This window comes from Ricinus communis, chromosome 7 (genome assembly GCF_019578655.1).
Source record: "Ricinus communis isolate WT05 ecotype wild-type chromosome 7, ASM1957865v1, whole genome shotgun sequence".
NCBI lineage: Eukaryota > Viridiplantae > Streptophyta > Magnoliopsida > Malpighiales > Euphorbiaceae > Ricinus > Ricinus communis.
Genome location: NC_063262.1, coordinates 1,545,035 through 1,680,623, shown reverse-complemented (window position 1 = coordinate 1,680,623; position 135,589 = coordinate 1,545,035). Strand labels below are relative to the sequence as shown.

Here is a 135,589-nt window from a genome sequence, read left to right as displayed (position 1 = left end):
TATATATATATATATATATATATATGGAAGAGATACTGGACTTAGTTTATAGGTTTTGATTTTGTTGTAGGCAAAAACCTTTCACCATATACTAGTTTTAAAGCAATCTAGAAACTAAATTGAATTAACTATCTAGCTATTGAAATTAAATTGCTTTAGTTTTCCATAATCTTTTTTATTAAGTGAGATTCTAATACTGGTAATTAAATAATAGAGTGAAAAAAAGACAGATTTTTGACAAAATTTTAGCGGCAACATGTGCGGTTTTATGGCAATTTCTTTTATTATGTTATAGGGCCTAAAATTATTAAGGGCGTTTTGATGATTTTACTTCTCATTTTTCAAATAGATTCGGATTAAGTTGATCCATTTAGCAACACATTTTCTTTTATTGATTGTAGATTTCTCTTTTTTTTTTCTTTCATAAGTGCACAACATTATATATAATGCAGCCAATTAGTTCGATAATTTATTTTATTGTAAAAAATTCAATTTTATTTAAAACATCATAAAAAGCAAATATATTTCAATTCTGTTCAGTCTTTTGCCAAAAGTCGATAAAAACAAATTGACAGAAGTTCTTATACTAAAAATATTTATACATAGGCTATGGTATTTAATATTTTGAAAGTACTTTACATTATTTAATTTATTTATTTATAGTATAATAAATTATTTTATTGATATACATATGTAAAATATAAGTGTATTTTTATAATAAGTACTTTAAAAATAAAAGAAATGATTTATAATTTATACTTTAATTTAACAAATTAAAAACAAACAAAAAAAACAGAACCAAACCAAATCAAATTGAAATTTTTGATTTAATTTAGTTCAATTTGATTGATCCTATTCGGTTCAGTTCGGTTTCTTTTTGGGGTGAATTTTAGGTTTTCAATTTTTCAGTTCAGATATTCTATAGGTAACTTGGTATACTAATTCCAGAAGAACAAGAAAAGCATACCAACCAGAAATTGAATATACTCTCAATACAAATTAATATCTGTCATCTGACTCAAATACACCCTGAATCGATTCTGTCTAAACTTTTAATCTGCCATTAGTAGTCAGTGAAATTTCTGATGCTGCCTGCGGGTGTTGCCAACAGGACAAACATGTTTCTACATGAAAATAAGCACTTGTGCCGTTCGTATAACTAATGCATCAACCTGCATACATAGTCTAGTTCCTGTCAAGCTTCACTGCTGAATATAGTTTGCGTCAGGAAGGAAACTTCTGGAAGAATGTTGATCATGTAATGGATATCGGAGCATATCAACAAGAAACTGCAGTTACTGATATCGAACCACAATATGGCACTATAAATTGTAAGCAATCACGCAGAAATTGGACCCCAGAAAGTAGACCCTGCGGAATACATCAACCGGGTTCTTCATTGATAATGCCTTCTTTTTAATTTGGCACGCCCGTGAAATAATCGATATATCAGCACGCAACCAAGGAGAACCACCTGCAGGATTATTACCATCTGCAACGCTGGAGTCACCAAGTAAAACCTTATTTCCGTCACCTGTAACTGATGTCAGCTTAAGAGAAAAATAATAAATGTTGTTACAAAAGAATACCTGTAGCCTTATACAGATCCTCCCGAAGAACTGTCTCTTTTGATTCATTTACATCAATAGATGAGATACGACTTCCAATCCTGTAATTCAGGTCACCACCCATGACACACGTGTTCGGGCAGTTGACACTACTATCATACTCATCACTTCCATCACAGCAATCTACAAAGTTTAATAGACAGAAACTCAAATTGTACACATAACATTGAACCCAAGCTAATTAATCTAAAGGAAAAATCAAACTTCATATTATTACATAAACTGGGACTGGAGTAAGTGAACATAGACACAGTATTCAATATTCACAGTCATGCCAGATTCTAATAATAATCATGGACAACTTAACAAGGCAAGTAGATTTTAAAACAAGTGATTCATCCCAATGAAGCTAGAAACTCTTCCCTTAAATGATACAGAAAATTTCCAAATTCAGGAGGCATTAAATCATAAAACTTAGGTTACTGCACCTGAAGCATCTATCCGCTGAGGAATAGCTGGCAAATAAGCCTTAACTAACCAGTAAAGAGAATGGAAATAATCAGAATTTATGATTATACTCACCACAAATTTGATCATTAACACGAGATGAAAAAATAAACTGAGGTTTACTTCCTAAATTCCTGCAATAAAATTTGCCTCTGGGACAGGCTGAAGTTCCTGTAGGAAAAATCAAAGTGGCAGCTAGAAATGATTCACTGAGAAATAAAGAGAACAAAAAGTAAATTAATTTAGTAGAATTAAAAGCCCATGTGAACAAAGTTTATCTTGAAGATCATCACATAAGACCACTTCGACTTCCACCTATCTTAATTTCATCACTCACTGAAAATTATGATGAACTCACAAATTCACAATTAAACATGCATTGCCAGTGTAAATAAGAAACGAGAACCTACCAGCTAACGGGTCTAATTTTACATATGACATTAACAAAATCAATCCACTTTGAACTAAGTTGCATATGTCATATCCATAAGTTAGATACCCATAACTTGAAAAGAAAAAGAAGTGAAACTTTAGAGCAGCGATATTGTAATAGCAAGAAAAACAGACAGGTGAGTACCGGGTTCATCCGTCCCATCAACACAATCACAGAAATTATCATTGAAACAATCTCTAGTGAAGGATTTTGAGCCGTCCTTGCACTGGATAACCCTTGAAGCAAAGTACTTCTCATCTGCAAAAAGGTAAAGGCATCAAGTTTAGTATAAAAGGAACACAATTGACATGAAATCAGTAATAATATGCAAATCGGCGATCTGGGTTCACTGACAGACCTAAAGGGTGGACACCGAGAAGAGATGATTTGGAATGAGCAAAGGTATAAAGAAATAGAAGGAGATGAGAGAAGGGGATGAAGTTGTGGAGTCTGAAACTGAAATGGGTCATCTCCATTTTCCTTGGGAATTTGCTAATCAAACTTATTTGAATCAATCTTTGGGCTCTGCATGTTGCAAAGGTTGATATGGACTTAGACCCAAAAGTCAGTCTCTCCTTTTCTTTTTGTCAATGGGTTGACTGAAAATTCTATGCAAACCCCATTTATTTTTAAATTCTTTTCCTTCTTTATGTTAAATTAATTCTGATACTCATCATTGAATTGAAGTTCACGAAACCAAAATATAGATACCAGAAACTAAATGAATTATTGTTTTATACAGAAAGAAAAAAAATTTTGCCATCTTGGATTAGAAGCAAGACAGAAAAAGAAATTTGATGTTGTAATTTGCAAGAATGAAATTATTGGGATCCTTGTGGAGAAGTACTGACAATTATATGAATTTCTTGTAAAGAAACTTCTATCCTGACAAAGGGTATCAAGTGCACATTGGTTATGTCACCATACAAGAAATCATTCAAGAGAAAAAGGTTTTCTTCTTCTCTTTTATTTTTTATCCACAGGATCTAGTGTCAAGCTTCCTGTCTTATGTGGCCTTGCAGCAGTCGTCGTTTAGCATATAACATCTCTGGTGTTTCGTGCTAAGTGTCAGCTTGTAGAAGCAATATAGTTTCCTTTTTATATACTGTAACTCATCTGTAAAACCTTCTGCAAAATGGTGATTAACAGGTTCTCAAGCAGGCAAAATTTCAGGGCTTCTCTTTGCCGACATCCTCCCACTTATCAGAACAATAAATTTATGAAAGCGAAAAAGAAAATCTCTCAAATAAAATAAGTATTATATATGAATTATGATATGCTTAGGCCAGCAAGTGATCAGCAGCTTACTTTCCGTCCAAAGAAATCCTCATTGGATGAGATTCAGCATTGATGGAGTACCAAGTTTGCTGGATCTATCAAATATCAATAACAAATTCCTAAAATAAATCTAAAAATAAAATAAGGAAGAAATTTATTTAGATACCAATGTCATATTCTATGAACATGCGGACTCCTTCCCCGAATTCCTGAACAAAAATTGATCAGTAGACTGTCCAGTTCAAGTGGGGATAACTAAGATCGGCTAAAAGATTGGATAGATTAGATAAGAATAAGATGATCAGCATACAATCAAATATGAATCAATAAATTATTCTTTTTTCTTTAAAAACAAAAGTATTCTTCTATGCCTGCCCCTATAGTTTCAGCAAATATAACCAAATTTACTTAATTGCAAGTATGATCAGTTCCATGATTAGAAGGGTAGAAATCTTATGGTCCAGTCTCCCATAGCGTAGTATCCATCTTCTTGCCATTAATAGAACCATACTGGCCTGCGATAAAACAGACAAAGATGGATAGTATATGATATTAGTTTCATTGGCTTCAATAATTCAAGGGAACAAATTAACAAGCATCTGCCTTTTGCATTAGCAAGCTGCTTAGCCCCCAACACAAAGGAAGGCAACTACAGAACCAACTTAAATAAGGGCTTTAAGAGTGATTTGCTCATGGGGACAAGAGGTCTTGGATTTGATTCCCTTCTTCGCCCTGAGTGTAAGAAGATAACTACCTAGCCAATGGTTCATAGGAACCGCCCATAAATACAAAAATAAAGAAACATGGTTGAGTTACCTGAAAGGTAGTACTGCTGCTCGCTAAATGAATTAGTAACAGAATGATGCTGCTGCTGCAATGGCTGCTGAGATGTAACGAGACGAGTACTAACATCTCTTTCTTGTTTTTTAACTTTATCTAATCCTTGCACATTATTGTTATTGTTATAACTGAAGTTGGTATAAGTACATGAAGCTGGATCAATATTCCCATTATCATGGCTATAAGCATATCCGCCTCCTCCTCCACGTCCAATTCCGGCACTCTTCATTCCATTAGCACCATGCCAACCGATCGGTGGCTTGTACATCATGCTCTGCTGCGGCGGTGTAGGCGGCATTAGCAGTTGATTCTGGTGATTTGCCACCGTGACCAATTGATGATGCTGGTGCGTTTGAGTTAGCATATGGGTTTTATACAACTTAAGTTCATCTGAAACTTTTGTATACTCTCCAAAAGGACCTAAAACTGGGTCTTTCTGTCTGCAAGAAGCTTCCCAAATCAAAGACTCCGCCAGTCTCTGCCGATCCTCAACTCCAACACTTCTTATTAATTTCATAACATTGCTTACGCCAAACACTCTGTGAACAGCTTGGAATTCCTGACTCTTTTCTGCCGGAAAATATGGGTGCAAAATGCAATCCTCACCGCACTTCTTCCTCTGATGCTTGCAGGAAGCACATGCCGCATGTGTTCCCGGTACCGCCGTGCCATTGTTACCATTCCTTTGCATATCTATATCACAAAACAAAATTAAGCATAAAAAGAGAAAAAAAAGAATTAAAACTCAGCCGCAACAATAACAAGAATGACATTATTAACTAAAAATTTAATTAAAATTGAAATACAAAATCACCTCGCATGTGTTTGTTTTAATTTTTGATAATATGAATGAAAAGGAGATGTTTGTATAAATAATACGGATAAAACAAGAAGATGAGAAACAAAATAGTTGTCTACAGTGACATGAAAAGATGGTGGCCACTGTAAAAGAATATATATATATTTATGCATATGTGTATAATGTTAAAAGGATTATCGTGAAGGGTTTATTAGGGTTTAGGTAGATCATATGAAGAATAAGAGACGTAAATGCTGTAACTATATATTAATTAGAGATTTTATACTATATAGGAAATATATGTATTTTCCAAACATATCCAACAAACCAAACCAAACCAAGTTAATCAATATTTAATTTTATCTTAAATAATATTTTAGTATAAAAATTTAACTTTAAAATTTTAAAAATATTATAGCCCTCCTTTATCTTTCGACTTTTTCTCTTATTTTTTTCTTCTTGTATATTATCTTTATCTTTTTAATCTCTCGTATTTTAATTAGAAACTAACGTTACATGAGATAATTCATAATCTTTATTAAAGAATATTCATATTTCTTTTAAAAAAATATTGCTTAATTAGTTATCCACGTGGCATTTATGGGTTATTTTATCATTTTGATTAATTTTGTGCTAATTAATTAATTTAAGTAGCTTTTTTCAGTTTTATTTTGGGTGGTACGGTCCATTGTCATATTACACTAGGATACGAAATTATTTACATTGCATAAAATTGTAATAGAACTTTAATATTGTGCAAAGACCTAGCTAGTCTTTATTGCTACAGTGTACCCTAAGAAAAGTCTCGACTGAAATAGGCTTTGCTTTGATATTAGGCTTTGTTTGTTTCCCAGAAAATGTTTTATACATGTTCTATATTTGGTTCATCTAGATTAGTCGTTTAGAGACAATGATTTGCCCTCGCCATGACAGTAGATATCCATTGGATCAGGAGCCGAAACCCAATGTTTTAACAATAATAGCTACCACTTAAATAGTCTGCTTGATGGTTAGACCGCTTTTACCGAACAATTTAAAAATAGTTAAAAAACTCATAAGTCGCATTGAGTCAAAATTATTACTATCAATATCTTTTTATATTTTATTTAGTTAAAATTTATAAAATTATAAAATTTACGAAATTAGAATTAATTTAAAATTATATATAATTAAATTTACATAAAATTGATTATAGTTAAACTAAATTCTAATTAAAATAATAAATTTTTAAATAAATATAAATTAATATATTCTATAATATAAAAGTATCTTTTCGATTTTATTATTTCTAATTTTTTTTAATGTTTTCTTGTCAAATGAATTGTTAAAAAAAAAACAATAAAATACCCATGGGCCATTTGCACTTGTGAGTGAAGCGAAATCAATAAAATCCCATTGAGAAGAGTAGTGCCAATTTTACTACGAAATTCCCGAGTGTTATAATCACATTTTAGGAAAACTTTCCAACGGTACTCTTTGATGTAAACTGTCACCAGGACAGGCCACTTCCAAGGACATTACCCTTCTCCATCACATGGATATGCCATCACTCCCTTCAACTCAAGGACCCACTTTTCAATATCAAATCATGCTTGATAAAAGATCCTTTTGCCCACATGAACTTGCCATCTCTCTAAACTAACATGGCTAATATAAGTTGCATATAAGCAAGCATTTTGATGTCTTATAATTTTAGAGTATGATGTCTAAATAAATGCTTTTATAATTTAGATTTAAAGTGTTTGTTAAAATATTTATAAATATAAACATTTAGATGGAAATATATATCAAGCAAAACATGCTAACTACTCCTGTTGAACTAACCATGTCCTAATAATAATGAGTTCCATAATAATATGAAATCATTTAGCATTTTAGAAGTGATATCATATGTTTTACATTAAAAGAAAATTTGGACTGATCTTAAATTAGTGGAGGCTCAAAGTAATAAACTTGATATTCATGATTGGCTCAATATTGTTTTTTTTTTTTTTAATGACCGTACAGTACATGCCAACGTTAATTAAGTCTTTATTAAAAGTTAAGAGCTTTAGTAAAATGCCGGTCACCAGCACATTACACGACACACAAATTCTCCCTTAATTATGGTGACAACCATATAAAGTTATTTTTACCTTTTAATTATGTTAACTTGACCCATATGTCCATTCATTTCCTCATGCAATTCAGTTCATATATTCACACCTAAAGTTCCTATGCCACACATTATTGATTCAAGAATTACGTTTGTCAAAAACTCGACTGGGAAAGCATGAAATTTTGATGCCTCAATTGGTGAAGATAGAACTTGCCTTTTTTTCTTTTCTACTTTTTTTAATCAGTTGAGACAATAATCATATATCATCTAACACTAATTTACAAATAAATATTACTTAAGCTAATCCTTAACCATATTAAGTCTATATGGCAATGAATAGGTACATGTAAGTGTTTGATATTTTAATATTATATGACAATCGTTGTATAATTATTTAAATTAATAAATATATATTAATTTAATATATAAATAAAGAGATATATCTAATTTAGATCATAATTACATCATAAAATAATAAGTATACAAACAATTTAAACTCTCAATAAATAATTACCAAAAATTCCTCTAAAATTAACTTTACAAAATGAGTTGGAATCAAATTTAAAATCTTTTAGTCTCGGGGCCTCAACCTTATGATTATTAGTTTTTTTTTTTTTTAAGTCAGAAGAGTTTCTTACTTTAATGATAATTATTTGTCCAATTAAGCAATGTATATAGTATTTTAATTTTTTCTCAGTATTCATGATTCAATCTTTCTCCCTTGTCCAACACTTAACCAACTAACACTGTCACCAAACAAACAATTCTTTTGTTAGTGTCTTTAGAGACTGTCCTTCCCTTAAAGAAACAGAAAGCTATTTCAGCAATCATGGTAAAGAAAAAAGGTCCAGCTAAAGTTGGGTGCTTTAATTGGTTGCTGCTCACCTTATTAAGATGCTGCCTCCCTCCACTCCTATTCAAAATTTGAACCAAAATCCAAAACCCACTTCAAATTACTCCATTCTGCATCAAACCCACATTTCTTTTAAGTCCTTTTGAATGTTTTTGAGAGTAATAGTAGTGAAGAAGACTATGGAAATGGAATAAGAGAGTGAAGAAAAGAAAAGAACAGGAAATTAAGTTTCAAGAATGAGCACAGCTAGGTTTATCAAGTGTGTAACTGTTGGTGATGGAGCGGTTGGAAAGACATGCATGCTCATTTCTTACACGAGCAATACCTTCCCCACTGTATGTTTTTCTTTATCATTTTTTCCTTATAACTGCTGCAGAGCTAGTTAGTCTCTTTTCATCAAGGTTTTATTTCAAGAACTGAAATTTCATACTTGTACTTCTAATGTTATTGCTCCCTTTTGTTTTGCTAGGATTACGTTCCTACGGTGTTTGACAACTTCAGTGCTAATGTAGTTGTTGATGGCAGCACAGTCAATCTTGGCTTGTGGGATACTGCAGGTGTTGTGTAACAGTGTTTTCTCTTTGAAGCAGAAGATCACTTATTTTCTAAATCATTTAAGAAGAGAAACAGAAATATTATTATTAGCCCATTTTTCTCACTTTAGTTTATGTCTTCAGGACAGGAAGATTATAACAAATTGAACCATTTAAGAAGAAAACAGAAATATTATTATTAGCCCATTTTTCTTACTTTAGTTTATGTTTTCAGGACAGGAAGATTATAACAGATTGAGGCCTTTGAGTTATAGAGGTGCAGATGTGTTTCTTTTGGCCTTTTCCTTATCAGCAAAGCTAGCTATGAAAATATTTCCAAGAAGGTTTAGTTTTAATAATTCCATTTTCTAGTTAATTTACCACCGATTATTGGATGTTGGAATTTGCCCATGTACAATTCTCTTGATTGTTTCTTTTTCTTTTGGATTATATATAGTGGGTACCTGAGCTTAGGCATTATGCACCAACTGTACCAATTGTACTGGTGGGAACCAAACTTGGTAAATGCCAATTCCGGACTTCTGATTCCTATTCCTTCATTAGTGTCTCAATGTAAATTGATAATGGAGGGATGCATTGAACTGCAGATTTGCGAGACGACAAACAGTATTTGATCGATCATCCTGGTGCTACACCAATCACAGCTGCTCAGGCAAGTCATTCTTGGAGCAAGTCACCCAAAAAAATGTCAAATTACTTAATGCAGTAAACAGTAACAATTGTTAAATATTGGGCAGGGGAGGAACTGAAGAAAATGGTAGGTGCTGCAGTTTATATAGAATGTAGTTCAAAGACTCAACAGGTTAGTAACCAAATCTCTTCCTCTTCGATCCACAGAAGTAAGTTTCTTCATTAATTATATATGTGAATGTGAATATATATTCAAGTGCAAATAATTCTGGTATGCTTGAACACAATCTAATATATTTAATCTGTAACAGAATGTGAAAGCAGTGTTTGATGCAGCAATCAAGGTTGTTTTGCAGCCTCCTAAACCGAAAAGAAAAAAAGGAAAGCAAGACCATCATGCTTTTTCTGTAAATCAATTCTTCCATTGTTAACATGCCAGTACTCTGTCTCTCTGGCCTTTTATTTTTTTCTTCTTCTTCTTCTTGTACTACATTTTTCACTAAACTTCTTTGCTTTCTGTAATGTAATATGTTATAATTACTTGGAATATATATGTTACTGATAATCAAGTTTGAGTACTGTTCTGAAGTATCAATATCAGAAGTCCTTGAATCTCAAAGCTAAAATTGATTTTACACCTACCATAACACAAAAGCACTAGTGATGGAGTATGATCTGAATTCTCCAGAGTGAAAATTATGAATCTACCAATGCTATATTCAGTACTCACTGCTGTGAGAATGGATCTTGCTAACAGCTATAGTGTCTGCTTTTCATTTGCATTGGCTGGTTTTCTTATCCCCGTTAACCACTGATCAATATTAAATACAATAATTAGTAGATAATGTTACATGTCTGTATAACTGGTTAGAATTTTTCGAAGTGGACTTAGTAGTTCAATTTACATAGGCAATTAATGTTTATTTTATTTTTGTTACGATACACAAAAATGAAGACTTAATTATCTGAACAAATCTATACTTTCATGTTTTTATCAAATCTAGCATAAAATGTAAAATGTATCGAATTAGATTATGAACTAAAATTAGCACCTAGAAATTTTAATTAAATTAGTGCTACATTTCTTCAAATACAGCAGATTCTTTTTTTTTTTTAATTATTTTTATCTATGATATTTATTTTAAATATCGTTTTAATTACCAACATCTCAATTTAGCATTGTAAAATACTAAGTTGCAATTAGTATAAAATGTGTATTCTATTTAAATTGTTTAGTTAGTAATTCTTTTATTTTTAATTTATTATTTATTTTCGACCCGGCTCATACTTCTTATAAGTGTTTTTTTTCTTTCCGGTTTTTAAGAATTTTAGAAATTCTTGATATTTTTCATGAGAATATCCCATTTGGTCTCTTTCCTCTGTGAAGGCTTAAACCCTACCACCATAAGTCCCAGCCAAAACCTCAAAAAGAAAAAGAAAAAGAAAAAAAAGAAAGACAAACGCCCAAACTAAGGACTAAAATTGAACTATAAAAAGAGAAAACAAAAAGAAAAAACTCGGTGCCATTTCTAAACACAGAAATGGCAGGTCCTCTACTTCGCTATCTCAGTTCCTCCACCAGAAAATCTTTTCTTCTTCTTCTTCTCTTCTCTCGCGCGCCTTCTCGGCGGCTTCTGCCTCAGCCGCCGCCACCTCCACGTCAGCAGCACCAAATCCATCGTTAGACCCGAGCCGGTTGCGAAACGTAGCAGTAATAGCTCATGTGGATCACGGAAAGACAACACTTATGGACCGTTTATTAAGGCAGTGCGGAGCTGATATACCTCACGAGCGTGCCATGGACTCTATTAGTCTTGAGCGTGAGCGTGGTATCACTATTGCCTCTAAGGTTTTAATTTTATCTTAAATCCTAACTTTCTTATAAGCAATGCTTGCTCTTCTTTCAAAATGGTATTACTGGATGTTTGATTCATGTCCGTACTACTTTACATTTGATAAATTTTAGTTTATGTGTTCTTTATCAATGTGATTTGAGTAGATTTTCAATGGTTCAATTGAATTCTGGGTAGTTAATTCTCCTGTTTGGGAAACTGGGGGGGTTTCGGGGAAGACCTATGTCGGGAACATTTTGGGTGTGGGATGCTCGTTTAACCTCTGTAATCATCTCGTTACTTATTTACCTGGGTGCACTGCGTTTTCAGAAGCTGCCTGTTGAACCAGCTTCTATTTCATTCCGTGCTGGACACTATAGTTGCTAAAACTTCAATTGTTTCAACTTGTACAAAAGAAAAGGGAGTTCTGGAACATATTATATCATGCCAAAAGGCACATAATTTGAATTGAATTCTTGCAAATGAATTATTTCAAACAAGGCCTGGCTTTTATATCTCATGAAGGAATTATTGTATGTAATGCAGGTTACATCCATTTCATGGAAAGAGAATGAGCTGAACATGGTTGATACACCTGGACATGCTGATTTTGGTGGTGAAGTATGCCCTCCTTTTAGATGTTTTCTTTTCACTAGAAAGATGATTCCTCCCTAGTTATATCCTTGGATTCTTATCAATGAGACCTGCAGCATGGTTCTAAATGAAGGTCTAAATAAATGAAAATTATATTAGCAGTATGGGCTCAAATAGTTTATTACACTAATGAATATTGGTAAGGAAAAGCCTGGAATTTTTTTAGTGGATAATAGAAATTGACAGGAATAGTCAAATGACATATATAGTTGAATTGTATCAAATTTATCTTCTTCTCTGGGTTCTATTATAATTTTCTTAAGGCACTATTTAAGGAGCAGAAAAGAAATTCTGAATTAATAAATTAGAATCCAAATGTTAGTCTAGAAGTGATTAATTTGCATTTCAGGCAGAGTTTGGCTTTGTTCAATTTCGAAACTAATCTGCCACTTTGCGAATCAATATGGGATTCTTAATGGTGATCTTTGCATAACTTGGTTTTAATGATCATAGGTTGAGCGGGTGGTTGGGATGGTTGAAGGAGCAGTGTTAGTTGTAGATGCTGGTGAAGGTCCACTTGCACAGACAAAATTTGTTCTTGCTAAAGCATTGAAGTATGGGCTGCGCCCTATTCTACTTTTAAACAAAGTAGATAGGCCTGCAGGTATGCTTTTATCACTCATTTTTGTACTTTTATATTCTTGGTTTATGAAGAGTGGATTACCATGTGATGACATGCTCTTATGGTAGGAACAAAATATTGAGCTTGAAGTGTAAAAAAGTTGGGGTGTCGAGCTGTTATCATTTATGTATATGGGGTTAAATGTCTCTGTGTTTATGTCCTACTTTGAAATTAGTTTTCCATGCCATTCTTATACTCTGTTAATTTGTCTCGGCATTGTATTTTAAGTTATGTTCTCTACTACTATGACTTTCCTTGAACATTTTCCTCCAACTTAAGATTTGTATTATTGTTGGTTATTGGGTGTTTGGAGCTCAAATTTACATTTGAAAACATTTTATGTAGGACACTAATATAAAGCCAAGAATTAGGACAAGACAATTTACTGAAATTGCTTATGTATGATTTCCTTGTTGTTTGCATTTGTATTAGAAGATTAAAATTCTCCGTGATATGACAATTTTTATTTAGATTTATCTCACTTTTTTCGTCATCATTTACGCAGTGTCTGAGGAAATGTGTAATGAAGTTGAGAGCCTTGTTTTTGATCTATTCGCAAACCTTGGTGCCACAGGTAAAAAAGATTTAGGAAATTGAAACCTTTTCGATTTGACATCCTTCAGCAGTTTCTTACGTACTTTATTGATGAACTTCATACTAGTCAATAACTGTATTTTGTGCTTGCTTTAGAGGAACAGCTCGATTTTCCTGTTCTTTATGCTTCTGCTAAAGAAGGCTGGGCATCCTCCACCTTCACTAAAGATCCTCCTGCTGATGCAAAAGATATGTCACAGTTACTTGATACCATCGTAAGACATGTTCCATCACCAAAAGCCAGTCTTGATGCACCTTTTCAGATGCTGGTGGGTGTTCAACACTGTAGCTCCAGTAGAATGTGCAGCTATGTTTGAATTCATACTTATGTGCTTGTGCGGATGCGTGCACATGCCCATGTATTCATTGCCTGTTCTGGATTCGATTTTATATATGTTATGTACATCTGTATATTTATGTCATGTCTGCTTTGATCCGTTGTTCATCACCACTACATTTAATAGTGTTTAGTGAGATCTTTATGCATGATATATTATGCTATAAAACCTAAGGAGTCCCTTGATTTTGCGTGGTTTCTTTTGTACTAAATGTAGGAAAAGTCATATTGTGGTTCTGAATCTCAAACTGATGTAGGGGAGCTGTAGTACTTATGTATGATAACCAAAACTTTGTGTTGATACCCTAGCTCTTGAAGAATGCATAGAAGAAGTCCTCATAAAAATCTGATGGAAGTAACTATCAACTAGGCGGCATACAGAATTTGGATTAGGTGGTTCAAGAGGCCAGTGTCAAAGGTCTTAGGTTGGTAAATCTGGAATTTACAGATTTTTAAGCTAGATTTTATAATTATGGTGCTGTAACGGAAAAGGAAGCGGCTGAAAGATGCAAGCAAATGAAAAATCAAGTAAAGAAGGAAATAGATAAGCATTAGATCACACCAATCTGGAGGCTCTAGAATTACCCATGGTGTACGAACTAGTATTTTGAGCCAGGATTATTAGGCATCGCACCTTAGAGAAGCATGCATTACAAATCTCATCACTAAAGAGATCTGTGCAGGAAATGCACAGCTGAATTTTCTTGCTTATCATTGAGTAAAATATTTACCAACCTCACTGAGAATTAGTTTATTTAAAACAAATATCTTAAATTTTGGCTTTTTATTAGCACATTATGTTATTCTCTCCCCCTGTTCCTCTTTCTCTCTTTTTGTTCTACTTTGCTCTTTAACTTTCAGGAAGGGACTGATAATTTCCACTTTAGGTTTCCATGATGGAACGAGACTTTTATCTCGGGCGGATCTTAACTGGACGCATTGCTGCTGGAGTCATTCGTGTCGGGGACCGAATACATGGACTGCGCAGTACGGATTCTGGTGTCCAGAAAATTGAAGAAGGAAAGGTTTATTTCTTTATTTGAAATGATATTGAATCAATGCCTAGAGTTACATATAGGAACTAATCACCAGATTTAAGGTGAATATATGGAATTTTCATGCTTCATCCTGTTGTACACAGTGTCGAGTTGCATTTGGTGTTTGACTTGGAACTAAAAGCTTCACTTCCTACGGTCTTGATTAGCTGTTAAATTACTAAAGAAATTTACTTTAGTTTCAATATATACTTATATCAAAGTTAATGGATAAAATGATTTCACAATAAGTCACTAGGATTATAGCCACTGATGATTGACATTTTTTCCAAATTTCTAATATGGTGTCTGCCTTAGTTTTGAGAATAATGCCTTAGGCATTGGCTGTAACCTGCAGCTCATTTGTTATGGTCAAGGCATCATTTTTTTGATAGATTACAACAATAAGAGCATTACAGATGGGTCAAACTGAATGCCTGATTTTATAAACAGTGTTTTCAGATATGGACCCTTTCTATGGGTGGTTTAAACTGACCTTTTGCAAGCAGTTCTGTGATTGTACTCTTAAACTTATTCATCTTTTATCTTGTAGGTTCTGAAGCTAATGAAAAAGAAGGGTACAAGCATGGTTCACATTGACAGTGCAGGAGCTGGTGATATAGTATCAGTGGCTGGGATGACAAGTCCATCAATAGGCCATACAATAGCAAACGTTGAGGTATGTATTTCTCCTTTTCTGCACAGAGTGTCAGTAATTTCTTTTGATGTGCTATGCATACACTTCTTTCTCATTGGAAAAATAACTTAATAAGCTAGGTGCATATTTCTCAATTGTTTGATTCTATACCTAGTATAGCATATTATTTTTAGGTACTTCTCTTTGTAATACCATGCATGAAAACTGGCTATAATAAGACTGGAACGATCTCCTAGGTTTTCTCTCAGATTAGTTATTTCAATATACTCAACTCTATAAGTATTTTAAAATGATATACAGTGTGCTTACAGGTTTGTAATACTACATATCTGCTGCCAGTGTGTGCTTTGGACTATACCCTTATTCCCTTGTATGAACTTGCTTCCTTCCTGGCCTCAGATCATAACACAACCTCCCCAAAATATTGCTGATGACAGCTGATAATTGAAAATGGCCATTTTATGCAAGTCTTGTGAATAAAATTTGATCTTTATTGTGGATACATTTTCATTTGTACTCAATTAGAATATTTGATAACTTTACAGTTGTACATCTTCCAAAAATTGAATTCTAATTTTCTTTGCTGATTAGATCTGAAGCTGATCTTTTTTTTTTTTTTTTTTTTTTTTAGGGTTGCTCTTGAAATTAGTCCTAGTATTAGAAATTTCTTTTGAGGATCTAACGTGAAATCTTATAGTGCCACCAGTATGTATAGTTTGATTTAAGTGAAGTGAAGCATTTGGAATCTCCTGCCTGTAAATTGTAAATCAACTGAAATAAATTGAATACTAATCTTGAGAATCATATAATGGTGGAATCTTTATCTGATCCGTAGGATTGACTTTGGTTTAGCCTTTATCTCTGGCTGCTCTGCTATTATAGGATTTACAATTTTAGAGAATTTTAGCGAAGCCATTTTGTATAGGCATATGTAAATTTTTTCCTTCACTCTGACCACAAGGCATGATTGGCTTTGGACCTCTCCTTTATGGGTTCATGGTGATATTTGATACTTTTGTGACCTGTTGATTGATAGCTCAAATTGTTGGGTTTTGATGTAAACTTGATTATGATTGTATCTTCTAGGTTATGAATGCATTACCAACTGTTGAGCTGGACCCTCCAACCATTTCTATGACCTTTGGTGTCAATGACTCTCCGTTAGCTGGCCGAGATGGCACCCATGTAAGTCTTAAAAATTATTGTCTCTAATAGTTGTCCTTAAGCTGTTTTGGCCATCATATGATACTTTTCTGTGGTTTATCATTTCTAGAAATTATATTTGAGGTAATTGTGTTCTTTGGATATGTTTATAGTTGACTGGAGGAAGAATTGGTGATCGGTTAGCGGCTGAAGCTGAAACTAATCTTGCCATAAATGTGATTCCTGGCTTGGCAGAATCATATGAGGTTCAAGGAAGAGGAGAACTTCAACTCGGTTAGTTCCTTTAAACTTTGCATTGTGGTTTCCTATGGTTTATTTCACATAAAGTTCATATTTATAGCTGCATAAGTTTCTTCCTCCCACAACTCAAGCTTTTTGACATCATTGAATTGTCACATCTGCTGAAGTAGTTTGATGCTATAATTACAGGTATTTTAATTGAGAATATGAGGCGTGAAGGATTTGAGCTATCTGTCTCACCACCTAAAGTCATGTGAGTTTTTTGGACACTTGGGGAAGCAAGATAATTATCATTCCAATCTAATTTCTACCCTTTTTTTTTTGGCGAAGAGTCTAGCTTTTGGATACTGAATGGTGTTAATGGAGTAAAACGTGATTGAATTTTTGTATTGGATTTTGCAATTCATGATTTAGGGGTTAACTATAATAGCTAATAATATCAGGAAAAGGGTAACTTCTTATCTTGATTCTGCATATAGGTTCATTAATATGTATACCGGTACGTTATATACTGACCAATAAGTGGTTGTTCATTATGTTGCAATCTTCCTTCCTTCTGTATATTGCCTTAAACCATTTACTTATTGAACAACTCTCAGATTTCTGTGGTTAATCTAGTACTTGCTTCAGATGTTACATACTTGACATTTAATTTCTAGGCATATTACTTAGTTTCACTGATTGAATAATATTAAAGGCCATTGTCTACTGCGAATGTGCAATTTTATGTCTTCGGTTTGCAACCAAGTGGTGGTTTAAAGGCTTGAAACTTGGCCACTGAATTTGGAAAAAAGTTCTAACAGAATCTCCAAGTTATCTTCCTTCATGCACTTCATTTTGAAACTTGACAATGTTCCTACTCTGTATCAGGTATAAAACTGTGAATGGTGAGAAGCTTGAACCAATTGAAGAAGTGACCATTGAGGTATGATGTACAAGATAATAATTAATAGATGGTCTCATTTTGCTTGTGTCTTTTTTTACACATTATGGTTTTATTTCAGGTAAATGAAGAGCATGTGGGATTAATTATGGAGGCTCTCTCTCACAGACGAGGTGAAGTTGTCGATATGGGTCCCGTACCTGGATCTGTGGGCAGGACTAGGTTGTCTTTGACTTGTCCATCAAGGTAAGTGCATGGCTAAACAATCCATGTAATTTGTAATTATGCCTGAACTATTATATGCCTATTATTTATGATGTGTGATTTTATTCCATCTGCAGCTTTAGCATTTCATTGTTTATTTGGACATGCATACATGAAACGTTCATTGTTTAACTTCTAATGGTCATGAAAGCTTTTTCTGACTCTTGACATCTGTCACTGGGTTCTTAACTTTGGCTTTAACATTGTTAAAATGATATATAGCTAATTTTGTCATGCCATTCAAAATCAAGCTCTTCTCCATGCTTTGGTTCTCTATGTTTAACTGTGTATTGCTTCTTAGATGGGATAGAAAATTATTTGCTTGTGCATATTTGAGCAAGAATCATGAAGCTTTATTGTGGGTTTGGGATGAAGTTCGGCACCATACATTATCTTTGAGCAGGCATTCTTAGAGAGTTCCTAGGTTGTCTTTGTCTCTCCGGAAAACGATATACTCTGCGTTTAGATTTTATTACCATAGGTCTGTGGTCATTGCAATCCATTCCTCAGTACAAGTGTTAATTTAACTGGTAACTCGACAGAACCATGTGCCATGTATTATAGAAAACAAGGTTGCTATCTGCCACTTTGCAAAATGATAATATAGAAAAACACTCACTATTTCCTATCACTTCCTAATACTGTTGCACATAACTGAGGCATTACTTCCTTTTGCCAGGACTATTTCAGTGTGATGCTTATGATATTTGATGATATAATCATGCCGCAAATTTTAGTAGGCACACCTCAATAGCAATTTGAAATTGCATGTCTTGCTCAGCCAGTATAAATATTGTTCTTCTCCATTAAAATTCATGTGTAGTTGACCAGTTTTATCTTGATTAGGTTCACGGTACTATCATGGTATAAGTTACCATTACTTAAATTTGAAAATTATGATTTATGGCATCAATTGTAAGTTGGCACTTTCTTGATGAAAATTATATCCGCTGTAATGTTATTAATTATTTTCCTGATTATGTTTATTTAGCCTGTAATTAATTGATCGCCTATACTTCAGGGGCCTGGTTGGTTATAGGAGTGTGTTCAGCAGTGACACGCGTGGAACTGGATTTATGCACCGTGCTTTCCTGAGTATGCTTGCTTCACTTGAGATAATTCTATTTCATTTATTTTTCTTGTTTTTTTCTTTTTCTAGATATCCTTAGTATCATGTATTGGGTCATCAACTCATCAAGCAAGGTGGAAATTTTGCTTCCAACTTCCCTGGATCACATGTCTTGGCACAGAGCCCAAATATAGTGATTCTGTGACCAGTCTGCATCTAGCCATGCAAACACGAAACTTTAGCTTTAAATCCATTAATATTAGTAATTTATATTAATATAATACCATATGATAGTGGTTTGTTTTATCATATTGCACTCAAGTCTCATCTAATTATTTACTGCCCAATTTAGATTTTGTGTTCTGTTTTGGGTTATTTTTGTATTTTTGGCTCCAAGTAGTGAAAACGAATCAAATTTCAATATGTTTAAGAAGTCTTTTTCTCCTCCTTCCAATAATTTTATGAGGTTTCTTCCCTCCCCTCCTCCCACCTCACTTCCTCTCTTCTGAATAACATCCCGCTCATAAAATTCATTATGCTATTTGCAGCCTATGCAAAACACCGGGGCTCGCTTGGAAATGTTAGGAAAGGAGTATTGGTATGTTTTACCACATCTTTCCTTTCCCATGATTAAACTATAATTAGCTGTTTTTTCAGTTGTTTTCTATAGTAAAACATGAAATGGTGATCATCTTCAGACGGAATCACGTCCCTTGGTTTTGTATTTTTTTAATTTAAGTTTTTTGTTTTATTCTCCTCAATTCAATGGTCGGGCTTTACATGGAGCTGACTCTTATATGCATGTATTTACTATTACAGAACTCTTATAGATCCCCGAAACTGGATCGTTTTTTTTTTTAGTTGTTTTCTATTCTTATGATTTCTTTCTTTGTTTTAGTTCCTTACTTTTGTGAATCCTGACTACACCTTTTCACATGGCAGGCCCAACCGGCTTGCTTCCTGAAAAGCTCTACCCGGCCTGGCCCTGGTTCGGCCAGCCATCATTAAAAGAATATATATTAAAACAAACTTGGTCCTAGCCGGGTCTAACAATCCATGCCCATCCTGGAGTTTGTTCGGGCTGGTACCTAAGCTCGTGAATAGGTCTAATCATGACTGTTATAGATAAAAAAAGATGATATATTTCTTCGCTTACAAAAGAGAACAAAATTCTACCTAAAATGAGAAGTCAAAGAATGCCATTGATTCATTATACTCTAGATCGAGTGTCCTATGGGATATATGAAAAATGCACCCTTACAATTACAAGGTTTCAACTGCGTATGGCCATTGAAAAACTTATACTTTGCTAAGGATATAAGGTTTAGATCTAATCAAATATCTAGGATCTTAAAATGTTGCAATCGCAATGGTTGGTTGTTACTTCCAGCAAAAAAGTGATGGGGGGGTGTCACCGGCTATTTCAGTAAATTGTTGTTCAATTAATGTTTATAAGACTGCCATCTTTTTTTGTCCTGGATCTGATTGAATTAATGTTATGTAATTGAACAGGTATCAGTGGGCTATGGTGCAATTACAGCTCATGCACTAATGAGCTTAGAAGCTCGTGGAACACTCTTTGTTACTCCTGGAATGGAGGTATTTCTGACTCTGGTTTTCTCCTCTGCTTATTCTTGGCATGGTTGAATTGTACAGTTTCTTGACATTTTCAAAAGAAAGTTTTGACATTGCCCTGCGTATAATGGAGCATTTGAAGTTGATCTTCATATAATATTTCAAACTTGTATACTTTCTTAAACATGCAGTAAATTCATTGATGGCTGCTGCCCCTTTATGATGGTTGGGATTGAATCCAGGCTGCCAATCTTAACACTTTATAATTACAGTAGTTGCTAGTGGTATGAATGTGAGATTTGCCTTATCACTGTTGCAGTTCTTTCTGCGACAACAAGGTTAAAGCAAATGGGTGCCACACTTAACGTGTTTGGTACCTTAAAAGGAGAATCTTTTTGATCCTCGGAACTGGTTATGCCTAAGCCAAAATCTATTGAAATCAATCTAAATTTTATTTGAATTTAGAAAATTTTGAAGTTTTGGACCTTTTTTTTTGCAATGGATTCACTTCGTTTAAATGAATCACATTAATACATGAATTTCATATACTAATATGTAAAATACCAAACATGACAAGAAATTTAACAATGAATTTATTCATATGCAAATGAAATTAATTTCAGTTCATTTGGTATCAAACACGTGAGAAGGTAATAAGGGAAGCATGATATGCTCTCTAGTATATTTGGGCTGATTAGAGTATTGGAATTTATTGAGTAGATCGCTTATTTTAAAGGTATTTGAAAATATACATGGTCAGTTCTTGTGTGTTTGTCTTCTCTTATATATTAATCATGAGACCTCACATTTGTTACTTCTTTTGCAGACATACGATGGCATGATTGTAGGTGAACATTCAAGGGATTCAGATCTTGATGTAAGGATAAAATTTGTCAGTTTCACGATGTGTGTTATGTTGTTTCAATGCAAATGACATCAGAGTTATTTCCTCCTAACAGATCAACCCAGTCAGAAGTAAGGAACTTACTAATGTTCGTGCTGCTAGCAAAGATGAGAATGTGAGACTATCTCCACCTCGTCTGGTATGTAAAGGCTTACTTTTGCCGTTTTATTTATTTTTATTTACGTAAGGTTGTGACACACCAATCTTCACACCCTTGACATGGTTAATGCTAACAAGAATTTGCAATTCATATCTCATCTCTTTGTTAATGATGGGTGACATTAGTACAACTTTAAAAGGGAATAACCTAATTATGAAGTAATGTGCAAAAGCTTTGTCAAAAGAATATTAGGAAACATAAAAGTTGGAAAAAGAAAAAAGAATTTAAGAAAATGGAAAAATGACAATGATTCACTGCCAGGTAAATAGGAGAAGCTTTCTAAGACCAATTGGTGCTTAAAAAACAAAACAAAACTATTTTGAATATTTTGGACCATTTCTATAAAGTGGGCAATGCTGCTTCTTTGATGAATTTAAGAAACAAATGTCATGCCTTGCATTTATCTGCAGATGACTCTTGAAGAAGCCATTGGTTATGTAGCTTCTGATGAGCTTATTGAGGTGAGTATTGTTTAATATTTCTTTTTTCTGTTTCTAATTTATAGAACCTTTTGGAATATTATTATTGTTCTAAATTATTGCAGACCATTCCACCAAATTTATGTATAGTCCATATTTCTTCAACGTACTTTAGCAGCATTACTTAAATATCCTTCCTGACTAGAATAGAATATTGTTCATGATCACATTGTATATTCTCTGCCTCCAAATGACATCGCAGCATATGTCTTTCCCAAGTAGTTTACGATTGCAGATAAGACGTCGTTCCCCATGTCTGATATGGTGTTGTACATGCAGGTTACGCCTAAGGCCATCCGCTTAAGAAAAAGGCACCTGGATGTTAATAAGCGTAAAGCCATGAGCAAGAGACCAAAGGAATAGATTCAATCTAACACAATTTTGTAACCCTATACATCACAATTGTTGAATGTAGCAGAGCAGGTCCATATACTTGTTCATTATTTCCACCTAAATAAATATATTTATATTATATTTCCACCTAAAGATTATATTCTTTGACAAATTGCGAGAGAATTTGTATTCAGTAAGAAACAATAATGGCATGATAAATCATAATAGTCCACCTGTTATTTTATTTTCAGCCATCACAAGGCATTTTGCTGCATATTCTGTCTTTGTAACTATCAAAAAGATCAATGCAGTTGGTTCTTTCCTTAAACCTTATTGAAATGTCAACTTAAATAACCTGCACTGGTCAATGGAATAGAAGAAAATTGCAGCTATGCTGATACCCTTATGCTTGGTTTTACTGGGATGAATTTTGAACAGGTTGATATGTTTGATGGTATTCTGGAACAAAATAGTGTAAATTTTCTGATTCCCCCTGATCTTTTACATGTCAAAATCTCAGTTGTCCATTCATTGATATAATCTTGTAAACTGCTGAACTTGGCTTAGATTCGCCCCTCATCTTTTAAGAAATTTTTTTGCAGTGTTTATACATAAAATTAATAAATTGATATATTTATTAATTTTAAATAATAAAATATGTATCAATTATTTTATTTTAAAATATAAAATATTTATATATATGTATTATTTTTCTTATTTAATATGATATATATTTTTCATCTTTATTCCATGGAGTGGTAAGATTTATTCTTTTTAACATTCAATTTGTTGTGGGTAAATATAATGATTGATTATATAACAATTACAGCAATTGATGGCTGAATTGACGATTACCTTGTAAAGATGAAAATGACAAACAACAAACAAGATTGTAATCATCAAGTGCCATAACGGTCAAAATCCAGACCTTTGTTCACATCAAAATTCCCATTTGGAATTCATAAAAGGCAAGGAAAGTTCAAAAAACTTCTAACCGTTGATCAAGAACATTCCAATGAGGAGGAGAACTCCAAAAGGATCAGGAACAAGAGCAAGAACAATTCAACAATATGCATTAAACAATCATTTCTTGCTTCCCATTTTCCTTAGTTCAATTGTCGTCAACATTATTGATTTTACTAGTTGCCTATCTTATCCAAAGAAGACCTGATCAAATATAGTTGCTCTTGCTAATTATTGAAGAAAATAAAAATGTAGTTGCTTAGAAGTTTAGTAATAACTATTTAATAATTATAATTTTGATAATTATGATAACTTTCAAATATTACTTCTCCTCATCTAAACAAAGTACCAATTATTTTACTTTTCTTTTACTATTCAACAATAACAATTAATGCCTTAATTTATTATCTAAAAGTGAACATAAGACTTATAAAACATATTATTAAAATAGGTTAGTATTTTCATTTATGAGAATTTTGAAAATTAAATTTTAATTTTTTTATTATCTATTAGTTTTAGTTAGGAATTTATCACACTAAAGAAATAATTATTTACGATCTAGATCATATGATATATTAAATTTCTAAATATTAAAAAAAAAAAATTTCAGTACAAATTAAATAAGAAAACTTTAATAAGAAAAACTTAACAAATAATTAGGAATGAAATATGCTAAGTCTTAAATCTTTCTATATTACAAGATGGACGCAAAATTTTAAGAAATGCAGTGAAAGCCCTAATCTGAGTGGGACGTTAAACAACACAAATGGCATTAAAACTTTGAAAAATAATATGTAACTTACCATTTACACAAGTGTTTTACTTTCTCTGTCTCTCTCTATATCTCTCTCCTGCAAATCTAAGCTCTTGTTTCTATGCAAATCACAAGCGGCGCCCACTATCTCTCTCTCTATATATCGAAAAGTAAACAATGTCGCCATTTTTAAATTCAAATAACACCACCACCACCAACAGCACCAACAACAACATTTCCTGGTAGATTTCTTAGATATAGATAGACTCATTTCAACTTCCTCATCGAATATTTCAAGAAACGAAGACCAACCCATTTCATTTTGATCTTCATTTCACAAAACCCACATTTTCAGATTTTTCAAAATATTATAGAAATCAAGACTTACCCATTTCATTTTGATCTCCATTTTCAAAACTCCATATTAAAAAGAGCGACTTTAGCTCAAAAATGGGGGCTTATAGAGCAGATGATGATTATGATTACTTGTTTAAGGTTGTTTTAATAGGTGATTCTGGTGTTGGGAAATCAAATCTGTTGTCTAGATTCACAAGGAATGAATTCAGCTTGGAATCCAAATCCACCATTGGTGTTGAATTTGCTACTCGTAGTATCCATGTTGATGACAAGGTTGTTAAGGCCCAGATTTGGGACACTGCTGGTCAGGAAAGGTATGTTTACTTTACTGACAATCTAGAATTCTAAATCAGTCCATTTCAAATTCTGTTTATATGAGATTTGTGACTGTTTAGCAGATACTAAGAGTAAATTGTAATTTATCTATTCTTCGTTTCCACATTAGATCTGTACTTCAAAATGCCTAGAGCTACAGAATTACCATTTCTCTGTGTTCCTAGAATTAATTTCATTGTTTCTCGATTTGGGTATTTTCTCTGATAAGAGAAAAGGTAAAAAGATAACATTTTAAATGAGTTGATTCAGGATCGAGTTATCCATAATAATCCTCTAGCTATTCATTTATGATAGCCAAGTTTGAACGTTAGTCCTGTTGATTAGAAGCTGCTTATTTTGATTTTCTTTTTTATTTGGTTATTTTGTTTGATGACTTGATTGCTTTCTAAAGCTGGAAAAATGTGTGGTAGACACTTATTTGATCCTGGTAATTTTAAGTAGTAGTTGAATTTGATCGGTATGTATACCTGTGTGAGAATAGTCATGGCTTGCACGTGCAAGGTCTGACAGGGTTTTAAAGCCTGTAGGTAATTATATGACCTCAAAGGCTTCATGTGAGTCCCACCTGCAAAAAGTGTTAAAAAATTAAAGTACTCCATTTGTCTATTTAGTGATTTGGACTTTGCTTGGAAGGGATTTTGATCTGTGTAAAATGCTGATGACAGCCACATTATCCCACTCATTCTTGTGTTTTTGTTTATGTCTTAACTGGCTCACTAGATCCATTTTTAACTTGGGAACTTTTAAAGGCAATTATAACAGCAAAAAGTTTTATTATTCCCTTCGATGTGAAAAGCAGCCATGGAAGGCTTTTGAATATTTGATAAAAAATTGATTCCGTCAATATTTGGTTCAATGAACAATCTATCTGGTGGGGCTTTGGTTTATGACTTCACCATATCGAAGCATAAACAGAAATCTGATTTTTCAGTATCTTGTATGTCGTCATATGCTAGGCCCTGATTACTTGCACTTAATTTAACTATTATTGGCAAAAATAAAGAAGAAAAGGTCTATAAAGATTTTAATAGTAACATGAGATGTTAACGGCATTGTCCAGAGAAAATGCTGCTTGCCATTTAATGTTCAAAGCATTAAAAATAGTTCTCAGAATTTGGTTATTGAGATTTTGGTCATATCTGATGTCAGGTTTTGTTCTTTTACCTATATGTTACAATTCGAGGACAAATAAAAATCTCTGTTAAGGATGCTCCATGTAGGTGGGGAATTTGAGGTTATATATAAATGAAGACAGGAAGAGAAACATCCGTTTACACAGCCTATGCTGCTTTAATGATTGCATGTAGTTTTTTTTCCAACACCACTGGATCTTGGCTTTATCCAGCATCTGGAAATGGCCACCTTTTCTTTGGTTTATAGTCCTTAATCCTCTCTTTGTTGGACAGAGCTATTCCCTATCATAACATTCATCTGGGGAAACAGATTTTCATCCTAGTGTGTTCTTTTCTCAGATATCGTGCAATCACTAGTGCATACTACAGAGGAGCTGTTGGTGCCTTGCTTGTCTATGATGTCACTAGACATGTTACCTTTGAGAACGTGGAAAGATGGTTGAAGGAGCTTCGAGATCACACTGATTCCAACATTGTTATTATGCTTGTGGGAAACAAGGCAGATTTGCGTCACTTACGTGCAGTTACAACTGAGGATGCCAAGGCATTTGCTGAGAGAGAGAGCACCTTCTTTATGGAAACCTCTGCGCTAGAATCCTTGAATGTCGAAAATGCCTTTACTGAAGTGCTAACTCAGATCTATCGTGTTGTCAGCCGGAAGGCTCTTGATGTAGGGGATGACCCTGCAGCCTTGCCTAAGGGACAGACTATTAATGTTGGCAAAGATGATGTATCAGCTGTGAAAAAAGTTGGATGCTGCTCAGCATAGTCAGAATAAATGAAGTCTTAGTGGTAGTATATTCTCCTGCTAAAGATTGTGCACTTCAGTGATTTGAAGATGCCTTTGTTTCTCTCAGATATGTCCAAAAGAGGCCACGTTTGATAGCATGCTTTAGAGAGTAGTAACTTGTATAAGTTGAGAGACGGCTTAAGCGTTCAGATCTGAGAGACTATCTCATTTTGTTGGCATTCCGTGTTTCATTTTCTTGTTATTCTTTTGGCTGCTTCTTTTCTTGGAGTGTTGTTGTAATCTGTACTAGCCAGATCCAACCCTCTAGGTTAGATTATACTTATTGCTTGGATTTGGGAATTATGTTAAGACAATGGTGTTTTTACTTGATTGATTAATTAATTTATTAGCTTGTTGGGGTTTATAGTTGCATTCGAACATTATTTGTCTTCAAGCTTGTGCCCAAAATGTGATAGTCCTGAATTGCCTCATCAGTTGGGGTTACTTTGGAAGATTAGATTCATAGCCTTACTACCAATTCATTTTTCACCTGTAAGCTATAATACTTCATGTATATGAATAACTTTCTGCTGGTTTCTCTGACAAGCATGCTAACTTGAGGATGATGTCCACACAGGCCTCTACAGCAGCTTGCTATCGAGGCCTGTAGATAGTAATGATACTTCATCCATAGTATAACTTCTATATTTAGGTTTGTCTTCTTAGTTATAGAACAGTATTTAAATTGAGTTTAATATTTGTACCATACAAGAACATTAAACAGCAAGTAAAAGAGCAAATGAAAGAAAAAATCGCTAGCAGTGGTAACTTCTGCCCTCTTCATGTCTCTGTCACTCTCTGGGCTGTCTCATTGTTCATGAAGATGCAGTAGATCATAAGCGGGTAACTCGATCCTTTTGCAGTGGCCATTAAGTCTCCCCTCTACAGTCCGAGATGCAAACCTATTATTTCTTAGTCTCCTTAGTTTCTGGAAAAAGACTTCAACAATATCAGGAATAGTAGCGAAATTTCGTTGTTCATCCTCCTCAATTCTCTCTCTTGCAATCCTCAAGAAAGTAAAAAGAGATGGATCAATTTCTTTACTAAAAGGGTTCAAGCAAATATCAGTAATCTTGGCAAATGTCCTCTGTCCTACCAATGGACCATGCTGCCATGTAACCACATAAGTGCAAACACTCTTCTTCTTCTTCTTCTTCCCTCCTCCTCCTCCAACTTGTTTCTTGAACTTATGCTCCTCGTTTAGTACTTCAACAACTATAGCATCATAAAACTTAACGTCATCGTCGTCTAAATAAAATGATGCAGAAACTGCCTTACCTTGACATATAAGCTTGCAATCATGATCCTGTATCTGGACACTGCTCAGCCTAAATCTTGCCCTGAACTCTTCCAATTCTTCCATGTTGTTGAACACATCCACATCATACTTCTCATCGTACTCTTCTGAGAAATTAGTATAGTGTACAGTGAGTTCTTTACCATCACAGAACAAATTCACATCATACCATGCATTGTCCTCTGGACACTGGAATTCCATTGCAAATCCAATTCTTGGGTACTTTTCTTTTTTAGATTTGGATTCTTGAGGGTTACTGTATAAAAGAAATCGAGAGGGATGAAGATAATAACAACAAATTTTATTACTGACCCCCTTATATAATATCTATAAAGATTTAAAATTTATAACCAAATATGATTCGAACTCCTGACCCAATTCAGATTCTTGTCAAATTAGGATTTCAAATACGTTTGGACTTGGGAGTTTCTCTGTCCTCATCGATAAATGCTTAGTGGGCTCCAGTGAATACAAAATAATAAATTGCGGTAAAGAGCGGGGCTTATGTAGAAATATATAAAAATAAAAGGGGCAAAATGAAAAAGAAAAAGCAATATAACCCCTAACCTGAAAGGGAAGCGAGCAGTAAGTCACCAAAGGGAAGCGAGCAGTGGCGGCTGCGGCGGACTGCAGAGAAAAGGGCAAGAACGGAAGAAAGAGAGAGAGAGAGAGAAATTGAAAGAAAGGGAAATAAAGAGTAAAAGAAGCGGCAAAAACAAAAACAGAAAACAATATGGAGAGAGAGCATGTGGATTAAATGGAAACCTGAGGGGAATTATATGATGCTATTATAGTTTTCAATCTGAATCATAACAAGCTTTCCATTTTTGTTTCTGTTTGTTGCTGCTCCTCTTCCGATTTTCCTTCTTTTTTTTTCTCTTTTACTCTGTGATTTCTCTGTTTATGTGTGTTCTGCAGTGTTGCTTGCTGCCAATTGCTTCTTCCCGTCGGGAACCTTGTGATGATTTAGTTTACTTATCTGAGGGTTCCATAATCTTTTGCTGTCCTTTATTTTTTTCCTCTGTTTTGCTTAAGAAAAATATTAGTTTAATTTGACTGCTAATAATCCTGCAAATTTTCTTTTTGTTTTTACTTTTTGAATCATAAATCTTCATTGTTTTATGTCAAATATACTTTAATAAATTATTCTGTTATTTTTACTTTTTCCAAAATATTAATAATTTAAAAGAAAAATAATTAGGTATTTAGTGTTTGAATTTTCTATTTTAGTGTTTAAATTAATTTTTTTTTATTTATTTAAAATATTTACTATATTATTTTTTAAATTATCTATTTTTAATATTATTTTTCTGAAATCTTAAATATTTTTTAAAAAATCAAATATAAAATAAAATTATTTTTTTCTAAATATTTTTATCCAGTTCTTTTAATAAAACCTAAAAGATAAATAAAGAAATAATAATAAAATAAAAAAATATAATAGAATATAATTAAATACTAACTGATTTAAAATAAATAAACTAAGAAAATATAATATATAATATATTTTATTATGATAAAAAATATTATAATTAAAAACTGGTTGAAAATATTTTTATATTTATGGATATAGTTATGTGACATTTAATATTTCTAGAAAAGTCTAATAGTCAAGATAAATTAATTGTGAATATATGACTCAGGAGAATAACGGTATAATTTATTTTATTATGTAATGTATCCTTTATTTTTTAATTATTTTTCAAAATTGATAATCTAATTTCTTAAAATTCAGAATAAAAGGACTATTAAACTATTTAAAGAAATTAAAAACTCAACTAATAATACTTTTCAGTCTTCATCTCTCTTTTCTTTTTTTCTTTTCAGTCTTCTTAACTATTTTAATTTTGAGTTGATTTTAAATTTGTATTTATTTTTTTTAGTTTGCTTGATTTCTTGTTATTTTATTTTAATTTTAAAATTATGAAATATGAATTCGAATTTAATTAGAATTGTTTCAATAAAAGCACAAAAAATCTCTCGTTCTGACGTCTTTGTCCAAATTGCACTAAAGAGATAAAGATGAAGGATTTCGTTTGGCGCTAAAACAAATGCGCATGTTATCCACCGTTAATTATTCAACTGTACACAATCTAACGGTTATGAATTCGAGCACATGGCGTACAACGTCCTCTCACAATCCATTTTATAAAGTAACATTTTAACGCCCCATACGTTTCATATGCTTTTCAACAACCAGTTTTCTTGACTTCTTCTTCTTCTTCTTCTTCATTCTTCCAGAGTTGCAATTTAATCATCAGCATAATCCCAGATTCACAAGACCAAAATCCTTAACTGACAAATGGAATCACAATTTCCAAATGATCGAGCCTTAGTTCGAACCCGAATCATAACAAATCACCTTCTCAGTTCTTCACCTTCTCAATCAAATACATTTCTTGAATCAAATTCTTGTTTAAATTATACACCCCCGGAACTCCACGAAAGTTACAACTTTGACACGAAAGAGATGAGAAAGTTACTAGACATGCATAATATAGAAGATAGAGATTGGTTATTTGGGTTAATGAGACAGAGCAAGGTGTTTAATCCCGTAGAAAAAGGAGGGAGAGTGTATGCAGTGCCTGATTATAATCAATCAACGGAACAGCAAAGAGAAATGACTATGAAACGAATTGGATATATGCTAGAAAGAGGTGTTTTTAATGGGTGGTTGACAGGGAAAGGATTAGAATCGGAAATGAAAAAGTTTGCCTTTCTGGAAGTTACTGGGATTTTTGATCATTCTCTCTCTGTTAAGCTTGGTGTTCACTTCTTTTTATGGTATGTTTTTTTTTTCTTCGCATGTGTTTATATTTTGGTCTTCATTGCTTTTTCTCTTATCGGTCACTGTTAACATCGATTGAATGTAATCTCGGCTGTGTATGTTTCGTGGATGATAACTTGTTTTTGAAACATATTTCCAAGGACAATATTTTTGGTTGCATAAGAAATCAAACACGCCCAAACACAAAGAAAAAGGAAATGTCAAATTTTTCAGATGAGGGGCACCTGTTACCGGTGCGGTTGGAAGTTACCGGAGGTAATATCCGGCAGTTGATACGCTGATTGGCATATTTAAGGTCTTTTGTATGTGATCAAATTTCCTGATCACACCAAACACTAAAAAACACAAAATGTTTTTCCTGGAAAAATCTTTATTAGGGGAAAACACTGACGCTTAATTTGTAATATGCTTTTTGGTGGCTGAATTTGGTGAGAAATGGGTTAAACAACAAGTTTTTATTTAAGAATGACTTGATTTTGTAGTGTTAAAATAGAAAAATGTTATGCATTGAGTTTTTATCATTTGTTAATGGATATCAGGGGTGGTGCCATCCAGTTTTTTGGCACAAAGCGTCACCATGACAAGTGGCTGAGGAACACTGAAACTTATGCACTCAAGGGTTGCTTTGCTATGTCAGAATTGGGGCATGGAAGTAATGTACGTGAAGGTTGTCAATTTTGTGGTCTGGGGATCAGTCTGCTGTGTAGTTAGTTCTTTGTATCCCTTCTGTTTATTTATCCTTGCTTTTCTTTGATTTCTGTTATTAGGTCCGAGGAATTGAAACAGTCGCCACCTATGATTCAAACACAGGAGAGTTTGTCATCAACACTCCTTGTGAATCAGCTCAAAAGTATTGGATTGGTGGGGCTGCTAATGTAAGGATTTTGTTGGAAATATTTCTTAATCAAGTCTTGCTTATTCCTTGTCCATTGTAGATTTTAATTTTATTCTATATGTAGTTGCTGCCTCAATTTTGTGTATGTTAACATGAACTTTTTTGTGCTGCTATCTAGCATGCAACACACACGATAGTGTTTTCACAGCTCAATATAAATGGGACGAATCAAGGAGTTCATGCATTTATAGCCCAGATCAGGGACACAGAAGGGAACATATGCCCTAATATTCGTATAGCTGATTGTGGTCATAAAATTGGTTTAAATGGTGTTGATAATGGTCGAATCTGGTAACAACTCCACATTTTGTTGTTAATGAATATATTAATGATGGTTAAGGAATTGATAGGACAATTTTGGAGATAATTTCCTCAGGTTTGACAACATGAGAATTCCCAGAGAGAATTTGTTGAATTCGGTTGCTGATGTTTCACCAGATGGACAATATCTGAGTGCAATAAAAGACCCAGATCAGGTAGTTATTCTATTCCCAGTATCATCATCATCTTCTTCCTTTAATTTTATGGATCATTTTAAATTGTTGAGCAAATAAATTGAGTTGCCTTTACTTGTTATTTTTCCCCCAGAGATTTGCAGCGTTCCTGGCCCCTTTGACTTCTGGTCGTGTAACTATTGCTGTTAGTGCAATCTACTCATCAAAGGTATTAAATTGAAATGATGGTCTTTATATCCATTTCAGATCTTATTGTTGCATTTATGCGTTCTCATGGGTTCAAGACAGAAAAAAAGCTGTCTTGCATTTCAAGAGATTACTTAGAGCCTCCTAGAGCCTGTGATGCATGAAGCCTAATGCATCTAGATATCCTTTTATTTTTGTGCGCTAATAGGATCTGGTTAGCTTTATCGTGGATTCTTTAAGAAGAGAGTCATCTGTATCAAATACCATAGCTTTTGTGACACCCCAAACAGTCTAGGCACCACGATGCAATTATTAGGGACGCACTTTATCACTGAGCTAATGGCCTGTCTGTGCCACTGTTCTCAAAAAAGCAAGAGAAGCCCTTTCTCCCTCTTTCCTTTTTTTGCCCCTTGTATTTAAGTATGATAGTTAAAAGGTTTTATGATTTGAGATTATGGTTATTTGACTGTATATTTATTTTCTCATTTTTGGATGGTCCTACGTGTGCATAGTGGTGACTTGAACATTTCGGAACTCTTCGGCATGCTGTGTTAAAAGTGCATAATTTATCCATTCTAGATAACCTGCTATTGATACCAAATGTTGTTTTTCCTTGATATGATTTATTTCTTCTCGTATCAGATAAGTTTAGCAATTGCCATAAGGTACTCCTTGACTAGGCGAGCATTTTCTATCAGACCTAATGAACCTGAAGTGCTATTGCTTGATTACCCAAGTCATCAACGACGACTCTTGCCTCTTCTTGCAAAGACGTAAGTCTTTAAATAATTGTGCATGTTAACATTTATGTATTGATTGGATTATTAATTTTACTTTGCATACAATGTCAGGAAACTTACTGCGGTAAAAAATTTTCTATGTTCATAAGTTTAACATGTCTTGATGTTTGCATTTTATTCAAGCCCTTGTTTGAAAGTTCATATTCTGCCAGTATGATCTGCAATAATTTGGTTCATTGAGCAACTTCCTTTTGATTCTCGTGCTGTATCATGAGTCTACTTTGCTGGTTATATTCACCGAGACATCATTGCAATGGATGCTGTGATGCATTTAAAATTTCGTCCAAAGTTTCCTTTTTGCAAAACAAGTTGTTTTATTGGATTATGAACACCACATCATAAACTATTTGCAGAATCAGTAATTGATCCTGGATTCCCCACTTGTAATAGTAATAAATGTCCTGCTGCCAGGTAGTGTTTGGCATAATTATGAGGTGAATCTACTTAAGTTATTTGTGTGATGCAGCTGCTTGTTATTTAAATACCCTTGTGATTCTGACTCAACTTTTCTCTTCTCCCTTCCTCACTCAATTTTTCCCTTGCATTCTTGCTGTGCAGATATGCTATGAGTTTTGCTGGAAATTCCTTGAAAATGATATACTGGAAGAGAGCACCAGAGACAAACAAAACCCTTCATGTTATTTCAAGTGCATTCAAGGCTACCATGACTTGGCATAATATGAGAACACTTCAAGTAAGGAGCTAAAATCCCAAATGGAATTATAGGTTTATGATAAGCTGTCAAACTAAAGCTCATTCAACATATGTTTCTAGGAATGCCGTGAAGCTTGCGGAGGACAAGGCTTGAAGACTGAAAATCGAGTTGGTAATTTGAAAAGTGAATTTGATGTTCAGACTACTTTTGAGGGGGACAACAATGTTCTCATGCAACAGGTAATTCGTGTAGTTTTCATATTGGCAAAAATTGCTTAGAAAATACTGCTAGTTGACTTAAAATGTCAACCATATTTAAGCAATTTGAACCAATGGAAGCTTGGAGTTTTAAAAATGATGTTGAATTTGGTTCTTATGTTCAATCTAGGATTTGATATATCTCTTAACTACGAGATGTAGAAGAAATGAGGCTCACAAAGGCCAAAGTCAAAGATCATACTGTTTTCCAGATTATTCTCTTTTGGAATTCTTCCATATTGTTTGGGTATTTGCTTTTTACTTGCCCTGGTTATGGCATCCCACTGCTGAAGGATGCCTAAAAAATCTTGAGAGAGCTTGTTCATCTGTTTCTTCAAGGCTTATGGTTGTGAAAGAGTTGCTTTTGAATCCATTCTTTAACCTTCTTGAATAGAACAAAAATGAGCACTGTAGCATCACAAGCCATGTTTAGCACATTAAGCTTTCTCGATCAATTAATTCCTGAAAAATTCTCTTATTAGTATAGTATACAATTCCTACTTTCCATTTTACCAGAAGAGAAGTAGAAAATTATTTCCACCAAATCAAACTAGATGTGTAGGTTTTCCCATAGCGTATGGACATTGTGATGAAATCACTCTGAACTTGAAGTGATGTGGAATGACAACAATGGAGAAATTGCTAAAGGTTAAGGTTTCTGGAACACAATATTGATGTGGAAAGTTAGTGTTTATGTCAAATAAATCTAGGAACAGATGAATTTTGGGGCTTATTTTGCTGTCCTACATTTCTATGTGGATAAACTGTTTGTGCTGAAATTTTCCACTGAGCAAGATCAAATTAGAATATCATCATTGAATATGTCAAGTTATTTTTATATAAAACTAACCAGCTCCAATATGCTTATTTAAGAGGTCTATCTGGAAATTTTGTTGAGCTCAGGTCAGCAAGGCACTCTTTGCAGAATTTATAGCAGCTCAGAAGAAAAAGAAACCTTTTAAGGGTCTGGGATTAGAGCACATGAATGGACCTTGCCTTATCATTCCATCTCAGCTGACCAGTACTATTCTTAGGAGCAGCCAATTTCAGGTGATATATTGTTCGTTTACATTTTAATTTTTGGAAACATATACCTCACCAGTTATTTTCATCAGATTGGTGCATTCTGCTTAAGAGAGCGAGATCTTTTGAATCGTTTTGCTACCGAAGTATCACAGCATCAAGCAAAGGGTGAAAGTAAAGAGAATGCATTCATGTTGGTAAGGATGTTTTCCTGGTAGTAAAATTGGTGTGCTCTCAGTCCTCATCTCTCAATCTAATTGTTATCGATGTTCCTCTCTCCCTCTCCTCCAGGGTTATCAACTTGCAGAAGACTTGGGAAGAGCCTTCTCAGATAGAGCAATATTGCAAACCTTCATTGAGGCTGAGACATCTGTATCTGATGGTGCATTGAAGGTCAATAATGGAAACTTTTTCTCATACTTCATGAGTATCCGATTAATGATTAATTCATGTGAACTTGCCACGATTAATAGAAAGTTTATTGCATTGCTGAATTTTGTTGGTGTTTTTTCTACAGAATGTCTTGGGTCTGTTGAGATCAATGTATGCCATGATCTGTTTGGAAGAAGATGCCGCATTTCTGAGGTATGGGTACTTATCAACAGAAAATGCTGCTGCTGTGAGGAAAGAAGTGATGAAGCTTTGCAACGAATTGCGACCACATGCACTCGCCTTGGTCAGTTCTTTTGGCATTCCTGATGCTTTTCTGAGCCCTATAGCATTTAACTGGATCGATGCCAATTCTTGGTCGTCTGTTAAACTGTAGTTAGGGTCCTTATTATTGTATAATGCATATTTATTTTGGCTGGGGGGATTCCCAGTAAAAGGTGTTCTGCTCTTAGTCATTTGCTTCAAGTTTTAATAAGAAGTCCTGGGTAACACAGACCCAAATTGTGGCAAGCATGCTTATATGTGAAACCTTTTTTATGTTAATAAATCCATGTTAATCTTGTACACAATTATCCACTGGGTATACAGTTTTATTGAAGTCGATATGACTATGTGTCATGAATTACATCAAATAAGGTTTTATCCGTCTGCCCTGAGGATAACCCCCCCGCCCTTACTTTTTTCCTATACCCTTGAATCTCTACAATCTAATAATTCTCATTAACCTTCTCATATACACTGCAAATCATCCGCTGCCTGTACTTTTGCAAGCCCTGAACTCATGATGGTTACATGTCATTGATAAAGTAGGATTTATTATCCCTTAGCCCACTTGTAAAGAGCAACAGTGACAGTGGAGGGAATCTTAAATGCAATGAACAATCCATTAGCCTACTTGTAGAAAGCAATAGTGACATTGGAGACAAACATGTTTTAGTTGGGAAGTTAGTAACTGAAAGGCCAATAGGGATTAGTTCTGTCAGAAAGGTTTTATTAAGATCCTGTAAAACGAAGCGCCCATTTGGAGCTAAATACGTGTGGAAGACTAATCCTACGAGGGAGATGCAATGTTTGTTTGGGAAGGATGGTTGTGGACAATATTCAACTAATCACTGGTGGTGGAAAGATGGCCCCTGATTTGCCACAGTTAAACACAATGAACCGCGCACAAACCATTCTTTTTGCCACTGAGCTATTCAAAATTTGGCTCATAAAAGCTTGTTTAATAAATGAGTCAGAATTTTGCTCGTTTGTGAACTAACTCGTAAAATATAATGTTAATGATTTAATATTTAATTTATAATTTTTATATTCTTATTTTAAACTTATTTGTCATAATAAAAAGAGCCCAGTTATTAAAAAGAAAAAAAAGGGCTGAGCTATTTGGGCATAATCCACACGTAGGTAGAATCTCATTGCTTGTCTTAGCATTCAATCATAAGAAATGCACAAAGCAATCATAGAAGTCGGGGAACCTTATGGTCATGCTCCACTAGACTGCGATGGCCTCTTTGGCGCATCCTATACACTGCAGTGCAAAAGAACATAGATGACCACATTTGGTAGAACAAATTGACAGGAAAACCTGAGTGGTGATGCTTTTAATGTTTTTTTTTTCCTTTTCCTTTTCCTCTCTGTAAGAACAATAATATAAGATCTTCAAAGGCGTCTTTTACTTTTAACTAAACAAGCGAGAGTTTACATGCCTAATATATTTTGAAAGATTGTCACATATCCATCATGATATCAAATGTCTTCTCACCATTGGTATATTCCACTATACACTTGAAGCGGCCACCTCTGATATTTACTTTTGTCCTCAAAAACTAACTGTCAAAAGTGAAGCTCGCTATGCAGACCATCTATGATTTGGAGAAATCACCAGATTTCAGTGTAGCACATTACCCCTCCTCAAGAAAACAAAAAGTTCATACCACTGACAACTATAAAGTATAATAGCCCGGACAGAGGACTAAAGTACCAACTTCTATATTTTCAACAAATTCAGCAGCAGCAATCTTGATATCAAAATCATCAGCAATATGTTTCTAGAATGCTGCTAGCTTCCAAGTTCAAGCAAAGACTGCTCCGACATGTAAAGTCAATCAAAAGCTACTTGGAAGATGATTGTATGGAATCATGGCCCAAGGCTTTAGCATCAGAAGACTTCTGATCAGGAGTAAGATCATCACCTCCAGCCTCAGTTTTTTTATCAGTCCTTGTCCTGGTCTTACTTGAGGGACTATTATCTCCAGTATTATCAGCAGTGAGCCTTCCCATCTTCTTCTGCAGATCAGCAAGAGAATCTTTCATAACTTTCCCTTTTGGAGTCTTCTTTTCATCAACAAACTTGAGTTCCAACCTATATAATGCACAGGCATCAGAGTTGCTGATCTCATATTCATACAAATGCCACCCATAGCAACCTGGAGGTTGTGGGTCCATATAATAAGACCTCTTATACCCCCCAAACTCCTTCATCACTTGCTTTCTGGATTCATGCCACCCACGCCCACTGTAGTCTGGCAAGGATCTCTGCTTCCTACTTCCACTTTCAAATGCCCTTCTAGGCTTATCGAAAAAGAGCCACTCTCTAATTGTTTCACCATCAAGCAAGGAAAGGTCAAATAGCTCTGCAACAATTAAAGCAGCAAATTACCCAAAGAAAAGAAGAGATATGACAGCTTGCTTTGTCATGCTAACTCTCCCCAATCACTATTTAATCATGCCAGTTGCAGTTCAATAATAGTATTGCTTAAAGTAGCAAGCATACTACAGATTTGCTATGTGAAGTCAAAAAGAGCTAAATCAGTAATTAAGCAAAAAAGAAATTGCCGTACTAACTTACCAGTAGCATTCCATGGAGATTTCATACTAGCAGCCCCTTCACATTGTGGAATACCAACATTTTTACCCCGTGTCTTTGCATTAAGAGCAGTAAACAGTAAATTATCCTTCAAACCAATGCCGCTGGGCCGCAAAACTGGAGTCTTACCAGGTGGACCTTCATTCAGAGCCAGAGTAGCATGAAAGCTGCTACAATAATCTTCAAACCATTCAGATCCTTGAGCAGGCCTGGCACAATCCCAGAGTGCACATTTTGGACCCATGAAAGCAGAAGGAGCAGGACCGATAGGCAGGATTGCAACACTCCCTGTGAACTCTTTAGAGTCATTAGTACCAAGAAGGTCAAATCCTTCATCTGAAATGAACTGTTGATAATCCAAGAAAGCAGTCATATCGGAGGTGCTAACCACTGTATTCTGCAAAGTTAAGGAGTTGTTGCATTGATCAAATCCTTGAAAACTATGGACTTGAGTGTCACTGTTTCGGAAGTAGTCCTGAAAAATAAGTGTTCTTATTAGTCGTTACTAAGTATATATATATAAATATACAAGATCAGAAAAACTCAAGGAGCTCTTAAGAAGAACATATTCAGCAAATGGAAGCGATCAACCAAATCAAAGCCTCTGGCAATGACAAAATGACGAACAAAAGTACAAAAGAAGTCAAAGTCAATGTCAAATCAAGCCATTAAGTTCGGCTCTACTCATCAATCATGCCTTTGGTCAAGTTTGACCACACTGGGCATCCAAAGACTTTGTAAATACATGAACAAGATCAAATCAGCACAAAGTATCACTGCATACTTGGCAATCTCATCTGGTTGATCTTGAAGTTTCACATGAAAAATTGTTTGGACTGTATAAATAAGGCGTAATATCAGTAGACTTGCAAAAGAGGAAATTTGATACTACATGAGTTTTATGATCATTATCCTAAATTGATTTCACTATATAGGCTTCGGTTCAAGTAATAGTTATCATTTCACAGAAGTATGATAATGCACCAAGAGAATAAGACCTCCAAGGTATAGGACATGCATACAAACAGAAGCATTGAGTTCCAAAGTAAAACATGTAAAAATGCATTATACTTTAAGAAACATAATTCAGAAACCATTCTTGACACTTTCATTTTTATATGCTGCCTGATTCTTATAATATATGATTTTCCTCTCTTTCTCCTTTTAAATCTCCCATGAGAAACCATCAAATACACATGAAAAAATTAAATTTTCATTTATCTTCAATTATAGGAATTGGATTCTAATTTTTAAGACATTGAACATGACATCATATAAATATTAGCAAACAGAGTATGAAAAAGTTCTACAGTTTCCTGAATAGCATCCCGGAACATAAAAGTCAACCTAAGAAGGAGATCTTACATCTTCAAAAGCTGTGAAATTGCCAATATTAACACTTTGAATATTAGGCTCAGGCTTCAGAACTGATTGTTCTACCAATGGACTAGTCGCATCATCTTCTTCTTCTTCACATAACTGCAAAAGGCGGCCTATATCTTCTGAGAAAGTCCCAAGGCTACCACCCTACAAAATAGCCATCAGCGTTAATATCCATCATAGATTCCTTTATCAAAACAACAAAAACCAACACTAGAATTTTCTGAAAATACTAACAACCAAAGATGAGGCAGGAGAAGGTGCATCTAGCTCAGCTTTCCATTCACGGAGACTCTGATACACCTGTTCTTCCAACACAGCAACATCACTAGCTCGACCTTCCATTCTTGCAGCTTGAAGATTAGAGAATCTTTCTTGAAGATCATTGAGCCTGTTCTTTGCATTGTCTAACAATAGATTGTGAGATACAGATGCGCATTTACTCTTTGTACCTTTCTGCATTTTCCCTAAGAAACCAGTAATCAAACACTTCATCATCATCAGCGGTCAATCCGTACACAGAAAAACAAAACCCTTTATTATTTTCAACGTTATTCAATCCCTATCCCGAACAACCCTCAAAAACAAAAAGTGCCACAATTAGCCATCAAGAAACTATAAACATAATAGCAATAACAACAGCGAACAAGTGGTATCAATTCATCAAAATTCATAACCTTAACTCATTCTAAAATCTTATATGACAACAACTAAGAAGCCAAATGTGCTTGAATCGCCTCATAAGAGAGAAAAAGAAAATTAACGAATTAACGAAAATAGACACCCAAATCAAAATATTGAAAAATAATAATAAAATTACCTCTGCAGAGAAGTATACAGAAAAGAACTGAGCCACAGATTTCTAGTGGGAAAATTGAAAAGATGATAACTTTGAAAAGAAGACGAAAGAAAGCACTTTTCTTTTGGTGCTTATCGATTTGGGAGAGAAAAGTACTTCATTTTTATGCAACGAGTAAACTGTTAACCGCTGAGGCGGGTGTTTGTCGGTATTGTCTGTGTTATTTTCCGGGAATGAAAAATAAGAATTGGATAGTAAGTCAACTTTGATCTCAATTACCATATGCCCCCGGCTCATTCTTTTCTTAAATTTTAGGAAAAAAGAAAATATTAAATTTATTATCAATAATTTTCCTGTTCTACAATATAATTCTAATTAAATTTTAAAAAATAATTATTACAAGTCATAGATACAAGATACTATGTAAAGATACTATGTAAAATCTATAAAAATTAATCTTATTTTAATTTTAATAATATATTTATAAAGTTAGATATTTTATTAACTAGTTATATATATTATTTAATTATTGTATGCTAAATATATATTTCTATTTGTTAAATTTTTTATTTATTTTAAAAATTTAATCAGTTATATTTAATAATTATTTAATTAATTTATATAACTTTTATTTATATAAATAATTAAATTATAAGATTAATTGACAATTTAAATTAGTAAATAAATATATAAAATTAATAAAATATTTGAAATATCAATTAATATATATAATTAAAAAAATAAATTTATAATGGTAGATTAAACAAACTTGAATATTACTGATCTTTTTTTTCGAGGAAAAATATTTCTAGTGCAAATCTTTAAAGACGTAAAATTTTCGATATTATTTAGCTGAAAATCTCTCATAATTCTTATTATTAGTATTATTACTAGAATTAAATTAAATATTTTATTTTTCATTTTGAATCAGTTACTTACTGTATTAAAATTGAAAGCATCAAACTAATAACAATTCAAATCTAGATTAAGAAATTATAATCTTTGACTGGGTAATTAAGACGGGCTAATTTAATATTTAAGCCAATCAATGAATGATTAACTTAATATTTTTATTTGAGAAATTTATTTGAATTTTTTTTTTATCATTTACTAATATCAGTATAAATTTATTATTTTTATAATGAATAATTATAGCTTGTGAATAAATAAATTAATTTTTAAAGAAAAGAGATTATTATTTATTAATTACTCGAGGAACAGAGAAACACTATAACAAAATCTGGGATTAATTGATAAAGTTGTCAATAGAATGAGAGCAATTTCAAATGCAACGTCAGCGGCATCTGCTGAACGCAATGCCAAAAGCCTTGTCCTTAAACCAAGGGACAAAGGAGTGAAATAAGTTTAATTTCTACTATCATAATAAATAGACATATAATTTCTTTTTAAAAATTATTCTTGTGGAAGTGAAACAGCAAAGTAAAGAGAAATAACTAAAAGAAATATATTTTTTTTATATATATATTGACCACACCAAATACATAGAGTATATATGACTTATTTAGAACAATCTAGATGATAATAAATATACTGAGATAAATTAGGAGACTCTTAAATATATTAAAGTCATCACACTAATACAAGAGCAAGAAACTCAACAGCTATAAGAAACAAAATATATAATTAATATATAACCAAAAACAATTTTTGGTATTTCCAACACTCCCCCTAAAATTGGTTTTGTGATACAACTCCAAGCTTCAGCCACAGCAGCTCAAAGTATTTTGGTAAATATATCAGCAACATTCTCTTTGCTTCGCACCTCAACAGCATCAATAGTTCCATTTAGAACCTTTTCACGAATGAAATGATGCTTTAACTCAATGTGTTTTGATCTAGCATGGCAAACTAGATTCGTTGCTAGTTTAAGAGCACTTTGATTATCTCCGAACAGCAAGGTGGGCCTTTTAATAGACAAATGAACATCTTCAATCAGTCTTCGAAGCCAAATACATTCTTGAGCAGCAAGAGCAGCAGCTTTGTACTCTGCCTCAACTGTTGAAAGTGACACCGAATGTTATTTTTTACTGCACCACGAGATACCTGTACCACTACATAAAAAGAAATATCCAGATGTTGATCTCCGATCATCAAGGTCGTCACCATGATCAGCATCGGTAAAGCCATGTACCATAAAATCAACTCCCTTCTTGTATAGTATGCCAAATTCTAATGCTGAATTGACATATTTCAAGATTCTTTTGGCTGCCTCTATATGAGGCTTTCTTGGAGCTTGCATGAACCGACTAACAAGACCAACATAAAAGGCAATATCTGGCCGAGTTATCATCAAGTAAAGAAGACTTCCAACAAGAGCACGATAAGATTGAGGATTATCCAAGACAGAACCTTCATCTTTTTTAACTTCAAACCTGCATCTAGGGGAGTGAAATACCTCTTCGCTTGCTTTAAACCAAACCTGTCGACAAGCTTCTTTGCATAGCTCATTTGAGAAACAAAAATTGAATTATCCAGATTTTCTACTTCAAGACCAAGAAAATGACTTAGCTTTCCAAGATTTTTCATCTCAAAACGAATTGAGAGTTCCTCCTTGAGCTTACTAACTTCTTTCTCATCATTACCCGTAATTATCATATCATCGACATATAAAAGGACAATCACATGTTGTTCTCCATATTTCTTAACAAATAAACTTGGATCTGAATGTGAAGAAGTGTAACCACAAAAATTTAAATATTGAGCAATTTTTTCGTACCAAGCTTGCGGTGCTTGTTTCAATCCGTAAAGAGCTTTCTTGAGTTTGCAGATAAAATCTGGATGAATGCTTGAACCATATCCAGGTGGCTGCTCCATAAATATTCTTTATCAAGTTCTCCATACAAAAAGGCATTCCTAATATCTAGTTGCCATAAATTCCAACCATAGCAAGCTGCTAAAGAAATTACAACACGCATGAAAGTCATTTTGGCAACCGGACTAAAGGTTTCCTCATAGTCTTCTCCAAATTTTTGAGGAAATCCACGAGCAACCAGCCTTGCTTTACATCTGTCAATGCTTCCATTTGCTTTTCTTTTTATCTTATATACCCATTTGCAGGTAATAGGCTGCACATCTTTAGGTTTCGAAACAAGAGTCCAAGTTTCATTTTTCATTAGAGCATTAATCTCTTCGTCCATTGCAATCTCCCATTCTTTAACACCTTTAGCATCTTCAAAACAAGATGGCTCCTCATCATCTAATGGTGAAGCAAAGAAACAAGAGTAAGAGCTTGTGAAACTTTCATCTCAAAAAACGGGCAGGTTTCACAATATTTTCCCTTGATCTGAGATTAATACCATGAACCTTAGAGGTGCCCTCTCTTGGTTCAGTTTGTTCTTCCATATCAGAACTCCCCCTTTGTCTTTGTTCTTCCAAGTTACAAATGTTATGACCCGTGTTGATGGAGTCAAAAATAAAGTAGTTGTTTCAGGTTGTGCAACCTCTGATTCAACTGTAATTTTGCTGTAATAAGAAGATAACTCATCAAATACTACATCCCTTAAAAAAATTGACTTGTGAGTTGCAGGATCCATGCATTTCCAGCCCTTCTTTCTTTCATCATACCCAACAAAAATGCATTTTCTTGCTTTTGCATCTAACTTACTCCTTTGTGACTCTGGAACATGAACATAACAGATAGAACCGAAGACTCAGAGGTGCTTGACAATCGGCCTTTTCTCATACACTTATTCAAATGGAGTTTTCATATTTATTGGACTAAGAGGCATACGATTAATTACATATGCTGCACATTTCATACCTTCTGCCCATAGAGCTCTAGGCAAATTCTTTGCATGCAACCAAATCTTGCAAGTTTCCACCAAATGTCTAATCTTCCTTTCTGCGATGCCATTTTGTTGCGGTGTTTCCGCACATGAAAGCTATCTTTTAATTCCATTTTGTTGACAGAAAGTAAAAGATTCATCATAAGTGAACTCACCTCCATTATCATATCTCAATCTCTTAATCTTTTTACCAAGTTCCCCTTCTACAGTCACTTTGAATTCTTTAAACACATCAAGGCAATCTGACTTATGCTTTAGAAGGTAAACCCATGTAAATCTTGAGAAGTCATCCATAAAAACCAACATATAACAACAGCCAGAATATGAAGGAGTTCTAGTTGGTCCCATCAAATCACAATGAATTAATTCTAAAGGAGATTTGCACCTGGAATGAGATCTTTGAAATGGTAGCCTGTGACTTTTACCGTATTGACACCCTTCACATATTTCACCACCACCAAAGCTGGTTAAGTTAGGAAGACCATCCACCAAATTTTTTTGAATCATAACTTTCAATTTATCCATATTCAGATGCCCGAGCCGAGCATGCCATAGAAGAGCAGTGTCAGTTCTAATGATGTTCTCAATATAGGAAGTGGAGGGAGAAGTAGACAAAACAAACAAATTATTGATTCTCTTTCCAGTATGAATAACATAAGCTTTTACCTCTTGAAAGTTGTGAAGAAAGTTTACTTCATTTGGGCTAAATAATACATAATGACCAGCATCCACTATATTTGACACCGACAAAAGGTTCTTCTTTACCCCTGGAACATGATACACATTTCTCAATGTAAGATCTTTACCGTTATTTTGATGAATAACAAGAGGATCTTCTTGCTTCACCGGATGAATCGAATTGTCAGCAGTAATGATAACTTCACCTCCTTCATGATTTTGTAATTTTAAAAAGTTGGATTCATCACCAGTTATATGATGATCGTAATCAAAATCCACAATCCAATCTTTTTTAAGATTAATTGAAGCTAAAGCATTAGCATTTGTCATCTCCGTCAGAAAACATGTCGTCCAATCTTCTTCATTATTTGACCCTTTTTCTTCCTCCTTACACTCAACTCGGTTGTTCTCAATTCCAGCCACATTACTTTGTTGTAACTTCACACGATAATTTTTTCTCATGTGTCCAATTTTGCCGCATCGGTAACACTTGATGGGCTTCTTTGGATGATTAGATGACCCCTCCTTTTCTCTTCCTTCGTTCCTCTTTTCCTCCCTTCAATTAAATTTCCTCCTAGCAAGTAGAGCACTTCCTTCTTCAGCTTTGACAGACACTTTAGCCATTTGACTAGCTAGTGACTCCTGAGAGGACAAAAATCTTTCAAATTCTTCCAAAGATGGTTGTTGAGTCCACCCTTGAATGGAAGTAATGAATGGAGTATATTCTGATTTCAAACCCCAAATTATGTGTCGCTTCATTCGTGCCTCAAAAACTGGTTCACTTGGCTCCAAGAGAGAAATCTCATTGCATAAATTCTTCACTTTCAGAAAGTACTGACTTATGGATAAATTTCCTTGAGAAGTGGTTGTCAACTCATTCTCTAACAATTGCAACCGAGCCACATCCTTCTTGTTGAACAATCTGTCCATGGTCTGCCATATCTCGCTTGCTGACTTGCAACGAATGATATGCTCAAATAAACCATGAGAAATGGATCTCTTCAAAACAAACTCTGCTTTTGCATTTTTGACCCTCAATTGCTTAAAGACGTCTGCATTTCCAGCAGTGTTTTCTGGTTATGTGACTTATGTGCCTCCAACAACTTCCCAAAGATCCTCACCAACAAAATAAGACTCCATGCACGTCCTCCATACCTTATAGTTTGACTGATTTAACAGTTTAATACCAAGTCCAACAACATGACAATTGCTATCCATCTCTAACACTAATTGCTTCTCTTCATAAAAGAATCTTAAAACAAAAACAGCCTTCAAGACTCTGATACCATGTGAAACAGAAACAGTAAAGTAAAGAGAAATAACTAAAAGAGATGTATTTTTTATATATATATTGACCACACCAAATACACACATATATATATGACCTATTTAGAACAATCTAGATGATAATAAATATACTAAGATATACTAGGAGACTCTTAGATATACTAAAGTCATCACACTAATATAAGAGCAAGAAACCCAACAGCCATAAGAAACAAAATGTATAATTAATGCATAACCAAAAATAATTTTTGGTATTTCCAACAATTCTAACTAAAACTAATATAATTAATAGCAATAGCGTTAGCGATGGTTTGGTAAAATCGACGGTGATAATAAAATAGAAGTAATAATTATTTATTTTAATTTTTTGATAAAATATATAAATTAATGTATAAAATTTTAAAAATTTAAATTCAAAACTTATTTTAAATATTAGAAATTAATATATATATTTAAATTCTATTTTATTTAATTAATTTAAATAATAAATATGATAAATATATCCATAATTCTTTTTAAAATCTAAATTAATTTATCTTTTAAATAGAAATTATAGGTCTATTTATGAAAATAATTAAAATTAAACTTGTTTAACCTGAACTATAAATTTAGATAATATTTAACCCATTATTCTTAAAAGAAGACATCAGGGAGCCTACTCAGTTTTTGTTTTATTTGCCAAAAAACTCATCCCACAAGTTCATATATTAGCTTCTTCGAAGCTCAATATTTTATTCAATTAAATGATAAATTACCATGTGCTAATGTTGTTAAAAAATAAACTTAAACGACTTCAACACTAATAATAATAATAATAATAATAATAATAATAATAATAATAATAGTAATAAGAAGAAGAAGAAGAAGAAGAGCAACAACAATAAAAGTGTAGTCGGTCAATGTCTAAGATAAAAATAATAATTTTACTCTTATTATCGGCGGTGGATGTGATATATGCGTTTAATTGCTACTAAAAATAGAGCTTAATGTTTTCGAGAATAAAAAATGCAGGGGCTTAATTTATAGAAATAAAAGTATAAGAGTCTGTGTCAATAAAAATTGAAAGTGCAAGGACGTATATATATATATATATAAATATGCAGATTGCCAAAAGAGAAATCCTTTTTTGTTTTATCAGAATTAAAGATAATGCTTATCTTTTATCGGAGACATGGAGCAAAAGAAAGAGTATTGTTTGATTGATTTGAGCTCTTAATATTTTGCAGTGTGCGCGTGAGATGCTGATGTCTTGCTACGTCAGCTAACTGAAGACTTTGTACAAATTCTTCTTCTGCTGATACATGACAATGTAGGAGTCATTATCTTATAGTCACTGAAACCAGCATCTAAAGAAGAGTTTGTTGTTCCTCTCCTTACCGCCATCTTTAACACATCAATTAAAAGTTGTGTTTCAATATACTCATAATCAATTACTTGTCGATCCTCCAAAACCATATCCATAATAATCAGTTTTCCTCCTTTCTTGCCTTTGCTTGCTTCTTTACTTCACTTAAGTATCTCTAAGCATTCCTCATCGCTTCAATCAATGCATAATCCACTGTTTTTTTTTATCAATAATAAAAATCACTAGCCATAGCTTCATTAAAAGAATTGTTCAGCTTTGGTTCATTGCCAGCATATACTCCCAGAACCCCATTCCATGAGCAGTATCAAATGGAGTAGCATCATCATTTTGATACCAAGTGCTCATATAATGCCATGGTTATGTTAAAATGGGGTCAAGCATGGCTAGCAAGAACAGTGCAACACTCAGAAGGTTGTCCTTAAGGAGGAGTTTAGATGCATTGGTAAGAACATACCCTTCTTCTTCATCGTTTTCTTCAATCTTTGCTTTAGCAAAGAAACCAGAATGAATCAAAATGCGCATTAGGCTAGGGATACATCGGGCTTTGGCTGGATGGATGGGTCTGCTACGGCTATGGATGGTATCAGGATGTCTAACTGAATTGCAGATTTAAGAGACATTGAGTTTATGAAGTTGAATATATGATTCCAAATATGTGCTTAAGCTTGAAGCAGCTCGTGAGCATCATGTTTTCCATCAGCCATCTTTAGGCTTTCTTGATCACAGGGTGTTTGTATTCTCAAATAATAATAATAATAATAATAATAATAATAATAAATTATAAAATTGCAGTTGCTCAATGTTTAAAATAAAAGTTTCTTTACTCTAATTAAGTGTGATAATGCACTTAATTGCTATTAAAATAGAGCTCATTTTTTACGATACTAAAAGTGCAGAGATTCAATTTATAGAAATATAATATAAGGACTCAATATCAACAGAATTTAAAGTGCAAGGACCTATATATGCAGTTTGCCAAAAAAATATCTTTTTGTTCGTCACAATTAAAGATAATGTTCATCTTTTATCAAACTTGTGAAGCAAAAAAAACAAAAAAAAACAGAGTATTGTTTCTCAAGTTCCCTGAGTATGTGTTGAGCTCTAAATATTTGTGCTGTGCGGGTGAGATGCTGATATCTTGCCACGCGAGCTAACTGAAGCCTTTGTACAAAGTATTGCGCCCTCAAATCTTGAAGTTCTGCAAAATAAGGCAAGGAGAAAATGATTAAAAAAAGTGTGCAATGACTTTTCCATAGCTACTAGTGTACAATGCTTCATCTACAAAAGTAATTTATGTTGGAAAAGTGATTCAGCTTATGTGAATTAGCAACATAATTTTCCCTCCAGAGACTAGCAACATAGGAATGTAACTTAGTTCTTAACTTTGTGCTGCACTCGATTCTTGCAGTGATCATTTTGTATTTGCTTTTCCATTTTCCAAAGTATGGCCATGCTTAAAATTGAAAAATCCTGCAAGCTTTCGTCCTTTTGCCAGTTCTTCTATCTCTTCAAGTTTCTGTTTAAGAAGCTCAACTTCCCTTGCTAATTCTTCATCTTTTTGCTTCATCTCCTGAAACAATAGAAAAATGATTGCTCAAGTATAGGCAGGTGTTTTGGTGCATGTTACCAAAGCTGAACACCACAAGCATGGGCACGTAAGTTTCTACCATAATCTGCTAATGTAACCAAAGAAACAGATCTTCACATTTAAGAAAAGCTAAGTTGTATTTTGATTTGCAGGCCCTCAAGATTATCGAATTTCCGAACAATGGGGAAAGGCATCAGTAGGTCACATCCCAATACCAGTCCCCATATTTTTACCCAAACTATGGAACAGAGTGTTCAATACTTTATAGAAAGCACTTTGTATTTTCTAGTTGATGCTGCCTATTACACCCTTATTTCACATTTTAGTAGCAACTCTGTTGAAGAGTACACATTACACCGACTTTTTGACAGATCCATTTCCCATAAGGAAATGCCACACTGGACCCACTATGTTTTGAATTTTTATATGCTTTCTAGCTAAACCCATGCTTACATACTGACAAGAAACAAAGTAAATGCCATTTTGTAAGGTAGGGGAGTTATGGGAGTATGAGTTGATGAACTGATTTACTGCCACGATTAAAAGTCTCACCATCTTAGCCATAATTCATGCACCTCTGAACTCATTCCCTACCTGAATGCCAACAAAATAAAATAAAAGGAATACCGGGCAATTAATAGAGATCATACTACTCCTTCAGAAATATGCTTAAGAATGTTAGAGAATAGTGTCAGAGGATCCATTGCACGAATAAAGCAAGTCAGGATGATACAAACACATGCCTGCAATACCTGTATTCGCATCTCCTCCTTTCTGGCTTCTGATTTGGAACTTCTTTGGACTTCAAAAACCACAGCACCTGCAGCAACCTGAAGAAATAGGAACTACATGATCATCCAATTTATGAAAGGTAAATTTAGAACTATGGTGCCCTTGATAAAAATCCTATCTCTCCTACTCCAGACATAGATACAACCCTGAGAGGGACACACCAATGAACACAAATATTTATCTTTGATGGACACTCGAGCAAAAGAAGGCAAACGCACCACATAAATACACACAAGAAACCTAAGTTGCCCTTATGATCATGGTTCTACTACTATGTTAGACTAATAATTGGAATTCGAATATAGCAATACCATAAACACAAAGAGTTCCCCAAGAAGATCAGCGGCAGCTTGGACAGCCTTCTCCTCATTCAAAGGACGTATTGCAACGTTAGTTGCATGACCATAAATGCGTCTTTGCACAGTTGTTGTGAATCGATGATTTGCCTAATATCAAAATGAGCAAATTCAAAACTCTGAATTTTATATTCCAAATTACGTAAAGGATGTATACATTACCCTAATGCATCCAAAATTTAAAGAAGTGCACACGCATATATGGAAAATTTGCTTCAGCTTAGCAATATGCATCTCTATCTCTTAGTTTTTTTTTTTCTCTTCTCCTTCTTGTTTGCAGCTAGGAAAATAGATAATATTCAACCAAATAGAAACTGTACGAAGACAGATAATACTCAACCTAATAGAAAGTGTAGGAAGACAGATAATATTCAACCAAATAGAAGTCATTGTCCACATTTTTTTGAACAAATCATGAAATACACCAAAGATAAGATAAAGAAAGCTGAATATCAGCATACAAGAATTCCTAGCTCGTTATAAAGAATTTAATTACAAAGTTAAAGAATCATTCCTCAATTATTGAGCAAAGAATTTCCGTGCAAGAATAGATTTCAGAAACAATAATTAATTGAAGGCCACAGATTTAAAATTTAAGCATAAAATTAGCAAAGATATGCAATAGACAGAGCATATAATAGCAAAGAATCTGGTATCGCTTTCAACAAACCACAGCACATAAACATAGCTCCAATAGCTGCTTAGAAGTATATTTGGTCCAGTAAAAGGATTGCAGTTAGTTATCTTAGTACTAAATGTGATACACATAAAAAAAGGCATACGATCCAATTACAGTGACAAATATTACACAAATTAATGATGTTTTGGACCATAAACCTATCTAAATATTGAGGGGAAAAAGAAAACATAACAGCATACACATTCATATTGTAAGCAGAAATAGACAGGTTTCTCTTTATCCCTAAACATATATCGAAAACCAAAAATGCATCATAAAGATGGCAACCTATATAAGAGAAAAGGAAGGTTCCAATAACTAAAAGAATCCGCATTCAACAGTGATCATCCTTCTAAAGCAATAGCAATGAAGCAGAAAAAATGGAAAAAAGCACCGAATAAACCAGTAAACAAAACAGAAGCCTAATTAAGCGAAAGAAGGGAAAAATAGGAGAACTAAAGAAAATAGAACCTGTGCAATGTTGATTATGAACTGACGGAACCTGGGGTGCAACCCTGCTTCCTTCTTGAGGCGATTGGCTATGGGCTTGCAAAAGGTTTTGAGAGCAAGCGTTCCTAGCTTTACTACTGGTAAAATCATAGTATCTGTAAGTTACGTTTTCACTAATTCCTTACCCCTACGAGACAATGAATTTAAACTGTTTGATGAAATAACTCAGAGAATAAGAACGAGAAGAGAACCCAAAATGGCCATCCTCGAGAGCGGGCATGGAGTTTTCTGGACTGCATGCTGCTTTGATCACCTTTTAGAACAAAAAGTGGGTTTCCAGTGTAAAGAGTGGGCATGGATGCTATGCCATTAGCTGTAAGGGAAAAAGAAAAAAAATCAACTAAATCAGTCAATATTTGTCCAACTATTTTGCGACCAAAATATAGTAGATGCCAATCATATCAACTTCTAAATATTCCTGTTGAATAACATTAACAGTAAAAATATGGCCACTAAAAACGTTGACACGATTATGTTGCCGTTGCGAGGTTATTTGTGACTTATTACCGGAAGTCGTCGTCATATTAGTATTTACGCGACGAAACCATTTTTTGCTGCGAAATGAAAACTTGCCGTCTATAAGATATCTGGCGACAAATATTTAAGTTTATGAGATTGGTTATCTTTTCATGCTCTTTTACGACGAGCACTTTCTCTGACGATTAGTTTTCTTATATTTGTATTTATTAGATGAATCTTTGAACTCTTTACTTTTTTGTGATTTAAATGGCCTAATTACAAATTAAATCTGAATGTTTTTTTAATAATTTTATCTAATTATTCCAGAATTTTAAAATAAATATTTATTTTTTTAATTTATTTTCAAAAATATTCTCTAATAATAATTTTTGAAATTCTATAGTAAAAGAAATGGTTTATGAAATCAATTGTGCTTTCTGAAAGAATATTAATTATAAATTAACAAAAATAATTTATCTTAGACTTAATAATATGACCATTAAAAAATTTATGTATGTATATTCTTTCACATAATTTACATTTAAATACAATAGATTTTTTATTAACTCGCTAATTTTTATGTTAGTAAGTAGAATTGACTTGTCATGTCATTTTTCTCACAGTAAGATTTCAAAAATTATTGTCGAAAAGGGTTTTTGAAAATAAATTGAAAGTATATGTATTTATTTTAAAATTTTGAAATTATTAAAAAGTGTAAAGTAAATATTTAATTAGTAATTAAGCCGATTTAAATTTAGTTAATCAATATTTATATTTTAGTTTATTATTTTAATTCTTCAAATTAACACCACTTGATTAAAATGTAATGCGTATGTGATAGATTGGGAGATAAAAAGATGCTATTTGTTTATTAATATTTTAAACCTCGCTAGCTAAGTTATTTGTGATTCTGGGCATTTGGCATTGAAGTTGGAAAATTTTATTTTCTGAGAATTTTTTGAGAAAAGCAGACAAAATAATATTTTTCTAAAATAAATTAAAGGAAAACAATTTATATAAAAAGAAGTTAATATATTAAATAAAGATTTTAAATATAATTTTTCAACACCAAATAGTAATTCTAAATACATTCATTTATGATTATTCACATGAATGGCTTTAAAATTTATTGGGTTTATTTATTTATTTTACAAACTATTATATGTTTAATTTATAGTTATTCCTTATGGTAATTTTAATAAATAGATATACCAACCGTATAACTTTTAACTCGGTAATTTTAACTATTAAAAGCGAAATTAAAAATTACTTATCAAATTTATAGATTGTGCTTATGGAATGGGTGCAAGAAAAATTAAAACGACAAGAGTGGCTTCATTCAACCTAAATTTGAACTCATTGCAGTACAAAGACATATGACCCTATCCGATATTTTCTGTATTTCTGTTCTGTTAAACAAAAAAATACATATATTAGGTGGTGAATTGTTTTTATTATTTTTAATTCTCTTTGAGTTATATTATTATTTATAAGTGGAGATTTTGAATTTTTTTAAATGAGGAATAAATTTATTTACCAATTAGCTTAAGTTTTCTCAATTCAGACTTTCTGGACAATTATTATTTATTATTATTATTAATACTATAAAAAAGGCTCACAATTTGGAAACAAAGAAAAATTGTTAAACTAAATGACTCTAGCTGCTGTTATAAGTGATTTGAATAAGTCAAACTAGGAAGATAGTTTATGTTTCATTGTAGTAGTTTTCTGCAAGTTAGTTGTTCCTTCACCTGTATAAATAAATGAATATGATGATCAATGATATATATTCCTTTCATCTCATATATCCTATTCTAAATTTTTACCTACAAATTGGTATCAGAACATTAATATTAAGGGTTCTGTAAGATTCATAAAATAAAAACATAAAACCCTCAAACACATACAACCACCAAATAACCTACACACAAGCATAATGGAATCATAAATTTCTTTCACTACTATACCACCACTTGTATTACATGGAACAAATTATTAGATGTTAAGATGGAAGCATATCTTGATGCTCATGATTTACGGGAAGCGGTTGAAGAACCAAACAACCCAATGATTGCTCAGATGAAAAATCATAAAGATAAGAAGCTAAGAAAATCCAAAGCCATATTAGTTTTGTTTACAACTGTTTCATATGTTATTTTCAACAAAATAATGACAATGAAAACAACTAAAGATATCTGGAATTTTTTAAAGCAAGAATATGAGGGAAGTGAAAGATAAAAGGAACACAAGTTTGAAGTTAATTCGAGAATTTGAGATGCAAATGATGAAAGAGTCGGAAAATATAAGATTATGCAGACAAGCTTCTAACTATATTCAATAAAGTAAGACTCTTTGGTACTGTTTTCTCCAATTCTAGAATTATTCAAAAAATTCTTATAACAATTCTTGAAAAGACTTGAAGTTACAACCATTTTCCTAGAAAACTCGAGAGACCCGTCAAATCCAGAACAATGATAGTGGTAAGAACAAGGAAAAGAGGAATAACAAGTCAGTGAGTTACAACAACAACAGCTGCAGCAATAACAAAACCTCTTAAAACTTTTCATCATGTCCTTATTATAAGAAAACTAATAATTTATAGACGAAACGTTGGTGGAGGCTAGATGTAAAATATAACAAGTGTGGACAATTATGACATATGGAGAAGATTTATAAATCTTCACAACAACAAGGGAAAGCAAAAGCTGCTATTGAATAGGTCAATGAAGAACAACTTTTCATAGTATCTTGCTTCGCCACTTCAAGCTCAATAGAAAATTGACTAATTGACAGTGGTTGTACAAACCACATGACTTATGATCAAGAATTATTCATAAATCTTGATACAACCTACATCACCAAAGTTAAAATTGGAAATGGAGCAAAAATAACTATAAAAGGCAGAGGAACTGTGGCAATTGAAGGCTGCAAGATTTGAAACTAATCTTTGATGTTCTATATGTTCCTGAAATTGATCAAAATCTGCTGATTGTTGGTCAGTTACTGGAGAAAGGCTACAAAGTTCTCTTTGAAGATAAAAGTTGCATGATTAAAGATTCAGATGGCAAAGAATTGTTTAGAATTCAAATACAAGGCAAAAGCTTTACTATGAATTTGATAGAGGAGGAGCAAGCTGTTGTGCACAAGGTTGAAAAAATAACAATGCTTTGACATAAAAGGGTGGGGCATTTTTATCATGATGCCTTGCTTTACATGAAGAAAAATAATCTTGTGCAAGGGCTGCCTAAATTAGAAGAAGAATTACCTACATATGCCGCTTGTCAATATAACAAACAAACAAGGCTGCCCTTTCCAAAATGAAAATCTTAAAGAGCAATAAACAAGTTGTAATTGGTGCATACGGATGTGGAGGACCTTAGAAAATACCATCTTTGAATGACAGTAAGTACTATATTGCTTTCATTGATGTTTATATGAGAATGTGTTGGATTTATTTCATGAAATATAAAGCTGAGGTTGCTGACATCTTTTACAAGTTTAAGGTCAGATAATGGAATTGAATATACATCTAGAAAATTCAATAAGTTTTGTGAAGATGTAGGCATTGAACACTAATTGACAGCACTTTATACTCCACAGTAAAATGGGATTGTGGAGCATAAAAATAGAACAATAATGGAGATGACGAGATGTTTGCTTCATGATAAAGATCTTCCAAAAAAGTTCTAGGCAGAGACTGCAAATACTGCATTTTTTTGCTAAACAGATTACTGTCAAAATCTCTTTTGGAAAAGATTCCATTTGAAGCATGGCATGGCTGCAAACCAAAATTGCTAAATTTGAAAACTTTTGATTGCTTATGTTTCTCTTATATTCCTCAAGTCAAAAGAGACAAACTTGATAAAAAAAGTAGAACTAGGAATCTTTGTAGGCTATAGCTCAACATCAAAAGCTTATAGAATTTACTTGCCACAAAGCAACAAAGTCATTGTTAATAAAGATGTGCAATTCCTTGAGGTAGAAAATTAGAGCTGGGAAAGTAAGAAGCAACTTGAGTTTTAAGAGGAGAATGAAGATGATGTGAATGATCAACCTGTTAGAGGAACCAGATCACTTTCTGAGATCTATCAAAGATGTAATGTTGCTTTAATGGAACCCGCAGGTTATGAAGAAGCTGCAACTAATCAAAAGTGGATAGTTGTAATGAAGGAAGAACTTAAGATGATTGAAAAAGGCAAACATGGGAGTTGGTGAACAAACCTAAACATAAGAAGGCTATAGGCATCAAGTGGGTTTGTAGAACCAAGCTTAATTATGATGGTTCTATAAACAAGTATAAAGCGAGGCTTGTTATGAAGGGATATGCTCAGATGTTTGGGGTATATTTCTCAGAAACTTTGCTCCTATCGCGAGATTGGATACCATAAAGATGTTATTGGCTCTTATTGCACAAAAGGGCTGGGTCATACATCAAATGGACGTTACATCAGCTTTTCTAAATGGATACTTAGAGGAAGAAATTTTTGTAGAGCAACCTGAAGGATTCGTAGTTCAAGAATAAGAGAAGAAATTGTATCGACTGAAAAAGGCCTTGTACGGTTTATAACAGGCTCCAAGATCACGGTACAACAAAATTGATGCACATTTGATAAATTTAGGCTTTGAAAAGTGTCTAATTGAATTTACTCTATATATATCAAGAAGGTTGATGAAAAAATACTTGTGGTATCCTTGTACGTTGATAATTTACTTATCACAGGAAGCTCTCAGGCGCTTATTGACAAGTGTAAAGAAGGTATCAAAGATGTTTTTGAGATGTCTGATCTTGGAAGAATGTCATTTTTTCTTGGCATGCACATACAACAGAGTCAACATGAAATCTTTGTAAGTCAAACTAAATATACAAAGGAGATTCTCAAAAATTCAAAATGGAGGATTACAAGCCAACAACAACTCCAATAAATCAAAAGAAAAAATTCAGCAAAGAAGATGGAGCTAAAAAAGTCAATGAAGGGCTGCATAGAAGCTTAATAGGCTGCTTAATGTACTTAACCGCAACTAGGCTAGACATTATGCACGATGTAAGTTTGCTGTCAAGATACATGCATTATGCAAGTGAAACTCACTTTCAAGCAGCAAAAGGAATCCTCAGATATGTCAAGGGAATGATTGACTATGAAGTAAGGTTCCAGCAAGTCAAGAACTTCACTCTTCATGGATATTCTGATAGCGATTTTAGGCTGGAAGAGCTGATGACATGAGAAGCACTTTAGGTTATTATTTCAGTTTTAGTTATGGAGTCTTTTCATGGTGTTCAAAGAAGCAAGAAATCATAGCATAGTCAAGAGCAGAAGCTGAGTATGTAGCAATTGTAGCAGCTGCAAATCAAGCTCTTTGGCTTAGAAAACTCATGGCTGATTTTTGCATGGAGCAAAAGGAGAGTACACATATTTTTATGGATAACCAAGGCGATTTCGATTGCAAATAATCCAGTGTTTCATGAAAAAATAAACCACTTCAAGATAAAGTTTTACTTTTTAAGAGAAGTACAAAAGCAAGGAGAGGTGAAGTTGATTCATTACAACATAGAAGATCAAAGTGTTGATGTTCTAACAAAAGCACTACCTAAAGCAAAGTTTCAATTTCTCAGACAAAGCCTTGGTGTATGCAGCTTCTAAGTCAAGGAGGAAATTGTTAGACTAAATGACTTTAGCTGCAGTTACAAGTGATTTGAATAAGTCAAGCATTAATTGGACTATGACTTGTTCATAATATAATTTTGTAAAAAGATAGTTTATGTTTTATTATAGCAGATTTTCTGCAAGTTAGTTGATCATTCATCTGTATAAATAAATGAATTTGATTATCAATGATATATATCCCTTTCATTTCATATATCCTATTCTAAGTTTTTACCTACAAAAATAAAACGAGGAAAAGGTCAACACAAGCCAAACATTAGCCTCCTCTAATGGTCTCTAGGCCAAGAAACATCCCAAATTTCGCTGTCCAGAAGGTATTTAATCTCCGGAGACGCATTACTTAATCTCTACAAAAAGGCATTATGCAGCTCATAAGTAGGGCGACTCTCCCACCTGATTTCCTTCCCGGGAAACATGAAGAACTTGCACTTTGAAATGCCAAGTAACAGTATAATGTGATGATTAGAGTGAAAAAAGACTGACAATCAACTCTTTTATTGAGTCATCATGCATGGAATCAATTTTCGAGATAATCTTATGAGAAAACTTTGGATCATATATTTTCTTAGCCCACAATTCAGCCTGAACAGGATTACATCCTCCGAAGTTAACATGAACCCTCTATTCGGATGTCAGTAATACCTCTAGCTCTATTCGCAAAGCACTTCAATTATCTGTTGAACGTTGTTGTCCAATCTGACTCTGTGAATGCAACTTTGGGCAAGCAAATCTGATATAGCTAGACCGTGGTGTTTGCATTCTCAATTCTGCTTAATTGAAAATCTCACAAAAAGGCTGAACAACATGTCCTTCTTGCTTACTCGTCCTTACTTCAGGTGAATGGTCTTTCAAGTACCTATTATTCCAAGCTTTACTATTATAAGTGGTGATAATAGCTTGATGAAGATGACATCTTACTAACTGGACTTCGACTGTTCTAGGTGTATTGTCTTATTATTTACCATTTTTCCTCATTTATTTATAATAATTGTAGATATCTTTTTCACAGAAAAGAAAAAAGGACAACCCTGAATGCTGTCAATGATTTATATAGATTTGGCTTAACGTGCATGAAAGGAATTTTAAAGGGATGTGGCATAAACCTTTGATGTGAAAGGTCAATAACTACTCTCTATTTGAGGGGACAGTTATAGCCACCAACTCTCTTTGTTTGGGAAAAAAGTGGGTGCGGGAGAAAGCGAGGGAGAAAGAAAATTAAGGGAGAGAAAGCGACCGAATAAAAAAATTTAGTTTTCATTCTTCTTATTTAGAAATGAGTCAAATTTTTGAAATCGTAATTATCTTTTTATTATAAATCAAATGATAATTGATTCTCTATAATAATTAGGGTGTTATAATATTCTCCATTTTTTTAGGAGATTGTATAATATTTTATTTTTTGTATATGAATTTAAAATAATTTTATGCATATATTTCAGATTTTATAAGTTAAAAATTCATAAATATGGACTATGCAAGTTCATATGGCTTAGAACTGGAAGTAAACAACAAGAATTATCAAGAGATTAATGGGCAAAATGAGATTGAGCAATTGACTACTGAGGTGTTTAACTCCCACGAAGAGCTTTTCTTGAAAGTGTAAAAAGTTCTTACTTAAATTAAAGATATGCAAAAACTAAAAAAATAATAAATATATAATGAAATGGCTTTTCTTTTTTCTCTTAATTTTTATTATTTTTAAATTTTTTTGGCACAATTTATTTTATTTTATTTAAATTGAATAATTTTAATTGTGTTATCATATGGCTAGTGACAAAAATAATTCTTATCATTATTGAATATGATTTTTTAAAATTTTATATTACCATCTTATTCGTTATCGATTATTGTTTTAGTTAGCATATATTACATTTGTGTAAATTACAGCTAAATGTGGAGCTTTCTTAGTAGCAAAGAATAAAACCTCATGTTAATATTTCATAGCTTAATTGATTATTACAGGTTATCAAGATCTTTTGATTAGTTAAGGAATGAGCACATTTTGATTTTGAAGTTAAACGGTAGATATATATTTGGTTCAATTGATCAATGTAGCTGATAGTTGACAATTTATATTAGATAGTTTATTTATATAAATATTTGATAAATATTTTTAAATTATTATTTTTAATATATAAATTGATCAATATAGATATAATTTATATTTAAATTAAAATAAATATTAAATAAAAAATATTATAAAAAATATATATTTATCATACGACTATAAAAGAATATTATAATATGAAGTATATCTCTTTTTATGCTTGTTTAGTAATTTTTTATTATTTATATTACATATATAAATTTATTTTGTATATTAATTAAAATTGGAAAATTAAGATAAATATGAAAATACATATGAAAAAAATATAGATAAAATTATTAATTTATTATGAATAGATATAAAAGATGCGTATTATAAATAAAAAAATAATTTAAAAATTTTAAATAATTAATAGAAAAGATATTTTGTCTTATATATAAAATTAATATATCAGCTCGCTAATGATAGTAGATGATATTAAAATTCTCACTAGATATATTTTATTTAGTTGTTGGGTATAAATTAGATAATAGCTAGTCTTAACAACTGAACCAAACATATCGTTCTTGTCAATATATTAAAGGACAATCTTTTTATTGCGTCTGTAATAATTTAAGGCGTCGCATTAATCCCACCCCTATAAATTATGTGGTCAGTTATTATTTCAATAGAAGAAAGTGGATTTAAACTCTACTATTTTGAGTTTCTTTATAACAATTATATTAAAGCAGATGAATCAGATAAAAATTTTAACCATTTTTTTCGTTGTAGTTAGATTATGAAAATATGCTATGAAATACATATACATATAGATACTTAATTCCATTTAAAATAATTAAACAAGGATAATCAATCAATAGCTTCTATTTTACTAATACTATGAGGCACTCTTAACATAATATCATAAATATTCAAATACAATTCTTATAAACATACAATTACTATTAATTACTAAATAAACTATAGAAGTACTAAGAAATAACAGGCTCACAATCTGACAAGGATCAAATTAATAAAAGAAAAACACCTTATTAAGGATAAACTTCAATAACAGACCTTAAACCCAGTATAGGAGTTATCTTATAGTCACTGAAACCAGCATCCAGAAATAGTTTACCCCACTCCTTTTTGTTCCTCTGCTTACCAGTTTGTAATGTCATCATTAACATATCAAAGAAAAGTTGTGATTCAATAGACTGATGATCAGTTACTTGTCGATTCTCCAATACCATATCAATAATAATCAACTTTCCTTCTTTGTTGCCTTTGATTGCTTCTTTACTTAGTTTAAGTAGCTTCAAACATTCTTCATCGCTCCAAACATGCATAATCCACTGCTTTTTTTTTTTTAACAAATATAAAAATAAAAAAGGTTTTTAATTAGAGTTTGAGCTTACAACTAGAACAATGATTTTACATGAATTTTTAAAACTGATTCCTGTAAAAATTTAATTAATATGTCAATTTCATTAGCACAATCATCAAAATTATGTTATTATTTTTTAGTTTAAATGAATATATCAAGAACAAAAATATAAGAACTGGAATATATACCTAATAGGAGCTGGATAAAACTAAAATCAGATAGTTAAACCTGTATACTATTTAAAATTATCATATCACTAGCTATGAAATTAATTTAGTAATTAAAGTAAAAGGTCATTTTCAAAATTGTTCATTTTTATAAAACTCAATATATACAAAATCAATTTTTAACTATTGCATTTCTGAGATCTTACTGTTGTAAATGCTTATAAATTGAATGACTTGTATCCTATCCTTGTTTGAATCAGAAAAAGAAAAGAAGAAAAAGGTATATAAATTGTAGTTGAATTAATATACCTTGAGTAAAATTGCATCTGCAGGAGGAACCCCCTCAAACATGTCGCCTGCCACATATTTCAAGTTTTCACTGCCTGCCAGACCAGCCACTACATGTGGAAGATCAAATACAATGCAGTCCAACCGAGGAAATGCTTTAGCTATGGCTTTAGCCATAGTTCCTGTGCCACCTCCAACATCAACTAATGACTTCAATCCCTCAAACACTCCCTTGTACTCATCAATCAATACTCTCATGACCAGCCTTGCATCACTAGCCATAGCTTCATTAAAGAAATTGTTGAGCTTTGGTTCATTGCCAGCATACTCCCAGAACCCCATTCCATGAGCAGTGGTAAATGCAGTAGCATCATCATTTTGAAACCAAGTGCTTAGATAATGCCATGGTTCTGTTAAAATACGATCAAGCATTGCTAGCAAGAACGGTGTTACACTGAAAGGATTGTCCTTAAGGAGGAGTTTAGATGCTTTGGTAAGAACGTACCCTTCTGCTTCATCATTTTCTTTGAGTTTTGCTTTAGCAAAGAAACCAGAATGAATCAAAATGCGCATTAGGCGAGGGATACATCGGGCTTTGGCTGGGTGGATAGGTAAGGCAGCAATGAGCAGAGAAAGAGAGATGGGTTTGCCATGGCTATGGATGGCATCTGGGATGCCTAGCTGAATTGCAGTTTTAAGAGACATTGAGTTTATGAAATTGAATATATGATTCCATATATATGCTTGAGCTTGAAGCAGCTCCTGAGCATCATGCTTTCCATCAGCCATCTTTAGGCTTTCTTGATCAGATGATGTTTATAGTTTTCAAATAAATAGATGCAATTAAGAACACAGAAAGGGGAAAAGCGTTGCTAATGCAGGGCGTTAGAACCCACCAATATATAGATGAATGATAGTTGTAATTTGATCCATCCTAAAGTGAATTGCACTGTGTAATACTATTTAAATATTTATTTTCTGTCCATGTCTTATGCATTAGTTTATTGTACTTAATATAATTTATATGATAAAGGAACAAAATTAAATTTAAAATCATAAATATTTTCAACATTTAAAAGCTAAATAAAGAAAGAAAGATATTTGAAATATAATAGTTTTTATATTAATCAAGAATCATAATGTATTCAATGAACTCCTAAAATTTTCCTAGCCAATCAATTTTATTAAATTGCTCCCCGAAGGAATTTTGATCTTATTCCTAGCACTTTGTATTTTCTAGTTGATGCTGCCTATTACACCCTTATTTCATATTTTAGTAGCAACTCTGTTGAAGAGTACACATTACACCCACCTCTTGACAGATCCCTTTCGCATAACGAAATACCACACTGGACCACCATGTTTTAAGTTCTTATATGCTTTCTAGCTAACCCATGCTTACAAACTGACAAGAAACAAAGTAAATGCCATTTTGTAAGGTAGGGAAGTTCTGGGAGTATGAGTTGATGAACTGATTTACTGCCACAATTGAAAGTCTAACTATCTTTGACATAATTCATGCACCTCTGAACTCATTCCCTACCTGAATGGCAACAAAATAAAATAAAAGGAATACTGGACAGTTGATAGACATCATACTACTTCAGAAATATGCTTAAGAATGTTAGAGAATAGTGTCAGAGGATCCGTTGTGCGAATAAAGCAAGTCAGGTTGATACAAATACATGCCTGCGGTTCCCTTATTCGCATCTCCTCCTTTCTGGCTTCTAATCTGGAACTTCTTTGGATTTCGGAGACAACAGCACCTGTAGCACTCTGAAGAAAATAGGAATTAAATGATTATCCAGTATATGAAAGATAACTTTAGAACTATGCTGCCCTTGATAAAAATCCTGTCTGCCCTACTTCAGACACGAACGAAACCCTGAGAGGCACACACCAACAAACACAGATATTATCTTTGATGCACACTCGAGCAAAAGAAGGCAAATGCACCACATAAATACAAACAAGAAACTTACGTTGCCATTATAATCAAGGTTCTTCTGTTGTGTTAGATAAATAATAGAACGAATTCGAATATAGCAATACCATAAACATAAAGAGTTCCCCAAGAAGATCAGCAGCAGCTTGGACAGCCTAGTAATATGCATCTCTATCTCTTTTCTTAGTTTTTTTATTTTTTTTCCCTCCATCTTGTGTGCAGCTAAGAAGATAGATAATACTCAACCAAATAGAAATTGGAAGCAACAGACATGGAGTCATCGACCACACGTTTAGATCAAATCATGACGTATATGGAAGATAAAAAAGGCTGAATATCAGCATACATGAGTTCCTAGCTCGTTATGAAGAGTTTAATTACAAAGTTAAAAAGAACCATTCCTCAAAGTATTGCAGCAGTGACATCTAAGGATTAGTTATCCTAGTACTAAACGTGATACACATAAAAAAGGCATATATGATCCAATTCCAGTGACAAATATTTTCTTTGATAAAGATTACAGTGACAAATATTATACAAACTAATGATGTTTTGGGCCATAAACCTATCTAAACATTGAGGGAAAACGAAAAAAAATAACAGCATACACATTCATACCGTAAGCAGAATAGACAGGTTTTTGTTATTTATCCCTAACAATATACCGAAAACCTAAAATGCATCATAAAGATGGCAACCTATATAAAAGAAAAGGAAGGTTCCAACAACTAAAAGAACCCGCATTTGACAGTGAAAATCCTTTTAAAGCAATAGCATTGAAGCCATAAAAAAGAAAGCACCGAATCCAATTTTGAAAAACCAAAGGAAAATTCCTATATAGAATACTAGTATAGATAAATTCTGTTAAATAACATGACAGTAAAAATATGGCCATTAAGAATGCTAGACACGATTGCAAGGTCATTTTGTGACTTAATATGGGAAGGCCGCTGAAAGCGGTAAACTATATCGTCGCTATCTTCTGTAGTATAAAAATTATTATAAAACACAAAATTCAGTCGTCGTCATGTTACTATTACGCGACGGTACCATTTTGTGCTGCGAAAGGACTTGCAGGCTATAAGATATATGGTGACAAATGACAAATATTTGCAATTTGTTACTTTTAATGCTCTTTTACGACGAGCACCTTCTCATCCTTTATCTCAAAAACATCTTATATTTAACCATTAGTCAAATAATTTGCATTTTTAGTCTTCTTGTATTTTTAAATGAAAAATCTTTGAAGTCTTTTTTTTAATGATTGAGATTTGGTTAATAAATATTTAAATTTTTAATTATTATTTAATTATTCATACTAACACCACTTATTTGATCCGAGATGTATATATATGTGATGAATTGAGAGATAATAACATTGCTATGTTCATAAATATTCTTTTTGCTAGGTTATTAGTGAATTTGGAGCGTTTAGACTGAGGTTAGAAATTTTAACATCAATTTTTAATTTATTTTATTTTATTATTTAGAATACTGAGAATTACTTTAAAAAAGATAAATTAATATTTTTATTATAAGCAAATTTCAAAAAAATAATTTTAGAATATTTAAAAATTAAAATATACTAAATTTGTAACACCCATAGTGAAGAAATAATAATAATAATAATAATAATAATAATAATAATAATAATAATAATAATAATAATAATAATAATAATAATAATAATAATAATAATGGTGTTGATAAGGATTGTGATGATGATGATAATAAAATTATAAGTCTTATAAACTTATTGTATATAATTAGAGTAACAAATTTTTATTGTTTTCTTTAAATTGGATGATTTAAAAGATAATTTTAATGTTGGATAAAAATAAAAGAGTTTATTACGAATATATAAAGAGAGTTATATAAAGGATAATTTAAGAGAAGTATATATGATTAGTTTGATTTTTAAATAATTCATTAAGAGAGTTATATAAAGGGTAATTTATTTTTATAAATATAACACTTAAATTTTCTTTCAATATAAATATATAAATAAAATATTATATTTGAAAGCTATAAATATATTTTTATAAAATAACTTATTTAGACAATAGTAAAATTTAATTAGCAAATGGTATTGGATTTAATTGAAATCGGTTACTAAATTAATTAATTAAGTTAATAAAGTGTTATAATTAAATTGATATTTATTTATGAAAAAGGGACTAAAAGAAGAATTGATTTAAAATGGGTTTAAGTGAGAATTTTCATGGTTGATATGTTTATAATTAATTATATCGGTAGGAGCGTTTTAGTAATATTATCATTAAAAGCAAGACTAAATAAATAAATCTATATTTTTAATAATTTTAATTTGGCCCAAATATATAAATCAGGGTAAAACTAAAAATGATTAGCAAATTTAAAGCGCGTAACAGGAATTAATCAGGGCCAAAGGTAATAAAAAAATAAATAGAAGGACTAAAGCAAAGAAGAACCTTCTTCTTCTTCCACGGGAAGAAGACACAGCTTTTTTCTTTTCTCTCTCAAATTCCTTTATTTGATAAAAAATGGTAGAATATATTTTAGGAGGAATTAGAGGGCGTGGATGGTGTTAGAAAGAGGAGGAACTAGAGGGCGGGGTTGGTGTCTATAGAAAGAGGAGGAAGAGGCCAATCCTTTAGTGGTGGTTTGAGGTGGTGAGACGCCTTGAGGTGAGAGAAAATGGAGAGAAATTTTTTGAGAATGAAACTTTAAACCTTCAATTTTCCTCCCTCCGGCGATGATGAGCCTTGATTTCAGTCTTAAATGAACGGTTGTCGAGTGGGCTTTTTTTTTATTGGCAGTGGCATCATCTAATTCCATACTTTAGTAGGATTGTCGATCGCGAAAACGAATAGACTGATTTAGCACGCCACTAGATAAAATACTGGTTGTCTATTATTTCTTTGTTGATAAATTCTTATTAAACTAATTTTAAGATTTATTAATTAAAAATTATTATGAAAATAAATATTGGTTAGTGTTTATATTAAGAATTATTATTATTATTTATTTTGTTTATTAACATGAATACATATATAGAATTTAGAGGTAAATGAAGTAATAATATTATTTATATATTAAATAAATTAGATACATTATTTATTAGTTTGAAATAATTACATTGGATATGATTTAATAGAACATAAAATTACAGTTAGAAATTGCAATAATTAATTGATTATATCTAATTGAGATTCTAACTAAGTGATTAGTCTATAAGTAAATTTGAGTATGTTATTAATAAATAATGATACAATAATAGAAGAAAATTATATTATGTTAGAATAAATAAATTAAAACATTATATATAAATGATTAGAGAAAATCAGTAGAATTAATATTAACTATATAATAAATAATATGGTTGGAATAAAATAATTAGTTTAGGTAAGATGCTTGAACTGTGAGGTAGATTAGCTATTAAATTTTAAATACTCAGGATCAATTATAATAGTCAGTAAATAAATATTAATTATGAAAAATAAATAGATGGAAATAATAATAATAATAATAAAAATAAATAATTTAGTTTTAATCTGTTTGTAGGGAAATGATTATAAAGAAAGTTCGAGTACTAGGAAATATAAAAAAAGGGTATAAATAATTATTAGACAGTTGTGAATGATTAAAATTACCTTGATCAGAGAGAGATTTAATTAATAAAATTTATTTTTGAAGTCCCGAATGGAAATTGTAATGGAATGTGTTGTGTGAATATTCTTACAGGTTATGGATCCGTTTTACGGGAGGAATCAGTCTATATTATAGGAAATATGCTGCTGAATTTTCAGTAGAATTAATTAATTGAAATAGATAGACAATTAATAGGATTATGCTAAAATAAGGTTAGAACTAGAACTAGATTTTAGATATAGAATAATAGACGTTGGTTGAGAGTTATTAGAAATAGATTTAAAATTAATTCTAAAGTATGTTTATACGTAAATTATAGGGTTGTGCGTTCGAATAGCTGTCCGGAGGGAATTAGCTAAGAAAATTAAATAAAGGTACAGTCGGTTAGGTCATACATATGAGTTGAGTGGATAAACCTATATCATCATATTTTTCAGTAACGTATTGTTATATTTATTTTCTTATGATTTGTTAGAATAATACTACTGAAACATGTGTTTTAAATGCGATTTAGAAACTTATTATTTCTTTTATAGAAATAGATAACAAAGAATCGTATTTTTTATTTATTTTACTTTATATGCCATTATGATATTACTTAACTGGATAAACGAGTATACACTCATTTATGTGACCTATGAGATCACACATTGGACGTCAGGATACACATAGCCTTTGGGCGTATGCTAGATGGTGTCTTTTAGGGGTTGATTGTCTAGTGCGCATATACTAGTTATTTGCACTTTGGACTTCCATGTGAGACGTCTTTGCTCCCACAGTTGTCAGGGATCAGTAGGGGACATCTATGAGTATATATTGTTTTCGACTGAATTATTTATTTTATTTGTTACTAATTTTCTTTGGTATGATAACATAATTTAAATTAGTAGTGAGAATTTTTCCGGATGGATTTAAGATTATGCAGTTAATTAATTTCATATCAGAAAAAGATTTACATTTTTAGATACATATAGAAGTTTTTTTTTTATTTAATTAGTTTTATAAAATTTTATTTGTCCAGCTAGAATGTTTTTAATTAAATATTTATGTCTTGAATAATAATTATAAAATTAAATAGTTAGGCCCAGTTCGGATAAGGTCGTTACAAAATTAAAAAATTCTTCGGATAAGGTCGTTACAAAATTAAAAAATTCTAACATGTCTTTCAACTCGAATGGTGATCCAAAACATCTCTTAAAGGATATTTTGTTTAAAAATTTTGTGCAGCTGATACCAATTTCTTACTAAACAGCTATGTTGAATAATTTGATAAGACTTATAAAATTGAACAGTTGATAACTGGTTTAGTTTCAATTAGCTGTTGATTATAATATCTTTAATTTAGAGCTCTTTTTATCGGCTAATAACTGATTATTTATTTGGATAATATTATTTTTATTAAAACTTATTATTAATAATTTACTTTAAATCGATTTTATATAATTAATATTTTATATTTTATAATAAATAATTATTATTTTAAAAATATACTTATTAGTGAAATAATTATGATATTTATAATTATGTTATTTGAAAATAAAATATTTTTATTAGTAGAATTTGTTGTAATCTTTGCTTTTAAAATATTTTCTTATAATAAATATAATTAAACTAAACAAAATTAACTATAATATTTTTAATTATTATAAATTATTTTTATTAATTTATACTATTGAAAATAGTATAATAAAATAGAAAACATTTAAAAATAAATTATATATTTAATAATTATTTAATATGTTAACAGCAACTAAATAAAATTTAATAAATAATTTAATCTATCAGCTATCACTATTAGCTAGTAATTATCAGTCATCAAAGTGATAGCTAGTAATTATCAGTCATCAACTACCACCGATTGTATTAATCACCCCAACCAGTCATACAATTACATATAATTGCTACCATGTGTGACCGATAAGTATTTCAAATTATTAACTTTTAACTCGGTAATTTATAGGTAAAATTGAGAACTACTTATCAAATTAAGGATTGTACTTATTGGACTAAACATGGGTCCAATAAAAAATTAAAACCGCAAATGTCGCTTCATTGAAGCTGAATTTGAACTTATTGCAGTACAAAAACCTATAGCCCGATTCAATATTTCTGTTCTGTTAAATACAAATATATATATATATATATATATATATATTAGGTTGCGAATTTTTATTATTTTTTCAAATCTCTTTGAGCTATTATTGTTTATGATTGGAGGTTTTAAATTTATTTTTTCACATGAGGAATAAATTTATTTACCAATTACCGCTTCCTCAATTCAGACTTACCGGACAATTATTATTATTATTATTATACTACAAAAAAAAGGAACACAAAATGGAAAACAAAGGAAAATAAAACAAGGAAAAACTCAACACATGCCAAGCATTAGCCTCCTCTAATGGTCTCTGTCCATAAGGTGTTTAATCTCCGGAAACGCATTATTTAATCTCTGCAAAAAGGCATTATGCAGCTCATAAGTACGGCAAATCTCCAACCTGATTTGCTTCCCGGGAAACATGAAGAACTTGCCCTTTCCATCTCTACTTAAAAATGCCAAGTAACAGGATAATGTGATGATTAGAGTGAAAAAAAAAAACTCTGACAATCAATCCTTTTATTCAGTCATCATGCATGGAATCAACCTTCAAGATGATTTTACCTGAAACTTTAATTGGATCTTATTCTTAGCCCAAAATTAATTCAGTCTGAACAGAATTACATCTGCCGAAATTAACATGAACCCTCTATTAGGATGTCAGTAAATACCTCTAGCTCTTTTCGCAAAGCACTTCAATTATCTGCTGAATGTAGTTGCTCAATCTGATTCTATGAATGCCATCTTTTGGGTAAGCAAATCTGAAATAGCTAGACCGCACCATGGTGTTTGCATTCTGAATTCTGCTTAATTGAAAATCTCACGAAAAGGCTGAACAACATGTCCTTCTTGCATACTCATCCTTACTTCAGCTGACTGGTCATTCAAGTACCTATTGTTTCAAGTTTTATTATTATAAGCTTTGATGAGTTCTGATATTGCAGATGACATCTTACTAACCGGGCTTCGACTGTTATAGGTGTACTGTCTTATTATTATTTGCCAATTTCCCTTCTTTACTGATAATAATTGTAGGTAAGTTTCTCAGAAAAGATAAGAAAAGGACAACCAGAATGCTATCAATGATTTATTCAGATTTGGCTCAACTTGCATGAAAGGGATCGAGATGGGATGTGGATACACCTTTGATGTGAAGGGGCAACAACTACTCTTTATTTGAGAGGACACAACAATAGCCTATAACTTAAATGTGTTCAGTCCTCAGTAACGAGTCTTATCCTTGTCTTTTTCTTCCTTCTTCCATCACCTGGGCTCCTCACAAATTTAGGTAAGAATACAAAATTGGGTTGACGAAGAACACATAACTGCTCCGAGAATTAACAACAGAAGCACTGAGATTTAAAGAACTATCAAAAGACTTTTGTTTTTGTTAGCATGCATGAATTTTTTTCGTGAAAAGAAAACATGATAGATTAATAAGTTTCTTGATATCTTTTTTGAAGTAAAAAAGACAGGTGTGACAAATTTCTGAAAAATGGAAATTATGGAATGAACACCTTTTGATTTTGAAGTTAAAGGCTATATATCTTTTTGTCCATAAGGCATTCAATCTTTGAAAAGGCATTACTTAATCTCTGCAAGGAAACATGAGACTTATGGAGCTTAAAGATGAAGCTAATAAATTAAACTGATTTCAATTCTACTCTGAAGCTGCGGAAAGAACAATCTTTCTTAGAGATCACTGCAAAGAGACTTGGAATCTTAGAAATTATATCTAATGAAATTACTTTGGGCTTCTTTACAATAGCAACACACATAAATACTTTATTCAATTTAAGATAATCAACCCATAGTTTTTGTTACACAAAAACATAAGATGCACTCTTAGTTACACAATATAAACATACAAATACAATTAATAACAAACTAGTTGCAGAAGTACTAAGAGATCACAAGCCTGAAATTTGATCGGAATCAAATTAATAAAAAGCTTTATATTTAAGGATAAACTTCAATGACAGATCTTAAACCCAATATAGGATTTATCTTGTAGTCACTGAAACCAGCATCCATAAAGAGTTTGCCCCAATCTTTGTTGTTCTTCTCCTTACCAGTTTGTAATGTCATCAATAATATATCAAAGAAAAATTGGGTTTCAACATCTTGATGATCAGTTACGTGTTGGCTCTCCAAGACCAGATCAACAATAATCAGCTTTCCTCCTTTCTTGCCTTTGATTGCTTCTTTACATAGCTTAAGTAGCTTCACACATCCTTCATGAGTCCAACCATGCATTATCCACTTTTTTTTTTTATCAATAATAAAAATCAAAAGCTGTTAATTAGAGTTTGAACTCATTGATAATAAAAATAAAACAGAAAAAAAGAAATACAATACTATCAAGTCAAAACTCATTGACGATTTAGCCCAATTGTTTATCTAAAAATATTTTATAAGTCCTTAGATTGAGCCTCATAAATTCTTTAATAATATGTCAAAAACTTCAGTATAGCACAACGATCAAATTTATATTTATATTTTTAAATTTAATTGAATATATCTTTAAATTCTCTCAATTTTTTTAGTAACTTAAAAATATATATCAATTCTTTTGAGTGATTTCAATTCTATTTAAATCGCATTAAGGGCCATAACTTTTTACCATGATACATATTTTATTAAACCTGTATAATATGATTTAAGATTTACCATTTAAAAATATTATATCTTAGCTATGAAATTAATAAATTTTCAGAATTCCTTATTTATAAAACTTAACCTAACAATTTTTTTTTTAAATATTACACTTGTGAGATCTTATTATTGAAGTGCTTATAAATTGAGAGACTTGTATCCTTAACTTATTTAAATTAAAAAAAAAAAAGAAAAGGTATATAAATTGTAGTTAATTAATATACCTTGAGTAAAACTGCATCTGCAGGAGGAATCGCCTCAAACATGTCGCCAGCCACATATTTCAAGTTTTCAGTGCCTTGCAGACCAACCACTACATGTGGAAGATCAAATACAGTGCATTCCAACTGAGGAAATGCTTTAGCTATGGCTGCAGCCATAGTTCCTGTGCCACCTCCGACATCAACTAACGACTTCAACCCCTCAAACAGTCCCTTGTGCTCATCAATCAATACTTTCATGACCAGCCTTGCGTCACTAGCCATAGCTTCATTAAAAAAATTGTTGAGGTTCGGATCACTGGCAGTATACTCCCAGAACCCCATTCCATGAGCAGTATCGAACGCAGTAGCATCATCATTTTGAAACCAAGTGCTTAGATAATGCCATGGTTTTATTAAAATAGGGTCAAGCATGGCTAGCAAGAACGGTGCAATACTCAAGGGGTTGTCCTTAAGGAGGAGTTTAGATGCATTGGTAAGAACATACCCTTCTTCTTCATCCTTTTCTTCGATCTTTGCTTTAGCAAAGAAACCAGAATGAATCAAAATGCGCATTAGGCGAGGGATACCTCTGGCTTTGGCTGGGTGGATGGGTAAGGCAGCAATGAGCTGAGAAAGGGAGATGGGTCTGCCATGGCTATGGATGGCATCTGGGATGCCTAGCTGAACTGCAGATTTAAGAGACATTGAGTTTATAAAGCTGAATATATGATTCCATATATGTGCTTGAGCTTGAAGCAGCTCATTAGCATCATACTTTCCATCAGCCATTTTTGGGCTTTCTCGATCAGAGGATGCTTATATTTTCAAAGATAGAATTAAGAACAACTTTGCCCATACAGGGCGATAGCACACACCAATATATAGATGATTGATAGGTGTAAGGGGGGGAGAAGGAAAGACTAGACATGAAAGATATTTTATTATCAATATGTGAATTAATATTTTAATAGAATAAAATAAAAATTATTTTATTTTACTCATGATTTATTATTTTTAGTATGATATCATAATTCATGAATTACTTATAAGTTTAAGAATATATTAAGATAATTGATGTAATAAGTAATTGATAAAATATAATATCACAATATAATATATATATATATATATATATATATATATATATATATATATATATATATATTATATTTACATAATTTAATACAATTTTTATGAAATTCATGGTCAATACGATATTATTGAGTTTCAGCCTGGATTTAAAAGTAATTCTCCTTACTTTTTGTATTATGGAGCCTTGCTTCTGCTATCCTCGAATTGTGTTAAAAACTGGAACTCTCCAGATAAAATTCCAGGAGTTATATGAGTGCTGGTTTTTATCGGACAATTTACAGATTCCGTAGCATATAGATCTATTGTATTTCTTTTTTACTTTTATTTGTTGTTTTCTCTTGAGACAATTTAATTGGGCTAGTTGGGGTTTTTTTTAGGTTAAATGAGTAAAGTGTAATGGTTTGGATAGTTTGTCTATCAATAGGATGTTTTTCTCAATTAAAAAGAATTAATAAAATTATTATCATTAAAAATATCCCTATTATAATCCTAATATAAATGAATGATTAATATTATTTTTTATATATTAAAATGATTTAAATTGTACTGTTTTCCTCCTTTCTTGTCTTTGATTGCTTTTTTACTTCGCTTAAGTATCTCTAAGCATTCCTCATCGCTCCAGTCATATGCATAATCCATTGTTTTTTTTTTTTTTATCAATAATAAAAATCACTAGCCATAACTTTATTAAAAAAATTGGTGACCTTTGGTTCATTGCCAACATACTCCCAAAACCTCATTCCATGAGCAGTATCAAATGGAGTAGCATCATCATTTTGAAATCAAGTGCTCACATAATGCCATGGTTCTGTTAAAATCGGGTCAAGCATGGATAGCAAGAACGGTGCAGCACTCGAAGGGTTGCCCTTAAGGAGGAGTTTAGATGCATTGGTAAGAACATACCCTTCTTCTTCATCGTTTTCTTCGATCTTTGCTTTAGCAAAGAAACCAGAATGAATTAAAATGCACATTAGGCCAGGGATATATCGGGCTTTGGCTGGGTGGACAGGTAAGGCGGCAATGAGCTGAGAGAGGGAGATGGGTCTGCCATGGCTATGGATGGCATCAGGGATGCCTAACTGAATTGCAGATTTAAGAGACATTGAGTTTATGAAGTTGAATATATGATTCCATATATGTGCTTGAGCTTGAATCAACTTTGTCAGCATCGTGCTTTCCATCAGCCATCTTTAGGCTTTCTTGATCATATGGTGTTTGTGTTCTCAAACATATATAAATAGAATTATCAACAACTTTGATCATACAGAGCGATAGAATGCACTAATATATAGGTGAAAGGATAATAATATAATTCTCATTAAACTTTGTATTTACGTAAGATATTTTTTTAAAGTTTCGAGAATTCAACCTCCGATGATGAAAATATTTTTATTTTTATTTGCTAAGAAACTCATCAAGCTTATCCCACAAGTCCATATATTAGTTTCGGAAGCTCAATATTTTTATTTGTATCGCCATATAAAGATACTTATTATTTTTTTTATAAATAGATTATCTTATTACAAAGATTCTTATTGTTATTGAATATTATTACCATCTTATTTATTAAACGGTAACTACAATATTGCAACATGAATTAGTACTTATTTTACTTAGGGTATAATATTTGTGTAAATTATAGCAAACTATGGAGCTTTCTTCTTAGTAGCAAAAAAAACCTCATGTTAAAAAAAATCCTCATGTTAACATTCCATAATCTAGTTATTTTTTTTTTTTATTTAGAAGAAATATGTATACTCCATTGATAAGAATTAATAAGTACATATTGATATAAAAGATAAAAATAAACATCAAACATCAAAAAATACAAGTAAAGAAATCTACATATAACAATCATCAATCGTGTTGACGGAGCGCTAAATTAAAATTCTGCAGGAAGAACGTTCAACTCGGTGGCACTAAGCCATATATCGTTTTATAGATATTTTTTGACGAGCCCGATTGTTTGAATGTCAGCCATCAGATTTGATTTCTTTTTTCTATTCACCATTCCCATAGAGGGAGAACTCAAAACCACTATAATGGATGAGCATAAAATTCGTATAAAATGAGAACTCAAAATCCCTATAATGAAATATCATAAAGCTCCTTATAAAATATTAATATTTATTTATTAAAACTAATTAATAACAAAAAAAAAAAACCGCTACAAATCTAAAAATGACCGGCGATGGGCCAAAAAATAAAATTTTGTTGAAGAATAAAAAAAAAGAGAAAAATAGGAGAGGCGGCTAAGGTTTTACTTTTTTTTCCCATAGTCTAGTTATAAACAAGTTTTTAAGATTCTTTTGATTATTTTTCATTCTTAAGTAGGATCGGCTCAACATCCTCTGTGGCCTTAGATAATATTAATTTGTGACTTTATTAATATAAATAAATTTTAGAAATTATCAATTTGTTTTATTTTTTGAGTTGAAAAATCACTAATTTAATTTTTATATTCAAATTTAGAAAGTAGATCTTTTTAATTGATAATACAACTAAAATTTACCTTTTGTGTAACATAGTTGAATGCAAATAGGATTTATTAATTTTAATTTTGAAAACTTTTTCTTTAAAGCTACCGGAATGAAAATGATTAATAGAATTTATAAGTTATCTGTGTATTTATAAAATTTAATATTGTAACTGATGTTTTTATTTTTCATTTATAATTATTTTTTATAAGTTTTAATTCTGTAAAATAAATATAGATTATCAATATTAGGAAGCATGTCATGTTTTAGAAAGATTACAATTTTTTAAAATTATCATTATTAAGCAATTTTAAGTTAGATATACAATATAATTAATATTTATTTTTTTCAATTTAAAATACTTTAACAAGTTACTAAATGGATTATTAATGTTAATTATTACAGTATATATCAAATTTATTTAGAATGTTAATAAAATAAGAAGTTTACAAAATTAATAATTATTTATATATTAACAAATAGAAACTCCTGATTTTTAGAGGCTCTCTATTTTATTGGGCGGCCTTATGTATTGGTCTCAGTAGCCTATGTCTTGAGCCGATATTATACTTCAGATATATTACAGATATGTAAATTTTTTAAAATATATCTTTCAGTATCTTATAGATATAATTTTGGTATCTTTTTCTAATGAAATTATGACAAAAAAAATCGTATAAACAAAAGATTTTGAAAAAGAAAACTCTAAAAATTTATTTTGACCGGAAAAAGAATTTTCAAAAAATGATGCGCTATGAAAATTCTTAGAAAAAATATAAATACGAAATGAAATTGATGAAGAAGAACGAAATTGCTCCAATAATAAATTTTTTGGTTAGAGTGCATGATTTATTGAAAAAAAAAATTGATATATATAACAAGTTTCTCAGTTTTTCTTCTTCTTTTTTATGAAAGAAATAGTTAAAAGAGTAAGATTGGAAATTAAGGAATGAACATATTTTGATTTTGAAATCAAAAGCGACATAATATTTTTATACACTCTGTTAAAGGGTAATCTTTTACTATGTCTTATAATAATTTAAGGGGGTCAAGCATGGCTAGCAAGAACGGGGTAACACTCAAAGGGCTGTCCTTAAGAAGGAGTTTAGATGCACTGGTAAGAACAAACCCTTCTTCTTCATCGTTTCCTTTGATCTTTGCATTAGCAAAGAAACCAGAATGAACCAAAATGCGCATTAGGCGAGGGATACATCGGGCTTTGGCTGGGTGGACAGGTAAGGCAGCAATGAGCTGAGAAAGGGAGATGGGTCTACCATGGCTATGGATGGCATCAGGGATGCCTAGCTGAATTGCAGATTTAAGGGACATTGAGTTTATGAAGTTGAACATATGATTCCATATATGTGCTTGAGCTTGAAGCAGCTCAACTGCAGCATGCTTTGCATCAGCCATCTTTATGCCTTTCTTGATGAGATGGTGTTTATGGTTTCAAACAAATAGATGCAATTAAGAACACATAGAAAGGGGAGAAAATTTGCTCATGCAAGACGTTACAGCCCACCAATTTATAGATGAATTATAGGTGTAATTAGGAGCGAAGGGAAGCGTAGACTAGGGGTAGCCATGGCCACCCCTAGTTTTTTAGAACTTTTAATTTTTCATTATAGTTTTTTTTTTTTCAAGTTAGTTCCTTTAATAAATATTATTATATGCTTTTGCCCTCTTAAATTTTTTCTATTGTGCCACCCTAAAATGTAGCTGAGTAATTATTTTCAATTTTATCAAAAAATAATTATTTTATTTAGTCATATACCTAATTATTATGCTGATTGTTGCTATTATTTTTTATTAGATTTTTTAGAAGAAATAATATATATATTCTATTAATGAAATTAATAAATTTATTTTAATATAAAAGATAAAAAAATATTAAACATGAAGAAATACGTATAAAAAATTTTATTTTCGATAATTATCAATTTTATTGACGAAATAGTAGATTATAATTATGTGGAAAGAACGTTTAATTCGGTGGCACTAAGTCATATATTAATTTTATGCCCGTCTTTTGACGAGCTCGATTATTTGAGCGTTATATTGAATATCTTTTTTTTCTTCACCACTCCTACAGAGGGAGAACTCAATCCCTCTGTGACTAAGGACTATAAGACTTTTATAAAATTAGAATTTAACATTTTATAACGGAAAATCATAAAATATTTTTAAAAAATACTAATATTGATTTATTGAATTAAATAAAAAAATATTACCAATCTAAAAGTGACTTTGGTGAACCAAAATATGAAACTTTAATAAACATAAAAATAAAATGAGAAACTACTAAAGTTTTAGTAAAGCGTTATGATTAGATTTATTACTATTTATATAATAGAAAATAAACTAAATTTGAAAATTATAAATATTTTCAACATTAAATTTACTTAAAGCAAGATTGTAATATATTAATATAAATTGCTTGTTTATTCATGAAGATTTATAATGTATCCAATGAAGACTCTTAAATATTTTCCTAGCCGATCAATTTTTATACGATATCGCAGATACTGTGTGACTCAATTTTTATTCTTTTCCTATAGTATAACATATTTTAAATAATCTAAGTCATACTCAATTAATATATAGGTAGGCTATTAATTCTAAAATCATGAAACTAAAAGAGTATTGATTCTAGTCTAAATTTAGCTAAAATTAAATATTATAAATTGTATATAATAACTAAATATTATTATTAGTACTAATAATGAATATAATTTAATTCTTATTCCACACTAAATTAAAGAATTTATAAAAAGCTTCCAATCTCATTTTTTATTTTTCTTCTCATTTTTAACTTTGAATTAAACGCGTTTAAGATTGAAGGCTGTTAGAGTAAAATATATAACTTGGTTCTTCATCAGTGCTATTTCTTCTCCAGATGAGAGTGGGTAAATATTCAAATAATTGAAAGAGACAACTCAGCATCATTTTTATCAGCAGAAGCAATCTTTTTTTTGTTTTACTATATATAATATATATCTAGAATTAATTTAAAATATATCAGACAGAATTTTTATAGGTGATAAAACACTAATTTAATAATTTTAATATAACTATATATCAAAAGCTAGAATCCACTATCTTAGTTAAGTTAGAAGAGACTATTATCCTCTCATCACCAAAAACAATTCTTTCTATAAGTAATTCTTTTCATAGTATATATAAATGTTAAAAAGGATAAATGTGACTTTATAAAAAAAAAAAAAGTGGAGGAAGTAATAAAATATACAAAAATAAACGTGAATGTGGTCCAACATGTAAGTGAAAATGATGTTTTTAGTCCCTTGCTGCTATTTGTTCTATTATTATTATTATAAAAGTAAAATTTTGTACATATTTTTTTACATGGTTTTTTCTCTATTTTTTAAGACATTTTTTTTGATTTACATGAATTATTCTTATAATTATTTTTGTTTCTCTTAAGTTTTCTATTTTTCTCTTAAAATAAAATATTTAAAAAATTTTATTTCACCTAAACTTTTTAGGTTTTTTTTTAATTGATCTTGCATCTAAATTTTTTAATTTGTTTTTTTTTTATTCTTTTCTTTTATATATAACTACTAATAATTTGTTCATATCATTACATGATTGTTTTATTTATTTTATATCTAAAAATTTTATTTTATATATTATATAATTTATCAATTATCAACTACCAACTATAAAATATATTAGTGAGCGGAACCAATCAGCTCATTCGTCAAGTTATAGACCACGCAAAGGGAAAAGTAATGTTTTTGAACTCTAATCAGTTTTTAATTAATAAGATACCCTAAGCTAAAATGGTAATATTCAATTAATGCAATCTGATCACATAAAATTAATAACTTAATTTAAATTATGTCTGGTTGATTTTGATTTCAAGTATCAAAATACTAATTTTATTTTTAATTTGGTTTATGATTTCAAATGATTAAAAACTAAATTAGTTTAATTCAAACGCAAAACTAAAAATTTATATAAGATTGTAATTATAAAAGACATTAATACTATTTTACCTTAGCTAATTTTCTCATATTTTATAGATTTTAAAGAAGAACTTTCAATCATTTTGTTAGGCACCTTTTTTAAAACGTTTTTAATATGTCTGATGTAATTACAAGATGTCAATATAACACTCCTTATTTTCACTTATAGAGTAGTCGGAAATATTAATATGAATCTTTCATTCATTGTAGAATAAAAGTACAACTTGATTATGATAAAAACAATAAGAAGTACAATTTAGATCTCAATCGAATAGTAAGAACTTACTTATGTTAATATTTTTTAATTCCGTTAATAAAACTCTTTTAATATATAAAGCTCTTCTACGAATTTTATAAATTTTTAATATTCGATTAAATGAATTTAGTCAAAATCTAATGATTTAAAATTTTCAATTTATAAAATTTTATTATTTGTATTAAATGTAAATATAAAAAAAAATTATTTAAAGATAAAGATAATTGATATGAAAAGGATATGAAAAGGATACTGCAGATCTTCAAATTCAGTAAATTATTATCCGAATTGTCCTTTTCCTTGAAGTATGGGTTCATGCATGGCATTGGAACCTGAGTGAAACTCTCGTGGAAATTAAGTACCAAAAAAAAGAAAATTTAATCTGGAACTTCTACAATTGTCAGATTTTGCCAGCTCTACTTGAACATTTTGATTTTGATTTATTGTATATAATAGTAAAGAATGTGATTGATGGTTCAATTCAATAGCCCTTTTTAAAATTTAATGATTAAATATTTTAATCTTTTAGAAATTATATTTTATTATATAAAATTAAAAATTGTTAATATTTAAATCTATAAAATCGTTTATTTATATAAAAAATGAAACAATTGTAAAATTCATACGTAAATTTTACCATCTATTTGTTTCCAAATCAATTAGCTAGCAAAATAGAATAGCATATTATAGAGCTCCAACAGTGTCGCCAAGAGTATTAAAGGACCCAGATCATGAAAATTGAGGGCTCCAAGCCAAGATATCATCAATTCAACTAGTAAAATTTGAAACCAAACCTGAGTAGTTGCAGATTATGAGAAATGTATTCTGGGTATGAATGATCTAAAGTTATTGATAGGGCAAGGTTATGCCATCTGAATACAGTATAATATATTTTGCAATTACGATGAAGAGAATAATTTCGCGATATTTTAAGTGATAACTTTCGTTTTTGATTTTATTATATGATAGTAAATTTTTTTATTATTGGTAATTAATTGAATTTCAATTCAATAGTCTATTTTTCTTATAAGCCAAAGTATATTATTAATAAAAATGAAGGGTAAACTTGTAAGAAAAGCCGAGATATATATGAGATTTAGTTTAAGAGGTAAGAGTGAATGCTAGATGAGATTCCGCCTTTACGACGAGTGCAAGAGAATGATTACTCCAGTTGTATAGCCCACAGTCCATTAGACTTCCTATAAATAAATAAAAAAAGAAGAAAGTTCATGAGCATTATTTTTTCTGAAAAGATGTTATTTCTATAGTAAAAAAAAGAAATTCTTTTATGGTTCTTTTTTCTTTAAATTTTATTTATATAGTATTTTTCAATATTTAGTCAGAAAAAAGACACCAACTGTATATCTAAAAAATATTGAAAAGATATCATTTTAATTTGTATTATTGTAAAGTCTGTTTTTATTTTATATATTTTTTATCTTTTCAGAATTTCGTCAAAAAAGAAAATACTAAAAATATACTTAAAGAAATACCCAATATTTATGATGTGTCTTTTTTAGTACTCGCAAGTGCACGAACCGTTCCTATAGTAAGGGTAAGTTCACCACGAGGTCGATCTCTCAGGGAACTATGAAGCCATTTATTATAAAGACTAATTATCAACACAAAACAATAAAAGTAAATCTAAACACTCTAAATCGTATGTTTAAGAGGATAATGGTCATAAAGTAAAGTAACTAAATAATAAATAAATATGCAATACAAATGCAAATGCTTATGATCTAAAACTATATGCTAAAAATAGTATTTAATCTAGCCATTTACTTAGTAATCTCCTTGTTTTATTTTAAGCCTAGATCTAATAAATGAGATGGTGATATGTCTTTTCCCTAAATCACTCAAGCTAATGATGTAACTTAGGTTTCTTATACCAATATAGATTAAAGTAAAGATGATGTTTCTAATACTTTTAAACCTAAAGATTTTTATAACAATTACTATTGCTAAATTAATATGATGGTTAACTAATAATAATAACTGAAACTAATAAGGATATGAAGGTAAAGAAATCATTCATTAAATAAATAAATAACAAGGTTCATATAAAAGCAGAAAGACTAAACTAAACACTTATAAAAACTAGCCTAACATATTTAACCCGATGATCATGGTATTAAATAGAAAGACAAAAAATAAGAAAGTAAAAATGTCACGACCCCACCCGTGGGCCCGTGACCGGCACTAGGGAATGGGTAGGCTTAAGGCCAGCGAAACCCGTAGTAAGCCTGACACTCACTGATTTAAACAAATCTCATCTCAAATTAATATTATTAAAGCCACAATTTATCTTAATAGTTACACTTTACAAAATTACTTCGGTCTACCAGAAAAACTAGGCGAGACCCGAAGCTCAGAAAATTTACAACTGATACATCTGCTAATTACTACTGCGGAGAATCTAAGATTTACCAATTTACATACCAAATCAAATACATCACCCGATGATGAAGGAGTCGGGTTATTGAATAAGAGTCGCGGGAGAACTAATAGTCACGAATCTGAAAAAAACATAAGTGGAGACTGTCAGTCTCGAGAGTGAGTTAAAATCAAATAATCTAGGGACTATTGCTTCTTCTCAGGAAATATTAATTATTCGAATCCATATATCAAACCCTGAACATAAACAGAAATCATGATGTCATCATACCATAATGAAATAAATAAGTAAATAAATAAATAAATAAAAATATCTTTGTTTCTTTTCTATTCGGGACGAGTGGCTCGGTAGAACCCTAAACCCCAAATTCTAGTAGCCTTTCGGCTCTCTTAATCCAACAGGTCTGGCGCCCAGAGAGCAAGCTCGATCAGGGTCCTTACCTCCAGCCTGAACACTTGAATTCCAAATAAGCCGGCGCCCAGAGAGCATTGCTCGATCAGGGACCTTAACTCCGGCAATCAACTGAACTCAGCCCAGAGAGCAAGCTCGATCAGGCGGTATAAATTCATAATAACCTTATATCCATGATCATTAAGCATGTTCTATAAGCCACATTTCCCAATTCACAATCATCACATATAATAAATATCATTATCTGATGAACTCAACCAACACATATCGAAATAAAGATTAAAGATTTAAGGTAAAACAACGTGCAATTTGTGAGGGGAAAAATAATAACGCTTATCTTATTATAACATACTAATAATAATATTTATATTATTTCAAATATTAATAATCAAGTGAAATCATTTATCTTGCGATACTAATAATCATATTATGCATGAACTTTCAAAATAGCATATTAAATCAGACTTAGCAATAGTGCAATGATTAAATGACTTTAACTCACAGGATTAGGCGACCTCCTAGCTCTGCTCCGGTGCCTCGGTTGGAGCGAGCCGAACAAACGGACAATCTAGTCACGGAAAACAATTTATCAAAACGCTGAAACAATCGATCATTAATCCTAGGTCTAGACTCCTAGGACTGACTGTCTAAGAATCTCGACTCGGGAGAATTCTACCGAAAATCCGGCAGAACCTCCCCTACAACACGAACATTACCCCCCGTAAAAACGGGTCCAGGACCTGCTAGAAAAACACTCCAAATATCCAACAATTTAAACAACGGGAGTCGGGTCCCCAAACTTCACTATTTCCCGACTCCGCCACACAGCACAAAATACGAGGCAGGCAAACTGACAGACAATTATTTTTGACTCACAAAAATCATCAAATACTCAATATAATCCAATAGACACAAATAACCAAGAATTTCTAAAATTAACGGGCCAAAGAAAAATTACCGAGACGCTCGATCGCCGGCCGACTCGATCGACAATCCGAACACACCATCGGACTCACAACGACGCTGATGACGATCCCCGCCCGATTTTCCGATCGGCGATCATCCGGAGAGATTTGCGAACGATCTCGACCGTCGATTCGCAAACGAAGCCCGATCGCCACGAAACCAGTGCCATCGCGAAGCTTGAGCTGAGGAGAGTCGGGATACATCCTCCGATCGTCCATCCTCCGCCGGATCTCGCCGAAAAAGCTAAAAAACGCCGGCTGCCACCATTTCGCCGGAACTCTCTCCTCCGGCCACCAAAACCGACGCCGCTGCCGCCAAAAGGAAGCTCTCTCCAAGGGGAGTTGATCGCCACCGAGATCGGCTGGAAAGGCCACCGGAAACGGCCAGAACGACGCTCGGAAGCCGCTGCCACACTAAAGTGTTTATGAAGAACTGTAGAGAATTATGGAGAGAATAATGGTGGCAGGTGTAGAGAGCAGGTAGGAGAAAACTCTCCTCCTTCTTCATTCTTCCTTGCAGAGATTTATATAGAGGGGAGTCCTCTAAATAAATCTCTCTAGAGATGAGTATACTAATACAAGTCTATCTAAGAGATAAGACTTAAAGTATCTTAATCTCTACCAAATACTATTTCATAAATAACTCTTAATATAAATTCTAATAATTATACAAAATGACTAAAATATCCCTTGGGTCTTATAATTAACAGTCCATGCATCTTAATCTTGGGCCTTGGCACGAATATGTCCCATTAAGCTTCTTTTAACTCCATATTTTCCTCTTTTTGCTAATATTTATGAAAATAGACAATTAAGCTTAAGTGAGGCAAAAACACATATTTTCATCATTTTATATATAAAAATATATCATTAAAGCTTTAAAATACCCTTAAATATCTATACATAATTTGGATCGATCAATTTATTTATTTTAACTTATATTATTATGAAATTTTCTTTTCAGAATTTTATCTGAAAAAAGATATTAAAAGTACATTAATAAGATACTTAAAGGATATTATTTTAAATTATATACTAACATTGGCTAAATAGAGTAGATTTTATCGTTTTATTTTATATTTTTTGTATTTGGTATTTGTAAATTGAATGGTTTTATATATTTTTTTGGCAACTAGGGTGTTTTGATGACATGAAGGTGTTTTGATGACATGAAGATGTCTATTTCAAAAAATATACTATAATATATAAAAAATATATCAAATATAATTTAAAATACATAAAGATATAATTAAAGTCAAACTAAAAAGGTAATAAAAATATATTAAAAGAATATCAATAAAATATTAAAAGAATATAACAGGGCAATTCTAAAAGAATTATATAAATATTTTTTTTTTTAAATATCATAAAAACAATCCACCATAAACAAAAATTTGCCGCGGATTTCCCGTATGTATTTAAAAGTCTCCAACAAAGATACATCCAACTTAAAAAAAAAAAAGGCTAAAAAAACACTGCACCTATGATAATAAGAAAAAAAGATAAATAAATAAAATTTTAACCCCATTTGTAAAAGGTGCCGGAGAATGAACCAAAATAAAGCCGAAAGAAAGAAAAAAAAATGAGAGGCCCCAATCACATATAACATGAGGTTTCTCGTGAAAAGAAACCCAACATGTGATATATGATTAATTACAATTCATGCTTACGAGTCATGACAATGACAAGAGAAAGAAAGAAATTACCTAAGGTACGGTTGTGTCAGGATGAACTTTGTAAATCACAATATTAGCACAAAATTTTATAATTAATAGTTTGATGTAGTTTAAGAAATTAATTACTGACGCACATGGGTCATGATAATAACAAAAGATAGAATAAAAAATTAGTTATTAGGATAATCTTCCTAAATCATAATATTGAAAGTGCAAAAAAAAATTCAAATAATTTATGCAAGCCTGTTTTATAATTAAATATTTTTTAATAAGTAAAAAGAAATTAGAAATACTGATATTTATAGTAGTATCATGTATTTTATATTTATTTTTAATTTAATAATTTAATTTTTTAATCATTTGATTTTAATTTCGTTTTAACTTACTCACTCTGACTGTCATAATTTAGTGTCTTTGCTAAATCATAACATTTCCTTTTCTTCTCCTTTAGGTACTGTGTTAAATAATTGTTTAGTTCTTGCTAAGTCTAGTTTTTATAGTATTCAGTTTCAGTATATTAGACGTACTATTATTTTTGCAGCTCATTGTGCTGCTTCGAGGGCTCTTAGAATTCCCGAGCCATCTATTTCTGGCTGGCTGATGTAATTGTGGGCATGTTTTGCCCAAACTAATGTTATCTATATTGGCTTTTTCTTCGAAAAAAAGTAAAATGAACGAACATTAAACGGTAAAGATCTTGTACAAAGCAGTGGTCAGTGTAGCGCTAAAATAAACCAAGTAAAATGCATATGAACCGGACTACAACAAGTTGGAAGTATCAGCTAACAAAAGAATTACAGAGAAAAAAAGAAAAGGAAAACAGAAGACGACCTTTTGGACCCGTCATTATTAGATTAGTAGAGTGTGAAGCCCTGAGACACAGGATCAAATGCGCCTCCAAAGTTATTTACAAACAGTAAATGGGTGAGGATTATCTGGCTAGCTTTTGCCCTTAAATACGGGCCACAAATTGTTCTCACAAGTTGAACATGAGAAATATTCTTAAAAAAAGTGGTAATAGCTGATTCCCACTGTTATAAAGAGAGGTTACTGGTTTGATGTATCCATCAGCTGATAGCAAGATTAATATAACCAAATGGAGACAGTTACTGAAGAAAAAATAGATGAGCTAATTAAAGCTCAAACTCATATATGGAATCATACATTCCATTTTATCAAGTCCATGTCTTTGAAGTGTGCAGTTCAACTGGGCATACCAGATATCATTAAGAGCCATGGTCAACCCATGACTCTTTCAGAGCTCGTTCTTGCTCTGCAAGTTCATCCAACTAAAACCCATCATCTCTATCATCTTATGCGAGTCCTTGTCCATTCGGGTTTCTTTAATTTGCAAACTGCTTCTGATAATCATAGCCAAGAAGGCTATATACTAACTCCAGCTTCTCGTCTTCTGCTCAAGGACAGTTCTTTTGATACTAGACCCTTTATATCTCTAGTTCTCGATCCAGTTGCAACAGAACCATATAATTATTTAATACCTTTTCTTCGAAATGATGATCTTACACCTTTTGTCACTGCCTTTAAAGACACATTATGGGGTTGTGCAGGGAATGAGGCTAGGATTAATCATTTGGTTAATGATTGCATGGCGAGTGATAGCTCAGTCATTGGCAGGGCAGTGATTATTAAGTGTAAGGAGGTATTTGAAGGGGTGAACTCTTTAGTGGATGTTGGAGGTGGCACTGGAAACATGGCTAAGGCTATTGGCCAAACTTTTCCAAACTTGAAGTGCACTGTTTTAGATCTTCCACATGTTGTTGATAAGTTGCAAGGTAGCAACAACTTGAGTTTTCTTGGTGGAGACATGATTCAGGCAGTTCCTCCTGCAGATGCAATTTTACTTGAGGTATATTACTAAAATGTTTGAATTTTGCCTTGAGATTTATTCATGTTTCTGTCTCATAAATGGGTCACAAAATGTTTCTTCTTTCTTTCCTTTTCTTCTTTAATTAGTTTTGGATCCAAAATTATCAGTTTCTATTGAATCAACTTTAATAATTGCTCTCACAACTTTGTTAAAATTATTTAGGAAGCTTAAGCAATCAAAGACTCTAAATCGTGAATTACTTAGAGCCCAACTTGATAAAAATTTATTTGAGTAATTATTTCCTGAAGCTCATTTAATAAATGGGCCAGATCTAATTTAAATACAATTGAATATTGAATATTGAATATAATATAATTTTTATAGTTTTACTTCTTATGGATAAAAACATAGCTCTTTTAGATTTATTTGCTACAAAATTGAAATCGTAAATTTTAGTAGATTTATTATAATTTTTAAACAAATATTTTATTTTAGTGCATTGATGATTAACTGAATCTATAAAAATATGATGATTAACTGAATCTATAAAAATATGATGAATTTCATTGAGAGCTCATTTATAATGTACAAGTCTTAAAGGATAATCGATAATCTCAAACTAGTCCAAGCATCGATTACAGTCTTAAAAGAGTTTGGCTTAACTTGTAAATCGAGTAGCTGTTTTCTTTTTGAAAAGAATATTACAATTTTCTTTTTACTAAAAGGTTGAAAGTTTGAATTCCACACACACATTATATACACTAGTTTGCATGAAACGTTGATAAAAACAATCAAGTTTCAAACTAACATTTACGATTCACTTCCGACATAAAAATACTTATCTAACATATATAAAATTGTGATGCCTAATGACAAACAGTCGATATTGCATAACTGGCCTGATGAAGAATGCATAAAGATACTGAAAAATTGCAAAGAGGCAGTATCAGAAAAGGGCACAGGAGGGAAGGTAATTATCATTGACATGGTGATGGGAAACCAGTCTTGGGATGACAGTTTAATGGAAGGGCAACTGTGCCTTGACATGCAAATCGTAAGAGTGCTACGATCCTAGAAGCTTGCCAGAAGCCGCTTCTTGTCCAGACATCTTATCTTTTTCTTTGATTCGGCGATCACTTCCCGTCCTTGTCGGACCGCTCTCTAGGCCAAGCTTTCACAAAGTTAATCTCAAAGATTATCATATATAATTGTAAATTGTCCCTCATAACAGTTCTCAATCATGAACTTTAGAGACTGCATTTTGTTATTACAGACATTCAATCTCCACCAGCACCAGCACCATCACCTTTTTCTTTTCTTTTTTGTGGTGGAAATAAAGAGTTCTAATTATTATTTAAATTTTGAATTTATATTTTTTAACAATTATTTAATTATTTTAAACTTTTAGAATAAATACCTATAATTTTAATTTGTTTTCCAAAATACACTTTATGATGATAATTTTTTTGTAGTTTTATATTAAAGAAAAAAGATGAAGATTTATGAGTTTTTTTATGGAGGTTTTATTCATTCTTTTAATATGTGTGGATCTTTTTTTTCTTTTGAAAATAATAGAAAGACTATTGATAATCAGACTCGTTTAAAGACTAGAAAGTTTATATAGAACAGAATGATTTTCAACGACTATTAAAAATTTTTCCATCAAACACAGTTGAAGAACATTGAATATAATTATTGTTTTTATTTTTGTTTCAAAACGTACTTCTAAATTAAATTTACTCAAGATTTATATTTTTTCTCTCAAAAAAAACTAATTGATGAAGAATCCAACCTCTATGTGTTCAGGCAAAATACATAAACTGTGTGATAAATAAATTTTGGGAAAAACCGTTTTTCCAACCTATATCGCGCATGGAAAAACATTTTGGGATATTGCTAGCCATGAAGCTAGGTTTAACTCTTTCTTTAACGAGGCCATGGCTAGTGATAGCTCAGTTGTCAGGGAGGTGGTTATTAGCAAGTGCAAGGATGTGTTCACGGGGATGAATTCGCTTGTTGATGTAGGAGGCAGCATAGGAATTATGGCCAAGGCCATAGTTGAAACATTCCCGGACTTAAAGTGTTGGATCTCCCACACGTGGTTGCTGGTATCCAAGATGACCATAATTTGAGTTTTCTTGGAGGTGATATGTTTGAGTCCATTCCTCCTGCAGATGCAATCATGTTAAACGTACATATGTTTTGTTTTGTCCCCCTTTCTTAATCTTTTGGTAATTTGGACAAGGATATGGTATTTACCGTATAAATGCAGTAAGCCTAAGTCATCAATAACTATTTTTTGACTTGAAAGACTTGCATGATGACTTAGATTTTTATATATGCAACACTCGATAATATTAGAATTCGCTAATTATACCAACATAGATTAAAATAAAATTGGTGTTTTTAATACTTTTAATCTAAATTTTTTTATAATAAATATTATTATTAAATTAATATGATAATCAATCAATAATAATATATGAAACTAATACAAGTATGAAGGTAAAGAAATTATTCATGAATTTTATAATATATAAAGTTCATACATAAGTAAAAAGACAAACGAAATACTTATGGAATTTAGCCTGACATTTTTAATCCAACGATCATTGTAATTAAATAGAAAGACATAAGAAATATAAAACAGAAAATTAAAGCTTCCTCAAATTTCAGAAATTCTTCAACGGACGAAGAAAATTAATCCTCACTCTCCACATCCTAAAAAGCTTCTTTGATCCTTGAAAAAATAATGTAAAACTAACTAAATTTATAGAAGATAGACTATAGAGAATTCACAGAGAGAAGAGTAATCTATCCCTCTTGTTTAATTGATCGCTACTTCTTGTAGAGATTTCTTGTTTACAGTCCTTCTCTAAACACAATATTGTTATATTATCTCTTAACTATCCTAAGCAAAATAAACAACTTAAAAAGATAATTATCCTTAATTACATCATAACTAATTAATTCTCCCTTTGTGGGCCTTCATAAATTCGACTAGCCCTGTAATACTGATAATTCACTTGTCTTTATTTTGAGCCTTTTACAGCCGCAATCTAATTAAAGCTTATGCATGTATTTTTGGCTCATATTCTCTTCCTTTGCCAATATCACTTGAAATTAGACAATAAAGATAAAGTGAGATAATAAGTATATATTTTTACATATTATGTATATAAAACAATACCAATAAATCACTAAAATATCTTAATCATAATCATATATATATAATATGAACATGTCAGTATAACGAGATCTTTAACTCACTCTGAGATATTACAAACACTGAATGGCTGAGAATTTGTTGATTACCTTTTTCCATTAATTATAGACCACAAGTTGTTCTCACATGTTCAACATGCAAATATTCTTAAAAAGTCAACTGCAATCTCAAGATTTGCTCAACACTCTTTGTGGCTCTAGGTAAGATTAAATTTATGACAATCTATAATATTCAAATTTGAACCTAAACTTATTAAAATTGAATATTCATACGTTGAAACGGGTCCATTTTCATATCTATGAATTTGAAGATGTTTTTGGTGAGTAAACTAGCTCGCTGAAGAAAGAAATGTTGTTACATTGTCACGACCCCATCTGTGGGCCCGTGACCGGCACTAGAAAATGGGTAGGCGTAAGGCCACCGAATCCCGCAGTAAGCCTGACACTTACTGACTTAAATAAATCTCATCTCATTTAATATTATTGATTATACAATTTATCGTAACCATTAAATTTTAAATAATTAATTCGGTATGCCAGAAGAATTAGGCGAGACCCGAAACTACAAAAAATTACAACAGATAAGTCTATTAATTCTAATGCGGAGAATCTAAGATTTTACAAGTTAACATACCAAATAAATTACATCACCCGATGATGAAGGAGTCGGGTTACTAGATAAGAGTCGCAGGAAGACAAACAGTCACAAATTTAAAAACAGTAAAATTGAGACTGTCAGTTTTGAGAGTGAGTTAAAATCATATATCTAAAAATAGTTGCAAACACCTCAATAATAAATTTATTTAATTTGAATTAAATACTAAGTCATGAAAAAATAAACGTGTCATGTCATGCATAAACAAAATAATTCTCACATACTACAGGACAGAGTACTCCAGTAGAATCCTAATCCCAACACTAACATCTCGATAAATCTCAATACTGACATCTCGACTAGCCTCAGCTCTAACATCCCGACTAATCTCATTCCAACAAAACTAGCGCCCAGAGAGCAAAGCTCGACCAAGGTCCTTAATTCCAGTCCGGTCACTTAATGTTCACTATCAGCCTTAGCCTTTCGGCTCTCTTATTCCAATAAGACTGGCGCCTAGAGAGCAAAACTCGACCAGGGTCCTTACCTCCAGTCTGGTCACTTAGATTTTCAAATAAGCCGGCGCCTAGAGAGTAATGCTCGACCAGGGACCTTTACTCCAACAAACACACTCTACTAAGCCCAGAGCGTAATGCCCGAACAAGGCAAGCCCTAATCTTTTCTTTTTAAATTTATCTATTTACCCTTTTTCATCACTCTCGAATTTATACCGGAACACTCATCCAACTCTTATGTTCTACTGCCGTCTCATCCCGAGTCATCATGCAATGATAAAATCAATGATAAAGGAAGAACATACATGAATAGTAATTAAAAAGCATAATATATGTGAATAATTATTAGATTAATAATTAAACTTGTAATAAAATAATCACGATAGCAAATCAAAAATTTATGCATGACACGTGCATAACCGATATATGACTTTAACTCACAGCTTTGGCGACCTCCTATCTCTGCTCCGATGCCTCAAGTGGAGGGAGGCGAACATACGGATTATCTAATCACGAAAAATAATGTATAAAAAATGTTGTAATAATTGACCATTAACCCTAGGTCTAGATTCCTAGGATTGACTGTCTAAGAATCTCGACTCGGGTAATTTTTACCGAAAATTCGACAGAACCTCCTCTACAATACGGACATTTACCCCCTGTAAAATGGGTCCAGGACCTACCAGAAAAACACTTCAAATAATCAACAATTTAATACAATGGGAGTCGGTCCTCAAGACTTCACTATTTTTCCCGACTCCCCCACACAACACAATTCACGACTATGGCATGCAGTCCAACAAACAATTATTTTAACACACAAATATTTTCTAATACACAAAACAATTCAATAGACACATAATTAAACCAAAGAATTCTAAAATCAATGGGCCAGAGAAAATTACCGAGACGCTTGATCGCTCGATCGACTCGCCTCAGCTGCTGGAGTCCGATCGACGATCCGAACACACCATCGGACTCGAAACGACGCGCTAATGACGATCCATGCTTCTGATTTTCCAATCTGACCCCCGATCATCCAGAGAGATTTACAGACGATCTCGGCCGTCGATTTACAAACGAAGTCCAATCGCCACGAAACTGGTGCCATTACGAAGCTTGAGCTGAGAAGAGTCGGGATACGTCCTCCGATCATCATATTTGCTTTTTATATAATATTGAATTTTTATTGTCACACATATTTATATTTAATAAATTATAGGCTCATTGTATATATTATAGGTTCGTCGGCAATACAGTGTAGATTCATTGAAGATTTACTGTTAAATATAGTTATAAGCAATAAAATCATTAAATATTGCTTATAGGTTCATTAAATGTAAAGTGTAGATTCACCATTTGTGAACTGTAAATCCATTAGTTAATAAATGAATCTATTTTTTAAATTATGAATTTCCTAGTTATAATATATGAATCCCATGTGTATGTGTGATCAACTTGTAATTTATAAATTATGAATCTATATTTCTTTAATAAGTTTTGGACTATTATATATGAACCTCAAGTATACTTATAATGAACGTGTCATTACTCACGAACTTATAGTTTTATGATTGATGTTTTCAGTTTTTACGTATGAACTTTGTTTATAACCTATTCTTGCGTTTTGTACTTTATACTTATGAAAATAAAATTATTAATTTTAATATTTCATTATTTTTATTAAATTTTAGAAAATAAAATTTAATTATGTAATATTAAAAATAATTTAAATTTAAATCTTTATGAACTAAAAATAAATAGATAAAATATAAATATACATTAAATATAATTAAATGTAATATTTTTATGAAAAATTTGAAACATTAATAAAGTTTCATATATGTATAAAATTTTATATTAAAATATATGATATTTCATTATAAAAATACTAACATATTACTAAAAGATAAATTTTATACTGTAATGAAAAATAAATATAAAATATACTTAAAATTTATCTTTTAGTAATATGTTAGTATTTTTCTTACTATAATAATAATATAGTAAGCAAATAAAGAGATGGTACACTTTGTATAGTGTAAAGTAGCCTCTATATTTAAAAAAAATAAAAATATTCACACATGTATTGTGTGTTTGGTTTATAATGAATTATTAATGGAAATACTTTAAGACATCAAAAATTTAAAAATAACCATTTAAATATCTATTATATTAAAATTATAAATGTATTATAATTTTTGAAACAATTATTTACTTTTCTAATGAATGGATGTTAATTGAATTTATAATTGAATTTATAATTTATAATTTTAATTAATTAATCTATAATTTATAATGAATATGGTAAATTATTAATTTCGAATTCAACGTTTCCTCCTGAACCTTTGAATTTTAGATTAGTAGAGTATTTCCAAAGTTAATGCAGGCGGTGGATGAGCTCTTTAATCTTTAATTGTCCCTGAATTTGATTCTGGTCGCCGACACTTAGAGGGTAACTTAGTGGGTAATTCCTGAATGTACATGTCATGTTTGATATATCAAACTTAATACTGGCAAGCATATGAACCGAATATGAACCAAATGTTAGTATGTAAAAGTTTACCACGAGGTCGATTTTATAAAAAAAAATAGAGCATATATTATAAAGACCAACTATCACACAAAAATACTTAAAATAAATCTAAACACTTTAAGATAATGTTTGAAAATAGTTTTAAAGTTTATAAAAGAAATTAAATAAACCGTAAAATAAATATGTAGATGAATGATTAATGTAAACTATATGACAAAATAGTATTAGTCTAGCTTATACTTAGTACCTCTTATTTTTCTTTAAGTCCAAATCTAATGAATGAAATGGTGATATGCCTCTTTTTCTAGATTACTCAAGCTAATGATGCAATCTAGATTTTTTATACCAACATAGATTAAAGTAAAGATGGTGTTTCTAATACTTTTAACCTAAAAAATTTCATAACAAATATTACTATTAAATTAATATGATGGTCAATCAACAATAATAGGTGAAACTAATACAAGTATGAAGGTAAAAAATAATTCATTAAATTTATAATATATAAAGTTGATACATAAGTAAAAAGATAAACTAAATACTTATAGAATTTAGCCTGATATATTTAATCCAACGGTCATTGTAATTAAATAAAAATACATAAGAAATATAAAACAGAAAATTAAAGTTCTCTCGAAATTCAGAAATTCTTCAAGGGATGAAGAAGATTGATCCTCACTCTCCACGTCCTAAAAATCTTCTTTGATCTTTGAAAAAATAATGTAAAACTAATTAAATGATATAGAAGATGAACTGTAGAGAATTCGCAGAGAGAAAATAATCAATCCCCTTTGTTTAATTGATCTCTACTTCTTATAGAGATTCCTTTTTCAAAGTTCTTCTCTAAGCACAACACTATTATATTATCTCTTAATTATCCTAAACAAAATAAACAACTTAAGAGGTAATTATCCTTAATTACATCATAACTAATTAATTCCCCATTTGTGGGCTTTCATAAATTCGGCTAGGCCGGCAATACTGATAGTTCACTTATCCTTATTCCGAGTCTTTTACAGCGCAATTCAATTAAAGCCCATTTATGTATTTTTGGCTCATATTTTTTTTATTTTGCTAATATCACCTGAAAATAGACAATAAGGATAAATGAGGTAATAAACACATATTTTTACATATTATATATATAAAACAATACCAATAAATCACTAAAACGTCTTAATCATATATACATAATATGAACATATCAATATTACAACGACACTTTTAACTCTCTCTGAGATATTACAAATACTGAATGGCTAGAATTGGTTGGCTAGCTTTTTCCATTAATTATGGGCCATAAGTTTGTTCTCACATGTTCAACATGCAAATATTCTTAAAAGATGGACTGAGCTTTGAATATACACCACAATTTCAGGATCTATTCAACACTATATGTGGCTCTAGATAAGATTAAATTTGTGGCACTCTATAATGTAAATATACGATAGAATATTTTTAAGATTTTTTTATTTTTTAAGATGCAAAACCACTAATTAAATTTTTATATTTAACGTTTTAAAAATTAATGATAATATAGCTAAATTACTCGGTATATCTTGTGACTGTGGAATGCAAATTAGATTTTATAATTTAAAAAAAAAATTATTTCGCTGAAGCTGCAATAAAAAAATAGTTTATAATATTGTGAAGCTACCGGAAAAAGCTATTGAGTTTCCGTTTTTTTTTTAATTTGATCTTTGGAATGAATTATCTACTCCAATATAAATAGAAAGTGGAAAAAAAAATATGCAGATGATATTTCATGTACTGGGGGACGAAGATTGCCTGAAGGTACTCAAGAAATGCAAAGAGCCCATAACAAGTAACAATGAGGAGAGGTCCGGAAAGTTGATAATCATAGACACACTAATGGGAAATAAAGATTGGATTAAGCAATCAACTGAGACCATACAGCTCTATGATCTTGAAATGATGGTCTTTGTCTCCGGTCAGGAGAGGACCGAGAAAGAATGGGCTAAGGTCTTCTTTGATGCTGGATTTAGCAGCTACAATATAAACCCTGTTCTAGGCTTAAGGTCAATCATTTAGGTTTTATCTTTAAGAATATCAAAATCTCTATGTACCTATTTTTATTCCTAAACAATAATTGATGTAATGAATAATTAAATATCTATAAAATATAAATAAAAGTAATTAAAATAATTCTCCAATTATTGTTTGTCTTACAGTACTGATTTAACTTTTTTTTTTTTCTGATTTGTTGATTGATTTTTTCTTTTTTATAGACTTTCTATCAAATTTATTTGTAAGAATAATATCAATTTATTCATTTTTTAAAAGAAATTTAGAAGTACGTTTAAAAATGCAATCCAAAATGGAGCTTGCATATTCTATAGTTTATTTAATTAATTTTTACATAAATGAGTTATTACAATTTTTTTTCAAATAATTCAGTGGTGATTACCATCAAATTAGATATAAGATATTAAGAAAAAGTTCAACTAGATAAGGATATACATTTAAATTAGGTAAAACAAATTTTATATTTGCTCTGAGAACTTCTTTTAGTTAGCTTCAATGAGTTAAAGATTACTATTATATTAGGCCTAAGGTTTTTTTCATCGAGGTTTACCTAGCCCCAACCCTCGAGTAATCATGAGCCTCTTTTATTTATGTCTAGTGTTATGAAGTTGCGCGTTAAATTTTTTATTAAAACTTAGATAAGCATAAAATAATAAATCAAAATTAATTTAATTGATAATCTGAATTCACAAGAACTGTCAAAATTGAATTGGTATTTATTTAATCAAAAGAATCTAACTAAATGAAATCAAAATTTGAGATGATTTGGAAAACAGCATATAAAATAGCATTATTAATAAATGGCCAATTTGTTGTAAAAAAAAAATAATTACAAATGTTTTATACTTTCTACAACATCAATCTTTTACTTTGTTTTTTATTTTGAAAAAAAAAAAAATCAGATTCAAGAATTCATGAAGGCATTGCCCTCCCGGTAACGAAGAGAGGGCTGTCATCTATACCATTAAACTGCATTTTATATTATACCATTAAACTGCATTTTATATTAAAACACCATGTACTGCTTAAAATATTAAATAAACTCCTTTTACGAAGGAGTTGAGCTTATAACTATTACTTTATTTATATTATGTTAAAATTAATGGCTATTTTCTATTCTATAATTTACAATTTATTAGTTTTTAATTCAATACTTATGAAATTTAGGCTAACATATTTAATTCAACAGTTATTGTAATTAAATAGAAAGAAATAAGAAATATAAAACAGAAAATTAAAGCTCCCTCAAAATCTAAAAATTTTTTAAGAGACGAAAAAAATTGATCCTTACTCTCAACGTTCTAAAAAGCCTCCTCTAATGGTCTCTAGGCCAAGAAGCATCCCAAATCTCTCTGTCCATAAGGTATTTAATCTCCGGAAGCGCATTATTTAATCTCTGCAAAAAGGCATTATGCAGCTCATAAGTACGGCAAATCTCCAACCTGATTTGCTTCCCGGGAAACATGATGCATGGAATCAACCTTCAAGATGATTTTACCTGAAACTTTAATTGGATCTTATTCTTAGCCCACAATTAATTCAGCCTGAACAGAATTACATCGGCCGAAATTAACATGAACCCTCTATTAGGATGTCAGTAAATACCTCTAGCTCTTTTCGCAAAGCACTTCAATTATCTGTTGAATGTTTTTGCTCAATCTGATTCTATGAATGCCATCTTTTGGGTAAGCAAATATGAAATAGCTAGACCGCACCATGGTGTTTGCATTCTGAATTCTGCTTAATTGAAAATCTCACGAAAAGGCTGACCAACATGTCCTCCTTGCATACTCATCCTTACTTCAGCTGACTGGTCATTCAAGTACCTATTGTTTCAAGTTTTATTATTATAAGTGGTGATAATAGCTTTGATGAGTTCTGATATTGCAAATGACATCTTACCAACCGGGCTTCGACTGTTATAGGTGTACTGTCTTATTATTATTTGCCAATTTCCCTTATTTACTGATAATAATTGTAGGTAACTTTCTCAGAAAAGATAAGAAAAGGATAACCCAGAATGTTATCAATGATTTATTCAGATTTGGCTCAACTTGCATGAAAGGGATCGAGATGGGATGTGGATACACTTTTGATGTGAAGGGGCAACTATTACTCTATATTTGAGGGGACACAACAATAGCCTTAAATGTGTTCAGTCCTCAGTAACCAGTCTTATCCTTGTCCTTTTCTTCCTTCTTCCATCACCTGGGCTCCTCACAGATTTAGGTAAGAATACAAAATTGGATTGACGAAGACTCAACTGCTCCGAGAATTAACAACAGAAGCACTGAGATTTAAAGAACTATCAAAAGACTTTTGTTTTGTTAGCATGCATGAATTTTGTCGTGAAAAGAAAACATGATAGATTAAAAAGTTTCTTAATATATATATTTTTTAAGTAAAAAAGACAGGTGTGACAAATTTCTGAAAAAATAGTTAAAAGAGTAAGATTGGAAATTATGGAATGAACACCTTTTGATTTTGAAGTTAAAGGCTACATATCTTTTTGTCCATAAGTCATTCAATCTTTGAAATGGCATTACTTAATCTCTGCAAGGAAACATGAGACTTATGGAGCTTAAAGATGAAGCTAATAAATTAAACTGATTTCAACTCTACTCTGAAGCTGTGGAAAGAACAATCTTTCTTAGAGATCATTGGAAAGAGATTTGGAATCTTAGAAATATATCTAATGAAATTACTTTGGTCTTTTTTATAAAGCAGATCAATTTCAACGATCATTTTCCAATGCGAACTCAGATTATCAAAGCATCTGCCCAATCCAACTACAAATTTTGGGTAGCCCTTTTGGCACTTGTGGTAATCTCTGATACAAAATACCATAGCAACACACATAAATACTTTATTCAATTTAAGATAACCAACCCATAGTTTTTGTTACACAAAAACATAAGATGCACTCTTAGTTACACAATATAAACATATAAATACAATTAATAACAAACTAGTTGCAGAAGTACTAAGAGATCACAAGCCTGAAATTTGATCGGAATCAAATTAATAAAAAGCTTTATATTTAAGGATAAACTTCAATGACAGATCTTAAACCCAATATAAGATTTATCTTGTAGTCACTGAAACCAGCATCCATAAAGAGTTTGCCCCAATCTTTGTTGTTCTTCTGCTTACCAGTTTGTAATGTCATCAATAATATATCAAAGAAAAATTGGGTTTCAACATCTTGATGATCAGTTACGTGTTGTCTCTCCAAGACCAGATCAACAATAATCAGTTTTCCTCCTTTCTTGCCTTTGATTGCTTCTTTACATAGCTTAAGTAGCTTCACACATCCTTCATGAGTCCAACTATGCATTATCCACTGTTTTTTTTTTTTTTTAATAAAAATCAAAAGCTGTTAATTAGAGTTTGAACTCATTGATAATGAAAATAAAACAGAAAAAAAGAAATACAATACTATCAAGTCAAAACTCATTGATTATTTTAAGAGTTTGAGAGTACCCGTTTAGCCCAATTGTTTATCTAAAAATATTTTATAAATTCTTAGATTGAGCCTCATAAATTCTTTAATAATATGTGAAAACTTCAGTATAGCACAATGATCAAAATTATATTTATATTTTTAAATTTAATTGAATATATCAATTGAATATATCTTTAAATTCTCTCAATTGTTTTTAGTAACTTCTACTTAAAAATATATATCAATTTTTTTTTAGTGATTTCAATTCTATTTAAATCGCATTAAGGGCATAACTTTTTACCATGATAGGTGTAACTGAAGGAGAAGGAAAGACTAGACATGAAAGATAATTTATTATCAACACGTGAATTAATGTTTTAATAGAATAAAATAAAAATTATTTTATTTTACTCCTGATTTATTATTTTTAGTATGATATCATAATTCATGAATTACTTATAAGTTTAAGAACGTATTAAGATAATTGATGTAATAAGTAATTGATAAAATATAATATCACAATATATATATATATATATATATATATATATATATAATATTTACATAATTTAATACAATTTTTTATGAAATTCATGATCAATATGATATTATTGAGTTTCAGTCTGGATATAAAGGTAATTCTCCCTATTTTTTCTATTATGGATCCTTGCTTCTGCTATCCTCGAATTATGTCAAAAACTGGAACTCTCCATATAAAGTTCCAGGAGTTATATGAGTGCTGGTTTTTATCTATTGTATTTCTTTTTTTTTTAGGTTAAATCGGTAAAGTGTAATGGTTTGGATAGTTTGTCTGTCAATAAGATGTTTTTTTCAATTAAAAAGTATTAATAGAATTATTAATAATCCTAACATAAATGAATGATTAATATTATTTTTTATATATTAAATAATTTGAATTGTATTGTTTTATGGATTTATATATTTTATACAGATAAAAATTTTAAAATATTTTGAATTTAACTTTGTTATTAGTGATTTTAGATTATTACAATTTTTTTACTATTGATATTTTATTCTTCTTAATTTAAAAGTTTAAAACCTATTTCCTCTTACATTCTTTCTCTCCTTTTTTTTTGTCTGAAAATAAATTCTGTTTTTTATTTAGTGACTAATATACTATTAAAGTATTACAATATAAATTTAAAAGTCTTAAAAGAAATATTGAAGCTAAAATATTAAATATTTTTATCTTTTATTTATCAGCATAGATATTTTATTTTAGTATATTCTATTAAAAAAATATTAAACTTTTGTAGCATAACTAAAAACAATTGATTAATAGCATCTCAACTATATTTATATTTGTTGAAGTCGTGATAATTTTTTTATTATTCAAATGTTAATTATTTGTCTGAAAGAGTAAGTTTGTTTTCATTCTTCGCTTTTTGGTTGATTGTATAATATTTTTTTTTATATATAAATTTAAATTATTTTATTTGTATATTACAAATCTTATAAGTTTAACACATAAATATGGACTATGCAAGCGTTTGAAGCTCATCTTTTAATTTACAATTGCAAATAAATAACATCGATTATAAAAAGATTAATGAAAAAATAAAATTGAGCAATTGACCAGTAAGGTGCTTAACTCCCGTGAAGAGCTTTTCTTTAAGTGTAAAAGGATTTACTTAAAGTACGGATATATATAGTGGCGGATTGTTTCAGGGGATAAATAAAATGTTATCCCTATTACAAATAATATATATATAAAAAAAAAAGAATTATAAAGAAAAATCTAATATTTTTAGAGGGGTAAAACAACAATTATGAAAAAATACATGAACCTAAAAAGATTTTAAAAGCTAGGGGGTAATAAAATGTTATCCCTATTACAAAGAATGTAAACAAAGGAATTATAAAGAAAAATATAATATTTTCAGAGGGGCTAAAACAACAATTATAAAAAAACTACATGAACCTAAAAAGATTTTAGAAAGCTAGGATATATATATATATATATATATATATATATATATATATATATATATATCTATAATAGGTTATGTATTTTAATATATATTATATTTTAAATAAATTTAATTATATAAGATTATAAAATATTTAAATTCTTTCACTGTATTTATTAATAACTCACTATCAATATTAAGCTTTATATGTTTATGTTATCTAATTATATTTATTACAATTATTATTTATTAAAATTATTATTTATCAAAAGTAATTAATTTTTAGTTGAATAATTATTTTTATTTAGTTTCTTAAAATAATTTTGAAATAAAATCTCCATGTTAGTAAAAAAATGAAAAGAAAATTATATTTTAGTTTATATTTTTTATTTTTATTTTTATAATATAATATTTTTAAAAGTAATACTATTATATTAATTTTATTAAGATTAAGAAATTAAATTCTCACAATAATAAGAAAAGAAATTAATTTTTTTAGACTAATTTCTTTGCCAACATAAAAAAAGTTTACTTAAATATCTTGATAATAAAAATTATAAAAGTGCCATAATCTTTATAATTCTCACAAATAAGGGTTTAGAATTATAGAAGTTCCACAAAGCTTATAATTGGTCTTAAATGATAAGAATAATAGAAGTCCCACCCTACAAATTATGTTGTCTGGTTGCTATTTTAATAGAAAAAAAAATATTTTTTCAGTCTACATATATCTAGAGTCTGCCGGAAAGAATTTTACAGATGGTAAAACATTATCTCAAGACTTTTAAAGTAATTGCATATTTAGGGTTTCAATTCGAGAATTTTAGTTAAACTAAAAAGAACTCTTACCATCTCATCTACATTTTCTTCGATCTTTGCTTTAGCAAAGATACCAGAATGAATCAAAATGCGCATTAGGCGAGGGATACAATGGGCTTTGGCTGGGTGGACAGGTAAGGCGGCAATGAGCTGAGAAAGGAAGATGGGTCTGACATGGCTATCAGGGATGCCTAGCTGAATTGCAGATTTAAGAGACATTGAGTTTATGAAGTTGAATATATGATTCCATATATGTGCTTGAGCTTGAAGCAACTTGTGAGCATCATGGTTTCCATCAGCCATCTTTAGACTTTCTTGATCAGATGGTGTTTGTGTTCTCAAATATATATATATAGAATTATCAACAACTTTGATCATACAAGGCGATAGAATGCACCAATATATAGGTGAAAGGATAAAAATATAATGCTTATTAAACTTTGTATTTACGTAAGATGCTTTTTTTGAAGTTTCGAGAATTCAACCTCCGATGATGAGAATATTTTTATTTTTATTTGCCAAGAAACTCATCAAGCTTATCTCATGAGTCCATTTATCAGTTCATATATTAGTTTCTGAAAACTCAATATTTTGATCTGTATCGCCATATAAAGATACTTATTGGTTTTTTTTTTTTTGATAAATAGATTATCTTATTACAAAGATTCCTATTGTTATTGAATATTATTACCATCTTATTTATTAGACGATAACTACAATATTGCAACATGAATTAATACTTATTTTATTTAACGTATAATATTTGTGTAAATTATAGTAAACTATGGAGCTTTCTTCTTAGTAGCAAAAAAAAAACCTCATGTTAACATTCCATAATCTAGTTACTTTTTTTATTTAGAAGAAATATGTATATTCCATTAATAAGGATTAATAAGTACATCTTGATATAAAAGATAAAAATAAACATCAAACATCAAAAAATACAAGTAAAGAAAGCTACTTATAACAATCATCAATCATGTTGAAGGAGCGCTAAATTACAATTCTGCAGGAAGAACGTTCAACTCGGTGGCACTAAGCCATATATCGCTTTAGTGATGTCTTTTAACGAGCCTGATTATTTGAATGTCAGATTTAATTTCTTTTTTCTATTCACCATTCCCTTAGAGGGAGAACTCAAAACCACTATAATGGATGAGCATAAAATTCCTATAAAATGAGAACTCAAAGCTCCTATAATGAAAAATCATAAAGCTCCTTAAAAATATTAATATTTATTTATTAAAATTAATTAATAATAAAAAAAAATCGCTGCAAATCTAAAAGTAACCGGCGGAGGGCTAAAAAATGAAATTTTGCTAAGAATAAAAAAAAAGAGAGAAAAATAGGAGAGGCGGCTAAGGTTATAAACAAGTTTTCAAGATTCTTTTGATTATTCTTTATTTTTAAGTAGGGTCGGCTCAACATCCTCTATGGCCTTAGATAATATTTAATTTGTGACTTTATTAATATAAATAAACTTTAGAAATTATCAATTTTTTTTAATTTTTTGAGTTGCAAAATCACTAATTAAATTTTTATATTCAAATTTAAAAAGTAGATCTTTTTTAATTGATAATACAACTAAATTATTTACCTTTTGTGTAACATAGTTGAATGCAAATAGGAGTTATTAATTTTAATTTTGGAAATTTTTTCTCTAAAGCTACCGGAATGAGAATGATTAATAGAATTTATAAGTTATCTGTGCATTTAAAAAATAATATATCTTTATTTATAAAATTTAATATTATAACGGATGTTTTTATTTTTTATTTATAATTATTTTTTGTAATTTTTAATTCTATAAAATAAATATAGATTATCATTATTAGGAAGCATGTCATGTTTTAGAAAGAATACAATTTTCTTAAATTATCATTATTAAGCAATTTTAACTTAGATATATAATACAATTAATATTTATTTTTTTTAATTTAAAATCCTTTAACGAGTTACTAATTAGATTATTAATGTTAATTATTACATTATACATCAAATTTATTTAGAATTTTAATAATATCAGAAGTTTACAAAATTAATAATTATTTATATATTAAAAAATCGAAACCCCTGATTTTTAGAGGCTCTCTATTTTATTGGGCGGCCTTATGTATTGGTCTCAGTAGCCTATGTCTTGAGCCGGTACTATATTTAAGATATATTACAGATATGCAAATTCTTAAAAAAATATCCTTCAGTATCTTATAGATATAATTTTGGTATTTTTTTTCTAATCAAATTCTGACAAAAAAAAAATCGTATAAACAAAATATTTTGAAAAAAAATTGTAAGAATTTCTTTTGACCGGAAAAAGAATTTTCAAAAAATGGTGCGCTATGAAAATTCTTAGAAAAAATATAAATACGAAATGGAATTGATGAAGAAGAATGAAATTGCTCCAATAATTAAGAACAGAAGCACTGAGATTTAAAGAAAAAAAAAACTATCAATATAAATTTATTTCTCATGAAAAAATAAATTTGATGTATATAACAAGTTTCTCCGTTTTTCTTTTTTTTTTTTTTTTTTTTTTTACAAAAGAAATAGTTAAAAGAGAAAGATTGGAAATTAAGGAATGAGCATATTTTGATTTTGAAGTTAAAGGCGGCATCATATGTTTATACACCCTATTAAAGGGTAATCTTTTACTATGTCTTATAATAATTTAAGGGGTCGTATATATTAATCCCACCCTATAAATTATATCGTCTGGTTGCTAGTTTAATAGAAGAAAAAAGTTATTTTTTATAAAAATATATTTAGAATTGATTTAGTGCATATCGAGCATATGATCCTTATAGGTGGTAACATATTATTTCAAGAGTTTTAACACAATTACATATTTAAAACTTAAACTCGATACTTTATTTTTATACATCCTCTTAGATTAGAAGAAAGTGAATTGTTTTCATACTATAGACTTTTTTATAACAATAGTTTTTATTAAACCAGATAAATTTGGTGAGACGTGGATCATAGAGACCATCCAATGCAGCCACAAAATTTGGTAGCCCTTTCGGTAGTAATGGAAATGTCTAATTGATTGACTTAAACAAGGGTAATCAACCCACAGTTTCTGCTTTATTAATATCAACATGTATTCTTAACATAGTATCGTAAACATACCAATACAAGTAGTCACTAATATAACTATAGAAGTGTTGAAAGATCACAAGCTCAAAGTCCGATTGAAATCAAATTAATATAACGAAAATATATTATATATTTAAAGATAAACTTCAATAACAGATCTTAAACCTAATATTGGAGTTATCTTGTAGTTACTGAAACCAGCATCTAAAAAGAGTTTGCCCCATTCTTTGTTGTTTCTCTCCTTACCAGTTTGTAATGCCATCATCAGCATATCATAGAAAAGTTGTGTTTCAACATATTGATCATCAATTACTTGTTGGTTCTCCGACACCATATCAATAATAATCAGTTTTCCTCCCTTTTTGCCTTTAATTGCTTCTTTACTTCGCTGAAGTATCTTTAAGCATTCTTCGTCGCTCCAATCATGGATAATCCACTACTTTCCATCAATGATAAAAATCAAAGTATGTTAATTGGAGTTTAAACTTACAGCCCACTAATTGAAAAGAAGTACTACAATAATATAAAGCCACAACTCATTGATAATTTTAAGAGTAGAGTTCTCGTTTAGCCGATTTGATCTATGAATTTTTCTTTATTTAAGATAAATGATATTAATTTAGTAATTAAAGTAAAAGGTCACTTTCAAATTCTTTATTTATAAAAAGTTAACATATCAAAACTATTAAATTTGTCTAATTTTATAAATTAAAATTCGTATAATTTTTTTAATTATTATAAACTGAATGACATGTATCCTTATTTAAATTAGAAAAAAAAAAAGAAAGATATATAAATTGTAGTTATTTAATGTACCTTGAGTAAAATTGCATCTGCAGGAGGAACCCCCTCAAACATGTTGCCTCCAACATATTTCAAGTTCGCACTGCTTTGCAGACCAGCCACTACATGTGGAAGATCAAATACAATGCAATCCAACTGAGGAAATGCTTTAGCTATGGCTGCAGCCATAGTTCCTGTGCCACCTCCAACGTCAACTAACGAATTCAACCCTTCAAACACTCCCTTGTACTCATCAATCAACACTCTCATGACCAGCCTTGCATTACTAGCCATGGCCACCCCTAGTTTTTTAGAACTTTTAATTTTTCATTATAGTTTTTTTTTTTTTCAAGTTAGTTCCTTTAATAAATATTATTATATGCTTTTGGCCTCTTAAATTTTTTCTATTGAGCCACCCTAAAGTGTAACTGAGTAATTATTTTCAATTTTATCAAAAAATAATTATTTTATTTAGTCATATGCCTAATTATTATGCGGATTGTTGCTATTATTTTTTATTGGATTTTTTAGAAGAAATATATATGTTCTATTAATGAAATTAACAAATTTATTTTAATATAAAAGATAAAAAAATATTAAATGTCACAAAATATGTGAAAAAATTATTTGCAATAATTATCAATTTTATTTACGAAATAATAGATTATAATTATGTGAAAAGAATGTTTAATTCGGTGATACTAAGTCATATATCAATTTTATACCTGTCTTTTGACGAACTCGATTGTTTGAATGTTATATAGAATCTCTTTTTTTCTTTTCACGACTCCTATAGAGGGAGAACTCAATCCCTCCATAATTAAGGACTATAAAACCCTTATAAAATTAGAATTTAATATTTTATAACAAAAAATCATAAATTTTAAAAAAAAATACTAATGTTAATTTATTAAATTAAATAATAATAAAATATTACCGATCTAAAAGTGATTTTGGTGAACCAAAATATGAAACTTTAATAAACATAAAAAAGAAAAAAAAGAGAAACTACTAAAATTTTAGTAAAGCGTGATGATTGGATTTATTACTATTTGTATAATAAAAAAAAAACGAAATTTAAAAATTATAAATATCTTCAACCTTAAATTTACTTAAAGTAAGATTGTAATATATTAATATAAATTGCTTGTATATTCATGAAGATTTATAATGTATCCAATGAAGACTCTTAAATTGTTTCCTAGCCGATCAATTTTAATATGGTATCGCAGATACCGCGTGACTCGATTTTTATTCTTTTCCTATATTATAACATATTCTAAATAATCCAAGTCATAATTAATATATATATATATATATATATAGGTAGGCTATTAATCCTAAAATTATGAAACTAAAAGAGTATTGATTCTAGTCTAAATTTAGCTAAGAAATTAAATATTATAAATTGTATATAATAATTAAATATTATTATTAGTACTAATGATGAATGGAATTTAATTCTTATTCCACACTAAATTAAAAAATTTATAAAAAGCTTCCAATCTCATTTCCGACTTTTCTTCTCATTTTTAACTTCTAATAATTTATGTAAACCTGTTTTATAATTAAATATTTTTTAATAAGTGGAAAAATTAGAAATATTGAAAATATTCGTGACATTTATAGTAGTATCGTTGTATTTTATATTTATTTTTACTTTAATAATTTAATTTTTCAAACATTTGATTTTAAGGGGTGAAGATGGTCGGAAAAAGAAGCCCAAAAGTTGCTGATCAATTTGAGTCCAGAATCATTAGCAATGGTTGCCGAAAACGTCAGCAACGGCTCCGATAGCCGCTGCCCCCCTTCCTCACATTTTCCACCACTCCTCGCCACCCGCAGGTGTTGCTGCCACTGCCGCTGCACTTGCGGTTGACCACCGGACCTCCATCCGACGCCACCTCGCTTCGGCAGGGCCTCCTTCGCCGTCCGCCATGGATGGCCAAAGGTCCTCCTTCCTCTTTCTTCTTCTTCTTCTTCTTCCTTTCTTCCTTCTTTCTTTTCTTTCATTTTCCTCCCTATATTGACTTTTGGTCCCTGAACTTTTCTTCTTTACCATTTAGTCCCTCAATCTTTTTAATTACTAACAATTTCATCCTGTAAATTTTTTGATTAACCCTTCAACTTTTCTTTAGCTTTTCAATTAAGCCCCTAACTATTTAATTTGGGCCAAAACAGAATTATTGAAAATATAACCCTTGTTTTTAAATATAAAATTACCAATAAGCCCTTGCCGATATATTTAATTACAAAAATACCAAACATACAAATTTTTATTAAAATCCCATATTAATAAAATTATATTTTTAATCCTTATTCCATAATAAATTTCCAATTTAATCCTAACACAATTAATTTAATTAATCAATTTGCTAAATATTTTTCAATTAAAATTAACACCATTAGCTAATTAAAATGTCATTTCTCCAATAATTTTTTTATAAAATATCCTTTACTAATTCTTTCATAACTTTCAATATAGAAATTAATTAATATATTCATATTGGGAGAAAATTGAATGACTGAAAATATAATCCATTTTCCAAAGAATTTACTTAATTAATTTCTTAAAAAAAATAAATAAATTAAATATACAAAGTAACTCCCTTATTATTTCTAGCATTAAAATTCTATTTAAATCATTCCAATTAAATCAAATAAAAATAAAGTAAAATTGATTTAAGTAAAATTCCATTTATTATATTATTATTATTAAAGAAAAATTTTGGGTATTACAAATATATACATAATATGAACCTGTCAATATTACAACCACATTTTTAACTCACTCTGAGATATTACAAATGTTGAATGGCTGAGAATTGGTTGGCTAGCTTTTTCCATTAATTATGGGCCACAAGTTGTTCTTACATGTTCAACATGCAAATATTCCTAAAAAATCAACTGAGCTTTGAATATACACCACAATTTCAGGATTTGTTCAATACTATTTATGGCTCTAGATAAGATTAAATTTGTGACACTCTATAATATAAATATACTATAGAAATTATTAAAAAAATTCTTATCTTTTAAGATGTAAATCACTAATTAAATTTTTATATTTAATTTTTTAGAAATTAATGATAGTATAGCTAAATTACTCAATATATCTTATGACTATGGAATGAAAATTAGATTTTATCAATTCTTTTTCAAATAAAAAGTTTATTTCGCTGAAGCTACAGTAAAGAAATTGTTTTTAATGTTGTGAAGCTACTGGAAAACCCAATGAGTTTCCTTTTTTTTTTTTTTTAATCTTTGGAATGAATTATCTACTCGAATACATCTTATGACTGGAAATGGAAAGTGGAAAGAAAAACATGCAGATGATATTTCATGTATTGGTTTACTCAAGAAATGCAAAGAGGCCATAACAAGTAACAATGGGGAGAGGCCCGGAAAGGTGATAATCATAGACACACTGATGGGAAATAAAGATTGGATTAAGCAATCAACTGAGACCATACAGCTCTATGATCTTGAAATGATGGTCCTTGTCTCCGATCAGGAGAGGACCGAGAAAGAGTGGGCTAAGCTCTTCTTTGATGCTGGATTTAGCAGCTACAATATAAACCCTGTTCTAGGCTTAAGGTCAATCATTGAGGTTTTTCCTTAAGAATATCAAAATCTCTATGTAGCTATTTTTATTCCTAAATAATAATTGATGTAATGAATAATTGAATATCTAATATAAATAAAAGTAATTAAAGTGATTCTCCGGTTATTGTTTGCATTACAGTACTGATTTAATATTTATTTTTTTCTGATTTGTTAGATTTATTTTTCTATTGACTTTTTATCAGATTTATTTGTAAAAAAAAATATCAATTCATTCATCTTTTTAAAAGAAATTTAGAAGTACATTTAAAAACGCAATCCCAAATGGAGCTTGCATGCTCTACAACTTATTTAATTAACTTTTACATAGATGAGTTATTACATTTTCTTTCAAATAATCCAGCGGTGATTATCTTCAAACTAAATATAAAATGTTAAGAAAAAGTTCAACTAAATAAAGATATACATTTAAATTAGTTAATTTTTTTTTAATATTTGCTCCGAGAACTTCTTTTAGTTAGCTTCAATGAGTTCAAGATTACTATTATATTAGGCGTAAGGTCTCTTCATCGAGATTTACCCAATCTCAGCCCTCAAATAATCATAAGTTTCTTTTATTTAGTTTCTCAAGATTTGCTCAACACTCTTTGTAGCTCTAGATAAGATTAAATTTATGGCAATCTATAATATTCAAATTTGAACCTAAACTTATTAAAACTGAATATTCATATGTTGACACGGGATGAGGATCCATTTTCATATCTACGAATTTGAAGATGTTTTTGGTGAATAAACTAGCTCGCTGGAGAAAGAAATGTTGTTACATGAATAGTGGGTGCTTATTTTGTTGTCCGGAGAAAGAATTAAAATTTGGTTTTGCTATTACCAAGTCATGTATCAGGAAATGGAAAATTATATCCTTAACGCAAGTACACAATGTATTATAATTTTGGATTCAAAATGCATAAATTTTATTGAGAGCACACTTATGTAATGTTTTGTTGCTTTATTTATAGTTTTGTACAGATTATGTATGATTTGTACGTAATTTTTTTTATTGTTTTATTTTATTTGTAATATTTGAAATTAAGATTTTATTATTTTTATTATTTTCAATATTCAAGAAATATTGAGAATATATTATTTTCTAAAAAAATTACATTATTGGTTAAGTCTTTTGATTATTTAAATTTTCAAAACTAAAATTTTATTAATTTTCTCTAAAGAGAAATTACATGAATGGTTGAATTTTCATATATATTTAATTCTTATAATAATGATATTTAATATCATAAATATAAATAGAAATAATAAAGAATAAATTTTTCATAAACTTTCTCAATGTAATTTTGTTTATAATTTCTAATATTTTCATAAATAGTTTTTTAAATGACCTTTAAGGATAACTCTATATTTTTATAAAACATCATATTTGCCTTTTATATAACATTGAATTTTCACTGTCATACATATTTATATTTAATAAATTATAGGTTCATCAGCAATACAGTATAAATTCATTGAAGATTTACTGTTAAATATAGTTATAAGCAATAAGATCATTAAATATTGTTTATAGGTTCATTAAATATAAAGTGTAGATTCATCATTTGTGAACTGTAAATCCATTATTTAATAAATAAATTTATTTTTAAATTATGAATTTTTAAATTATAATATTTGAATTCTATGTGTACGTGTGATGAACCTGTAATTTATAAATTATGAATATTTTACTTTTAACCTATGAATCTATATTTCTTTAATGAGTTTTTGGACTATTATATATGAAGCTCAAGTATACTTATAATGAACCTGTCATTACTTACGAATTTATAGTTTTATGATTGATGTTTTCAGTTTTTACTTATGAACTATACTTGTGTTTTGTACTTTATACTTATGAAAATAAAATTATTAATTTTAATGTTTCATTATTTTTACTAAATTTTAGAAATTAAAATATAATTATGTAATAATAAAAATAATTTAAATTTAAATATTTGTGAACTAAAACTAAATAGATAAAATATAAACATACATTAAATATAATTAAATGTAATATTCTTATGAAAAATATGAAACATTAATAAAGTTTCATATATATGTAAAATTTTATATTAGAATATATAATATTTCACTATAAAAATACTAACATATTACTAAAAGATAAATTTTATACTGTAATAAAAACTAAATATGAAATATACTTAAAATTTATCTTTTAGTAATATGTTAGTATTTTTCTTACTATAATAATAATAATATAGTAAGCAAATAAAGAGATGGTACACTTTGTATAGTGTAAAGTAGCCTTTATATTTTTTTAAAAAGAATATTCACACATGTATTGTGTGTTTGGTTGATAATGAATTAGAGACACAGGTCCATTCCTACGAAGCCGAGTATATGTAGATTTAATGTGTTGAAACTTATATAATCTCATGTATCATTGAAAATACTCCAAGACATCAAAAATTGTAAAAATAACTATTCGAATATCTATTATATTAAAATTATAAATGTACTATAATTTTTGAAATAATTATTTACTTTTCTAATGAATGGATGTTAACTGAATTTATAATTTATAATTTTAATTAATTAATCTATAATTTATAATGAATATGGTAAATTATTAATTTCAATCCTTATTCATTTCAAATTTAACGTTTCCTCCTGAATCTTTGAATTTTATATTTTATAATATAAAATTATAAAATATTAACAATATTAATAAAAAATTAGAAAAATACAAATCCTAAAAATAATAGAAAAAAAATGCATACGCTTCTTATTTTCTTTAATACCTTTTCCTATAATATATATTTACAGAAAAAGCAGAAACATACAACACGTCATAAATAGCTGCAGAAATAGCAAACCAGGCGGTGTCCACCGGACAGCGTCCTCCTATTACCGTGACTTGCCGAATCACACATTTGAAAGTAACCTAAACCCTAAAATCTTTACTTTCTCAATTCACACTATCTAATCCCTAAATTCCTCTGTGAAATTTGTTACCCTTTGAGTCCTGAGTCCTTAATTTTTCATTAACCACTTCAATTCGTTTACTGCTTGTTTTCTTTTTTTGGCGTGTAATTATTGAAGATGGACATCGAACAAAAACAAGCAGAGCTAATCGATCACTTCGTTAAAATAGCATAAGCTCTTAAAGGCTCAGCTCTTGGGCCCGTTATCGTTGAAGCCACTTCTCACCCTTCACTCTTCGCCTTCTCCGAGATTCTCGCCGTACCTACTGTTGCTGAGGTCAGCATCATGTCCACTTTCCGGTTTTTTCAGTAATTTGATTCATGTCCCGTAATTTCCCAATTTATGCTATTTATGAATTTGGATTCAGAATTAATTATGGTTCTTTGCAGCTTGAAGGAGTTGACAATTCCGTGTACCTTGATGTGCTCCGGTTGCTCGCACATGGCACATGGACCGACTACAAGAGTAAGCTTACTCTCTATTCTTTTTCTTTGTGTTGCATCTCTCTGTAGTAGTTAGTTATGACATCGACACCTGAAGCTTAATTTTGATGAAAACTTATGTCAGATGCGCTTTATTTATATTCTTGTGAATTAATTGTTGAGATGCTGTGTTCTTAAAGGGATCCGAGATTTTTGGGCTGGCAGACTTTTGCTAGATTAGTTAGTACAATGTATGGAATATAAGCAAAGGTATTTCCAAAGTTAATGCAGGCGGTGGATGAGCTCTTCAATCTTTAATTGTCCCTGAATTTGATTCTCGTCACCGACACTTAGAGGGTAATTACTGAATGTACATGTTATATTTGATATATCAATACTCGCAAGGATATAAACCGAATGTTAGTATAAAAAGTTGACTACGAGGTCGATTTCATAAAAATCTGTTGAGCAAATATACTATAAAGACTAACCATTACACAAAAATACTTAAAGTAAATCTAAACACTTTAAGCGAATGTTTGAAAATAGTTTTAAAATTTATAAAAGAAATTAAACAAACCGTAAAATAAATATGTAGATAAATGATTAGTATAAACTATATAATAAAATAGTATTAATCTACCTTATACTTAGTACCTTTTATTTTTCTTTAAGTCCAAATCTAATGAATGAAATGGTGATCTGTCTTTTTTCCTAAATCACTATTTTTAACCAAAAATTTTCATAACAAATATTACTATTAAATTGATATGATGGTCAATCAACAATAATAGGTGAAACTAATACAAGTATAAAGGTAAAAAATCATTCATTAAATTTATAATATATAAAGTTCATACATAAGTAAAAAGACAAACTAAATACTTATGAAATTTAGTCTGATATATTTAATCTAACGGTCATTGTAATTAAATAGAAAGACATAAGAAATATAAATAGAAAATTAAAGCTTCTTCAAAATTTAGAAATTCTTCAAGTGACGAAGAAGATTGATCTTCACTCTCCACGTCCTAAAAATCTTCTTTGATCCTTGAAAAAATAATGTAAAACTAATTAAATGGCGTAGAAGATGAAACTGTAGAGAATTCGCGGAGAGAAAATAATCAATCTTCTTTGTTTAATTTATCTTTACTTCTTATAGAGATTTCTTTTTCAAAGTCCTTCTCTAAACAAAACACTGTTATATTATCTCTTAGTTATCCTAAACAAAATAAACAACTTAAAATGTAATTATCCTTATTTACATCATAACTAATTAATTCCCCATTTGTGGGCCTTCATAAATTCGGCTAGGCTGGTAATACTGATAGTTCATTTATCTTTATTCCGAGGCATTTTACAAACAATTCAATTAAAGCCCATTTATGTATTTTTGGCTCATATTTTCTTTTTTTTTTTACTAATATCACCTAAAAATAGACAATAAAGATAAAATGAAGTAATAAACACATATTTTTACATATTATGTATATAAAACAATAACAATAAATCACTAAAACGTCTTAATTATATATATACATAATATGAACATGTCAATATTACAACGACACTTTTAACTTACTCTGAAATATTACAAACACTGAATGTCAAGTTGTTCTCACATGTTCAACATGCAAATATTCTTAAGCTTTTAACTCACTCTGAAATATTACAAACACTGAATGTCAAGTTGTTCTCACATGTTCAACATGCAAATATTCTTAAGAAATCAACTAAGCTTTGAATTTACACCAGAATTTCAGGATCTGTTTAACACTATCTGTGGTTCTAAATAAGATTAAATTTGTGGCACTCTATAATATAAATATACTATAGAAAATTTCTAAGATATTTTTTATCTTTTAAGATGAAAAACCACTAATTAACGTTTTAGAAATTAATGATAATATAGCTAAATTACTTAATATATCTTGCGACTGTGGAATGCAAATTAGATTTTATCAATTTTTTTTAAAAAAAAAAAAATTATTTCGCTGAAGCTACAGTAAAAAAAATAGTTTATAATATTGTGAAGCTACCAGAAAAACTCAATGAGTTCCCACTTTTTTTTATTTGATCTTTGGAATGAATACATCTTATGACTGAAATAGAAAGTGGAATGAAAAAACATGCAGATGATATTTCGGGTACTGGGGGACGAAGATTGCCTGAAGTTACTCAAGAAATACAAAGACGCCATGACAAGTAACAATGAGGAGAGGTCCGAAAGGTGATAATCATAGACACAGTGATGGAAAATAAAGATTGGATTAAGCAATCAACTGAGACCATACAGCTCTATGATCTTGAAATGATGGTCCTTGTCTTCAGTTAGGAGAGGACCCAGAAAGAGTGGGCTAAGCTCTTCTTTTGATGTCCCTGTTCTAGGCTTAAGGTCAATCATTGAGGTTTATCCTTAAGAATATCAAAATCTCTATGTACCTATTTTTATTCCTAAACAATAATTGATGTAATGAATAATTAAATACCTATAAAAATATAAATAAAAGCAATTATAATTTATTTAATTGATTTTTACTTAAATGAGTTATTACAATTTTTTTTCAAATAATCCGATGGTGATTACCATCAAATTAGATATAAAATATTAAGAAAAAGTTCAACTAGATAAGGATATACATTTAAATTAGGTAAAAAAAATTTAATATTTGCTCCGTCAAATTCTTTTAGTTAGCTTCAATGAGTTGAAGATTACTATTATATTAGGACTAAAGTTTCTTCATCGAGGTTTACCTAGCTCCAATTCTCGAGTAATTATGAATCTCTTTTATTTATGTCTAGTGTTATGAAGTTGCGCGTCAAAATTTTTATTAAGACTCATATAAGCATAAAATAACAATTGGTATTTATTTAATCAAAAGAATCTAACTAAATGAAATCAAAATTTGAGATGATTTGAAAAACAGCATATCAAATAGCATTATTAATAAATGGCCAATTTGTTGTAAAAAAATAATCACAAATGTTTTATACTTTCTACAACATCAATCTTTTACTTTGTTTTTATTTTGAAAAAATCAGATTCAACAATTCATATACCATTAAACTGCATTTTATATTAAAACACCATGTACTGCTTAAAATATTAAATAAACTCCTATTACGAAAGAGCTGAGCTTATAACTATTACTTTATTTATATTATGTTAAAATTAATGGCTATTTTCTATTATATAATTTACAGTTTATTAGTTTTTATAAAAATTAAAAATAAATAAATTAATTAGAATATATTTTATATAAATAAATATTATAAAACTTATAAATTTATTAACATCTTTATAATAATTTAGATTTAATTTAACGTTGCTAGTTACATACAATTAGCTATATTTAGATCCCATTCGGATTTTGCAAATGAATTCGAGATAAAGAGGCTTCAAATTTAATAGGATCAAAATGCCATTGACCTTTTTTTATGCCTTTTTCTCTCTTATAAGTCGGTAAAAGGCTAAAAGGATAATTTGACCCCTGCTTAAAGTCAATAGACAATTTATTTAGATTTTCATAACAAATTTTACTATTAAATTAATATGATTGTCAATCAATAATAATAGGTAAAACTAATACAAGTATGAAGGTAAAGAAATCATTCATTAAATTTATAATATAAAAAGTTCATACATAAATAAAAAGGCAAACGAAACACTTATGGACCAGATTACATATTTAATCCAACAGTCATTGTAATTAAATAAAAAGACATAAAAAATATAAAATAAAAATTAAAGCTCCCTCAAAATTTAAAAATTATTCAAGGGATGAAGAAGATTGAACATCACTTTCCACGTCCTAAAAAGCTTCTTTGATCCTTGAAAAAATAATGTAAAATTAACTAAGTGTTGTAGAAGATGAACTGTAAAGAATTCACAGAGAAAAGAGTAATCCATCCCTCTTGTTTAATTGGGTAAAGGGTTTCTCAAGAAATCATAAGAAAGTAATTGGAGTATGGATATCTGATTATTATAAACTTAGAGTTTGGAGTACGAATATTTGATCATTCCTAAACCATCACTGTTGGGTTTGGACATTTGACCATTCTGAACTATTAATTTGGAATTTAAAGGTTTAAATATTCTGAACTATTACTTTGGACTTTGGATGTCTAGACTAGGCACTAAGGACTATATAATAACTAACACTTACTTTAATTTTTGGATACTAAGGGGTAAATTGTTCCGTCTCTGCCAAACTTTTGAATTTAATATTTAATTAATATTAGTATTTTAAGTTTTTTTTTATAATAATATTTCTATTTCTATTTTAATTTAGAATATTTACTATTTTGTTAATCTATTTTTACTAACTCGGCAATTGAAAATAAATATTTCTAATTGATTTGCAATATTAGCAATATAAACTTATTAATAGTTTATCTTATTAAACATGTGAATCCACTTTTATATTTTTTTTAAACTGCATATATATATATTTGAAAATAGACTATATGTACTTAAATTATTAGATAGTTATATTATTCATATATGGTAAATTAATTATGAATATTTTATTTTTCATGGTAACGTCAGTAAAAATAGACTAGAAAATAGTTATAGGTGTTCTTAATTAAAACAGAAACATAAATATAAATACTAATATTAAAAGAAAGAAAAGTAAGTAACTAGAACCACTTAAATACATAATCCAAACTTTTAATACCGACATAGTAATTTACTCCCATCTTTATTTCAATTTATCCATACTAACGTCTAACTTAATTTTTCTGTTGTTCATCTCTATTATTTATTTGTTTTCTATGACGAAGATGATGAAGATCCATTTTCATATCTATGAATTTGAAGATGTTCTTGGTGAATAAACTAGCAAGTGGGAGAAAGAAAGGCCGTTACAGGAATAGTAGCTTTGCTATTACAAAGTCAGAAGGATTGAGAAAGATGGAGAAATTTATGAGACTTTATAAAGCCATGAATCCGCAAACGGGTAAGCAAGTATACAATGTGTTATGGTCTTGGGTCCAAAATGCATGAAATTTATTGATATAAGATTTATGTAATGTTTTATTGTTTTATCTATAGTTTTGTACAGTATAATAATAATGTAGTAAGAAAATAAAGAGATGGGATAGGGTACAAGAAAAAATAATGTTTGTATAATGTAAAGCAGCCTTTATATTTAAAGAAAAAAATTAGCACATGTATTTGATAAGGATTTCATTCCTATAATAGCTAATGTATAGTTGTATATTACTTTCCTATTATAATTAGGTTAATTCTTCTATTGTATTTAGGATATTGCAATACTTGAAAATCACGCATACTGCTGGTTATATAAATAGGCTGTAAACAATACGTACAAATCAAGTTTAATATTTTCTGATAACATTAATATGGTATCAGAGCTGGAGGCTTAATAGCAAAATCTTTTTCGATTCTCTTTTTATTTATTTTTTTCAGATTTTTCTCTTCTTTTCTTTTCCTTTTATTTTACAATGAATTTATCATCTTCCTCTCTTGTATCTATTTCTATTCATTCTCTTAATGCTCTTTCACCGAATATCACCAATCATATTCCCATTACACTTAATGCCACTAATTATTTGCTATGGAAGGCACAACTTGAGCCTCTCTTATACACCTATGCTTTGGCTTTTCATATTACTGAAGGCGCTCAAGCACCCCTAATCACCATTGACGGTGCTGCCAATCCAGCTTACATTAATTGGTTTCGTTGTGATCAAATGGTTCTTAGTTGGATCATTGGTTCTATATCAGAACAGTTTATGCCTCAAAATTATTGGCTCTACTATTGCTCGGGAAGACTGGAAGAAATTATCTACGGCCTATGCCTCCAGTTCTAAGGCACAGGTTCACACTATTAAAAGTATTATCTATAAGTTGCATAAAGAATCTATTGAATATGTTTCTCAATATATTCAACATGGAAGTCCATGTTTGATACTCTGGCTTCTCTTGGAAGTCCTCTACAAGAAGATGATCTTGTTCAGGTATTAATTAATGGTCTCGGATCTGATTATAGACCCTTCATTCGCTCTTTGGAAAATCGTTTTGATAGTGTGGGATTTGATGACTTCTATGGCTTGTTGTTAAGTGAGGAAACCAGCCTGCTAGCTGAAAAATTGCAGGCTCATTCCTTTTAGCCGTCTGCGTTTTCTGGTCAAGTTACATCCTTTAGTCGATCTGCTCCTTGTTCTTTTCATGGTCACAGTGGACACAATTCTAGGGGTAGAGGACATGGGCACTTTAGGCCCAATTATAATATTGGTTACTCCTCTTATAATTCTTATTATCAAACTATATTTGCTCCCTCTTTGATGTCTTCATTGAATTATTCCTCAACTTCTCAATATTCATCATCATTGACTTGCTTTAATTGTAATGGTATTGGTCATATTAGTCGTACTTGCTCATCACCAAGAGTAAATCGACAGGCTCTTCCTCCTCTTCTACCAACACCTCGTCCATCAATCAACTTTATCCATGCCTCCTCAGCCGAACCATCAACCCTGGATTTTAGACTTTGGCGCCTCTCATCACTTCACTCCAAATTCTAAAAATCTTCAAAATTATGTTATTTATCCAGGCAATGATGGAGTTATCTTTGGCAATGGTAAAACTTTTCCAATTACTACTATCGGAATTTCGGTTTTTCATGTTGCCAATAATTCTTTTTATTTACATAATATTATGATGTTCCAAAATTACAAATAAATTTGCTCTCTATTTCTGGCTTTACTAAAGCTAATCATGTTTGTATTGAATTTTTCGTTTCGTTTTGAAATTAAGGATATCCATACGAAGGATTTCTTTGCTCGGCGAGCAAGGATGAATTTGCCTCCTCCTGCACCAAAGTCTGCGTTTTTATCAAATTTTAGTTCTTGGCACAAGCGTCTTGCACATGCCAATAGTTATTCCTTATGGTAATTTTAATAAACAGATATATCAATTGTATAACTTTTAACTAAGTAATTTTAACTATTAAAGGTGAAATTGAAAGTTACTTATCAAATTCATGGATTGTGCTTATGGAATGGGTGCAAGAAAAACTAAAATGAGAACAGGGGCTTCATTCAACTTGAACTTGAACTCATTGCAGTACAAAGACGTATGACCCTATCCGATATTTTCTGCATTTCTGTTTGTTAAACAAGAAAATACATATATTAGGTGGTGAATTTTCTTTTATTATTTTTAATTCTCTTTGAGCTATATTATTGTTTATGGGTGGAGACTTTGAATTTTTTTTAAATGAGGATTAAATTTATTTACCAATTACCTTAAGCTTTTTCAATTCAGACTTTCTGGACAATTATTATTTATTATTATTATTACACTACAAAAAAGGCTCACAATTTGGAATCAAAGGAAAATTGTTAAACTAAATGATTCTAAATGCTGTTATAAGTTATTTGAATAAATCAAGCATTAATTGGACTATGACCTGTTCATAATGTAATTTTATAGGAAGATAGTATATGCTTTATTGTAGTAGATTTTCTGCAAGTTAATTGTTCCTTCATCTGTATAAATAAATGAATTTAATGATTAATAATATATATTCCTTTCATCTCATATATCATATTCTAAATTTTACGTCAAATTGGTGTCAGAGCATTAATCTTAAAGATTCTATAAAATTCACAAAATAAAAACATGAAACCCTCAACCACATACAACCACCAAGTAACCTACACACAAGCATAATGGAATCAGAAATTTCTTTCACTGCTATTCTACTTAGATGGAATGAATTATCAGATGTGGACTGTTAAGATGGAAGCATATCTTAATGCTCATGATTTATGGGAAGCTGTTGAAGAAGATTATGAAAACAACACAACGATTGCTCAGATGAAAAATCATAAAGATAAGAAGCTAAAAAGATCCAAAGCTAGATCAATTTTGTTTACAGCTATTTCATCTATTATTTTCAACAGAATAATGACAATGAGAAAAGCTAAAGAAATTTGGAATTTTTTAAAGCAAGAGCATGAGGGAAGTGAGAAGATAAAAGGAATGCAAGTGTTGAATTTGGTTCGAGAATTTGAGATGGAAATGATGAAAGAGTCGGAAACTATAAAATATTATGCAGACAAGCTTCTAACTATAGCCAATAAAGTAAGACTCCTTGGTACTGTTTTCTCCAATTTTAGAATTATTAAAAAATTTCTTGTAACAATTCCTAGAAAATTTGAAGTTATAATCACTTTTCTAGAAAACACAAGATACCCATCAAGCATCACCTTGGTAGAATTATTGACTGCACTACAGGCTCAGGAACAAAGAATGCTCATGAGACAAGAAGATACTCTTGAAGGAGCTTTGCTAGCCAAATCCAGAACAATGATAGTGGTAAGAATAAGAAAAAGAAGAATAACAAGTCAGGGAGTTACAACCACAACAACAGCAGCAATAATAAAACCTCTAAAAACTTTTCATCATGTCCTTATTATAAGAACACCAATCATTTACAGATGAAATGTTGATGGAGGCCAGATGTAAAATGCAACAAGTATGGACAATTAGGATATGTGGAGAAGATTGTAAGTCTTCACAACAACAAGGAAAGCAAAAGCTGCTATTGAACAAGTCGACGAAGAAGAACTTTTCGTAGTATCTTACTTCGCCACTTCAAGCTCAATAGAAAGTTGACTAATTAACAGTGGTTGTACAAACCACATGACTTATGATCAAGATTTATTTATAAATCTCGATACAACCTACATCACCAAAGTTAAAATTAGAAATGGAGCAAAAAAAAAAATAACTGTAAAAGGCAGAGGAGCTGTGGCAATTAAAGGCTGCACAGGTTTGAAACTAATCCTTGATGTTCTATATGTTCTTGAAATTGATCTAAATCTGCTGAGTGTTGGTCAATTACTGGAGAAACGCTACAAAGTTCTCTTTAAAGACAAAAGTTGCATGATTAAAGATTCAGATGGCAAAAGCTATAGTGCACAAGGTTGAATTTGATAGAGGAGGAGCAAGCTATAGTGCACAAGGTTGAAAGCAATACAATGCTTTGGTATAAAAGGATGGGGCATTTTCATCATGATGCCTTGCTTTACATGAAAAAAAATAATCTTGTGCAAGGGCTCCCTGAATTAGAAGAAGAATTACTTACATGTGCAGCTTGTCAATACAGCAAACAAACAAAGGTGCCCTTTCCAGAAAGAAAATCTTGGAGAGCAATAAACAAGTTGTAATTGGTGCATACAGATGTAGGAGGACCATAGAAAATACCATCTTTGAACGACAGTAAGTACTATATTGCTTTCATTGATGATTATACGAGAATATGTTGGATTTACTTCATGAAATATAAAGCTGAGGTTCTTGACATCTTTTACAAGTTTAAAACTTGGGTGGAAACTCAAAGTGGAAGAAAAAATGCAGATGATAAGGTCAGATAATGGAACTGAATATACATCTAAAAAACTCAGTAAGTTTTATGAAGATGCAGGCATTGAACACCAATTATTGTGGAGCACAAAAATAGAACAATAATGGAGATGACGAGATATTTGCTTCATGACAGAGATCTTCCAAAAGTTTCAGAGGTGAAATTTTGCTAAACAGATTGCCGTCAAAATTTGTTTGAAAAAGACTCCATTTGAAGCATGGTATGGTTGCAAATCAAAATTGCGGAATTTGAAATTTTTTTTATTATGGATCCTTGCTTCTGCTATCCTCGAATTGTGTTAAAAACTGGAACTATCCAGATAAAGTTCCAGGAGTTATATAAGTGCTAGTTTTATCGGACAATTTACAGATTCTGTAGCATATAAATCTATTGTATTTATTTTTACTTTTGTTTGTTATTTTCTCTTGAGACAATGTAATTGGGCTAGTTGGGGTTTTTTTTTTTTAGGTTAAATGGGTAAAGTGTAATGGTTTGGATAGTTTGTTTTCTCAATTAAAAAGAATTAGTAAAATTATTATCATAAAAAAATATCCCTATTATAATATATAAACCACATTCTGACGGAAAGAGAGAATCTGATTGGATTGTTTTGAATTTCGTATCTGAAAAAGAAACAAAAAGGAAAAGAAAAGAAAGCAAGAAAGAAAGAAGATGGTTTTGAAAATGATTTTTATGCTTTCTGATTGATTGGATTATTGTAAATATGATTATTTATGAATCATCAGCTGTCATTGATCCTCTTTTCTTGGGCTCGATGTTATGTTGATGGTGATGGGGACTCTTCATCTCCAGCCTCATTCTCTAAATATGTGGTGGAAAAGTATTGGACAAATTGAATAAAGGTAGAAAATAAAAATTGGAAGTGATTTTTCTTTCATTTGGAATAGAAGAAAAAGAAAGAAGGGAGATGGAGAGAAAAATTATTTGTTATATGTATTTATATATCATTAATTAAATTCAAGATTATGAATTTGTAAATAATTAAGATGTTGAATTCGAGTTTTTCAAATCAAAAGATATTTATAATTGAAATAAAAATGTCAATATTTAAAAGTGTGTAAATGATAAAATAGAGTTTTTTCGAATTTAATAAAAACCTTGAATTTGAGTTTAAGTATGGAAATGCGTTAAAATTTTTAAAATAATATTTTACTATTTATAAAGATTTTATACGACACTTTCTAAATTATTTAGACTAATTCTGAATATTAAATTAAAAGATAATCACAACAATCCGTGCAACTAGTAAGTAGTCTAAAATATATGCAAAAGGCTGAAACATTGAAAGAAAAAAAGATTTTTGACATATGTTAATTTTGACAAATAAACATAGTGATGATTTGTAGTTTTTATATTCATTGTATTAATATAAATGAATGATTAATATTATCTTTTATATATTAAATTAATTTAAATTGTACTGTTGTGTGGATTTATATATTTTGTACACATAAAAATTTTAAAGTATTTTGAATTTAATTTTGTTATTAGTGATTTTAGATTATTATAATTTTTTTACTATTAATATTCTATTCTTCTTAATTTAAAAGTTTACAACCTATTTCCTCTTACATTCTTTCTCTCCTATCATTTTTTTCTCTGAAAATAAATTCTATTTTTTATTTAGTAGTGACTAATTTACTATTAGAGTATTACAATATAAAATTAAAAATCTTAAAAGAAATATTGAAGCTAAGATATTAAATATTTTTATCTTTTATTTATCAGCATAGATATTTTATTTTAGTATATTCTATTAAACAAATATTAAACTTTTGTAGCATAACTAAAAGAATTGATTAACAGCATCTCAACTATATTTATATTTGTTGAGGTCGTGATAATCTTTTTATTATTCAAATGTTAATTATTCTCCAAACAAATTAGGTTGTTATTATACTCTCCATTTTTGGGAGATTATATAATATTTTATTTTTATATGAATTTAAAATAATTATATTTATAGATTACAGAATTTTATAAGTTAAACTCATAAATATGGACTATATTATACGGATTTTCCTTTTCTTTTCCTCTCAAATTTTTTTGAGCTTGACTCATTAGAATTTATTTAGAACTTATTTATTAATTTTAACTTAAATTTTTTAATTTTATTGATTTATTTAACAATATAATTTATTTTATTATTATGTTGAATTGATTGATTTTGAACATTAAATGCTTAATAGAAGTTAATTATAATATATAATAAAAACAAATATATTTTTACACATTAATTTATATATATATATATATATATATATATATATATATATATATTAAAATAAAAATATTATATATCTCTTATGAGTTTAAACACAAATTCATTAATGAGTTAGCTCACGAATAAGCTTATAAGTCTATAAACGAGTTAGCTCACAAGCTAACGAGCCGAGTATTGACAAGTTTGAATTTAGTTTGTTAATACAATCTGACAATTAACTCTTTTATTCCGTCATTCTGCTGAAATCAACTTTTAGGAATAATTTTATATGAAATGTTGGATCTTGTCCTTAGCCCATAATTTAGCCTTAATAGAATTACATCTTCCAAAGTTAATATGAATCCTCCATTCGGATGTCAATTATCTGTAATCATAAAATTATCTGCGATATGCTATAGGCTTTGGTCCTGCAGTTTAAATTCGAAGTTTGTTAAACGTCTTAGCAATATCCTTTGCACATCTTATTACATAAATCATACTGTGAATCATATTTTTCATGTCAGCATTTACCATGAATAATAATTCAATAAAAACTAACATAAAAATAATAAGAAAATAATTAAAATTTACTAATTGTTTATTACAGTGGCTTCTATTATTACTTTGTTTAAAGCAAAGTAATTTTACTTCGGTTTGAAGACCATTGATTTGTAAATTTTTAAATTTTATCTCTTTAATTTTAAATTTAAAAGTGACTAGCTACCTGATAAGTCTTACTACTTAAAAAAAATATATATATAATATTATTACTTTTGTGAAATTTAATAATTTATGAAAGATTGATCAATTTACGAAAAATACTAAGTTTTTTTTATAAATGTGAAATATTGAGTTTCAGCCTGGATATAAAGGTAATTCTCCCTATTTTTTCTATTCTGGAGCCTTGCTTCTGCTATCCTTGAATTCTGTTAAAAACTGGAACTCTCCAGATAAAGTTCCAGGAGTTATACGAGTGCTGGTTTTTATTGCAGATTCTGTAGCATATAGATATAATATAAATGAATGATTAATATTATTTTTTATATATTAAACAATTTGAATTGTATTGTTTTATGGATTTATATATTTTATACAGATAAAAGTTTTAAAATATTTTGAATTTAACTTTGTTATTAGTGAATTTAGATTATTATAATTTTTTTACTATTGATATTTTATTCTTCTTAATTTAAAAGTTTAAAACCTATTTCCTCTTACATTCTTTCTCTCCTATTTTATTTTGCCTGAAAATAAATTCTATTTTTTATTTAATAGTGACTAATTTATTATTAAAGTATTACAATATAAGATTAAAAATCTTAAAAAAAATATTGAAGCTAAAATATTAAACATTTCTATCTTTTATTTATCAGCATAGATATTTTATTTTAGTATATTCTATTAAAAATATATTAAACTTTTGTAGCATAACTAAAAATAATTGATTAATAGCATCTCAACTATATTTATATTTGTTGAAATCGTGATAATCTTTTTATTATTCAAATATTAATTATTCTCCAAACAAATTAGGTTGTTATTATACTCTCCATCTTTTGGGAGATTGTATAATATTTTATGGGTATGATAAATATAAATATATTGTTTTATGGGTATGATACAACCCCACAAATAAAGAGGGCATTAACCCACTCCTGTTTGTTGCCCCTTCACATCAAAAGGTTTATGCCACAGCCCTTTACGATCACTTTCATGTTTAGTCATCTTTGTTTTCCTATCGTTGGTTCAAGTTGAGCCACATCTACATGAATAATTAATGTATACAGTAAATATCATTGATAGCATATATATATATATTGTCATCTCTATTTGTGAGGATAAATTTTTTAATTTCTAATCTTATCCTTTTCTTTTTCTTCCTTCCGCTAAACCTTCAAAAAAAAAAAAAACATGAGCCAATTTTATATAATTTTAACTTAATATTTAGTAAAAGCTCATAATCAGTAATTATAAATTGTGATATTTGTTTTATTTATAAAAATTAGTTAGCATTATATAAATTATATTAATAATAATTGAAGTAAAAATATTTTAAATAGGTTTTTGCATGTATATTATATATATATATATATATATAATCTAGTGGTTAATCCATAAGTTGAATCAATGACTTATTATATATACTTACTAGATTAAGATTTAAATTGAATCTGATAATGAATTACTTGTTGGTTCTCCAAAACCATATCAATAATAATCAGCTTTTTCTCTTTTTATGTGTAGTAATTATTGGATCATCAGATTTGAGTGCAGCATGCGTAATGCTTGTTTGGTATGCATGATTTTTCATGTAGCTGGTGGCTCAACCTTTGATGTGAAGGGGCAAGAATTACTTTTTGTTTGAGGGGACACAATTATGGCCTTCAAATTTAGACGTGTTCAGTCCTTCGTTTCCAATTTTATTCTATTTCTTCCCTCTTCCATAACTTGCGCTCTTCACATTTCAACTGTCTTTATATCTTTTTTATCATCAATTAAATTTTAATTAATTTTCTGAAAGAGTAAGTTTATTTTCATTCTTCGCTTTTTGGTTGATTGTATAATATTTTATTTTTTATATATAAATTTAAATGATTTTATTTGTATATTACGAATCTTATAAGTTAAACACATAAATATAGACTAGGTAAGCGTTTGAAGCTCATTTTTAATTTACAATTGCAAGTAAATAACATCAATTATAAAAAGATTAATGAAAAAATTAAATTGAGCAATTGACCGGTAAGGTGCTTTAACTCCCGTGAAGAGCTTTTCTTTAAGTGTAAAAGGATTTACTTAAAGTACGGATATATATAGTGGCGGATTGTTTCACGGGATAAATAAAATGTTATCCCTATTACAAAGAATATATATAAAAAAAGGAATTATAAAGAAAAATCTAATATTTTTAGAGGGGTAAAACAACAATTATGAAAAAAATACATGAACCTAAAAAGATTTTAAAAGCTAGGGGATAAATAAAATGTTATCCCTATTACAAAGAATGTAAACAAAGGAATTATAAAGAAAAATATAATATTTTCAGAGGGGCGAAAACAACAATTATAAAAACTACATGAACCTAAAAAAGATTTTAGAAAGCTAGGGAAGGCTATACCCTATATATATATATATATATATATATATATATATATATATATATATATATATATATATATATATATATATATATATATATATAATATTATATAATGGGTTATGTATTTTAATATATATTATATTTTAAATAAATTTAATTATATAAGATTATAAAATATTTAAATTCTTTCACTGTATTTATTAATAACTCACTATCAATATTAAGCTTTATATGTTTATGTTATCTAATTATATTTATTATAATTATTATTTATTAAAATTATTATTTATCAAAAGTAATTAATTTTTAGTTGAATAATTATTTTTATTTAGTTTCTTAAAATAATTTTGAAATAAAATCTCCATGTTAGTAAAAAAATGAAAATAAAAGCTAGGGTATATATATATATATATTATATAATAGGTTATGTATTTTAATATATATTATATTTAAATAAATTTAATTATATAAGCTTATAAAATATTTAAATTCTTTCACTGTATTTATTAAAAACTCACTATCAATATTAAGCTTTATATGTTTATGTTATCTAATTATATTTATTACAATTATTATTTATTAAAATTATTATTTATCAAAAGTAATTAATTTTTAGTTGAATAATTATTTTTATTTAGTTTCTTAAAATAATTTTGAAATAAAATCTCCATGTTAGTAAAAAAAATGAAAAGAAAATTATATTTTAGTTTATATTTTTTATTTTTATTTTTATAATATAATATTTTTAAAAGTAATACTATTATATTAATTTTATTAAGATTAAGAAATTAAATTCTCACAATAATAAGAAAAGAAATTAATTTTTTTAGACTAATTTCTTTGCCAACATAAAAAAAGTTTACTTAAATATCTTGATAATAAAAATTATAAAAGTGCCATAATGTTTATAATTCTCACAAATAAGGGTTTAGAATTATAGAAGTTCCACAAAGCTTATAATTGGTCTTAAATGATAAGAATTATAGAAGTCCCACCCTACAAATTATGTTGTCTGGTTGCTATTTTAATAGAAAAAAATATATTTTTTCAGTGTACATATATCTAGAGTCTGCCGGAAAGAATTTTACAGATGGTAAAACATTATCTCAAGACTTTTAAAGTAATTGCATATTTAGGGTTTAAATTCGAGAATTTTAGTTAAACTAAAAAAAACTCTTACTATCTCATCTACATTTTCTTCGATCTTTGCTTTAGCAAAGATACCAGAATGAATCAAAATGCGCATTAGGCGAGGGATACATCGGGCTTTGGCTGGGTGGACAGGTAAGGCGGCAATGAGCTGGGAGAAGATGGGTCTGTTATGGCTATGGATGGCATCAGGGATGCCTAGCTAAATTGCAGATTTAAGAGACATTGAGTTTATGAAGTTGAATATATGATTCCATATATGTGCTTGAGCTTGAAGCAACTCGTGAGCATCATGCTTTCCATCAGCCATCTTTAGACTTTCTTGATCAGATGGTGTTTGTGTTCTCAAATATATATATATAGAATTATCAACAACTTTGATCATACAAGGCGATAGAATGCACCAATATATAGGTGAAAGGATAATAATATAATGCTTATTAAACTTTGTATTTACGTAAGATGCTTTTTTTGAAGTTTCGAGAATTCAACCTCGGATGATGAGAATATTTTTATTTTTATTTGCCAAGAAACTCATCAAGCTTATCCCATGAGTCCATTTATCAGTTCATATATTAGTTTCTGAAAACTCAATATTTTGATCTGTATCGCCATATAAAGATACTTATTGGTTTTTTTTTTTTGATAAATAGATTATCTTATTATAAAGATTCCTATTGTTATTGAATATTATTACCATCTTATTTATTAGACGGTAACTACAATATTGCAACATGAATTAATACTTATTTTATTTAACGTATAATATTTGTGTAAATTATAGTAAACTATGGAGCTTTCTTCTTAGTAGCAAAAAAGAAACCTCATGTTAACATTCCATAATCTAGTTACTTTTTTTATTTAGAAGAAATATGTATATTCCATTAATAAGGATTAATAAGTACATTTTGATATAAAAGATAAAAATAAACATCAAACATCAAGAAATACAAGTAAAGAAAGCTACATATAACAATCATCAATCATGTTGAAGGAGCGCTAAATTACAATTCTGCAGGAAGAACGTTCAACTCGGTGGCACTAAGACATATATCGCTTTATTGATGTCTTTTAACGAGCCTGATTATTTGAATGTCAGATTTAATTTCTTTTTTCTATTCACCATTCCCTTAGAGGGAGAACTCAAAACCACTATAATGGATGAGCATAAAATTCCTATAAAATGAGAACTCAAAGCTCCTATAATGAAAAATCATAAAGTTCCTTAAAAATATTAATATTTATTTATTAAAATTAATTAATAACAAAAAAAAACCGCTGCAAATCTAAAAGTAACCGGCGGAGGGCTAAAAAATGAAATTTTGCTAAGAATAAAAAAAAAAAGAGAGAAAAATAGGAGAGGCGGCTAAGGTTTTACTTTTTTTTCCCATAGTCTAGTTATAAACAAGTTTTCAAGATTCTTTTGATTATTCTTTATTTTTAAGTAGGGTCGGCTCAACATCCTCTATGGCCTTAGATAATATTTAATTTGTGACTTTATTAATATAAATAAATTTTAGAAATTATGAATTTTTTTAATTTTTTGAGTTGCAAAATCACTAATTAAATTTTTATATTCAAATTTAAAAAGTAGATCTTTTTTAATTGATAATACAACTAAATTATTTACCTTTTGTGTAACATAGTTGAATGCAAATAGGAGTTATTAATTTTAATTTTGGAAATTTTTTCTCTAAAGCTATCGGAATGAGAATGATTAATAGAATTTATAAGTTATCTGTGCATTTAAAAAATAATATATCTTTATTTATAAAATTTAATATTATAACGGATGTTTTTATTTTTTATTTATAATTATTTTTTATAATTTTTAATTCTATAAAATAAATATAGATTATCATTATTAGGAAGCATGTCATGTTTTAGAAAGAATACAATTTTCTTAAATTATCATTATTAAGCAATTTTAACTTAGATATATAATACAATTAATATTTATTTTTTTTAATTTAAAATCCTTTAACGAGTTACTAAGTAGATTATTAATGTTAATTATTACATTATACATCAAATTTATTTAGAATTTTAATAATATCAGAAGTTTACAAAATTAATAATTATTTATATATTAAAAAATCGAAACCCCTGATTTTTAGAGGCTCTCTATTTTATTGGGCGGCCTTATGTATTGGTCTCAGTAGCCTATGTCTTGAGCCGGTACTATATTTAAGATATATTACAGATATGCAAATTCTTAAAAAAATATCCTTCAGTATCTTATAGATATAATTTTGGTATTTTTTTTCTAATCAAATTCTGACAAAAAAAAATCGTATAAACAAAATATTTTGAAAAAAAAATTGTAAGAATTTCTTTTGACCGGAAAAAGAATTTTCAAAAAATGGTGCGCTATGAAAATTCTTAGAAAAAATATAAATACGAAATGGAATTGATGAAGAAGAATGAAATTGGTCCAATAATTAAGAACAGAAGCACTGAGATTTAAAGAAAAAGAAAACTATCAATATAAATTTATTTCTCATGAAAAAATAAATTTGATGTATATAACAAGTTTCTCAGTTTTTCTTTTCTTTCTTTTTTTTTTTACAGAAGAAATAGTTAAAAGAGAAAGATTGGAAATTAAGGAATGAGCATATTTTGATTTTGAAGTTAAAGGCGGCATCATATTTTTATACACCCTATTAAAGGGTAATCTTTTACTATGTCTTATAATAATTTAAGGGGTCGCATATATTAATCCCACCCTATAAATTATATCGTCTGGTTGCTAGTTTAATAGAAGAAAACAGTTATTTTTTATAAAAATATATTTAGAATTGATTTAGAGCATATCGATCATATGATCCTTATAGGTGGTAACATATTATTTCAAGAGTTTTAACACAATTGCATATTTAAAACTTAAACTCGATACTTTATTTTTATACATCCTCTTAGATTAGAAGAAAGTGAATTGTTTTCATACTATAGACTTTTTTATAACAATAGTTTTTATTAAACCAGATAAATTTGGTGAGACGTGGATCATAGAGACCATCCAATGCAGCCACAAAATTTGGTAGCCCTTTCGGTAGTAACGGAAATGTCTAATTGATTGACTTAAACAAGGGTAATCAACCCACAGTTTCTGCTTTATTAATATCAACATGTATTCTTAACATAGTATCGTAAACATACCAATACAAGTAGTCACTAATATAACTATAGAAGTGTTGAAAGATCACAAGCTCAAAGTCCGATTGAAATCAAATTAATATAACGAAAATATATTATATATTTAAAGATAAACTTCAATAACAGATCTTAAACCTAATATTGGAGTTATCTTGTAGTTATTGAAACCAGCATCTAAAAAGAGTTTGCCCCATTCTTTGTTGTTTCTCTCCTTACCAGTTTGTAATGCCATCATCAGCATATCAAAGAAAAGTTGTGTTTCAACATATTGATCATCAATTACTTGTTGGTTCTCCGACACCATATCAATAATAATCAGTTTTCCTCCTTTTTTGCCTTTAATTGCTTCTTTACTTCGCTGAAGTATCTTTAAGCATTCTTCGTCGCTCCAATCATGCATAATCCACTACTTTCCATCAATGATAAAAATCATAGTATGTTAATTGGAGTTTAAACTTACAGCCCACTAATTGAAAAGAAGTACTACAATAATATAAAGTCACAACTCATTGATAATTTTAAGAGTAGAGTTCTCGTTTAGCCGATTTGATCTATGAATTTTTCTTTATTTAAGATAAATGATATTTATTTAGTAATTAAAGTAAAAGGTCACTTTCAAATTCTTTATTCATAAAAAGTTAACATATCAAAACTATTAAATTTGTCTAATTTTATAAATTGAAATTCGTATAATTTTTTTAATTATTATAAACTGAATGACATGTATCCTTATTTAAATTAGAAAAAAAAAAGAAAGAGATATATAAATTGTAGTTATTTAATGTACCTTGAGTAAAATTGCATCTGCAGGAGGAACCCCCTCAAACATGTTGCCTCCAACATATTTCAAGTTCGCACTGCTTTGCAGACCAGCCACTACATGTGGAAGATCAAATACAATGCAATCCAACTGAGGAAATGCTTTAGCTATGGCTGCAGCCATAGTTCCTGTGCCACCTCCAACGTCAACTAACGAATTCAACCCTTCAAACACTCCCTTGTACTCATCAATCAACACTCTCATGACCAGCCTTGCATCACTAGCCATAGCTTCATTAAAAAAATTGTTGAACTTTGGTTCATTGCCGGCGTACTCCCAAAACGGCATTCCATGAACAGTATCAAATGGAGTAGCATCATCATTCTGAAACCAAGTGCTCACATAGTGCCATGGTTCTGTTAAAATGGGGTCAAGCATGGCTAGCAAGAACGGGGTAACACTCAAAGGGTTGTCCTTGAGAAGGAGTTTAGATGCACTGGTAAGAACAAACCCTTCTTCTTCATCGTTCCCTTTGATCTTTGCGTTAGCAAAGAAACCAGAATGAACCAAAATGCGCATTAGGCGAGGGATACATCGAGCTTTGGCTGGGAGGACAGGTAAGGCAGCAATGAGCTGAGAAAGGGAGATGGGTCTGCCATGGCTATGGATGGCATCAGGGATGCCTAGCTGAATTGCAGATTTAAGGGACATTGAGTTTATGAAGTTGAATATATGATTCCATATATGTGCTTGAGCTTGAAGCAGCTCAACTGCAGCATGCTTTGCATCAGCCATCTTTATGCCTTTCTTGATGAGATGGTGTTTATGGTTATGCAATTAAGAACACATAGAAAGGGGAGAAACTTTGCTCATGCACGACGTTACAGCCCACCAATTTATAGATGAATTATAGGTGTAATTAGGAGCGAAGGGAAGCGTAGACTAGGGGTAGCCATGGCCACCCCTAGTTTTTTAGAACTTTTAATTTTTCATTATAGTTTTTTTTTTTTTCAAGTTAGTTCCTTTAATAATTATTATTATATGCTTTTGGCCTCTTAAATTTTTTCTATTGAGCCACCCTAAACTGTAACTGAGTAATTATTTTCAATTTTATCAAAAAATAATTATTTTATTTAGTCATATGCCTAATTATTATGCGGTTTGTTGCTATTATTTTTTATTGGATTTTTTAAAAGAAATATATATGTTCTATTAATGAAATTAACAAATTTATTTTAATATAAAAGATAAAAAAATATTAAATGTCACAAAATATGTAAAAAAATTATTTGCAATAATTATCAATTTTATTTACGAAACAATAGATTATAATTATGTGAAAAGAATGTTTAATTCGGTGGTACTAAGTCATATATCAATTTTATACCCGTCTTTTGACGAACTCGATTATTTGAATGTTATATAGAATCTCTTTTTTTCTCTTCACGACTCCTATAGAGGGAGAACTCAATCCCTCCATAATTAAGGACTATAAAACCCTTATAAAATTAGAATTTAATATTTTATAACAAAAAATCATAAATTTTTTTAAAAAATATTAATTTTAATTTATTAAATTAAATAATAATAAAATATTACCGATCTAAAAGTGATTTTGGTGAACCAAAATATGAAACTTTAATAAACATAAAAAAAGAAAAAAAAGAGAAACTACTAAAATTTTAGTAAAGCGTGATGATTGGATTTATTACTATTTGTATAATAAAAAAAATGAAATTTAAAAATTATAAATATCTTCAACCTTAAATTTACTTAAAGTAAGATTGTAATATATTAATATAAATTGCTTGTATATTCATGAAGATTTATAATGTATCCAATGAAGACTCTTAAATTGTTTCCTAGCCGATCAATTTTAATATGGTATCACAAATACCGCGTGACTCAATTTTTATTCTTTTCCTATATTATAACATATTCTAAATAATCTAAGTCATAATTAATATATATATATATATATAGGTAGGCTATTAATCCTAAAATTATGAAACTAAAAGAGTATTGATTCTAGTCTAAATTTAGCTAAGAAATTAAATATTATAAATTGTATATAATAATTAAATATTATTATTAGTACTAATGATGAATGGAATTTAATTCTTATTCCACACTAAATTAAAAAATTTATAAAAAGCTTCCAATCTCATTTCCACTTTTCTTCTCATTTTTAACTTCTAATAATTTATGTAAACCTGTTTTATAATTAAATATTTTTTAATAAGTGGAGAAATTAGAAATATTGAAAATATTCGTGACATTTATAGTAGTATCGTTGTATTTTATATTTATTTTTACTTTAATAATTTAATTTTTCAAACATTTGATTTTAAGGGGTGACGATGTTCGGAAAAAGAAGCCTAAAAGTTGATGATCAATTTGAGTCCAGAATCATTAGCAATGGTTGCCGAAAACGTCAGAAACGGCTCCGACAGCCGCTGCCCCCCTTCCTCACATTTTCCACCGCTCCTCGCCACCCGCAGGTGTTGCTGCCACTGCTGCTGCACTTGCGGTAGACCACCGGACCTCCATCCGACGCCACCTCGCTCCGGCAGGGCCTCCTTCGCCGTCCGCCATGGATGGCCGAAGGTCCTCCTTCCTCTTTCTTCTTCTTCTTCTTCTTCTTCTTCTTCCTTTCTTCCTTCTTTATTTTCT

General features: G+C 30.2%; 14 protein-coding genes, 3 long non-coding RNA genes and 3 pseudogenes across 28 annotated transcripts; 7 read left to right on the top strand and 13 right to left on the bottom strand.

Annotated features, from left to right (window-relative positions):
- Window positions 1–1,381: 1,381 nt before the first annotated feature.
- LOC125370587 (glucosidase 2 subunit beta-like) lies at window positions 1,382–2,984 on the bottom strand. Its single transcript, XM_048376535.1, has 5 exons — window positions 2,867–2,984; window positions 2,653–2,766; window positions 2,151–2,246; window positions 1,590–1,751; window positions 1,382–1,500 (listed from the first exon to the last, which is right to left on the bottom strand). The coding sequence occupies exons 1-5, from the start codon at window positions 2,982–2,984 to the stop codon at window positions 1,397–1,399; spliced, it is 594 nt and encodes a 197-aa protein (XP_048232492.1). The 3' UTR covers window positions 1,382–1,396.
- Window positions 2,985–4,026: 1,042 nt separating this feature from the next.
- Window positions 4,027–5,452, bottom strand: LOC8264235 (protein LATERAL ORGAN BOUNDARIES). The gene is made up of 3 exons (XM_002525104.4): window positions 5,441–5,452; window positions 4,603–5,319; window positions 4,027–4,301 (listed from the first exon to the last, which is right to left on the bottom strand). Exons 1-3 carry the CDS (start codon window positions 5,445–5,447, stop codon window positions 4,240–4,242), a joined length of 786 nt encoding a protein of 261 aa, XP_002525150.2. The 5' UTR covers window positions 5,448–5,452; the 3' UTR covers window positions 4,027–4,239.
- A 3,070-nt stretch (window positions 5,453–8,522) lies between these two features.
- LOC125370586 lies at window positions 8,523–9,991 on the top strand (annotated as a pseudogene).
- Window positions 9,992–11,076: 1,085 nt separating this feature from the next.
- Window positions 11,077–22,636, top strand: LOC125370675 (50S ribosomal subunit assembly factor BipA-like). Its single transcript, XM_048377111.1, is given in 20 exon segments — window positions 11,077–11,150; window positions 11,153–11,409; window positions 11,939–12,013; window positions 12,500–12,650; window positions 13,174–13,242; window positions 13,359–13,531; window positions 14,487–14,624; window positions 15,187–15,312; window positions 16,378–16,476; window positions 16,608–16,728; window positions 16,885–16,948; window positions 17,566–17,620; window positions 17,700–17,824; window positions 18,864–18,937; window positions 19,460–19,509; window positions 20,424–20,510; window positions 21,313–21,363; window positions 21,446–21,529; window positions 21,961–22,011; window positions 22,309–22,636. Coding segments are annotated over 20 exon segments (1,983 nt in total). The 5' UTR covers window positions 11,077–11,101; the 3' UTR covers window positions 22,393–22,636.
- A 1,475-nt stretch (window positions 22,637–24,111) lies between these two features.
- On the top strand, window positions 24,112–27,059 carry LOC8270266 (ras-related protein RABA1f). Its single transcript, XM_002525107.4, has 2 exons — window positions 24,112–24,750; window positions 26,245–27,059. Exons 1-2 carry the CDS (start codon window positions 24,530–24,532, stop codon window positions 26,672–26,674), a joined length of 651 nt encoding a protein of 216 aa, XP_002525153.1. The 5' UTR covers window positions 24,112–24,529; the 3' UTR covers window positions 26,675–27,059.
- A 302-nt stretch (window positions 27,060–27,361) lies between these two features.
- LOC8283793 lies at window positions 27,362–29,209 on the bottom strand. 5 transcript variants are annotated; one of them, XM_048376941.1, is made up of 3 exons: window positions 28,560–29,209; window positions 27,974–28,248; window positions 27,362–27,910 (listed from the first exon to the last, which is right to left on the bottom strand). In XM_048376941.1, exons 2-3 carry the CDS (start codon window positions 28,191–28,193, stop codon window positions 27,504–27,506), a joined length of 627 nt encoding a protein of 208 aa, XP_048232898.1. In that variant the 5' UTR covers window positions 28,194–28,248; window positions 28,560–29,209; the 3' UTR covers window positions 27,362–27,503. The 5 variants fall into 5 exon arrangements, with proteins under 5 accessions (XP_048232898.1, XP_015578406.1, XP_048232899.1 ...); XM_015722920.3 differs by having other exon boundaries at window positions 27,974–28,099; window positions 28,560–29,204; XM_048376942.1 differs by having other exon boundaries at window positions 27,362–27,702; window positions 27,792–28,099; window positions 28,560–29,189.
- Window positions 29,210–29,928: 719 nt separating this feature from the next.
- LOC8283794 (acyl-coenzyme A oxidase 3, peroxisomal) lies at window positions 29,929–36,010 on the top strand. Its single transcript, XM_002525109.4, has 13 exons — window positions 29,929–30,776; window positions 31,320–31,437; window positions 31,548–31,655; window positions 31,794–31,966; window positions 32,052–32,151; window positions 32,264–32,338; window positions 32,959–33,089; window positions 33,675–33,810; window positions 33,891–34,010; window positions 34,932–35,078; window positions 35,144–35,248; window positions 35,343–35,444; window positions 35,569–36,010. The coding sequence occupies exons 1-13, from the start codon at window positions 30,295–30,297 to the stop codon at window positions 35,815–35,817; spliced, it is 2,046 nt and encodes a 681-aa protein (XP_002525155.2). The 5' UTR covers window positions 29,929–30,294; the 3' UTR covers window positions 35,818–36,010.
- A 1,003-nt stretch (window positions 36,011–37,013) lies between these two features.
- Window positions 37,014–40,722, bottom strand: LOC8283795 (transcription factor VOZ1). 2 transcript variants are annotated; one of them, XM_048376583.1, is made up of 5 exons: window positions 40,508–40,722; window positions 39,928–40,154; window positions 39,673–39,834; window positions 38,290–38,782; window positions 37,014–38,074 (listed from the first exon to the last, which is right to left on the bottom strand). In XM_048376583.1, the coding sequence occupies exons 2-5, from the start codon at window positions 40,147–40,149 to the stop codon at window positions 37,554–37,556; spliced, it is 1,398 nt and encodes a 465-aa protein (XP_048232540.1). In that variant the 5' UTR covers window positions 40,150–40,154; window positions 40,508–40,722; the 3' UTR covers window positions 37,014–37,553. The 2 variants fall into 2 exon arrangements, with proteins under 2 accessions (XP_048232540.1, XP_048232539.1); XM_048376582.1 differs by having other exon boundaries at window positions 39,925–40,154; window positions 40,508–40,721.
- Window positions 40,723–47,748: 7,026 nt separating this feature from the next.
- LOC107261732 lies at window positions 47,749–48,327 on the bottom strand (annotated as a pseudogene).
- A 230-nt stretch (window positions 48,328–48,557) lies between these two features.
- On the bottom strand, window positions 48,558–51,947 carry LOC8283797 (OPA3-like protein). 3 transcript variants are annotated; one of them, XM_002525112.4, is made up of 6 exons: window positions 51,740–51,943; window positions 51,510–51,625; window positions 50,315–50,449; window positions 49,955–50,041; window positions 49,007–49,193; window positions 48,558–48,821 (listed from the first exon to the last, which is right to left on the bottom strand). In XM_002525112.4, exons 1-5 carry the CDS (start codon window positions 51,750–51,752, stop codon window positions 49,035–49,037), a joined length of 510 nt encoding a protein of 169 aa, XP_002525158.2. In that variant the 5' UTR covers window positions 51,753–51,943; the 3' UTR covers window positions 48,558–48,821; window positions 49,007–49,034. The 3 variants fall into 3 exon arrangements, with proteins under 3 accessions (XP_002525158.2, XP_025014193.1, XP_015578404.1); XM_025158425.2 differs by having other exon boundaries at window positions 49,964–50,041; window positions 51,510–51,947; XM_015722918.3 differs by having other exon boundaries at window positions 51,510–51,941.
- Window positions 51,948–60,563: 8,616 nt separating this feature from the next.
- Window positions 60,564–62,434, bottom strand: LOC8283798 (trans-resveratrol di-O-methyltransferase). The gene is made up of 2 exons (XM_002525113.4): window positions 61,560–62,434; window positions 60,564–61,051 (listed from the first exon to the last, which is right to left on the bottom strand). The coding sequence occupies exons 1-2, from the start codon at window positions 62,325–62,327 to the stop codon at window positions 60,749–60,751; spliced, it is 1,071 nt and encodes a 356-aa protein (XP_002525159.1). The 5' UTR covers window positions 62,328–62,434; the 3' UTR covers window positions 60,564–60,748.
- A 6,948-nt stretch (window positions 62,435–69,382) lies between these two features.
- Window positions 69,383–70,232, bottom strand: LOC107261733. Of its 2 annotated transcripts, none has more exons than XR_001535638.2 (2): window positions 69,883–70,232; window positions 69,383–69,781 (listed from the first exon to the last, which is right to left on the bottom strand). It is a non-coding gene; the product is annotated as an uncharacterized LOC107261733 (long non-coding RNA). The 2 variants fall into 2 exon arrangements; XR_007216731.1 differs by having other exon boundaries at window positions 69,383–69,565.
- A 737-nt stretch (window positions 70,233–70,969) lies between these two features.
- On the bottom strand, window positions 70,970–72,959 carry LOC8283799 (trans-resveratrol di-O-methyltransferase). Its single transcript, XM_002525114.4, has 2 exons — window positions 72,091–72,959; window positions 70,970–71,473 (listed from the first exon to the last, which is right to left on the bottom strand). The coding sequence occupies exons 1-2, from the start codon at window positions 72,856–72,858 to the stop codon at window positions 71,171–71,173; spliced, it is 1,071 nt and encodes a 356-aa protein (XP_002525160.1). The 5' UTR covers window positions 72,859–72,959; the 3' UTR covers window positions 70,970–71,170.
- A 348-nt stretch (window positions 72,960–73,307) lies between these two features.
- On the bottom strand, window positions 73,308–74,349 carry LOC8283800 (annotated as a pseudogene).
- Window positions 74,350–76,667: 2,318 nt separating this feature from the next.
- LOC8283801 (trans-resveratrol di-O-methyltransferase) lies at window positions 76,668–77,363 on the bottom strand. Its single transcript, XM_002525116.4, has one exon. The coding sequence runs from the start codon at window positions 77,049–77,051 to the stop codon at window positions 76,668–76,670; it is 384 nt and encodes a 127-aa protein (XP_002525162.3). The 5' UTR covers window positions 77,052–77,363.
- An 8,984-nt stretch (window positions 77,364–86,347) lies between these two features.
- On the top strand, window positions 86,348–88,517 carry LOC8283802 (trans-resveratrol di-O-methyltransferase). Its single transcript, XM_002525117.4, has 2 exons — window positions 86,348–87,197; window positions 88,039–88,517. The coding sequence occupies exons 1-2, from the start codon at window positions 86,427–86,429 to the stop codon at window positions 88,231–88,233; spliced, it is 966 nt and encodes a 321-aa protein (XP_002525163.3). The 5' UTR covers window positions 86,348–86,426; the 3' UTR covers window positions 88,234–88,517.
- Window positions 88,518–88,653: 136 nt separating this feature from the next.
- LOC125370612 (trans-resveratrol di-O-methyltransferase-like) lies at window positions 88,654–96,155 on the top strand. Its single transcript, XM_048376861.1, has 2 exons — window positions 88,654–89,349; window positions 95,782–96,155. The coding sequence occupies exons 1-2, from the start codon at window positions 89,308–89,310 to the stop codon at window positions 96,076–96,078; spliced, it is 339 nt and encodes a 112-aa protein (XP_048232818.1). The 5' UTR covers window positions 88,654–89,307; the 3' UTR covers window positions 96,079–96,155.
- On the bottom strand, window positions 94,624–97,910 carry LOC125370613. The gene is made up of 3 exons (XR_007216672.1): window positions 97,571–97,910; window positions 97,364–97,468; window positions 94,624–95,110 (listed from the first exon to the last, which is right to left on the bottom strand). It is a non-coding gene; the product is annotated as an uncharacterized LOC125370613 (long non-coding RNA).
- Window positions 97,911–98,913: 1,003 nt separating this feature from the next.
- LOC8285028 (probable O-methyltransferase 3) lies at window positions 98,914–134,069 on the bottom strand. 3 transcript variants are annotated; one of them, XM_048376859.1, is made up of 3 exons: window positions 133,188–134,062; window positions 106,180–106,423; window positions 98,914–99,415 (listed from the first exon to the last, which is right to left on the bottom strand). In XM_048376859.1, the coding sequence occupies exons 1-3, from the start codon at window positions 133,709–133,711 to the stop codon at window positions 99,113–99,115; spliced, it is 1,071 nt and encodes a 356-aa protein (XP_048232816.1). In that variant the 5' UTR covers window positions 133,712–134,062; the 3' UTR covers window positions 98,914–99,112. The 3 variants fall into 3 exon arrangements, with proteins under 3 accessions (XP_048232816.1, XP_048232817.1, XP_002517827.2); XM_048376860.1 differs by lacking the exon at window positions 98,914–99,415 and adding an exon at window positions 105,314–105,799 and having other exon boundaries at window positions 133,188–134,069; XM_002517781.4 differs by lacking the exons at window positions 98,914–99,415; window positions 106,180–106,423 and adding an exon at window positions 132,077–132,562 and having other exon boundaries at window positions 132,944–133,804.
- Window positions 112,536–115,654, top strand: LOC8269099. 2 transcript variants are annotated; one of them, XR_001535135.3, is made up of 4 exons: window positions 112,539–112,980; window positions 113,094–113,169; window positions 113,409–113,483; window positions 115,262–115,654. It is a non-coding gene; the product is annotated as an uncharacterized LOC8269099 (long non-coding RNA). The 2 variants fall into 2 exon arrangements; XR_007216671.1 differs by having other exon boundaries at window positions 112,536–112,980; window positions 113,094–113,483.
- Window positions 134,070–135,589: the final 1,520 nt, after the last annotated feature.

Excerpts from the sequence above, each read along its gene's own strand:
- LOC125370587 (XM_048376535.1), bottom strand. The coding sequence starts at position 2,984 with ATGGAGATGACCCATTTCAGTTTCAGACTCCACAACTTCATCCCCTTC. Across the intron at positions 2,767-2,866 it reads TCTCGGTGTCCACCCTTTAG|ATGAGAAGTACTTTGCTTCA; the intron begins GTCTGTCAGTGA and ends ACCTTTTTGCAG. Across the intron at positions 1,752-2,150 it reads TGTTAATGATCAAATTTGTG|ATTGCTGTGATGGAAGTGAT; the intron begins GTGAGTATAATC and ends TAAACTTTGTAG.
- LOC8264235 (XM_002525104.4), bottom strand. Across the intron at positions 4,302-4,602 it reads GCAGCAGTACTACCTTTCAG|GCCAGTATGGTTCTATTAAT; the intron begins GTAACTCAACCA and ends GTTTTATCGCAG.
- LOC8270266 (XM_002525107.4), top strand. The coding sequence starts at position 24,530 with ATGGGGGCTTATAGAGCAGATGATGATTATGATTACTTGTTTAAGGTT. Across the intron at positions 24,751-26,244 it reads GACACTGCTGGTCAGGAAAG|ATATCGTGCAATCACTAGTG; the intron begins GTATGTTTACTT and ends TTCTTTTCTCAG.
- LOC8283793 (XM_015722919.3), bottom strand. The coding sequence starts at position 28,740 with ATGCTCTCTCTCCATATTGTTTTCTGTTTTTGTTTTTGCCGCTTCTTT. Across the intron at positions 28,100-28,559 it reads ACTGCTCGCTTCCCTTTCAG|AAGAGTACGATGAGAAGTAT; the intron begins GTTAGGGGTTAT and ends CTAATTTCTCAG.
- LOC8283794 (XM_002525109.4), top strand. The coding sequence starts at position 30,295 with ATGGAATCACAATTTCCAAATGATCGAGCCTTAGTTCGAACCCGAATC. Across the intron at positions 33,090-33,674 it reads TTGCCTCTTCTTGCAAAGAC|ATATGCTATGAGTTTTGCTG; the intron begins GTAAGTCTTTAA and ends CTTGCTGTGCAG. Across the intron at positions 35,445-35,568 it reads TATCTGATGGTGCATTGAAG|AATGTCTTGGGTCTGTTGAG; the intron begins GTCAATAATGGA and ends TTTTTTCTACAG.
- LOC8283795 (XM_048376582.1), bottom strand. The coding sequence starts at position 40,149 with ATGCAGAAAGGTACAAAGAGTAAATGCGCATCTGTATCTCACAATCTA. Across the intron at positions 39,835-39,924 it reads CTCCTGCCTCATCTTTGGTT|GGTGGTAGCCTTGGGACTTT; the intron begins GTTAGTATTTTC and ends GCTATTTTGTAG. Across the intron at positions 38,783-39,672 it reads ATTTCACAGCTTTTGAAGAT|GACTACTTCCGAAACAGTGA; the intron begins GTAAGATCTCCT and ends CTTATTTTTCAG.
- LOC8283797 (XM_002525112.4), bottom strand. Across the intron at positions 50,450-51,509 it reads TCATAATCAACATTGCACAG|GCAAATCATCGATTCACAAC; the intron begins GTTCTATTTTCT and ends TTTTGATATTAG. Across the intron at positions 50,042-50,314 it reads GGGAACTCTTTGTGTTTATG|GTTGCTGCAGGTGCTGTGGT; the intron begins GTATTGCTATAT and ends CTATTTCTTCAG.
- LOC8283798 (XM_002525113.4), bottom strand. The coding sequence starts at position 62,327 with ATGGCTGATGGAAAGCATGATGCTCAGGAGCTGCTTCAAGCTCAAGCA. Across the intron at positions 61,052-61,559 it reads CAGATGCAATTTTACTCAAG|TGGATTATGCATGTTTGGAG; the intron begins GTATATTAATTC and ends AAAAAAAAGCAG.
- LOC8283799 (XM_002525114.4), bottom strand. The coding sequence starts at position 72,858 with ATGGCTGATGGAAAGTATGATGCTAATGAGCTGCTTCAAGCTCAAGCA. Across the intron at positions 71,474-72,090 it reads CAGATGCAGTTTTACTCAAG|TGGATAATGCATGGTTGGAC; the intron begins GTATATTAATTA and ends AAAAAAAAAAAG.
- LOC8283801 (XM_002525116.4), bottom strand. The coding sequence starts at position 77,051 with ATGGCTGATGCAAAGCATGCTGCAGTTGAGCTGCTTCAAGCTCAAGCA.
- LOC8283802 (XM_002525117.4), top strand. The coding sequence starts at position 86,427 with ATGGAGACAGTTACTGAAGAAAAAATAGATGAGCTAATTAAAGCTCAA. Across the intron at positions 87,198-88,038 it reads CAGATGCAATTTTACTTGAG|TCGATATTGCATAACTGGCC; the intron begins GTATATTACTAA and ends AATGACAAACAG.
- LOC125370612 (XM_048376861.1), top strand. The coding sequence starts at position 89,308 with ATGTTTGAGTCCATTCCTCCTGCAGATGCAATCATGTTAAAC. Across the intron at positions 89,350-95,781 it reads CAGATGCAATCATGTTAAAC|ATGATATTTCATGTACTGGG; the intron begins GTACATATGTTT and ends AAAAATATGCAG.
- LOC8285028 (XM_048376860.1), bottom strand. The coding sequence starts at position 133,711 with ATGGCTGATGCAAAGCATGCTGCAGTTGAGCTGCTTCAAGCTCAAGCA. Across the intron at positions 106,424-133,187 it reads GCTATGGCTAGTGATGCAAG|GCTGGTCATGAGAGTGTTGA; the intron begins GCTGGTCATGAG and ends TAGTAATGCAAG. Across the intron at positions 105,800-106,179 it reads CAGATGCAATTTTACTCAAG|TGGATTATCCATGATTGGAG; the intron begins GTACATTAAATA and ends GATGGAAAGTAG.